At 53.9% G+C, this 118,847-nt stretch overlaps 4 protein-coding genes and 1 long non-coding RNA gene across 10 annotated transcripts in view; 4 read left to right on the plus strand and 1 right to left on the minus strand.

The window, feature by feature from the left end:
* Positions 1-6,300, minus strand: part of ZNF792 (zinc finger protein 792) — a 7,370-nt gene extending 1,070 nt beyond the window's left edge. Inside the window, exons 1-4 of the mRNA XM_028123566.2 lie at positions 5,905-6,300; positions 3,315-3,441; positions 2,726-2,848; positions 1-2,086 (exon numbers count right to left, since the gene is read on the minus strand). The exon at positions 1-2,086 is cut by the window's left edge and continues 1,070 nt beyond it. Coding sequence (XP_027979367.2) covers positions 486-2,086; positions 2,726-2,848; positions 3,315-3,441; positions 5,905-5,952 — 1,899 coding nt within the window. The 5' untranslated portion in view covers positions 5,953-6,300 and the 3' untranslated portion in view covers positions 1-485. The remainder of the gene's footprint in view (positions 2,087-2,725; positions 2,849-3,314; positions 3,442-5,904) is intronic.
* Positions 6,301-24,749: 18,449 nt separating this feature from the next.
* Positions 24,750-40,071, plus strand: LOC114224433 (uncharacterized). The gene is made up of 5 exons (XR_015769379.1): positions 24,750-25,084; positions 25,319-25,475; positions 25,967-28,293; positions 28,981-29,105; positions 37,472-40,071. It is a non-coding gene; the product is annotated as an uncharacterized LOC114224433 (long non-coding RNA).
* Positions 40,072-41,638: 1,567 nt separating this feature from the next.
* Positions 41,639-64,966, plus strand: GRAMD1A (GRAM domain containing 1A). 4 transcript variants are annotated; one of them, XM_028123557.1, is made up of 19 exons: positions 41,639-41,919; positions 51,249-51,459; positions 51,547-51,567; positions 51,983-52,067; positions 52,207-52,310; positions 52,392-52,487; positions 53,296-53,376; positions 56,190-56,302; positions 56,471-56,621; positions 57,229-57,427; positions 58,367-58,510; positions 60,120-60,235; positions 60,321-60,463; positions 60,886-60,989; positions 61,073-61,246; positions 61,350-61,437; positions 62,585-62,692; positions 62,776-62,896; positions 64,504-64,966. In XM_028123557.1, exons 1-19 carry the CDS (start codon positions 41,654-41,656, stop codon positions 64,594-64,596), a joined length of 2,418 nt encoding a protein of 805 aa, XP_027979358.1. In that variant the 5' UTR covers positions 41,639-41,653; the 3' UTR covers positions 64,597-64,966. The 4 variants fall into 4 exon arrangements, with proteins under 4 accessions (XP_027979358.1, XP_027979359.1, XP_027979360.1 ...); XM_028123561.2 differs by lacking the exon at positions 41,639-41,919 and adding an exon at positions 45,135-45,305; XM_028123558.1 differs by lacking the exon at positions 62,585-62,692.
* Positions 64,967-66,765: 1,799 nt separating this feature from the next.
* Positions 66,766-76,258, plus strand: SCN1B (sodium voltage-gated channel beta subunit 1). 3 transcript variants are annotated; one of them, XM_088028490.1, is made up of 6 exons: positions 66,766-66,881; positions 69,689-69,855; positions 70,624-70,864; positions 75,040-75,181; positions 75,498-75,569; positions 75,658-76,258. In XM_088028490.1, exons 1-5 carry the CDS (start codon positions 66,824-66,826, stop codon positions 75,562-75,564), a joined length of 675 nt encoding a protein of 224 aa, XP_087884616.1. In that variant the 5' UTR covers positions 66,766-66,823; the 3' UTR covers positions 75,565-75,569; positions 75,658-76,258. The 3 variants fall into 3 exon arrangements, with proteins under 3 accessions (XP_087884616.1, XP_027979432.2, XP_027979431.2); XM_028123631.2 differs by lacking the exon at positions 66,766-66,881 and having other exon boundaries at positions 68,411-69,855; positions 75,498-75,574; XM_028123630.2 differs by lacking the exon at positions 66,766-66,881 and having other exon boundaries at positions 68,411-69,855.
* A 2,222-nt stretch (positions 76,259-78,480) lies between these two features.
* HPN (hepsin) lies at positions 78,481-92,626 on the plus strand. Its single transcript, XM_028123587.2, has 12 exons — positions 78,481-78,496; positions 83,569-83,670; positions 83,757-83,798; positions 88,871-89,000; positions 89,082-89,204; positions 89,316-89,356; positions 89,829-89,994; positions 90,099-90,289; positions 91,398-91,493; positions 91,693-91,835; positions 92,018-92,182; positions 92,402-92,626. Exons 1-12 carry the CDS (start codon positions 78,481-78,483, stop codon positions 92,438-92,440), a joined length of 1,254 nt encoding a protein of 417 aa, XP_027979388.1. The 3' UTR covers positions 92,441-92,626.
* Positions 92,627-118,847: the final 26,221 nt, after the last annotated feature.

Raw genomic sequence — 118,847 nt, forward strand, 5'->3', positions numbered from 1 at the left:
ATTTGGAGACCCTTTTAGTTCGGTAGACCTTAACTGTGTTCTCAACCCACTTCACAGTGATCAGAACACATGGGATTAAAGGTGGCTTTATCACGAAGGCAATGTAAAGTAGGTAGTTGTTGGGATGGGTAACGTAGAGTCTGGATAAATCCATCATGAGCATCATATGAGATCTTCCCTTGAAAGAAGGGAAACCTTCTCCAAAAGCCGCCAGGAGAACCCAGCTCAGCTCTTTACGGTCAAAGATGGGTCGTATCTACAGCTACATTGGTCACAGAAGGAGGGAAGGACATCTTCCTTTGGCCTCAGGCTACTCAGGATTCCCTCTTGGCAAAAGAGAAGAGGTCTGAACACAGGGACTGGCTGACACGTGCTCCTGGAGACCTGCCAGAGCTCAATGGCTTCTACCACAAACACAGTGACAAAGGTCTGGCAGAGTCCACGGTGAGAAAATGTTACTTTGTTCCAGAGACCTTCCAACATAACTAGCATTCATAGGGAATCTGCCCAGTGTGGACACTGGGATGAAGGAGGTTCAACCTCTGGCTGATGGCCCCCTCGTAAAGACTGTTCTCAGAGCTTATTTCCACTGCACGTCGTTGTGCTGGAGGAGGGTGCACATTCTCTGCACTCCTTTCCCTAGTGTGAATTTTCTGGTGCCGGATGAGGGTAGGCCTCTGGCTAAAGGCTTTTCCACATTCGCCACACTTATATGGCCTGTCTGGTTTGTGAACCTTCTGGTGTTGCCTCAGATTAGACCTTTGTCTGAAGGTTTTCCCACATTCGAGGCACTCATAAGGCCGCTCACCGGTGTGAAGTCTCCGATGGTTATTGAGGCTGGAGCTTTGGTTAAAGAACTTCCCACATTCGGGGCACTGATAAGGCCGTTCACCAGTGTGAAGTCTCCGATGGCTATTGAGGCTGGAGCTCTGGCTAAACAATTTCCCACATTCGATGCACTCATAAGGCCGTTCCCCAGTGTGGACTCTCTGATGCTTCATGAGGTCGGAGCTCCGGCTGAAGGCTTTCCCACATTCGCTGCACCCGTAAGGCCGTTCACCAGTGTGGACTATCTGATGTTGGATGAGACTGGCGATGTGGCTGAAGAATTTCCCACATTCGTTGCACTTATAAGGTCTTTCTCCAGTGTGAACCCTCCAGTGCTTTATGAGGCTGGAGTTGCAGTTGAAAGACTTCCCACACTCACTGCACTCGTGAGCGCTTTTGCCCGTATGAACCCTCTTATGATGAATGAGGTTGGAGCGCTGGCTGAAGAACTTCCCACATTCGCTGCACTCGTAAGGCTTCTCTCCTGTGTGCACCCTCTTATGCTGAATGAGGTTGGAGCTTCGGCTAAAGAATTTCCCACAGTCACTGCACACGTGAGGGCTTTCCCCAGTGTGAACTCTCTGATGTTTAACGAGACTAGAGTGTTGGCTAAAGAACTTCCCACATTCGCAGCACTCATAAGGCTTTCCTCTATTGTGATCTCTCTGGTGCTGATAGAGGCCGGAAGCGTGGCTGAAGAATATCCCACATTTGTTGCACTCATAAGGCCTTTCTCCAGTGTGGGTTCTCTGGTGCTGAACAGGTGTGGGCTTGTCACTGAAAGCGTTCCCAAATTCACTGCACTTGTTATGGCTCTGCATGCCAGTGCTCTGGGGTGGCTCCTCCACTCTGTGAGCGACCTGATGCCACAGAAAGCAGGATGTGGTCGTCCCACCCACAAAGTCCTTCCCATCCTCCCTGACTGTGAAAGGTTCCTTTGATGTGTCATCTCTGCAGCTCTTCACAGGTGAGGCCCTGTCCTCATCCCTTCTGACAGGCTTGTCTATATTCTGCTGCATCTGATGCTGGTAAAGGTTTGCATTGGACTTGATCCCTCTCCCAGCCACCTCACACACGTCTGGTTTCTGCCTGGCATGTGTTGCCTCGTGTTCAGTCAGGTGCAAAATGTCTTTCAAGTGCAGGCCACACGTGTCACAGGAGTAGTCCTTCTGGTTGGACAGAGCCGCCTTGAGCTTCCTGTCCTGTGACACTCCTTCTGCAGACACTCTACGCTCACCCTCCATTCCACAGCAAAACCCTGAAAGCAGAGAAGTGCTGGTGAAGTTCCTAGGAACTCAGATGGAAGGAAGCAGCCCCGTGACAAATCATGCCTGGCCCTGGCATGAGTCCTCAGGACTGCTGGCAAGAAGAGGAGCCTGAGGTCAGGGTAAGGATGTCTGCTCTGCACTACTGTGCCTGGCAAGGTCACAAACCAGGGAGGCCTTGCCAGGACCCAGGACACAAGGATGGGGCAGAGTCTTAGGCCGGAAGGCGGGGTTTCCAACTCATTTCTTTCTAAAGGCTTTCCAGCAGGGCCTTGGCCACTGCTAACACACGGGACCCTGTGCAGAACGGTGTGTCCAGGCCCAGGACAATCTGATTGCAACTGAGTGGCCGCTGTTTAAGGACTATGAAAGGGAATATGCACCTATAGTGCCAGAGTAAGTGTAGGTCCACGTTGGAGACAGTCACAGAGGGAGCTGTGGAAAGAGTGAGCCAGGGGCCGCAAGTCAGAGCAGAAATGACAAGTCGGCGATGTGTCAAGAATAGGAAAGGAAAGGTAGAAGAGAGATGTGGCCGTTGGCTTCGGCACCAAAACAATGATGAACATGAGAAAAACTGCAGGTGTGATTTGAAGACAGCAGTGATGTCACCTGTCCCCGCATCGCCTACTCACCAGAGATAGGTCCGCTGTACGCCCCTCTTGCCATGGCTGACGTCATATCCACCCTGTCAGGTACCCATGGCTCTGCCCCCATCTGCAGCTGGGCGACTATGTGAGACCTGAAGGAGGTAAGTCCTGAGGGAAAGACAGGGCAGGTAAGTGGCCAGCACCTGGCCAGGTGAACCACCTGATGACAGACCAGAGGAAAGAAAGTGAAATATTACAACAGGAACACACAGGGAGGTATAGCAGGAACATCCCAGTGGTCACAGCAAGTGGTAACCACATCAGGGCCAGGATCCCCAGCAGTCAGGCCCTAGGAAACGTTAGCTAAAGGACATGATCACCCAGGCAGAGAGTGGCCAAGCCAGCCGGGATCCACTGGGCTACCTGCAAGACTCCTCAGTGCCGGCCCCTTCCCCACAATGCTTTGGGGCTGCTCAGGAAGAGGATGGGACGTGCACTTGGCATGGGCCTGGAATGTGCAGCACATATCCTGGGAGAGTGGGGCAGGAAGCGGTGCCCATAGGTCTGGCCATGGGAAGGAAAAGGGGACAGGCAGAAACGGGCTCAGGAAACCCAGTGGGTGTGAAGGCCTTACCCAGTGAGGCTATAAGTGCAAAGTTCTCCAGCATCACGTCGCAATACAGGAGCCTCTGAGCCTCATCAAGGAGCCCCCACTCCTCCTGGGAGAAGTAAATGGTCACGTCCTCAAAGGTCACACAGCCCTGCCATGATGGGGACAGTTCATTTCAGGATCAGCTTCTCTCCTCAGGCCTCCCCATCTGTCCCCTGCTCCCCCTTCTCCCCAGCTTCCCAACTCAGAGGAGATCCCAGGCCCTGGCTTCACTGGTGTTTGCTCCGTTCTGTGCCTCACCTGACCTCTGTGTCAGTCCACAGCATCAACGGGCAGGTGGGCAGAGGGACACCACGGCCCAACCCCCTCCTCTGTGGGCCCCCTCCCATGTCACCAACATCATGCTTCCCACACACAGACATGGACTCAATCTTCTCCCTTAAGTGCCAGTACCAAGGCCCTGGGGCCAACAGCTCACACTCACTCCTATATGCATATCAATTCTTGGACTGCACCTTCCTCAGACTCTGGACCTCACCACTGCACCCCATTGTCACTGTACTCTCTCTCCATCCCAGCCCACATCATAGCCATTGCCACGGACCCTCACATGTCACTCTGCACACAACCTGCACAAAGTTCTTAGCAAATTCAACCATGATCCCATCCAGATCCTTGGATGGCTCCCACTGTCAAGGGCAACACCCGCCAGTGATCTGAAGGTCTCCCCGCCCAGCTCTTTCCTGGCTTCAATCTAAGCCACACAGAACCACAGAGATATCAGATACCCTTGGGCCTCTTCCTCTTCTATGTTGCACATGGGTTCTCCTATGCCCACCCACTCAGGGTCACCCACTCCCAGCTGACCCCATTTGCCCCTGAGCTAATTCCTCAGCCCAACTGAAAACCCCCGGCCCCATCAAGGGGCACCACAGACGCCTGCCGAGGATGCAGAGGGGTGAATAAGCACCAGTCCAGGGCTCGCTGTAATACTACCTCCATTACTACTGAGCCTCCCCATCCTTCCCATACCTACACCACCTGCTAGACCCCCTTCCCCACACAGCAACACCATCACCACCACCACGACCACTGCTCCTCCATCTCTGTCTTGATGATGCCAAACAAGCCAACCACGGTGTCCCACCAAGAGACCCCGTTCTCAGTTCCCAGGCCCTGCCTTCCTCTTTCTCTCTAACAGCATTGCCGCCTTGACCTGAAGGTTCACCTTCTTGAACTGGACACACAACCACACCCTTGTCCACACACCAGATGCCACATTTTAGATGTTTTAACTGTGGAAAGACTAACCAAGTAAGAAAAACAAAGGCTATTTATACTGAGCTTGCAACAGCAAGGGAGGGAGCCTCTGTCGCTTATGCTTTGGCAGACTCAAAGCTTTATAGCAGAAAGGGGAAGGCTTCAGATGTGCCCTGACGGGGGGCTGCTGGCCCAGAGAAGCTGCAGGCAGGCTAACTAGAAGCGGGGCATCCTATGTGATCGGTTAGGGGTACATATTTGCTTTTCTCTGCCTGGGCCAAAGGTGGAAGTAGGAACAAATATTAGGGAAGCTGTGAGTTATTAATCCAGCTCTGGTCATCTGGGGCCGCTTGTTACAGAAGTTACTGTTCCCGGACTGTCACTAGAGATAGCAATCTGGCTTCCTGTGAGTCTAATTTAAGCAGGCTAGCTTCCTGGGTTGTTTATTGTAGATAAAGAGGTTGGTTTCCTGGGCAGGTCCCTACAGGTTGTGGGTAAGAATTCTATTTTTATATATGGTCTGGCCTTTGTCCCTTTGTGCATTTGGTCTCTCATAACCTTAACTATACCACCCCCAAACACCATAACCAGTGGCTAGCTGCCCACTCAACTCCATTCAGGGGTCTCTGGAACATCAGAGCTTAGCAGGGCCAAAACCTCACTTCTGCTTTTATATTGAAAATTCCTTCTACAACCAACTTCTCCAGCTCCTTCCCGCATCCATCCTTCCAGCTGCTGAAGCCAAAAACCATCCCTTCTCTTTCTCACCTTCCACATCAGAAAATCTGGTCAGCCTGACTTAAAAGCCGGATCCAGAATCCAATCACTTCTACTTCCAGCCACCTGCAGTGCTCCCCTGAACTACTGCAATAGCGGACTCCCTGCCCTCCCTGCCTCCACCCTTACCCCAAGTCCGTTTTCCACTCTGCGTCCACGGGGAGCCTGTCAAGACCCGAGTCAGATAATCTTCCTTTTCTACTGGAAACCGTCTATGGCTCCCAACACCCTCAGAATAGAGGCCCAGCTCCTCAGCCCGCCATTCCGGGGCTCACTGTCTCCCACCTGCTCTCCGAACACTCAGCTCAATCTCACCGCCAAGACTTTGCACACGCCGGTCCCTGTGCCTAGGAAACCCTTCCTCGCCTCCTGCCCCTGGATTTCGGAAATGAGAAGCGCTCTGTTATCATCTCCGGCCTGGATCCAGCACCCCAGGCTGGGCGTAGCTCCGCTCCAGCGCCCCCAGACTCAAAAGCCGAGGAGAGGTGGGAGAGGAGAGAACAGACAAGACCCACCTCCGCGGTCCGGGCGCCAGGCACGAGGGCGTGGGGGTCGCGGTGGCTACTTGTGCACTCACCTGTGCCGGGTCCCTGAGTGCCGCCGCCGCCGCCGCAGCCGCCGCCATCGGTGCCCGGGCTCGCAGCGGAGCCGCCGGAGACGGGTCAGCCCCCGGTAACCCCCGGCTTCGCCTGGCCCCGGGCGCGGCGGGCCCTCGGGCCTCGGGCTCCCGGCTGGTGCAAGCGCGCGGGCCGCGGGCCGCGGGGCGGAGCAGGGTCCCAGCCCCCCGGTCTCGGCCCCCTAGCTCCGGAAAGGCCGGGGTACGCGGGCGTGCACACCCGGCCCGGACCGGGACTGGCAAACCTGGAATGCAGGAAGTTCCGGCCCGAAGCGGCGCCGCGCTCCCGGGCTGTCATTGGCCCCGCGCCAGGCACGGACTACAGGTTCAGTCTTCCCCGCCGGCGTTTCCCGTCCCGCCCCCGGCCGCGCTGGAGGGCTTTGCTGGGGGCGGTGCTGGGGGGGGATGCCGGGGGGAGGCTGTGCGGGGGGGGGGCGGAGGTGGTGCTGGGAGGGTGGTGCTGGATAGTGGGGTGAAGGGGGCGAGGTGCTAGGTGGGTGGTTCCGGGGGCTGTCGGTGCTGAGTGGGTGGGGGGCCATGCTGGGAGGGCGGTGCTGAGTGGTGGTCGTGGGGACAGTTCTGGGAGGTGGTGCTGGGAGGGCGGTGCCAGGTGGTGGTGCAAGGGGCGGTCATGGGCGGTGGTGCGACCGGGGAGGTGCTGGGAGGGAGTGCTGGGTGGTGGTGCGGGGGGCGGTGCTGGGAGGTGGTCCTAGGAGGGCGGTGCGAGGGCTCGGTGCTGGATTGTTGTGCGGCGGGGGGATGGTGCGAGGGGCGATGCTGGGAGGTGGTGGTGCAGAGGTGGCGGTGCTGGGGAAGTGCTGGTCGTGGTGCGGGGGCGGTCGTGTGGGGACGGCGCTGGTGGGCGGTGCTGGGGGCGGTGCTTGGGAAGTCGCGCAGGGGGCGGGGTGAGGGTGCGAGGGGGCGGTGCGAGGGCGGGGGAGTCAGTGCGAAGGGGCGGTGCAGAGGGGCGGTGCGCGCGCAGGTTTCTTGCTTCTCGCAGGTTCCCGCTGGTTCTCGGTGTTGGGGACACGGGAGCTTTTCCTCTTAACCGACTGGCCCCAGATTTCTCTGTCTGCCTGGAGCCAAGTCCCAGTCGCCATGAGGGGTCTCTTACGGGAGACCTATTTTTGCGTGCGTGGTTGGAGGCGCGTCCTGCACCTCTCAGACTTTCGGGAGGGCCCAGGTTCACACTGACAAATGAAGGTAAACACCTAATCTGCGGGGCCCGTGTACTAACACTGAATGCAGCTCTAATTCAGTGCTTCTCAAACCAGCATCAGCATCATCTGGAAATTTGTTAAAAATGCAAGGTCTTGGGCAGCAACCCAAACCTAGGGACTCAGAAATTCTGCGGGTGGGGCCCAGCCTTCTGTGTGTGAACAAGCTCTCCAAGGGATACCAATTTGATAAAAGGGACTTTTGGTAGGTAACAGGGTCCACACGTATTTACTGCTGGATACCTAAGAGCCAGCCGCAGCAGCATCAACCTCATCATCATCACAAGTCCCACTGTGGGAGGGTAAATCAGAGACACCTCTCTACAGGGTAACTTGGAATATTTGTCAAAATAATGACTCTCTAATTCAGAAAGTAACAGCATAGGTGATGGTGATAATGTTCACGTGGAAGCACACTTTTTTACCATTTGGCTATTTTATTTTATTATTGAAAATACGTAGAAAAAATACGTCATGCAGGAGAGTTTCATAAACAACAGGTAGGCCTATCGTGCAAGGGCCAGATTCTTACAGGCCGCATGATTCAACGTTTGAGAACATCAGGGTTAAATGTCCTCAGGGTTAAATGTCCTTGAGTGGACACAATAGAATGGACATGGTTTCAAGTTCATTACATAAGATGCGATGTCATTACTCATGTCTAATTCTCAGGCATTAAAAAATTATTCAAGATGCTTGTTGAGGAATGATACCAGGTCCTATTGTGCTAGGTATAGGGACCACTGCAATAGGAGCTTGTAGTGAGATAGAGGGATTGAGATCAACTCTTATAGCCAAGGAACAGGTGGGGGCTAGGGGATGGGTTCTGGCTAAACTGACCTAACAGGATTCTTGTTGAAGGCAGGTTAGGATGATGAGCTGACACCTGGGGGGTGTTGGGGAATGAGGAACCCGATCAGATATCACCAGTGATCAGATACAGAGGGTAGTTCTGGTCAAACTGACTTTGGGATTCTTGCTGCAATGCAGAGAGGAACATGGAAGTCTGGAAGTCAGGGCCTCGTTTAGAAGAGAATTCAGAAGAGCCCAAGTAGAGATTGATCACGGAGAATATCTTTGTCACAGGAACCAACACTTGCCCCTCTCCTGACTACCCTGTGGCACTCAGAGCAGCCAAATCCAGGTACAAATATCCCATCACGAGATATCCCAGCTTGATGTCCATCGGCTGGAGGTTACCAGGCCTCGTCCTTGACAAGGCTTAATCAGCCTGCCACCTGAACCTGCAGCCCACCAGGGAGCACTCATTCCAGGAGAGGTGGAAACCGAGGTCCAAGGAGGCAATGCCAGAACGAGGCACAAAATGAAGACATAATGAAGACGCGATTTCACAGTCGCTTCTGTCCATTTATCATTGCCCTCATTTACGTGGTCCAAATTAAAGGTAAGGGAAGCGGGGTGTACAGAAAGAGATTGGTGAGGGGCGCCTGGGTGGCTCAGTTGGTTAAGTGTCTCACTCTTGATTTCGGCTCAGGTCATGGTCTGAGGGGCCATGAGATCAAGCCGTGTGTCAGGCTCTGCGCTCCAACAGGGAGTCTGCTGGAGATTCTCCCTGTCCCTCCGCCCTTCCTCCACTATCACTCTTACTCTCTCTTGCTCTCTCTCTCTCTCTCAAATGAATACATAAATCTTTAAAAAAAAAAGAGAGAGATTGATGAGCATATAACCAGTTTCAAGACGATCCATCAATTTGGTAACCAAATACTTATTTTTGTTTCTGCTGTGTATTCAACACTCATTGCCTCTCTTTTACGTGACAACCTAAAAACCCCCTCCAGTCACTATCTTAGTACTTACGCTCCTAACCTAACCTAACAGCAGGTTATATAACAAAATAGATTACTTGTCACCTCTCACTCCCACTATAAGTTGTGGTTCAGGGACCTACCAACCTAGATTTCTATACATAGCAAAAGTGTCTCTCAAGAAAAAAGATATCTGAAATAAGATTATTTCAAGCCCCAGATGAAAATTTTAATGGAAAATGAACCCACATAAAATGCAATTCTAATGATTATAACTCAACAATGAAAAGTGATTTTCGGGGTGAAATCTTCAGGGTGATAGGGATGAGAATCTGAGAGAGGAGTGTATCAGTGGATTCCTGTAACTGTGCATTCTCTGTATAAGATGTGAATATTATCTGCTATGGAGTTAGAATGATGGCATTACCATGCATACCATAAAATCATAGTATTCAAAATGGGACAAAGTGATGAATATTCCAAGTTCCCTATATTGTCTAGGAGAAAGGTAAAAGTATTTATAACTCTGTGCACTAATGTGTTAAAATAAGTACTTGTAAATTTTAGCTTAAATAAAAGAAGTAAAATCAAAGAATATACTTTCCAAACTAGAAAAGAAATTGGGGATTATATATGAGTAGAAAGTATTTTTAAAGGATCGGGTAAAGAACCAATGAGGCAAAGAAAAGCACAAAACCCAAACACATCAAACTTTACATTAAATTACTATCAAATAAACATTCAAGTGAGCATTTAGGGATTTTTAATGTCTCAAAATGTCCCTGAAGGATTAATTATAATTAATTTTTATATTTATAAGTCTGATTCTGCTTTTTGTTTGTTTATTCATTTGGGTTTTTTTTTTTTTTAAGATTCCACATATGAGTGAAATCAAATGGTATTTGTCTTTCTCAATCTGACTTTTTTCACTTGGCATAATGCCATCTGGGTCTGTGCATGTTGTCAAAAACAGCATGAGCTCATCCTTTTTTTTTTTTTAAAGATTTTATTTATTTATTAGAGAGAGAATGAGAGAGAGCACGAGAGGGGGGAGGGTCAGAGGGAGAAGCAGACTCCCCGCTGAGCAGGGAGCCCGATGCGGGACTCGATCCCGGGACTCCAGGATCATGACCTGAGCCGAAGGCAGACACTTAACCGACTGAGCCACCCAGGCGCCCTGAGCTCATCCTTTTTATGGCTGCATAACACTCCACCCACATCTTCCTTATCCATTCATCCATCTATAGTCGAACTCCTAGGTTGCTCCCATATGTTACCTATTGTAAATAATGCTGCAACAAAAATAGGGGTGCATATATCTTTTTGAATTGGTGTTTTTGTTTTTTCTTTGGGTAAATACCCAGGAGTGGAATTGTTGGATCATACGGTATTTCTATTATTAATTTTTTGAGGAACCTCCATACTGTTTTCCACAGTGGCTGTATCAATTTACATCCCTACCAGCAGTGTACAGGGTTCCTTTTTCTCCACATCCTTGCCAACACTTGTTATTTCCTGTCTTTTTTTTATTTTAGGCAATCTGGCAGGTGTAAGGCAAAGGATGAAATTTTTCAAATTGATAGACATTATATTTAGAGCAGCTTTAGGTACAGCAAAATTGAGCGGAAAATACAGTGTCCCCATAAGCCTCTTCCCCCACACATGCATTCAGGTCTTCCTTCCTTCAACATCTGTGTAGGGCTGTGCATTTGTTATAATCCATGAACTAATATTGACACATCAGTATTAAACAAAATGAATCCAGGGGCGCCTGGGTGGCTCAGATGGTTAAGCGTCTGCCTTCGGCTCAGTGCATGACCCCAGGGTCCTGGGATCGAGTCCCGCGTCGGGCTCCCTGCTCTTTGGGAGCCTGCCCTCTGCCAATCTCTCTCTCTCTCTCTGTCTCTCATGAATAAATAAATAAAATCTTTAAAAAAAAATGAATCCACAGTTTACATTAGAGTTCACTGTATTGTACTTTTGAGAAAGGGAAACTGAAGGAAACCTGTTTTTAAAAAACTGCTTCTGTTCTTGCTAGGACCTGCACCCCCAACCTTACACATGCCTTAATATATGTCGTCCTTGTGAGGGTCCAGGAGTTCGTGATTTCTTTGGAGTCTTCGAGCACAATAGCTAACATCTAAAGGGGTGATCAGGTGAGGTTGTCCTGTACATTTTCCAAGGTCACTGACTCCAGACACCTTGAGGCCAAGACCCCTGGCTCCAGGTTATAAGTGACTTATGGAGGACACCTGAGTACTCATCCTTGTTAGACCAGTTCCTGGATGCCTAAGAGGACACATATACCAGATCAGCATCCTCAAAACTCCAGACCCCAAACAAAGATGAGACTCTCTCTCCTTTCCTTTTGAGTCTTCCAGATGTTCCATCTGTGTCTACTCTGTCTACATTTTCAGTAAACTCTGCTCTTACTTCCTGAGGGCTCGTGTTTGATTTCCATCCTGCCCGAAGCCAGGGATGCTCTTGGCTGGTACTGTGGGACCCCCTCTGGGTCCTTGGACCTGGCCTCCTTGCGTCACTTTCTATGGGTTTTGACAAATGTATAATATCCTGTGTGGTGTCTAAACGGGATCTCTCCTGATCAAATGAGGGCCCCCAAATGTGGAGCAACAATTGGGTGGCAGCCGGTGGCATGGGCAGTGAAAGAATTCACCTGAGGCAGAACAAAGGAGATAGATGTTTACTGAATATACCACAAGGAGCCCGGGGCAGGACAGCAGAGGAAAGGCCATCTGCCAGGAGGCAGTGGGTGGGGACTATTTTTAAAGGGGGAAGATGAAGAGGTATGACAATATATGGAATTCCCCATTTTTGGTAACTGTGCTTGGTTGTAAGTAGCCCATTGGTCAGTTAGGGCCTGTGGATATTTTGAGATGGGTCGCCTGATGTGCCTGTCTGGATTCAGACAGGGGGTCTCTGTGGGCCCTTTCTACACTCCATCACTCGAGCCTGTTTGCCTAAAAGCGACCTCTACATCTTGTAGCCATTATTATACTTTCATACAAAATACTTACACTGCCCTAAAAAAATCCCGTGTTCCATCTATTCATCTATCCATCCCTCCCGCCGCTGCAAACTCCTCATAACTACCGACCTTCTTACTGCCTCCATAATTTTGCCTTTTCCAGAATGCCATTTGGTTGGAATCATACAACATTTAGCCTTTTCAGATTGGCTTCTTTCACTTAGTATACATTTAAGTTTCCTCTTAAGTCTTTTCATAGTTTGATAGCTCATTTCTTTTTAGCACTGTCTAATATTCCATTGTCTGGATGTACAATGCTTTATATATCCATTCACCTACTGAAGGGCATCTTGGTTACTTCCAATTTCTGGCAATTATGAATAAAGCTGCTGTAAACATCCATATGCAAGTTTTTGTGTGGACATAAGTTTTCGCTTCTTTTAAGTAAATACCACGGAGTGCAGTTGCTGAATTGTGTTAAGAGTCTGTTGAGTTTTGCAAGAAATTGCCAAACTGTCTCCAAAGCAAATGTACCATTTGCATTCCCACCAGCGATGAATGAGAGTTCTTGTTGCTCTGTGTCCTCACCAGCATTTAGTGTTGTCAATGTTGTCAATGTTTTGGATTTTGGCATTCTGATAGTGGTATGATAGTTTGTAGTGGTATGACGTTGTTGTGTTAATTTGCATTTCCCTAATGATATCTGGTGCTGAACATCTTTTCATATGCTTATTTGCCCTCTGTGTATCTTTGGTGAGCTATCTGTTCAATCTTTTGCCCAGTTTTTGTTGGGTTGTTTACTTTCTCTGTGGAGTTAGAAGCCCTTTGTTTGCTTTAGCTCACAGTCCTTTATTATATACACATTTTGCAAAAAATTTCCTCCCAATCTGAAGATTGGTCTTTTTACTCTATTGACAGTGCCTTTCACAGAGCAGAAGTTTTTAATTTGAATGAAGTCCAGTTAATCAATGTTTTTCTTTTATGGATCATCCTTTGGTGCCGCATATAAAAAGTCACAGCCAAACACAAGGTCATTCAGATTTTCTCCTATGTTATCTTCTTCTTCTTCTTCTTTTTTAAAGATTTTATTTATTTATTAGAGTGAGACACAGCGAGAGAGGGAACACAAGCAGGGGGAGTGGGAGAGGGAGAAGCAGGCCTCCTGCCGAGCAGAGAGCCCGATGCGGGGCTCGATCCCAGGACCCTGGGATCATGACCTGAATTGAAGGCGGACTCTTAACTGACTGAGCCACCCAGGTGCCCCACCTGTGTTATCTTCTAAGAGTTTTGCTGTTTTGTCCTCTAAATTTAGGTCTGTGAACAATTTTGAGTTAATTTTTGTGGGGATGAAAAGTCTGTGTCTAGATGATGATGATGATGATGATGATGATGATGATTTTGGTATGTAGACGTCTCATTGTTCCAGCACCACTTGTTAAAAAGATTACCCTCTCGCCATTGAACTGTTTCTGCTTATTTGTCAAAGATAAGTTGACTAGATTTGGGTCCATTTCTGAACTCTTCAAGACCACCATGCAGTTCTCCTATTCTCAGCAGACACTGACTGGTGTCCTACAAATCTGACTCAATTCTGACTCTCTCTACCTGAAGTTAGCGTCATATCCTGCAGATTAAAGGCTCAGTCTCACAAGACTGTCCCCTACTTCAGATGCCAGTTCCAAGTCCAGATTGTTACCTATGCTCCTGGCTGACTGACTGACTCTAAATCAGAGGTTCCCACAACCTTCTCTTTGGATTTGATCATTTGTTAGAATGGCTCACAAAGCTCAGGGAAACATTTACCTACACTTACCAGTTTATTATAAAAGATATTATACAGAGTACTGATGAACAGCCAGATGGAGAGGTACATAGGGCCAGGTCTGGAAGAGTGCCAAATGCAGGAGCTTCTGTCCCCATGAAACTGGGGTGCACCACCCTCCAGGCATGTGGATGAATTCACCAAATTGGAAGCTCATCAAATTTTGTTGGTCAAGAGTTTTTATAGAATTTAATCTGTAATGCCCCCAACTCCCTTACCAGAGGTCAATGGCTGGAGATGAAAGTTTCAACCTCAAATCACTTGATCTCTCTGGTGATCAGCCCCATCCTAAGGCTATCTGGTGGCCACATCCTAAGTCAGCTCATTGGCATAACTCAGGTGTACTCAAAAGGGGTTCCTTATGAATAACAGACACTCCTATCACTCAGGAAATTCCGTGGGTTTTAGGAGTTTTGTTCAGGGACCAGAGACAAAGACCAAATATATTTCTTATTACAGCACAGTACCTTTGATATAATGTGGGGGAAATGACACTTTATCTCTGTGATCTTCTTGCCCAAGTTCCATAACCCCGGTCTAATTATGAGAAAATCATGAAATAAATTCCCATAGAGGCACATCCTACAGTATACCAGTACTACTCAAAACTCTCAAGGTTATCAAAAACAAGGAAAATCATAGAAACTGTCACGGGCAAGAGAGGCCTACAAAAACATGACAACTGAATGCAGTGCAGCATCGTGGATGGGAGTCTGATACATAGAAAGGGCATTAGGTTAAGAACTCAGGAAATTTGAATAAACTATGGGCCTCAATAATAATGTATCAGTAATTGATTCATTCATTGTAGCAAATGTATCACATAATGTAAGATGTTATTCCTTACATTCCTATATACCTCATTGGTATGAGGGTGAGAGAGGTATATAGGAACCCTCTGTACTATCTGTTCATTTTTTTTCCATCAATCTAAAAGTCTTAAAGTATTTTATTAATTTTAAAATTCTGGGCACTCTTAGAGTTCACAAGTGTGGTGTGAACAGAGGATATGTCAAGAAAAGTGTGAGGACAAAGGATCAGATCTACAGTGCTGTTGTTTGCAGGTAGGGAAATTGGGACTTGCATATATGAACCCTTCCAATGAAGTTCAAGGTTAATCTTTTGTTAGTGTTGTCTCCAGAGAACCAAATCTCCAACTTCTATATGTGGACTAGTTTAGATGGGAAGACAGGAGGAAAAATAGTGTTAACCTGTTGATAAGTAAGGGTATAGTTTAATAAGTCCATTACAATATTGGAAAATGTCGGAATTGACCAAATTGGAATCTTCCTTAGCTCATGTCTATGTGTGGAATTCTCATAGATGTTCCGGTAATTATGCCACAAAAGAAGAATTGATGTGGCCTCATTGGTAGAGAGCAGAAAATCATCAAAGCCACAGATAAAACCTTCGACCAGGGAAGGCCAAGTTTCTCTGAGAGTTTTGCGATTTTAGATCTAATAATCCATTTGTCCACTCTATCAAGACCGGGCAAAAGGAACAGCCCAGATAGAGAAAAGTTGTTCTAACAGAAATTTAGCAACAGCAAGCAGTGGTCCTCTTATATGGGAAAGCTTTGATTCAATGAGGGAACACCTGCATAATGGTAAGGACATGTTCATAACCATAATATATAGGAAATTGAATAAAATGTAATTGCCAGTACGAAAAGGGTCCTGCTGGAGGTGGCTTTCTTCCTTGCGCCACCATTACACTTTTACCAGGATTATGTTTTCAGCAGATAGGGCAAAAGAATACCCATTGTTTCAGGTAAAGAGTAAAATTTTCCCACGAATACGAATGGAGTAGCTGATCTAGTTTTTCTTTCCCATTTTGTGAAAGTCTTAGACTGCATTTCAGGCAAGGGATTGAGGAGAGCCCAAACGGCCATCTGGGTGTCTCCAAAATTTATCTGGATGCAAAAGACATCCAGCTTGTTTCCAATTGGCCTTTTAATCTTAGGGACTTTGAACTGAAAGCTTTTCATTTCTTCTATTTGAGGGTCAGATGGAAGGCAGAGTAGATTTAATATTCTGTCTGGTTGTTGTGGAATTGGGACAGATTTATGAGTTGCTGGATTGGCATGTTCGTGAGCTGCTAGCTTTAGCAAGTTCCCCCTTTGCTTTGGGATCTTATTGCCCATATGAGTTTCTATTTTAAATATGCCCACTTCTCTTGGTAATAATAAATCCTCTAAGTGATCAGCCACACATTTCCTATATTTAATTGGTGTTCCAGTGGCAGTCATAAATACCAGTCGTGTACTGTTAACCTTAAAAATAAAAATGTCAATTGTCTTACGAACAAAATGGGTTTATTCAGAGTAAGAGAGAATTGCAATTCAAGACACGCAAGCTACAGCAAAACCATAGGCAAGTCCAAAGAACAAAGGAGAGGAACGCTCTTTTATAGAGAAAAGGGGGAATTTGGGAGGGGCTGTTAGCAACAAAAAGTCCGTGGGAGTAAACAGAGTCCAAAGTGTAGTGGCTTTTCATTGGCTAAGTTGTAACAGCCTCTCACTGGCTGGGCTGTTGCTGGGCAAGGAGAAAATCTTCCTTCCCCCTCCTAGGGTAGTAAAGGAGACTTCTTCCTGTTGGAAAATGCCAAGTACGTCTCTTCCTGTTGGCTCCGCAAAGGACTGTGAGGAGTGGTATGGCGTGAGAGTTCCCCCTTCTGGCCTCTGATTCCATTTAATTTTTTTATTTTTTAAAAGACTTTTATTATTATTATTATTATTGTTGTTGTTGTTATTGTTGTTTTTAATTGGCTCCATGCCTAGTATGGAGCCCAGTGTGGGGCTTGAACTCACGACCCTGAGATCAAGACCTGCACTGAGATCAAGACTTGGACGCTTAACCCACTGAGCCACCCAGGCGCCCCCTGACTCCATTTTAAATGAGATTTTCTTTATTCAGTTTCACATTTACAAGGAATGTAAGGTTTCAAGGGACAAAATACAACTTTGCTGTCCAGGTGCAATATTTAGAACATGATATCTGCCCTGAGGGAAAACCCTTTTCCTCGGGACTATCAAGACCACCTTTAACTACCCTCCACCTGAAACAAAAAGACAACTCTGGGGCTTTCTAGGATTAATTGGATATTGTAGGAAGTGGATTCCTAATTTTTCTAATGTAGCGTCCCCTTTATATGGTATAATTTAGGAAACTACTTGACCTCCTACAATGGGACTCACTTTCCATGATGGCATTCAAATCTTTAAGAACCTTCCTTTCCTCTGCTTCCACCTTGAGACAAGCAAATTATCCTTTGCCTTTTTCCCCAGTCACTCATGAGAGAGAAGGACACACTTTAGGTGCCTTATCTCGGAAGCGTAATGGAAGCTAAAGTATTTCAGCCTCAGTCCAGACTGTGTGGCTGAAGCCTTTTCTTGTTTTAGAGCAGTCATGGGAACAGCAAAATTGGTTCAAGTTACAGTGGATCTTGTGTTGGGTCATACCCTGAATTTTATGTATGCCATGATGCCCAGATCCTTCTCCTAACTGAAATACTGTGTGTGTGTGTGTATGTGTGTGTGTGTGTGTGTGTGTGTGTGTACCTCTCAGCTTGCCTCTCTTGAGATTTGTTTGCTCTCTCCTTCTCACATTACCATCCCCTGTTGTTCAAAATCTTTGCTCTTCTTCTTTTCCTAACTGGAGGATAACCATGTGATTGCATTGCAGCCACCGAAACTTAACCCTTCCTCATCCTGACCTTTTAGAGGTTCCCCTTACAGACCCAGACCTCACCCTCTTTGTTGATGGATCTTATCTCCTCACCTCAGAAGGAACATTCCAGGCAGCATATGCCACTACAGATTTCCAGAACCCCATGAATATGAGTCTCAGCCTGACACAAAATCATCCCAGGTAACAGAATTCATCCCAGATAGCAGAACTTATGATTCTCACAAGGGCCTGCACTTTAGTTAAGACTAGGAGAATTAATATCTGCATAGATAGTAGATAGCTTTTGAGCTAGAACAGTGGAACTGAATAAAAGGGAATGTCATTTAAAATGGAGTCGGGAGGCCAGAAGGGGGAGCTCTCATGCTGTACCACTCCTCACAGCCCTTTGCAGAGACATACTTTGCATTTTCCAACAGGAAGAAGGCTCCTTTACTACCCCCGGAATGGGGAAGGAAGATTTTCTCCTTGCTCAGCAACAGCCCAGCCAATGAAAGAGTCACAACGCAGCCAGTCTTGAACTCCCAGTTTACTCCAATGGACTTTTTGTTGCTAACAGCCCCTCCCAATTTCCCCCTTTACTCTATAAAAGAGCGTTCCTCTCCTTTGTACTCTGGATTCCCACACTGTTTTGCTGTAGCTTGCCTGTCCTGAACTGTAATTCTCTACTATTCCCATATAAACCCATTTTGCTGGTAAAATCATTGACAGTTTTATTTTTAAGGTTAACACAAGCCAGAGCTTCTAGTAAGTGTCTAACCATGAGTTACTGAACCCAGTAGAACAAAGAAGGTCCTCCACATATTGACTGAGCACTGAATTATAAGAGAAGCCCAGAGTCTTCAGATATGCACTTAACATTCATGCAAAACAAGTGGGGACTTTGGAAAAACCCTGGAACATGGTGGTCTAGGTACACTGTTGAATTTTGCATGCAAGGATGAATAGGGATTGGGGGTTAGATAAAGGGGGTCTGCTGAAGAAAGCAGAGCATAAATCAACCACGATGAAAGAAGTCACGTCAGAGGGTATAGAAGCAGAGATAGTGTTGGGGTTTGGGAAAAACAATATGCATTTTACAATTTTATTTATGGCTCACAATTCTTGGATAAATTGGTAACCCTTTCCATTAGGTTTCTTTACAGGTAGAATAGATGTGCTGCAGGGGCTAGATGTGGAGATAAGAAGCCCTTTGTCAAATAACTATGAGCGATAGGTCTGAGACCACAAATCACCTCATTTTTAGGGTACTGTATTGAGTTAATTTAGGGAGAGACATAGTGAGGTCTATATGCACCTTTAAGGGCTCTGCCTCTCAGAGGTTTCCTACATCTGTCATGACTTTAGCCTACAGTGAGTCAGGAATGTGAATGAGCATGTCCCAGATGTGGGGCTTATCAAGGGCTTGGGGAGCTCTGAGAGGTCAAGAAAACCTGGGGCATCTATCAAAACTGTCAGAGGGCACAATGAATGGGGGAGGAGTCTAGAACTTCACAGGTTAGTCTCTTGGGTCATGTTAAATATTAACATTACAATTAGAAATCAAATCTCTGCCTAATAGCTTAAAAGAGGTTGTGGAGCTTAACCAAAAAAGCTGTGTTGGGCACCTTGGGGTCTAAGGGACCAAGAAGGGTTTGTTTGTTTGTTTTTTTAAGATTTAATTTATTCATTTGAGTGGGGGGAGAGCGAGCATGAGCAGGGGAGGGTGCAAGGGAGAGGGAGAAGCAGATTCCTTGATGAGCAGGAAGGCCGACATGGGGCTCGATCCCAGGACCCTGGGATCATGACCTGAGCCGAAGGCAGATGCTTAACCGACTGAGCCACCCAGGTGCCCCAAGATTTCATTCTTTTTATGGCTGAATAACTCTTCCGTTGTGTATATATAGCACATCTTCTTTATCCATTCATCGATTGATGGGCACTTGGGTTGCTTCCATAACTTGGCTATTGTAAATAGTGTTGCTATAAACAAAGGGGTGCCTGTATACTTTCAAATTAGTGTTTTTGTATTCTATGGGTAAATACCCAGTAGTGGGATTCCTGGATCGTATGGTTAATTCTATTTTTAACTTTTTGAGGAACCTCCATATTTTTTTCCAGAGCGACTGCACCCGTTTGCATTCCCACCAGCAGTGCATGAGGGTTCCTTTTTCTCCACATCCTCACCAACACCTGTTTTTTCTTGTGTTTTTGGCATTCTGACAGGTGTGAGGTGGCATCTCACTGTGGTTTTGATTTTCATTTCCCTGATGATGAGTGATGTTGAGCATCTTTTCATGTCTCTGTTGGCCATCTGTATGTCTTCTTTGGACAAATGTCTGTTCATGTTTTCTAGTGCCTCTTCATTATTGATTGTTTTCAAAGTATTACTATTTCCTTCTCAGTTATTCTTTCCATTAAAATTCAGAAATCCCCTTTCAAGTAATCAAGAAATAATTCCCTAGCACATTTCATGCAACTTGATGGCCAAGGTGGTTGGGCCTGATGCCTTATTGTCTGTGGTGTGGAAATAGTACCTCTTAGGTTACTTTTAATATTTCTTTGGGGGTTTATATCTCTTTTTAGGTTTGCTCTTTTTTCAGCCTGTCTTTGTAAATTATAGTTCCAAGATTCATGTTTGTCATTTAAATTTTTAATTAATTAGTGTATTTTTGTACGTCTTTAAGTAAATTTGTTTTAATGCCATCTCAGGAGATGAAGGGCAGTGATATTAACATCTGTGTGTCTAGGCTTAGGCACAAGTTTGATTCCTGGCTCAGCTGCTGTGAACTTTGAGAAGAAAATGTTTATAAAGCCATCAAGTTACTAGTAATCAAGTTGTCCGTTTTATGCTTGGAGTGTTTCTGTTGTTGTTGCTTTCAAAATACACAAGTTCTTACCAACAACTGCCTCAGATGATGGTGGTATCAGTTCTTGCTCCACACATATGACAGGTACCTGAGACTTGAACCCCAAACTACATGCCAGCATCGCGTGGCTTCTCGCTGTCCTCTCCAAAAGCTTGGCCAAGCCACCCCCTGCTCATCAGGACCACTCTTCAGGGTTCTAGGCACTGAGGATTAAATAGAATCACCACGCTGTTCACCAACATTCTGAATCTTACTCTTCGCTCTCATATAACTCAACTACAGCCCCTACATATCCCTGAGTCAACCAGCTGTTTTCTTATAACCCCTGGATTTTCAAATCTCTGAGATGCCTTTGCCTTAACATGAGACCATGCAAAGTTGGGGATTTGATCTGTATTATAATCCAGCCATCCACAGGATTAGACTTTGGGTTTAGTTTTCAGAAACCTCAACTCAGTGGTGGAGGGAGATAAGGGATTCTTTTAGGACAGTTGTAAAAGCTTTCTATCCCTTACCTTGACTTTGAGCTGAGAATTTGAAGCCCTGAGCTCTTCTTTCTGTACTTCAAAGCAAGCAACCAACCAACCTTTTAAATTTTCACTAAAATGATCTATGGCAGCAACTATATGGTTGGTTCATCTAGAACCTTACCTCAGAGACGCTTCAGTACAGGTATCTTGATTACAGGTGTCGTGTTGGTCCCAGCCTGTCGAAGGTAATGTTCTCAGCTAGGAACACCCGAGGCTCTCGCCAGGCCCATATTACTTGTAGGGAGCCCCAGACATTTCCCCCAGGAGGGCCAATGTTGTGGCTGGACTGGATGTTGTTACTTTGATTTCAGGATGCACTTTGGGGAAAACCATCGAGGCATTTTGAAAAACAAGACTAATTACAAGTCTCAGCATGCCGGGGCCACAGAGCAAGGTCACAGACAGAACACAGACCTGGGGCTCTGCCTTTATTAGGGTCTGAGGATGGGGTCTCTGGGGTTTCATGAGGTCACTCTATAATTTGAAGCGTAAGAGTGCGAATCAGGTCACGGGAGACTGGAGGCAGGGTCACTTAAGAAGCATCAGTCATTCTTTTTTTTTTTTTTAAGATGTATTTATTTTAGAGGGAGAGAGAGAGAGCGTGTGCACGGAGTGGGATAGACAGAGAGAATCTTTAAGCAGACTCTGCACTGGGCAGGGAGCCCAACACGGGGCTCGATCTCACAACCCTGAGATCATGACTTGAGCCAGAACCAAGAGTCAGATGCCCAACCGACTGAGCCACCCAGGCACCCCAAGGAATGCCAGTTTTCATGGCTACCCAGTGTCTGCGGAAAGGAGAACTTCATGGGTGTGGGGGTGCCTAGTTCCTTAGCTGCTTATTTTACTAGTAACTGTGTCATGCAGCTTTTAATATGTTTATCTGGAGTGGATGTCTTTTGAAATGGAGGCCTTGGCAATCGATGCTTAACGTCAGACATTACAACAGGCAATAATAACTTTAGTCACCGGTGTGCCACGGCCCACCACAGACAACCATTGTCTCCTCCACCATCAGAAACAGGGGCGTGAATGCAGTTGAACCTGGTCACATCAGAGAACCCGGTCCAGATTCCTATCCTTCAGATTCTGTTCCCTGGAACCACTCACCGTACCAGCACTGTCTATCTGTCTGAATTCAGCCAGGGAAGCAGAACCACTCTGAGGATGCTGGGGTAAGGGATTGCTCATAAGAATCGGAACTTGGGGCGCCTGGGTGGGGGGCTCAGTAGGTTAAGGGTCAGGCTGTTGATTTCGGCTCAGGTCATGATTTCAGGGTCCTGGGATCGAGCCCCATGTGAGGCTCTGCGCTCAGCGAGGACTCTGCTTGAGGATTCTCTCTCTCCCTCTGCCTTCCCCCTGCTTGCATGCTCTCTTTCCCAAATAAATAAATAAATCTTAAAAAAAAAAAAGAAAAAAAAGAACCGGACCTTCCACAACTGCTTCACTTCCGCCAACCAAATCTCATGCCAAGTGCTTCCCTGGCCAAGTCTAACCCCAAAGCATGCAGGGCGAGGGCTTCTGAGGAAGCTAGCTCTAGTGTAGTGGAATAAACCACCGCAAGATCCATGCAGCGGATTTTTTTTTTAAAGATTTTATTTATTTATTCATAAGAGACAGAGAGAGAGAGAGGCTCCCCACTGAGCAGGGAGCCTGATGCAGGACTTGATCCCAGGACCCTGGGATCATGACCTGAGCCGAAGGCAGACGCTTAACCATCTGAGCCACCCAGGCGCCCCATGCAGTGGATTTTAAATGAGATGTTTACATGAATGAGTTGGAAAGGAATTAGGAAGATTTTTCAGGGAAATTATGATTAGAATCCTGACACTTACACATGTTCGATTGCTCACAAAGTATTTTAATGGACGTTCTAGAACTTGATCTTCGGCGCTGACCTTCGGAATGATGTCCATTTCCTAGTCGAAGAGACTAAGTGATAGATTAAGAGAGTGGCCTGATGGCACGTGGTTAATAAGGCAGAATTGGTCTGAGGTCTAGCTTACCCGCTTCCAAACGTTTATGCTCTGTTCTGGACACGGCAATAGAGTGCTCCTGGCCCCCCTTCTTGATCGGTGTAGATGAGTCTCTGAGAACCGTGCCCTCATTCTCTCTGATAATCTCATCTCTCCCTCCCATCATTTTACACATGTGTCTTGATATTTCCTCCCTCTGTACTTAGTTTTTCATTCATTCTCCCGCAAAATGTCTACTAACTTATAAAATTCCCCCTTTTCTACAGAACCCCTCACCCCCTCTTGTCACACACCTTGCTGATCTCCTGACATCGTTCCCAAAACTCTCTCTCACAGATCTTCTTCCATGGAAACATGTAACTTTTTGTTACAGAAAAGTCTAAAGATTTGGGTTCTAATTCTGGACTTAACTTTCCCCTAGGCCACAATTTTCCCTCTAGGCTTTAGGCTCCTCATGTCTCAGATGTGGGTTCACTAGGGTCCTGTATGTGAGACCACTTTGTAAACTCTAAAGCACTAGAGAAATGCCATTAGCTGTTATCCTTTCTTGTGGGATTCTCAAAGGAAAAAGTTGATGCTGAAGGATCCACCGAATCCAAAATATTGCTCAAATTTATTAACAGGAGCAGCAGAGTCCTTGAATGGAATCAGCCTGAAGAGGACCCCGAGGAAGTTGTGCATACCAGAGGGGCAGGTACTGACAGCCGGCTGGGCGGAAAGTGGGTAAAAGGAAAACACTAGGGAATAATTCTCCCTGCCTGCCCTGGTTTGGGTTCCCTGTGTGGGATGGCTTCTATCCAGGCCTGGGTCTCTAGCCCTGGGGCGTATGGATCGTCCAGAGTGAGTCAAGGCCAAGGTTTCATCCGGTATTGGCAAATGCTGAAGAATAAGGGGTTTTGAGTCTCCTAGGTCTGATTTGAATCCATATAAACTGTGAAATGGCCAGGTCACCCAATTTCTCCGTCCTTCAGACTGCTAGCTACAACATAGGGGGGACAGGAAGGTGGAAGGTAATTTACAGCATTTGTGAAAACCTATACTTAGCTATAAAAGGTTTTGCTCAAGGGTGCTCAATGAATTCTGCTTGCAGGAAGAAATATTTCATAATATTAGTTCGCTCAGCACAAGGAACATAGCTTACTCATTGACGCAACCCCAGACCTTGCTCAATGCCAAGACACACGATGGCCACAAGAAAAATCTTCCGAATGAATAAATAAATGGACGATACAGTAAATAAAGAGGTCACGAGGCTAAAAGTGATAGCAGGGGGAGCCAAAAGCAAAAATGTCATCTGGCCTTAGGTGTGCAGTTGGTGAGGTTGTGGTGTCCTGCCTTCTCTGAACCATAACTTGTCATGGAAAACAGTGCATGTATGTAGAAGACCATTGGCATTTTCTCTCAAGATGAGGGCACTTGAGTGGGTTTTTTACGTCTAAGAGACCTTAGATTTACCTTTCCTATGAACTATCTCATCATAGTCTTTGCCCATTTTTAAACTAGATTGTTGTTTTTTCTTATTGATTTTGAGGAGTTCTTTATATATGTGGAAAACTAACCCTTTGTTATATGAAGAGCTATTATTTTTAGCATTCTATTTGTGTTTTATTTATGGCTTTATGTTCCTGACATCATACATAGAAAGACCACCCCAAAGCTGAGATTAATCTTTAAAAATACTTTTCCATGCTAACTTATGTATTGCATGGATTCCCATGCCTTATGTTTGGGCCTCTGCATCATTTGCAATGGATCCTGATTTGAGAGGATGGCTCTCTATGTCCTACCCTCCTCTGGAGTGCCGCTTTCTACATACTCCAGCATGGCAGCTTGCGTCATCCAAGCGTGCAAGCCAGCAATTGAAAGAGGCTGCCATTAAGACAGAAGTCACAGTCTTTTGTAACCTAATCATGGAAGTGGCATCCCTTCACATTTGCCATAGTCCATTGGTTAGAAGCAAGACACGAAGTCAGGCCCACACTCAAAAGTAGGAACTTACACAAGGGCGTGCCTCCCATTTTTCTTATTTCTCACAGGAAAACTCACTCAGAGCATGTCCCCGTAGAGCAAGGTGCAATGGACGTTTCTCCAAGAAGGAGACTGTCTGCAGTCTCTCCCCAGGGTGAGAGGCCACTCGGCTCTGATCGCACTGTCTGCCGTCTCCAGGGTGGTTACCTAACTAGCCTTGCTAAATCTTTATTCATAATGTGGGGTGGTAACTCAAGTATGCCTGGCTCCAGAATCTAGAAAACATATTCTTTGGCTCTGAAAACCATGGAAGATGTGAACCCAAAAGTCCTGGGAAACAGGTCTGTTTTTCTGGGTGTGTGGTGTTTGGTTTTGGTTTACAGAATGCAAATTTAAAACGTGTGTGAAGACAAAAGGAAAGGTCAAGGGTTTGAAGGCAACCTTTGTGGGGAAAACAACTTCTATACGATATATACGCGGGTGGATGTGGGTGTGGGGAGGCCAGGCAGGGATACCCAAGTGGCCCCAGCTGCCATTCATCTGCCTTAAAATGTTCTTCTTCTGACGAAACTCAGCCCAGAAATCCGCTGCTGCTCCTGCTGCCCTCTGGATGCTCTAATCAATCAACTGTACCGGCAAGACTTCTCAGATGCAAACGCTGAGGAGCGTTAAGTGGCTTCTGATCTGAGGTCCAGCACTGCCAGAGAAGGAGAGGCCGGAGCTCAAATGAAAGTAAGCCCTTGACTTGGAGGAAATGATTCTTCCTGCCACAGGAAGAGCCAGTACATCCTGAGGAAGCCACGTGTGTTTTGCGGAGTCTGAGCTTAGCCTGGCCCAGCGGGGGAGAGCGTGAATTTGCAATATTCAGGGATGGAGCGTGTGTCTGAGGCTTTTACCTGAATCCAATCCAGGCTCCAGGGGAGAAGATTTATAGGGGTGATGAAGAGAGTTGGTGTTCCTGTCCACAGATAGAGACACACAGGAAAGAAGCCACGTGGCCGGTGTGGAACTGAATACTCCCTTCACTTAGATGCAGGCCCGCATGCTTGGCGTGGTCTGTTCTGTGGTCAGTGTGGGCACATGTTTAGGCTGAGAGTGACTGGGGATTCTGCTAAAGAGATGACAGGCAGGCAGTGAGAGGAAGGGTGGTGTTGTCTACTGCTGTGTAACAAATTACCCCAAGACTTAATGGCTAGAACAACACATGTGTATTATTCCCCCAGGTTCTGTGGGTCAGGAGTCCCGGCATGGCTTAGCTGGGTGCCCTGCTCTGGGTGTCTCCTGCAGCTGCAATGGAGTTGCCAGCCAGGGCTGATGTCTCCTCTCTTGGCTCAACCAGGAAGGAGCCACTTTCTGGTTCATTCTTTTCTCCTGGGCTGTCGGACTAAGAGCTTCAGTTCTTCATTGGCTGTCAGCCGGAGGCTGCCTTTGGGTCCTTCTCTCCAGTGTGGTAGCTGTATCATCAAAGTGTTTAAGCCAAGAAGGCACTTGAGAGAGTCTGCTAGCAAGACAGAAGTTGCAATATCTGTAATCTAATCACGGGAGCGACATCACATCACCTTTGCCATGTTCTATTCATTAGAAGCCAGTCACAAGGTCACGTCCACCCTCAAGGAAGGTAATTACACCAATGACAGGTGGGGGTGGGCATTGCACGCCCTCTTAGAAGTTGGCCTTCCACAGGAAAGGAAGAATCTGCAGGAAAATACCTATTCTTTTTTTTTTTTAAGATTTTATTTATTTGTCAGAGAGAGAGAGAGAGCACAGCAGGGGAAGCAACAAGGGCGAGGAAGAAGCAGGCTCCCCACTGAGCGGCGAGCCCGATGCGGGGCTCCATCCCAGGACCCTGGATCATGACCTGAGCCGAAGGCAGATGCCCAACCGACCGAGCCACCTAGGCACCTGGAAAATACCTATTCTTGAGAACTATTTAAGGAGATAAACTTTTCAATGAATTAAATGGCAAAGAAGAAAAGTTATAAAAATGCCAATCATTCTAAAACACATTAGGGCCGATTTCCTGATAGTTTATAAGCACTGAACTTAATTTCTAATGAGGTGGCCCTGTAAAAATAGTAAATAATGAAAAATAGGTAACTGGCCTGTAATTAATTGAAACCAGATGTTCCTCACCGCCACCCCACACCTGGTCAAATTCAGAGTATTGTCCCCAGGGGAGAGCCTGAGAGTGTTCCAGTTACCTATGACCCCATAACAATAAGACAAAGTTTAGTGGCGTAAAACAACCTTTGTATTGCTTACAGATCTGCAGTTTGGACAGGGAGGTTGGCTCATGTCGGCTGGAGTTACTCAGTAGGGTTGGCTTATGGCTTATGTCGGCTGCACTCAGCATCAGCTGGGGCAGCCTAAAGACTGGGAGCTGGAACCCTCTCCAGGTTCTCTCATTCACATGTCTGCAATTGATGCTTCCTCCCAGCGGGGGCGCTGTGGCCAGGACACCTACCGGCAGCCCTTTTATGTGGCTGCTAGAGCTTCCTCACAGCATGGTGCCTGGGCTCCAGGGATGAGCATCCTGAGAGGAACTGAGGCAGGGTGTACTGCCTTTTGTGACTTAGCCTCAAAAGACTTCTAGTGTCATCCTTACCATAGTCTTGGGCCCACTGGACTCGGGGAGGGAATGTAGATCCCGCATCTTGATGGAGGAGTGTCTCCATCATAAGAAGATCATTTTGTAAGAAGGCCACGTAGGATGGGATTCATCTTTGGAAAATACGGTCTGCCACAGAGAGCAAACTAGCCCCCACGCCATCCTTGAGCTTTCATGTCAGTGACACAGAGCTCATAAGGTGAACAGAAGTGTGTAGTTGTGAGAAATAAGACAGCAGGTGTAATGCTGATAAATAAGAAATACAATCAGGCACCTGGGTGGTGCAGTTGAGTGTCCGGCTCTTGGTTTTGGCTCTGGTCTGACCTTAGGGTCATGGGATGGAGCACCCCCATGCCGGGCCCCTTGTTGGGCTCCATGCTGAGTGTGGAGTCTGCTTGGGTTTCTCTCTCCCTCTCCCTTTCCCTCTGCCCCGTCCTCTCCTCTCTCTCTCTCAAATAAGTAAATAAAGTAAAAAAAAACAACAATCCTTTCTCCCTCTTCTCCCATTGAGTGGGAGACTGGGAATGGATCCATGAAAGACATTGTGCAGGGCCAATATGCCAAGCCTGTGGGCTTGAGAGTCTCACTTGGCCTATTACCGTAAAGCCTATAAAACTTCCTGTATTACTTTTCTATTGCTGCATAACAAATTACCACAAATTTACAAGCTTAAACAACACCCATTTATTACTTCGCAGTTTTGTAGGTCAGGAGTCCAGACAGGTTTGCACGCAGGTTATTGCAACGCTGAAATGAAGACGTCAGTGGCCAGGCTCTGGGGAAGAATCTAGAAATACTCTAGACGTTCAATTTATTGGAGGAGGCTTCCAACATCCGTTCTTCTCCGCTGGGTGCGGCTAGGGAGGTTTTGACCACCAGAGGGCGCAAGAACCACGAGCCCTGTCGCCTGAGTTCCAGCTCCCCTCTGCCACCGCGGTCCAGGTACCAGCAGCATCAGCGTCGCTTGGGAGCTTGTTAGGAAAGTGGAATCTCAGGCCCCCAAACCAAACCTGCTGAATCAAAATCTGCGTTTTGTCAAGACCCCCAGGCAATGCGTGTGCACATGAAAGTTCGATGGGCTCTACCTCTCGGTGGTTCTCACTCTTGGCTTCATGTTAGAATCACTGGGGGTGGTGGGGGTGGGGTGGGGGGGGTGGGTGAAACCTCCTGATGCAAGAGCTCCCTTCCTCCCAGAGAGTCTGATTTTAACACCCTGAGGCCAGAGTGTTAAAGGCTCCCCTGAGGATTTTCACGTGCATCCAAGGATGAGATTCTCTGCAAGTCTAGCTCATTCCCGACTGTAGAGAACCTTGCGTAGGACCAGAGCTGTGCCGGAAGTGGGGCACATCGCCGGGGTGTAGCCATAGGCCAAGGACGCAAAGCCCCAGCCTCAGGGCTCTCCTGGGATGCAAGAGCAGACCTCTGGGACCCCCCGGGTTATAGTGAAGTCGGGGCCAATGTGAAACACTGAGGAAGTGTTCTCTCATATTCGAAGTGCTTCTAAGACCCGATTCAAACAGACAGAAATTCTAGTTCCCCTGCCTCCTTCTTGGTCGGTGCTCCCTGATCATGATGCTGCCTCCTGGTTGCCACCTTGAAAGCAGGAAACGTGTTGATTCTCCCCTGCAGAGTGTCTGCTCAAGGAAGCACCATCCACAAGGCTAGTGACCCGGGCAGCCCCCCTGCTGGTGGTGGACCCGCCACCCCCCTCCCGGCTGATGGTGGAACCTGTGAAGGGGAGTTCAAGAAAGAAGGTACCTGGAGGACAGAGGAACTCAGCCGTGTTGGGAGGGACTTTTTAAAAAAAAAATCTTTTTCTTCTTTTTTTTTAAAAGATTTTATTTATTTATTTGAGAGAGAGAATGCGATAGAGAGAGAGAGCATGAGAAGGGGGAGGGGCCGAGGGAGAAGCAGACTCCCCGCCGAGCAGGGAGCCCGATGCGGGACTAGAACCCAGGACTCCAGGATCATGACCTGAGCCGAAGGCAGTTGCTTAACCAACTGAGCCACCCAGGCGCCCAGAAAATATCTTTTTCTTTGGGTGGCAGAGGAGGGGAGAGAGAGGAGAATCTTCAGCAGGCTCCACGCCCAGCATAGAGCAGGAGGTGGGGCTTGGTCTCAGGACCCTGAGATCATGACCTGAGCTGAAATCAAGGATCGGTTGCCCAACCGACTGAGCCACCCAGGCACCCCTAGGAGGGACTTTTAAAAACCTTCTTCCCCATTTAAGAGGTGTTTTGCAATCCCAACGCCCTTTTAGGTACACTACTTTATTTTCACTGTACCTAGACCCACGCCGCCTGAGCTGAGACTAGGTTAAGGACACAAATGTGGGAAACAGAGTGACAGAGAGGTGAGTGGATAAGTTAAGTTTGCCAGGATGAGTCAGGCAGAATTAGGACAAGAAATCACTTTATGAAATGTCCTCATTTGCTAAGTGCTATTTCCAGGATGTGGCAATATCTGACTTCTGACTGTTCTTTCTTCACTGTTCCGGAGCATTTCTGGGGACTCCAGTGTTGTCCTTCCTTCTCCATTCTCCTTCCCCAAAATGAGGGTTTATTTTTTCATTCTAGAATTCTCAGTTAATCCCCTATTAAATGTCCACTGACTTCTGTGATTTCTCATGTTCAATAGAAGTTTCACCAAGTGTTCGGTAAATTCTCAATATATGCTAACAATAACGATAACGATTTCATTATAGCTTTCTTGAATGCAGGGAACTGATTTCCTGTTGTATCTCCAGGATTTTAACAAAATATTTGTGGAATGAATGAATCACGAATCAAGTGGAGGGATTTGCCAAGTTAAATGGAGGTGGGGGGAGCAGAGAGAGAAAAACAATCCAGCCTTGGGCGTGCAAGTGCTGTGGTGGGCGCGGGCCAAGCTCTGCCCCAGAACCCTGAGGGATGGCATGTGTAGACACGCTGTTAACACCATGGAAGAGAGCTGGGTTCGTCTTCTCAAATAATGGCCAATGCTCTGCATCCTACACCCTTTTCCTATTCCTCTCTATGGTGCAGAAAAAGGAAGTTAAAGTCTGGATGTATTTCCTGCTCACATGAAATGCTGTAAAGTTTTTTTTTTTTTAAGATTTTATTTATTTATTTGAGAGAGAGAGATAAAGAGAGAGGGTGAGCCCAAGCAGGGGGGAAGGGAGAGGGAAAGCGAGAATCTCAAGCAGACTCCTCGCTGAGCACGGAGCCCCATTTGGGGCTCGATCTTGTGACCCTGAGATCGTGACCTGAGCTGAAACCAAGAATCTGATGATGCTCAACCCACTGAGCCACCCAGGCGTCAGTGCTGTGAAGTTCTTTGAAGAGTTCAGGGAACATCCAGATGTTGACTCTGTCAGTAGGGCCTTCTAGCTCTTTCTTCTGTCAAGTGCCTTACTCCTTTTGGGTAGAAATCCTTCTCCTTCCTGGGTCCCCAAACAACCCCCCACCACCCAGATGTTTGAGGAGGGACATGGAACAATGTGCTCTGCCTTCATCCCATGTTTCTGCTCTGAGGCTCCACCTCAGGTCCCTCTCCCTCGACCCACTACACTTGCCCTTCCCCCATTGCTTCCCTCTCACCATCTCCCACATCCCAGTGAAAGGAAAGAGAAGCTTTGTTTCTCTATTCACGGATCGCGGGAGGAAGCTTCCATGAGTGCATGGGTGAAAAGACAGAGTATTATGACCAGAGAAGTTTAAAAAATGCATAATAATATTTATGTACATTATTAATAGTTCCATCACATGGATTCTTAGAATTAAAATTATTGGGCTGAACAAATGCAGACCTTTTAAATTTTTATGTTGATCAAAGTTATACATACACATAGTAGACAAGATAAAATAATTCGGCATGTAGTTGTCTTCTCCACCTCATGCCTTCTCATCCTTGATTCTACTCTCCAGAATCAACCACTCTCTTTTAGTGGACACTTCTGTTTTAATCTTCATGTTTACCAATAGAAAGTTTATGCAGTCTTGATTTTTTTAGCTGTATATATTACCCATTGACTTTTTACTGGATGATGATGAATTAGCTCTTACACATATAATTACATACTACACACATCCTTTCCCACACACCAATATCCTTCCCTTCCATCCAACCTCCCAGGGCTGTTATTTCATAATCTTTATGAAAACAACATTCAATGATTCTATGATTATGATTGGAAAAATGTTAGTCAGAGCTGAGCTATGTAGTGTGCTGTGATTTACATCTTGTCCCCATGCAAGCTTTTTGTTTTTCTTTATAACTGGAGTTAACATTTGCCTTTTTTCCCCCTTTGAATCATTTAACCTCCAACATCTCTGTTCTTCTGCTCCAATCTGGATTGGCTTCTCTTTCACAGGCTGCAGAATTCTCTCACTGGGACTTCCCCCTTCACCATCTTGCTAGGTTGATTCCCCCATTTTCTCCCTCCGGGTTTATTCCCTTGTTTTTTGGTGGAACTATCTTCTAGAAGCTTCTTGAGAAAGAGTGCTTGGGAGGCAATTTTGTGAGACATCATATGTCTGAAAATGTCTAATCCCATTTCCTACTGATTGATAGTTTGGTGTTCTTCCAACTATAATCCTTCAACTGTATTTTTTTTTTTTCTTTCTGGAAACTTTTAGAACTCATGTTCTGAAGTATCATTATTGTATTTTAACAGTTGTGCTCCACACTCTGTAGGTCCCTTCCAATTTTCAGTTGTGGGATTTTTCTTGTAATATTTCTTTAATAATTTCTTCACTACTGTGTTTTCTGTTTTCTCTTTTTTTGGAATTTCTGGAATTATCCTCTAATTTTCTTATCTTTTACTATCCATTGTGTCTTGTATTCTACTTTCTAGGAGTTTTCCTTTTGGTTTAACACTTACAGTGTGTATATCATTCATCAGTTAAAGGAGGTGCTTTTCTATTTCCATATTACTATGAGTTTTTAATCATGAATCAAGGTAGAATTTTTTGGAATGCTTTTTTTTTTGCATCTTTTGATCTCTTAATATATTGAATTACATTTATCAATTTTCTTTGTTAAACCATCCTTGCATTCATAGCATAAACCCAACTGCAGGATTCAGTCTGCTCATATTTTGTTTGGGATTTTTTGCATCTATGCTTATGAGTGTAATTTTCCTTTCTCATATGAGATTGCATATTTTAGTATCAAGGTAATGCTAGCCTTATAAAATGAGTTGGGAGAGGGGTGCCTGGGTGGCTCTGTCCTTAAGCGTCTGCCTTCAGCTCAGGTCATGATCCCAGGGTCCTGGGATTGAGCCCCGCATCGGGCTGTCTGCTCAGCAGGAGGCCTGCTTCTCCCTCTCCCACTCCCCCTGCTTGTGTTCCCTCTCTCACTGTCTCTCTCTCTGTCAAATAAATAAATAAATAAATAAAATCTTGAAAAAAATAAATAAAGTGAGTTGGGAGAGCCTCTTCGCTTTTCTTTCTGGAAAATAGTTTGTATAAAATTGGAATTACTTTTTCCTAGTATGTTTGGCAGAACTCACTGTTAAAAACCATTTGGCCTGTGTTTTTGGGTGTGTGGTCTGATGGGAGAGTTCAGGGAGCAGCGCCAGTAATTAAACTTTTTTTTTTTTAAAGTAAGTTCTTTTTTTTAAAAGATTTTATTTATTTATTTGAGAGAGTGAGAGAGACAGAGCACAAGCAGGGGGAGGGGTAGAGGAGAGGGAGAAGCAGACTCCATGCTGAGCAGGAGCCAGATGCGGGACTGGATCCCAGGATCCCGGGATCGTGACCTGAGCCGAAGGCAGACACAACCAACTGAGCCATCCAGATGCCCCTAAACTTATTTTTTTTTCAAAGATTTTATTTATTTATTTGACAGAGAGAGAGAGAGAGAGAGCAAAAGTAGGCAGAGAGGCAGGCAGAGAGAGAGGAAGAAGCAGGCTCCACTGAGCAGGCAGCCCAATGCGGGGCTTGATCCCAGGACCTTGGGATCATGACCTGAGCTGAAGGCAGATGTTTAACCGACTGAGCCACCCAGGCGCCCCCCTAAACTTATTTTTAATTTAAAAATTTTCACCAGTAATTAAATTTATTTCATTTACTTGTTATATGACCATTTATATTTTGTATTTCTTTTTTTTCAAGATTTATTCATTTATCTGGGGGGGGGGATGGGGCAGAGGGAGAGAGAGAGAGAATCTGAAGCAGATTCCGTGCTAAGCATGGAGCCTGACCTGGGGCCCGATCACACAACCCTGAGATCACAACCTAAGCTGAAACCAAGAGTTGGCTGCCTAACTGACCGAGCCACCCAGGCACCGCTATATTTTGTATTTGTTATTGAATTATAGTTTTTTCCTGGAAATTAGTCCATTGCATCTAAGTTATCAAATATGTTGACAAAAAGTTGGCCATAATATACCCTGTCATTTTAATAACTGTAGCATCTGTATCTTTGTTCCTTGTACTAATTTTTAATTTGGAATGTTTGTGCCTTCTCTCTTTGTTTTTTCCCTAATCAATCTTTCCAAAGTTTTGTCATTTTATCTTTTTCAAGAACGAACTTGTGACTTTTAATCTTCTCTATTGTATCCTGGTTTTCTATTTTAATTTTCTTCTCTTACCTTTATTATTTCCTTTCTCATATAGTCTCAGGATTTATTTTCCTATCTCTTTTCCATCTTTTAATTTGGTTGCTGACTTCATTAAATAGCATTTAAGGCTATAATTTTCTTTCGGGTTTTTATATGTGGCATTTTCATTATTGTTAGTTCTGTATATTTTCTAATTTCTCTTATGGTTTCTTCTTTGACTAGTGAATTATTTTTTTAAAAAGATTTCATTTATTTATTTGACAGAGAGAGAGGGAACACAAGCCGGGGGAGTGGGAGAGGGAGAAGCAGGCTTCCCGCGGAGCAGGGAGCCCGACGCGGGGCTCGATCCCAGGACCCTGGGATCCTGACCAGAGCTGAAGGCAGACGGAATTCTGGTGCCCCAGAATAGGTAGTGTTTTGCTCAGCGAACAAAAGAGCTGAGAGTGGCCCCAGGGGGCTTGTCGTGTGGATCTGCGAACCTCATCAGTGGCAGTGGGCCCCTCGGAGAGCCGTGTCCCACCCAGAGCTCTCTGTTCCTCTAGCGGCCTGAGCGTCTGCTTGTGCAGCCGGCTTCCCCCCTTCTGTCCCTCCTCTCCTCAGGTTTGCAGGGGTGAGGACAGTTGTTTCCTATTAAGTTAACCATACTTAACTTTAAAAAATATATATTTTTAAATAAAACCCCCCCAAAAGGGTGCGTAATCCCAATACATAAAACAGAAACAAACAAGCAAACAAAAAAACAACCCTACCAAAGCTGCCTTGTTTGGAGGGCCCTCCAAAATGGAGGCGGAGCAAAATGAAATCCTTCCAGTTTCTCCCTTGGCCTCTGCAAGCTTGCATCACCTTCTCATTTTAAGAATTTGCCTAATAAGTGATGTGGAAAAACACTCCGAGCTAAACCCAACCTCCATGGGGACGTGACCAGCATTCTAGAATTCTTACATTGCTCCTTGCCCTATTTCCCTAGCACCTGTTCTCCAGCATCTTGGGAGTGTGGTTGTTGAAATCATGATCCCCAGATGCTCATTCAAACACCACCACCACCACCACCACCCCGCCCCGGAACATATAATAAAAACTAAAACATCGATTGGGCATTCACTGTGTGCTCGAGCCCAGGCTAAGCATTTCACTTATCAGATATCTTATCATCATCTCTCAAAACCCCTTGAGGTGGGCAATCACGTTTGCCAAACTTCACAGGGGAAGGCTGTAAACTCACGGACTACAGGGATTGTGTCTCTGTCGGCAGCTTGATCCCCATTTTCCAGAAGAGCAGCCGACAATGTGTGTGTCAGTGGGTAGGGGGACAGCCTAGAACATCACTGCAGTTTATCAGAAGACTCCCCATCATCGCTGCTGAAAGGAAGCCTCCAATCTGGAAGTTCCCTTGAAGAGTTCCCAGTCCCGGGGAAAAACACAGATGGACCTTCCACGGGGTGTTGCTGGTCACTCCCAAAGCAGCTATGAGTCCTACGGAAAATGTTGTACTTGGTCCCGGGAACTCCTTGCAGCAATGAACCCAAATGGTCAGAAAAAATGCGATTTTTCTGGTTTTGAGAAGCAGCACAGGCCACTTTTTCTTAGACTGGGTTTTGGGCCCCTCTTTTTGGTTTCTAGAGTGGGAATAAAATATATAAAATTAGAAGGCAAAACAGAAAACTAGGTGCTGGGGAGAAGGAAGAAATCTTTGGGAGTTTCTGATTGACAACATGCAAAATGAAACCAAACCAAACCAGACCAAAACAAAACAAAACAACCCTCTTCCTCCCTCCTGCCCTGTTTTTGTCAAGGTGCCGATCCGCGGGCAACTCAAGGTACGCCAGGCTTCCTCCCCAGAGAGCCCAAGTTTAGGGGCAGGTCATAGTCTTGGGCTGGGTGTCTTTGCTGTGGCAGGAACAGCAATGACACTTTCATCCAAGACGCTGAACAAAGCAGAGAAGTTCATGAGAAACGGAGGACCCCCACAGCTCTGACTGGGAGGTAAAGGTGGAGGGTGGCCGGCAGGGAACTGTCCAGCTTGCCTCACGGCAGCTGGTTTTAACCTGGCGCACATCTGTTTTGTAGAAATGGAACTCGGTCTTGCCCAAAGGGAGGACTCTCAGGATGTAGGCAAGGAATGGAAAGTGGGGACATCAGAGAATTCGGGACTTTCCACGGTGGAGAGTGTGGGAAGGAATTTGCTAAAATCAGACACGCTGGGGAAGAAACCTTACGCACACTGAGAGTGTGGGAGAGATTTGGTAAGAAGTCAAGATTTCCCAGCCCCACGTGGGCACGCTCCGAGAAGAAATCAGAAGTCACAGTTCATTGGAAACAGATAGATACCGTCAGGAAATCTTGAAGTATCTGGGGAATGCAAATATCACACTATTGCTTATTATTTGTCAGAAATACATAAGCCCACACTCTCTTGAGCACCCACGTAGGAGTAGAAAATGGAACAGTCAGCATAGATTCTATCTGTATGCCAAATCTTCAAGTGGAAAAATACTACAGAAAGTACACAAAATCTGGACTCCTCAACCCACCATCACATCCCGCCTGGAAGGAGATGCCAGTGGGCAGTCTCAGGACCCTGCTGCTCCCCTGAATGAAGGGAAGGCAGAAATAATGGACAAGAGGCAGGTGGTTTTCAACCATAGAGCTTTTAGGATGGAGAAACAACGGACGGGGCCTCACATGGGGTGCTCTTAGGTGGCCTTGCCCCGAGATTTCATTTTCACACACCAGCCCCTCCCATGTTTCCAAGGACATTAGGTTCTGATGAGTTTCCTTCTCTCCACAGCCCCGACACCAACCATGAACCTTAGTCAGAAATCTGTCTGCAAAGGCAGAGATCGAGAAAGGTATAAACAACGCTGACCGCAAGCCCAATTCCCCACGTAGTTCAACCCCTAAGACAGAATCTTAAGCCAACTGGGGCACCTGGGTGGCTCATTCGGTTAAACGTCTGCCTTCGGCTCAGGTCATGATCCCAGGGTCCTGGGATCGAGCCCCGCATCAGGCTCCCTGCTCCATGGGAAGCCTGCTTCTCCCTCTCCCACTCCCCCTGCTTGTGTTCCCTCTCTCGCTGTGTCTCTCTCTGTCAAATAAATAAATAATATCTTAAAAAAAAAAAAAAGAATCTTAAGCCAACCTTGATGTTTCTTGAAGACAACAATCCTGTGCAGTGACAAGAATCCTGTGGGTTCTGGGAACAGATGTTCCAGGTGAGGTGAGGGACATCTTGACAGCTAGATGACTTGGGGTGGGTGACCTCCACCAACATGCCTGGGGATGCCCAGGCCAGCCCTGACCTCTGTTTGTCCAGCTGCCTACTGGACCTGTCCATCTGGAGGTTCTGTAGGCTCATCTCCAACCCGTTTTCCTAAGTAGAAACTCTTGATGTGTTTCAGCAAAACATTTTATTTAAATCTTCCACTCCCCCTTCAGTGTCAAATCATAGGCTGAGCCTCACGCTGGGCCCCACTCCTAAATATGAACTGATAAGCAAGGATCATGCACAGTTGAGGAAAGCATCTAACACAAAAGCCAAGAGACTCTTTTTTAAGATTTTGTTTATTTCTTTGACAGAGAGAGACACAGCGAGAGAAGAAACACAAGCAGGGGGAGTGGGAGAGGGAGAAGCAGGCTTCCCGCCGAGCAGGGAGCCCGATGCGGGGCTCGATCCCAGGACCCTGGGATCATGACCTGAGCCGAAGGCAGAGACTCAACCAACTGAGCCACCCAGGCGCCCCAAAAGCCAAGAGACTCTTAAAGAAGAGCAAGATGGGAGGACTTTCCATCCCAGATACATCAAGACTAATTATAAAGCCATAAATATAATCAGGATAATTAAGTATATATAATTAAGGTAGTGTGGATTTTGCAGAGGGATAGACCAGTAGACCAAGGAAGCTCCGAAACACCCAGGGTTGGATGGATGGATGCTTGATGTCCAACAGAGAGCAATGCAAGGAGACACGTGAACCAATGTTCATAGCAGCACTATTTTCAATAGCCCAAACTGAGAAGCCCTCAAATATCCATCAACATAATTGATAAGTGGTGGTATTTAACCACAATTTATTTTATCAGCACCATATCAATACTATATGATATTAAAAATGAACCAATTTCAGCTGTACACGATAAGGTGAATGACTCACAAACATAATGTTAAATGAAAAAAAGCCAAACATAAAAGACTTCAAAGTGTGTTATTCTACTTGTATAAAGCTCAGAAATAGTCAAAACTAAACTAGGGCTTCAGGGAATATGTGCCTAAGTGGTAAAACTAAAGAAAAGCCAAGGAAGGGATTTTCAGAGAGGTCAGATTTTATTTGTGGGGAGAAGGGGTTTGAGTGAGAAGGCATTTGTGGCTTCTGGGGGTGCTGGCAACATGCTTTTTCTTGGCCTGGATGGTAGGTCTGTGGGTTTTTCCTTTATAATTATATATTAAGCCATGCATTTATATTTTATTTTTAATTTTATGTTTTAGAGAGACAGCACGTGCACGTGTGCACGAAAGCTGGGGGGGAGGTGGAGGAAGGGGTAGAGAGAGAATCTCCAGCAGACTCCCTGCTCAGTGCAGAGCCCGATGCAGGGCTCCATCCCACGACCCTGAGATCATGACCTGAGTCGAAATCAACAGTCGGACGCTTACCCGACTGAGCCACCAGGCGCCCCTTAAGCCATACATTTATATTTTATGCCCTTTCCTGTGTGTATTCTCTGTCACAAAAAGATCTTTTGTAAACATGAAGTACCAAGGGAAAAAATCTAGCAGAAGATATGAAAGTGAGGGAAGGGAGAATTGAAGGAAGGGGTCCAAAGTTATAAAATTCCAGTTATCAGATAACTATGCGCTAGAGATGCAAGGAACAACGTGACAACCATAGTAAATACGCTTTGTGATAGACAGGAAAGTTGTTAAGAGAGTAGATCCTAAGAGTTCTCACCACAAGGAGAAAATTATTTTCCTTTCTTTTCTTCTTCTTCTTTTTTTTAAGGTTTAATTTATTTATTTGAGAGACAACAAGAGAGAGAGTGTGAGCAAGGGGACGGAGTGGGGGCGAAGGAGACTCCCCTCTGAGCGCAAAGCATGGAGCCTGATGCAGGGCTGCATGAGGGGCTCGATGTGGGACTCGATCCTGGGACCCTGAGATCATGACCTGAGCCAAAGCCAGACGCTCAACCAACTGAGCCACCCAGGCACCCCTCTTTTCTTTTTACTGTCTCTCCATGAGAAGAAGAACATTAGCCGAACCTAGTGTGGTGATCATTTCACAACAGATATGTCAGACCATCATGTTGTACATCTTAAATTACACAGTGATGTACGTCAGTTACTTCTCAGTAAAACTGGTAAAAAAGGTAAGAAAGAACTTCCCAAGAAGAATTATTTCTCGAAAGTATGTAACTCATGGTGGTGATGCCTACACACAACTCTGAGTTTACTTGACACCACTGAACTTCACACCCAGAAATGGTTCTGATGGTAACTTTTATGTGTATTTTGCCCCAATTAAGAAAAATTCCTCAACACCCAGAGTGACATTAAAACCTCCCTAAATATTGGAGAGTGACCCCGTGTGGACATGTCAGAAAACTCAGTGTTGCAAAGATACCCCCCAATTGTTGGTTATAGTGTAACAATCAAGTTCCCATTGTTGATTTTTTTCCCCCCTTTGGAACTTGACAAGCTGACTCTGGTCCAAGAGGAATGAGACGGGAAGCCTTGCTCACCACACATCAAGACTTCCTTTAACGCTCAAGTCATGAAGGCAACATCTCAGACCCAGGGCTGGATGGAAGATCCGCAGAACCGACCCGAGCGCCCAGAGACACACACGCCCAGGGGAGGCATAGGGGGGCCGGGCCAACAGTGGGACGCTGGCTAACTGGGGAGTTCCCCCCAAAAAACGCACCCAGCAGCTTTAGTCATCAGAGCCGAAAGCCAGAAACAGCCTGCTGTCCATACTGGGTGGCTGAATCTGAGAAATCGTGTTGAGCGAGGAGAGCAAGTCGCAGATGACACACAGCGTGGTTCCGCTGCATAAAGCTCGAGAGCAAGTAAAACTAAAAAATGTATTGTTTAGGGATGCATACCAATGGGATTTGAAAAAACGGTTAAAAATGTGAGGGAATGAGGACTGTCAAGTGAGGGGTGATGGAGAATTCTGGAAGGGAAGTGGGGTGGGGCAGGGGAGGGGCCCAAGGTAGTCACAGGGGTACTCACGAGGGATGTGCTGGTTCTCAAACTGGGTGGGGGGGGCTATGGGCTCACTTTATTGTTAGGCTTTATAACTCAAGTCTATGATGCAGACACTTTTTAGTATGTATCGATTATCATGTAATAAAAATGGGAAAGGAAGAGAATGGTGCCCAGTCCTAAGCCATGAAGAATACCAGTTTCTACAGACCAGGGAACAGAGAGGGTTGTGCATAAAAAGGTGAGCTGGTGCTGCCAGTGAGGTAGGAGGGGAGCCAGAAACTGGGGCATCCTGGAGGCGGAGAGAACCTCCCAGAAGGACGACGGGTCTCCTGGGTTGTAGCTTCTAAGAGCAGGGCGGGAAGAAGAGGGCTGGAAAACAGCCCAGATTTGGTCCCTTGGGGGTGACCCCTGGGCTTGGGGGTGCGGTTCTGGGGGATTCGTGAGGACGGACAGAAGCTACATCGTGGCCGGCTGCCGACCAACCGGAGAGATGCACCAGCGGAGGCCTAGGGTGGTCGAGAGGGAAAGGCAGGACGGCTGACTTCAGCCTCCGCTGGGTGTGGGCGCCCCACCCCCACTCCATCTCTTCTCCCAGGAACAGCTGGTCGGAGGGGAACACGACTCCGGCCGGACATACAATTCTGGCCACAAGGTTGTGACTCTTTGGTCGGGCCGGAACTCCTGGGGGGAGGGGAGGGCCTGGTCCCTGGTCCTTGCCCTGGAAGTCCGGCCCTGTAGGGACAGAAGGAGGAGAAAACTGGAAGGTATGGATGTGGGGGTGCCTGGGAAGGGCCCTGGGGCCTGGGCCTGGCCTGTAAGGGTCCAGGTCTCTTCCGCAAGCCACGGGAAACCCTCTCTGGGTCCCCTGGGTCCTCCTTCCCTATGCCCTGGGCAGGCGGGCATCAAGCAGCCCTTTCTGTGTTCTGCTGTGTGGACAGACAGACACCAGTTTGATGTCCCCAGACCCAGGTGGCCTGTCATATCACAGCCACAGTGCAAGAACTGGCCTGGCTTCCTCCCGGCCGGCCACCCTCCCTTTGTTTGCTCTGGGAGGGGCAAGTGCCGAGCAAACAGGGAAGGGAAATCCCGATTCTGTCTCCTCACCATTTCCTAGGCCCTGAGGCCTCTGGTCGGGGTCTCTGGCTCCCTCCTGGCCTCGCGTCTGTGTGGAAGGGAGCTTAGGGTCGCCGGTGTATAGAAAACCCAGGCCTTGGCCTTGGTGAATGCTCAGACAAAATAAACCCCAAGCCAGGGGCATGGACCCCACATATCAGAGCTCTCTGACACCACCCAGCCACCAGAGGATGTGGGCATCAGGATTTCCAGTTTCCAGAAGAGGAAACTGAGGCTCAGGGTCACGAAGAGAGGACCCTGACAGAGGTGGGAATCCCACCCAGACCTCTCTGACCCTCAGCTCGGCTGTCCACTTAGGCGAACAGTGGGGGAGTGGCGAGAGGCAGGCTTGAACAGGGGCTCCCCCCTTCACCTCTCTTTTTTCTCCCCCAGAGACTGCGCCATTATCCAAGGCCCCCAACCGGGCAGTCGGAGCCCCCCCTCCCATGGCCGAGCTCCTGCCCCAGCTGCCTTGGCCCCCACTGGCCGAGGGTGGTGCCCAGGATGCATCAGTGCCCCGAGCTGAGTGGCGGAGCCAGCAGCCACAGGGTGGCGGGGCAGAGGGCCCAGCCCCTGAGCCCTGGAGGCTCCTGGAGGTGCCCTCCATTTACATCACACCATCCAGTGATGGAGAATCACCCCCTTGCACCCCGACCCCCCTGCGCCTGCAGCTGCCGAGGACCCCAGACCTGGAGAGTCTATCCCAGGACAGGTCAGCCGGGTGTTGGGACACCAAAGAGGTGCTCTCTCTCTCTCTCTCTCTCTCTAGGGATTCATGCTCGAGGGGGGCTGACACTGTCCCTGTGCGGGAGCTGAAGGTCAGCTGGAGTGTGACCTTAGCCCCACATGGGACCTGACTGGAGGTTGTGAAAGAGGCACATAAACAGAAAGAGGCAACTGGGAGCATGTGCTGGGACAAGTGCCTCCGAGCTCTCCACTCTCCGCTGAGCACTGCCTGCTAAGAGGAGAGGAGGATACCCCCTTTGGCACACCCGGTGTTTTTAAAACTGTGGCTCATGACCATTTAAGGGCCATGAAACCAAGGTAGTGTGTTGCGATCAGCGCTTTTTCCAAACAGAAATAGGATAGAATCGAAAATACAGTGTATGAGGTAGTAAGTGTGGTTTCTTGCAAATTTTGTGACCTTCCATATATTTCTATATATTATGTATATTTCTTGCATTGAAAACCAGTGTAAAAGGTATGTCTTGCTACAACTCGTGGTGGGGGGGGTGGAGAAAGAAAGAGAGAAAAGAAATGTAAACAAAACTTCTGCCAAGAAACACCACCTCTGGCACAAGGAGATGGGAACCGAAGGTTCAAGGCTGCCTGGGGAAAGAAGAAAGAACTATACCAGCACTGAACAGAAGTAGCCACTGTGGTTTCTTCTAATAATGGATGCTAGATAAGAGTTAAGGTTTATGAAATAGAGCTCTGTGTATCAGCAGGGAGAAGTCTCAGAAACAGCGATGATGGAGAAAGCTAGTTGCAAAAGGATACAGTAGGAGCCTAGTTGTGTATCTTTTAAGAGGCATTGAACAATAGGGTATATTGTTGGTGGATCCATCCTGATATAAAAAAAAGGATGGGAAGGTACACAGAAGGAGCACACACCAGCTTCAGGGCGGTGGGTCCGTTGGGTGCAGGAGCAGAGAAAGGAGGGATGGGGAGTTGGGCCTTTGGCTGTGCCTGTAAAAGTTTATTTCTTTTTAAAAAAGAAAAAAAGATCTGAAACGAAATTGGCAAAATGTCCACATCTATTGGATATGGACCGTGGGGATGGCCATTTTATTTTATTTTTTCCTCTTTGAAATAAATATTCCCTAAATAAAATTTTAGAAGTATTTCAAAAGAAGAAACAGGCAAAGAGAAATACAGTTGACCCTTGAGCGGCGTGGGGGTCAGGAGGCACTGACCCACCATGCAGTCAAAAATCCAAGTGGAACTTTTGACTCCCCCAAAACTTAGCTACTAATAGCCTACTGTTGGCCAGAAAGCTTACCTAGAATAGAAACAATCAGTAACACATATTTTGTATGTTATCTGTATTATATACTGTGTTCTTACAATAAAATAAGCTAAAGAAAAGAAAATGTTTCTAAGAAAATCATAAGGAAGGCAAAATACACGTACAGTACTGTACTGTAAAAAACCCATCTATAAATGGACCCACACAGTTCAAGCCCATGTTGTTCAAGGGTCATCTGTACAGAGAAAGAGAACAGTGAGACAGAGGGAGATGGTGGAAGGAGGGCCTCTTTAAGACCTGGGAGAACTTCTATGCAGAGGGAACCAGCAAGTGCAAAGGCCCTGGGGCAGGAATGTATCTGGTGAGTTAGAGGAACAGCAGGGAAGCTGGGTGGTCCGAGGGAATGAAAAAAGGGGAAGAAGGAGGAGGCAAAGTCAGAATGGTGACAAGGGCCACACTCGGGCCTTGCGCACCAAGTAGGTGAGGACTTTGCTTTTATCTGGAATGAGGTGGAGCCAAAGGAGGGCTCTGAGCCAGGAGGGCCCTGACCTAACTCAGGGGTTCGTAGGTTCTCTCTGGCTGCAGGTGGGGAGCAGACTATAGGAGGCCAGATAGGAGCAGCCAAGTGGTTGCTGTGGGGTCCAGGACAGGGGCAGCGGAAGCCAAGAGTTTAAATTCTGGAGAGATTTTATGGGGTGGAGTGGACAGGGATGGCTGAGAAATTGGATGTGGCTGTGAGGGAAAGAGGGGCCAGGAAAGATGAAGTTTTGGGCCTGCCCGCCACCAAAATGGAGAAGTAGAGTGGGGCTTATGGGGGAGGGGGTGCTGCAAAGGTGAGGAGACGGATGGGAATGGAACTTTTTCAAGACGTAGGAACAGCATGTCATAGGGAGGGGTGGGGAGCAAGTCCCTGTGCTGGGGTGCCTCCGGCCAATAGCTGTGAGGCGGGACTCCCATTTCCGTGTTTTCATGCAGGCAGCCCCTGTCAGAACAGGGCTGTGTCCAGCTCTGCAGCCTACCCCCGGCGTGACCTGGGCCAAGTGACTGCCCGTCTTTGAGGCCGGGCTTCCCCACCTGTAAAAGGGCTGCTGTCCCCCCGCTCTCCGCAGCCCCCCCCCCCGCCCCGTGCTGTCCCGTGGGAAAGCCCCTTACCACAGAGTTGGTGACATCTCCAGGACGGGGCTGACTTGCCCAAGGTCACAGCACAGCTAAGAGCTAGGGAAGCTGGATTCTAACTTGGTCTGGCTAACCGGGACTGGGGCGGAGAGGGGTCCCCAGACCCCGAGGACCTCCTGGGCCAACACTGGGAGGTGTGGAAACGCACGGGAAGACGGAGGCGGCCTCCGGGCCGCACCCCTTCCCGCCAGCCGCGGTTCCCCTGTGCTCGCAGCCCCCACCCCTCCGCTTCCCAGAAATCTCCATCCCACCGCCCACCCCAACCCCTCCAGCTCCGTCCCACCTCTCAGGTTCCCTCCCGGCCAGGGGGCAGAAGGGGAGCTGAAGACCCCTTCCGGGTACCAGGGGAGAGGGTCGTGGCCGGTGCCAAAGGCAGCTGCCATGGCGGTGTTTCGTTTGAATCGAGTCTGTTTGTCTTTCTGTCCTTCCTTCTGTGTTCACTTCTCTGCCTCCTTCGATTCTCAGTGTCTGTCTCTCTTTTCCTCTCTCCTGTTTCCGTAGCTTCGGCGTCCCAGCCGCCCCTCTCGGTCGCCCGGCTCGCTCGCCCTCCCCCTGCGCCCCCCGTGCCTGCGTCTCTTAACTCTCGCTCGCGGCGGCTCCGGGCCGCCCCCCACCCGCCCGCCCGCCGCCGTGCCGGTCGGCGCCCCTCCCCCTCCCCCCCGCCCGGGTCCGCGGGCCCTCCCGCTGCGCCGCGCCGCCCCCCTTCCCGCGCGGGCGGGGGCGGCGCTCTGACGCGACGGGGCGGGGGCGGGAAGGGTGAGCTGACGCTGCGGCGGCTCCCGCGGCTCCCGGGCTCCGGCCTTTGTGCGGGCGGCGGGCGGCGCGGTCGGGTAGGGGCGGCGGCCCTGGAAGGCGAGGCAGGTGCCCCGCAGGGACGCCCAGCTCAGCCCAGCCCCGCTCGGCCGGCCCTGCCCTGCGGCCGGGCGCGCCCGCCGCGCCGCATCCATGTTCGAGTAAGGACCGGGGCGGGGGCGCGGCGGGCGGGCGAGCGGGCGGGAGGACGGGGCCGGCCGACCCGGTGCTCCGCGCGCGCTCGGCTCGGGGGGTGGCGCGACCGGAGCCGAGGCGGAGGGGCGGGGGGCGGCACCGGGTGGGGGCGGGGAGGGGGGCCGGCGCTGCACTGGGGCCTGGGCGCCGACGGTGGGGGGTGGGGGGCGGGGGGGCGGAGAACCCAGCTCGTCACCGCCAGGACGAGACGCGCCGGGGTGGCGGAGCTTCGGTGGGAGTCCCGGGCTCGTCCGCGGGGAGCCGGGCCTGCAGGGAGGGCTCCGGCCTAGCTGGCCGCGGTCCGGGAGGCGAGGGGTGGGCACGGGGCTGACCCCGGGCTTTGGGCCTGGGGTGGATGCGGGGCGGACACAAGCCTCGGCTGGCCCGCGCACAGGCCACGGAGCTCGGGGGGCAGGCCCGGGAGCAGCCCCTCTTGGCCTGGGCCCCCTCCCACCGCCTCTGTCTGTGGCGAGCCCCGGCGCTGGGGCTGCTGGTGGGGGCTTCGTGGCCGGGGGCTTCGTGGCCGGGAGGGAGGACGAGGCCGGCCGGCCTCGTCCCTGAAATTCCGGGTCCTGGGCCCGGAATTGACCTTCTCCTTGTCTGGGCCCGCTGTGTTTTCGAGTATGAATTGTAGGTGTCTTGGAAGTGTGTGTATGCGTGTCTGTATTCCTACTGTGCATCCTCTCTGGCTGTGTGTGTAATTTATGTCAGACTCCATCTGTGGCTCCATGTGTTACTGTAAATTCCCCGAGTATGTCTGACTGTGACTCTAGTTGTGTGTGTGTGTGTGGGGGGCGCTCTGCGTGTGGCTGTGACCTTCTGTGGTTGTATTTGTGTGTAATATATTATCGCATCCCGTCAGACCCGTGCGTGTCTGGTTGTGACTTTGGAGTGTGTGTACATGTGTCTAGGTCTCCTAGTGTGCAGACAGCTGAGAACCTCTCTGGCTGTGTGTGTGGCTGTAGAATTTGCCTCCGATTCCATCTGTAGCTCCAGGTGTCACTGTGAGTTGCCTCTGTGTCCAGTTGTGACTTGGTGGTGTGTGTACGAAGCATTTGCAGCCATCACCCTGAGTCTGTCTGTGCCTACATTTACCTCTGAGCACATTAGCTCTTGGTGCAAATGTAAGTGACCTGTGTGTGTCCCTATGTGACATGGTGTGTCCGGGGCCGGGGGTATATGGCTGCAACCCCCTGGGGTTGTGCCTGTAACTTACTTCTGATTACATCTTTGCGTGAAAGTTCCTGTGTGTAGCCGTAATCCGTATGTGACAGTTCTGTACGTGCCTGGGCTTCCGTGTGTGTGCAGTGGAGAGCCTGGGGGCTTTGTGTGTGAGAGAGCACAAACAGAGGTCCCTTATGGCTCTTAGTGGGCCCGGGACCCTCTTTCCTGAGACCTTGGGTGTACCCTGTTTGGAGCAGTAATGACAGACACTGCACTCCTGTTAGAGTTTATAAACCATGTCCCACGCCTCATTTCCATAGCTGGCCACTGTGTGGACCCCCCTGGGTCCTTCATGGCTGTGTGAGTGGCCGGGTTCTCTGGCAGCAACCACCGCTGATGCCTCCGTCCCCTGCCGTGTTAGAGCAGCCCTTCGCTGGGTCTTCCCACCGGGCGGTGAACACCAGGAGAGCCGAGCTGACCCTCTGGCTTAAATTCACCTACACGGTGCCTGCGTTGGCTGAGTTGTCTGTGACGGCTCCTTTACTTGTCTGGCTCTCCCTGTAGAATGTGATTTGCTTTCACCTCTTCTCGGAGACTTTCTCGTGGCCGTCTGTGTGAGTGTCATTTATCTGGAGCTTTCTGTGGTTTCTGTGACCCTCTGCAGCTGCCCGCGTGCATCATAGACAGGCGTGCGCGCGCGCGCGTGTGTGTGTGTGTGTGTGTGTAACTTCTGGGACTTTGTGGCTGTAGCTAGAACCCTGAGGCTCTGGGTGCAAGGGTGTCACCCCTGTGAGAGTTGTGCTGTGGGGCGGTGCGGTGGGGCGGCTTCTTGCAACGGTGGGAAAGTACCGTTAGCCTATACGGGCTGCATGTGACCCACCCGCGTTTCCCTTTTATGCGCACCTGTGTGTGCATCTGCCCCACTTTGACCAGAGGGAGCTCCAGGCCTTTGTAGGCCCAGGAAGTCCGAAGAGAGGTGTCTGCAGTGGCAAAGCCCTGTTTTCTCCCGAGTCCCTGCCCCCCCATAACGGTCCTCCGGCCCCAGTGGGCTCCTCCCTTCCCTCTGCCGCAGCCTGCCTGGTTGGGCAGCCTCAGGGCTGTGCCTGCTCTCGAGCACTTCCTCTTCGTCCTACGAAAGAGCAAGATCTGGGGGCATAGGCCCTGCCCACTCTGTTTGTTGTCAGGCCTGTCCTTGGGCGCTCTTCTGTAGGCCTGCGGCCGTCGGTTGGTAGGACAGGTAGAGAAGGGGCCTGCATTTCAGGCTAGAGGTGAGATGAGGCAGGGGAGGGAAGCGGTCACCCCCTCCTTCAGAACCCTTCCGTAGCTCACCAGTGCCCTCAGGGGGAAGCCCAAACTCCTGACCTGGGCCAGAGGGGCCTGGGGGGGGGGGCTGTGCCCGTCTGTCCTCCCCCTCCTGCTCCACTGCCCACCTCACTCCTCAGACCTGCCAGGCTCCGTCCTGTCCCTAAAAACGGTGTTCCCCTGCTCTTTGGCCGAGCTGCTCTTCGTCCTCGGGCTCCGCTCAAGTGTGACCTGCACCCCACCCACCCACCCACTTAGCCCTCCTTTGTGTCCGTGGTCCTCAGATTTGAACATGCTTCCGCGTCGCGGGCCCCACCCCCCCGTTCCAGATTCAGGAGGTCTGCCGTGGGTGGCACAAGCCCCAGGCCGCCTGGTGTGGCTGCTCCTGAGCTCAGCGTCTCCGTCTGCCACGTGTTCTTGTTGCTCATCCAAACAAATCCCCAACTGGAATGTCAGGTCCCCGCAGGCTGGGATGGTATCTGTTTTGCTCACTTCCACGTCTCCAGCGCCTGGCACAGGGCACGTGCTTGATGCATACTTAGCGAGTGAAGGATGGAGCTTGGGGGTCAGTTTCGGCTCTGCGCCCCAGGCCGAGGTGTTGGTTGGTACCCGTTGGCATCAGCGTTTGTCTCTTGAGCACAGGTGCGCTGGGGCAGTGGCAGGGCCTTGCCCTCCGTTTTAGTCCGACAGAACCTATTGATCAAACCAAAGTGCCTACCACGTGCTGGGCTTTATGTGCACTTGACATTGAACGACGTGGGGTGAGGGGTGCTGACCTGCCGTGCAGTTGAAAATTGGTGTGTACTTCTTGACTCCCTCCAAACTTAGCTCCTAATCGTTTGCTGTTGACCAGAAGCTTTATTGATAACATAAGCAGTCGATGAACACGTTTTTTGGTATACTATCTGTATTATATACTGTACTGTTACGATAGAGTAATCTAGAAAAGATGGTATTAGAAAATCATAAAGCAAATACCTTTACAAGACTGTACTGTATTTATTGAATAAAGTTCCCATATAAGTGGACCCACACAGTTCAAACCCGTGCTATTCAAGGGTCAACTGTCTATTACCTCACTTTCTTCCCCCCCCCCCCCGCCGCCCCGACAACCCTATGAGGCGGACGCTGTTATTCCAGTCATGGTCAAGAAGAAAATGAGGCACAGGTGCAGACACTTGCCCCAAGGCACTAGGGGAGTGCGTGGCTGGGGGTCGCTGAGGGTGGGGCAAGTCTCACACCTCCTTGGATCCCGGTTCTGAGAGGGGTGGGAGAGGGGCGCTCGTTCATTCCGTGGCCAAGAGCAAATGCTCCGTGCGCCAGCCTCGTTCTAGACCGTGGGGATGCAGCTGGAAACAAAGCCCCTTCGCCTGCGGAGCGCAGAGAGAGACAAGACAGCAGGTCAAGTGCAGGACGTGCTGTGGAAAAAGATGAAGAGGGAGCGGGATGGAGAGGTGGGGAGTGTGGTTTAGATAGAGGTGTGAGGAAGCCGACTTGGGGAAGCATCCCCTGAGCAGAGACAGGAAGGAGGTGAGGGAGCCCTCCCGAAATCTGGGAGGAAGGGCATCTGGGCAGAGGGAACAGGCAAGGTAGGAGCTGGGGAAGGGTGAGCAAGGGGTTGATGAGAGGGTCCAGAGGCCCATTTAGCTGGAGTCGGGTGCAGCGGGCCCCCGGGGGGGGTCCCCAACCCGACTCAGGCATTCATAGCCCACCCCCCCGGCGCTGGCCACAGGTGGGGAGCAGAGTGGGGGATGGGTATCAGGGAGACCTGGGAGAAGGCAGCTGCAGCTGTCCGGGGGGGCTTGGTAGTGGCTCAGATCACCACCTATTTCATTTACTTATTTATTTTATCCCATAAACTCATTGCATGAGTGTGACACCAATGCCCACCCTGGGTCCTGTCCTGAGCTGTACTGGGGACAGAGCAGTGACCAGGACCTTGCCGTCGGGGAGCTCACAGACTTGCAGGGGAGAAATGGGGCTGTCGTCGGGCAAGTGGCTGCCGGGAAGTAGTCAGGGCTGGGATGGGGGATGCAGAGGCAGAGTGGCGGCAGAGTGGTTAGCGACAGGATGGGAGCCCAGGGCAGTCCGCAGTGAGGGAATGGCATGTGCTGAAGCTTGGAGGCAAGAGAGGGAAGTCTGAGCAACCCCGGGTGGTCCAGGGACCACCCCCCAGGAGATGGAGGCCCCCGAGGTAGAATCAGTCCCTGGCTTCAAGCAGCTGTGCGTCCTGGGACAAGTGGTTGGCTGCTTCGAGTCCCGACTTCCTGCTCTGGAAAGCAGGGATGGTGCTACCGTCCCATGTCCAGGGTTGCCCGAGGAATAAGTACTCCTACGGAGAGCTTGCCAGAGTCTTGGTACAGCACCAGCAAGCGTCCCTCTGTGGCTCCCACTCCAGCCAGCGCGCAGAGCATTCCTGCAGTCGCCGATGTTTCTTGAGAGTTCACTCCGTGCTGGGTACAGTTTTGGGTGCCAGGGACACAGTGGTGACTAAGACCTTATTAATTCACAGCCAGAGGCAACAGCAGGCAAAATGACTAGGCCATCCGGCTGAGTTGAGGTGGTGTGAGGTAGGCCTCGGGGGCTGGGTCCCCAGGGGAAGAGGAGCATTCGAGCCCAATAAGACAGAGCCTGTTAGGCTGGGCTGTGGAAGGCCGTTCCAGGCAGAGGGAACAGAAGTGCAGAGGCCCTGATATGGGAATGCAACGGGCAAGATGGCTGAAGTGGAGGGTGTGAGCCACACCGGGGCCTGGGGTGACAAGGTGAGGACTTGGCCTTTACCTGGAGTGCAATGCAACCAGGAGAGGCTCTAAGCCAGAAGGGCCCTGACGCGAGTCGGGTTCACAGGCTCCCTCTGGTGTGGGGGAGCTGACAGCAGGGGGCGGGGATGGGGACAGGGAACCCAGGGAACCCTGCTGTGATGTCCAGGCGGGCAAGGATGGAGGCTGGGCCAGGGCGCCGGAGCAGGGAAGATGAGTATAATAGAAGTAATGGAAATAGATTTTGGAGGTAGAGCAGGTAGGATGTGCTAACAGATTAGACATGGAGAGTGAACAAGAAAATATTAAGCACAGGCTTAGGTTTTTAGCTCAAGCAATTGAGTGGGGAGGGATAAATTCATAATTTATTTATGAATAAATTAGTTTTAAAAATAGCAGGTATTCTTGAGAGCTCACTCTATGCCAGGCGCTACTAATATATTGATCCATTGAAGTGGACCAAACAAGCAGACGAGGACATGTATTTATCACTCATGGGTCATAGACGAAGTCACTGAGGTGCAGAGAGTTAGGGAATGAATGGCCCACGCCGTCACGCTGCTGGAAGTGGTCGAATGGGTGGGTGGGGATCAATGGGCTGATGTGTGGGCCTCCTAAAATAGGCCTGCCCCCACACCTCGCCTGTTCCCCGCCCCCAATACCCCTCTTTTTCTTCTCCCCCAGCACCACCCCCCACTCCGGCCGGAGCACACCAAGCAGCTCCCCATCTCTCCGGAAGCGGCTGCAGCTCTTGCCCTCTAGCCGACCCCACCCTGAGCCTGAACCAGGCACCATGGTGGAGAAGGGGTCAGACAGCTCCTCAGAGAAGGGGGGGGTGCCTGGGACACCCAGCACCCAGAGCCTGGGCGGCCGGAACTTCATCCGCAATAGCAAGGTCGGGGCAAGCCCAGTGGGGTGGGGAGATAGGGGGAAGGGCAGGGACTTTTGGGGCTCATTCTGACTCTGCTCCTTTCTCTTGCAGAAGATGCAGAGCTGGTACAGTGTAAGTGTTGGGGGGGGCCACCTGGAGGGGAGAGAGGGAGGGGGACAGGTGCCGGGCCAGGAGCCCCAGGCTGCAGCAGTCAAGGAATGGGGTGCTGGGGTTGGTGGACCTAGGGTCACATCCTGTGCTGCGGCTTACTTCCTGTGTGTCCTCGGGTGAGTTGCTTGACTTCTCTGGGCCTGTGTCTGGAGACAGTCCCAACCTTACAAGGCTGAAGGGAGCACTCGCTAAGAGTCAGTGATGCTGGTGGGTACCTGGCACAGTGGAAATCAGTAAATGACTGCTCTCATGATGGTTAGTCTTGTGTGAAGGGTCGGGGAAGACCGGGGTGGGGCGGGGACTTCTGGGCACTTTGTGGGGCAGAAGTATAGGGGTGTGAACCCCAGCTGGGTTCTTACCTCCCCAACTCACCCAGATGCTGAGCCCCACGTACAAACAGCGAAACGAGGACTTCCGGAAACTGTTCAGCAAACTCCCTGAGGCCGAACGCCTCATCGTGGGTGAGTCCTGCCGCGCAGACTCCGTCCCCGGGCCGGGCCCTGAGCCCCCCCGCTCTGCCCACCCGCCTGTCCCGCCTGCGCTGGCCGGCACAGCGTGTGTGACTCGGGTGTCTGCCGTCTCTCCCCTCGGCCACCTCAGATTACTCCTGTGCCTTGCAGCGCGAGATCCTCCTCCAGGGCCGCCTCTACCTCTCCGAGAACTGGATCTGCTTCTACAGCAACATCTTCCGCTGGGAAACCACAGTGAGCCGACTCGGGGACAAAACGAGGAGGGGCTGGGGCGGGCCAGGCCTGGGCCTCTTCTGACCGGCCTCTCGTCTTCAGATTTCCATCCAGTTGAAGGAAGTGACATGTCTGAAGAAGGAAAAAACAGCCAAGCTGATCCCCAATGCCATCCAGATCTGTACTGAGAGCGAGAAGGTGAGCTGGAGGACCTGCTGGGGGCTGGGGGGGGGGGGGGGGCGGGGCCTGTGGTCACTGGTCTCAGCCAGCCCCTCCCGTCCCAAGCCCTGTTTATTCTGTACCCTGAACTCTCAGATCCTGCTGCTTTTTTCCCCCCGCCACCCCTACTGGCCTGCCCTAGGCTCCTGTCATGTCTGACCTGGACCACCCCCCCCCCCCCCCACCAGCCCCTCATCTTAGTCCCTGTGGTCTGCCCCCTCACACAGCTGCTCGGGGTAACAGTAATAGTAGAATTCTTCCCTCCCACATATCTGTCAACTCAGATGTCCCCTCTCCTTGGAAGCCTTCCCTGACGCTCCATTCTAGCCTGATGATTGTTGCCTCGTGGTCTCAAGATGGCTGCCTGACACCAGTGACTCAGACAGGAAGGGAGAAGGGAATGGTGGGGAGACTTCCCAGCAGACTTCCCTTTGTGTTTTATTGGCCAAATGTGGATTAGGTGACCATCCCTCCTGGCCAAAGGAGACTGGGAGAGCGCCCTGGGCTTCCTCCCTCACAGCCCACCCACTCTGGGCTGTGCCTGTCTCCTGCTCAGCACTGTGAGCTCTGGGGGCAGGGCAAGGGGCCGTCTCCTCGTCACGGGGACTCCAGCGTCATCCGGTGCCAGGCTGGGCACAGGATAAACATTCTGTGGAGTGAATGACGGGACGAATGGATGGATACATCAGGATGGAGATCCCGGCACAAAGTGTGGGTGGCGACAGGGCTTCCCGTCCCTCTGGCCATGTCTGTCCCCCACGCCCTCACACCCTTCTCTCTCCTGCAGCATTTCTTCACCTCCTTTGGGGCCCGGGACCGCTGCTTCCTTCTCATCTTCCGCCTCTGGCAGAATGCGCTGCTTGAAAAGGTGGGTCTGGGTGAGAATGGTTGGGGGCCTGGGGAGGAATCATAGAGCCAGGAGAGCCAGAACTTGGGAAACTGGAGGACCCCTTAGCTCTTCTCCATGGGTGCAGGCCTGTCCTGCCTGCAGCTTCCTGTGTAGACCCCAGCAGGGGCTACCGCGGGCTCCGGTGCCTGGCCCTGCCCCCACGGACATGTATCCATGTAGCCATGGCCCTTTCTTCACCGCCACAAATCCAAAATGCTCTGAAAATGAGAAGGTATCTTTGTGTGTGCAGTAGCAAAATCTGACCCTGAGCTGACATGGTTATTTCTAGTGTATGTCAGCACTCTCTAATAGAACTTGCCATTACGATGAAAGGATTCTCCATCCGTGCTGTCAAAATATGGCAGCCACTGGCCACATGGGTCTGTTGAACTCTTGAAAAGTGGATAGCGTCGCTGAAGATCTGCATTTTTCATTTCATTTCATTTTCATTCATCTAAACTTCAATGGCGGCACGTGCTTCTTGGATGGCACAGGCCTACGTTTATCTCCGTGTGACCGTTCTTATGTTTCAGGACAAAAAATATTAATGTGTTTGACTGGGGTACGTCTTAGATATGCTTGTGATTCAACATTAAGTTATAGTATCTTTCCAATAGTGAATATGCCAGTGATTCTCAAACTCTATAGCTTCCAGAACCCTTTCTACAGTTTAAAATAATTATAAACTCTAGAGAGCTTTTGTTTAAGTGGGTTATATCTACCAATATCTGCTGTAAAAGAAGCTGAAACTGGGGAATTCTTTACCACAACAATACCCGAGCACACACTGCATGAGCCCCCAGAAAAAGACAGCATCACGTGTCACATAGCCTCTGGAAAATTCCACCGTATACCAGTGTGAGAATAAAAGTGAAAAAGGAAAGTAGCATCTTATACTACTAGTAACACTTAACCACACTTACAGAAATGATTTTGATGTTATGGACCTCCTGAAAGGGGGGGGGAACCCCCAGAAATCCTTGGACCACACTTGGAGAACCTTTGGTATATAGTGCACTGGGTACTAAATACAATACCATCATCACTATTGGTACCGTATTACTACATACAGGATAGGCACTGCATTATCTTTCTCAGGTCCCCAAACTTCTTAATCTTGACTTAGGTCTTGCCCCAGAGGTGTTGAGTAAGGGCTTTTAGACTTGGCCTATTCCGATGGGCTGTCCTCCAGGCTCCCCGGCCGTGTTCGCTGTGGTTGCATGAGTTTATGTAGGATACAGCGGCTGCAAGTCACGGAAAACTCAACCACACGTGCTCTAAGCAAACAGATACTGAATTACTTCCTGAGTAATAATAGTAGCTAATATTTGGGGTGCTCCTGGGTACCAGGCACTGCTCTGTGCATTGCATGCTTTAATTCACTTTATCTTCACAACCACCCTGGGAGGCAGCTGTTTCACCAGTGAAGCGTGGAGGGATAGCCTTACCCATGGTCACGAGGGATTTTATGTGGCAGAGCTGGGGTTCTGACCCGTGGCAGTTAGGTTCTGTATCATGCTGTTGCTCCTCTAACTAGAGGTCTGGAGGCAGGCAGCCCAGGGTGGGTTTGAGGGCTCCCATCCCCCACCGATGTCATAAGGACCCCAGCTCTTGTTTATTCTTCCACACTGTCCGCCTTCTGCACGTTGATGTTTTGTCCACATGCTTGTTACTCGTGGTTGCAAGATGGCTGCTTCAGCCATAGGCATCATGCCCTCGGTCATATAGTGTCCCAAATGTGAAGAAGAAAATGGGTGGGTAGAAAGGGTACTTTCCTTTATCAGGGAGGGAAAGCCCCCTTTAAACCAATTCCTCTTTGCATGTCTTTAGCTAGAACCAGCTAACAGGACCCCCCCCCCCCGCCACCCCAGTTGCAAAGGATGGATGGAAAACTTGGTGTAAACCAGTTATAATTTATCCCTAGGGCTGGGGAAGATTTTCGCCCCGAACAAATTGGGTTTCTGCTGCCAGTGGGGGAGGGTGGCTAGCTGTCGAGGGGGGGGGCATGGTCCGTGTCTGTGACGGGGGGGCCTGCGGCACCTCAGCAGCCCAAACCCGCTTGTCCAGTTGTGCTGTACTCCTGTGCCCTCGGGGGCAGTTCCAGCCTTGCCCCTCCTCAGGGGTGATGGGGGTGACGGTGCCGGCGCAGGAGCCTGAGAGAGGGACAGCGAGGCGTCAGAGACTCCAGGGAGGGTGAGGGTGGACCACTTGAGCACCTCTGTGCCTCAGTGTCATTGCCCTAAAAAGACGATGTTAGCGCTTTACAGAAGTGTTCTGGAAGATTCAGTGAGTTTGCCCACCAGGCCTGGCACCCCGTAACAACCCGGTGGTTGGCTGCCCAGCTCCTGTGGTTATCACTGCTCTTCACCATGGGCCTCCAGCCGCTGTGGCCAGGAGCGCTCAGGAAAATGGGGGCAGGACGGCGTGGCGGGTGGGAGCCTCGGCTCTGGAGTCCGGCTGGGTTTGAATCCCTGAGGTGCCCCGGGTCACTTGTGGGACCTCAGGCGCATGACTTCCGCTCCCCGGGCTTCATCTTCTCCTCTGTAAATCTGGGAACGCTAACCTGTGGATGTGGGAGTCTTATGAGGACCTGAGGGGCAAGTGTGAAGCACCCTGACCCCTGCCGGGTGGGGCGGGCGTGGAGCTGGACCGGGGGAGGCCGGGCACCAGAGACGCTGCTGCCCCCTTGTGGACACCTCGGGAATGCTGAGCCCTCAGGCTAGCGGGGACAGGGACCGGAAGGGCTCTGGGCCCCGTGAAGTGGAGGCCAACCCCATGCCCTCCCTGCCCAGACGCTGAGCCCCCGGGAGCTCTGGCACTTGGTACATCAGTGCTACGGCTCAGAGCTGGGTCTCACCAGTGAGGATGAGGACTATGTCTGCCCCTTGCAGCTCAACGGTCTGGGGTGAGTCAGAGGTTGGCGGCTGGTTCCCGGGGTGGGGGGAGACGGTAGGGGCTTTGTGCAGAGCTCCTGGAGTCCCGGGTGGACTGAGGTGGGCATACAGTCTGGGAGACCAGGAGGGTGTGTGGGGTTCAAAGATACAGCCATTCCACACCCTCCTTTTCCCCATAGGAGCCCCAAGGAAGTGGGAGACGTGATTGCCCTGAGTGACATCACCCCCTCGGGGGCAGCCGACAACAGCCAGGAGCCGAGCCCGGTGGGCTCGCGCCGTGGCCGCATCACCCCCAACCTTTCCCGTGCCAGCAGCGATGCAGACCATGGGGTGAGCAGAGGATGTGGGAAGAAGGAGGGTGCTGATAGAAAGAGACAGAGGACGGTGGGGAGTGGTGTCAGGGAGAGGGACAGACTGAGAGGTTGGGGGGGGGAGGGGAAGGGACGGACAGGGCCGGAGAAGAGGTGGATGGAGGGGCAAGGGAGGGGATGGGTAGAGGGATGGGATGGAGCTGAGGAGATGGGCCAAGAGAACAGGGAATGAGAGAGAGGCAAAAGGGCAGGAGACAGGGAGAGACTGAGAGACGGAAGAAGCAAGACTTGGGTGGATGGATGGGTGGATGGATGGAAGGAAGGAAGGAACGATGGGCTGACAAAGATGGACAGACCAGGCATGGAAGCATAGACAGATGGGCAGGAGAGGCATGAAAAGGCTTATGGCCCAGGCACCCAGGACAGGCCCGGTGGGGGCTGAGAGAGGCCCTCATCTGGGCAGCCCCAGGGCCCCTTGTGACGTGGCTGGAAGCTTTAGGTGCACACACAGCCCCCCAGCATCTTTTTTCCTACAGTCTCAAATCCTTATGGCCAGGGTGGGCACACGGGGGCCCCTCAGGCTGGAATGGAGGTGAGACCGAGCTGGATTAAGCCTTTCTCTGCAGGCAGAGGAGGACAAGGAGGAGCAGACGGACAGCCAGCCAGATGCCTCCTCCAGCCAGACAGTGACCCCGGTGGCTGAACCCCCGAGCACTGAGCCGACCCCCCCTGAGGGGCCCACCTCCCTGGGCCCCTTGGATCTGCTGCGCAGTGAGGAGCTGTTGACAGACACGAGTAACTCCTCTTCGTCCACGGGGGAGGAAGGTGAGGCAGGTGGCCCGAGGCGTCCGCTTCGGTTACATGTGACAGCCCTTACTCAGACTGGCATCAGCAAGGGATTGGCTGGCTCACGGGACTAAGAAATTGGGGGGGTGCATGCATTCAGATGGTGTTGTTAGAAATCTGTCTTTAGCTCTGCCTTGATGGCAGCAGAGCAGATGGTAAGAGCAAAAACTCTGCAGCCAGATTGCCAGGGTCCAAATGCTGGCCGCACTGGCTCCGAGCTGTGTAACTTGGGGCAAATTATTTAACTCCTCGAGCCTCATTTTCCTCATCTGAAAAATGGGGTGAGCAATAATCATACCCACTTCATAGGGTCGATGTTAAGAGAATTAAAGTGAGTTAATATTTGTAAAGTGCTCGGGCCAGTTCATGCTGGCTCTTGTTATCGCTCTTTCCATTTTCTCTGTGCCAGCTTCCTTCTCAGGTAGCCTCCATTCTGGGGGGCGGGTACAGAGCGCCCAAGCCCCGCCCCAGACAAGCCTAGCCGAGAGAAAGCATGATTTTCCCATGGGAGGCACCAGAAGCTCTAGGATTGGCTCTGATGGGTCCACCTTGGAGCCCAGGCCCACCCCCGAACCAATCACTGTGGCCGAGACTCAGGCGTTTGAGCCCGGGAGCACAGGCCCACCCCTGCCCTCGTGGTGAGGGCAGCCGGCTGGGCCTCCGGGTGCTGCTCCGTGAACTGATCACGGTGGCTCTGGCTGGCTGAGCCCCGGCAGACATGCCCACCCTAAAGCCACCTCTGCGGCAGAAAGGGGCCAAGCAGTGCTCTGGTCAGGTTCCACCCGGGCCCGGGAGGATGGGGCTGCCCCTCCACTGTGCAAGGCCTGGGAGTGGAGAGGAGCGGTCACCGGAGGGGAAGCGAGGGGCTGCTCTGAGGAGGGAGCAAGGCAGCCTCCACTGTCCTTCTCTGTCACCCAGCTGACCTGGCCGCCCTGCTCCCCGACCTCTCCGGCCGGCTCCTCATCAACTCTGTCTTCCACGTGGGTGCCGAGCGGCTGCAGCAGATGCTCTTCTCAGACTCGCCCTTCCTGCAGGGCTTCCTGCAGCAGTGCAAGTTCACAGGTTAGGGGGCCGAGCTCCCGTGGATGCAGGGGAGGGGAAAGGGAGGCTGAAGCAGGAGGCAGGCGGGCCCTGCAGAGCAGATGTGGCAGGTTGGGCGGTGGGCGAGCAAGAAGCCCGTCCTCCTCGAGACCAGACCGGACCGGCTCTGCCTCTTAACTAACTGAGTGGCCTCGGGCAGGGTTGCGAGCCTCTCTGCCTCAGTTTCTTCCTCTGTATGTTGGGGGTGTGATAATAGTCCCTGCCATATCCAGGTCTGCTGAGAACTGTCTGAGTTGTTACTGGACACGTGCCAAGAGCAGTGGTATATAGTAAGCATTTAATAAACACAAGTTCATGATCGCACATTTGGTGGCCGCTCTGTCAGATCTGTGCAGAGGCCAGGACAGATGAGGTCGAGAATCTAGTGAGAACGACAGTAAATAGACACACAAATAAGTCACAGATGTGCCGGGACTGTGAGTGTCAGAGGGGTATCTGTGACCTGAGGGGTCTCAGGAGAAGCTGCTGGAAGGATGTGACATTGGAACCAAGACCTGAAGGAGGAATTCTTCCGGAGAAAGGGGAGGAGATGGAGGAGAAACCCGGGAGGCCAGCGGGGTACCTGCAAAGGCCCTGAGGCCAGGGGCAGACACTAGGAGAATCCCTTGAGGCCGGGCCTCTGTGGCCAGGTGTGGCGAGTTGAAGCCGCAACGCCAGGTGACATGGAAGGGTTCACCGTGGGACCAGCTGAATGGCTCAGGAGGTTGTGGAAGGGATTCAAGCAGGGGAGGGGCTAGTCAGATGGTTGTCTTCCTCTGTTTCTTTTTTCTGTGTTGATGAAAATGAGCCACATAGAATCCCCTGCAGAATGAGTGAGACTGTGCCTTGAGTTGGGGGCCCACAGTCCTCTGATACTACGCTAATGTCCTAGGGGGGTGGGCACATCGGACTGAGGGACTCAGATTCTGTCCGGAGGCTCTGGAGAGCCGAGTGTTCTAGGCAGGTTAGGGGCAGGGACAGGCTTGGCTTTAAGAAGCTACCCCCTGGACCTCAGAGGTGGAGACTGAGGCCAGAAACTCAGGGGGGCCGGAGTGGGACCCTGGGCAGGCAGGGATGAGCTGAACCAGGAGGGATGCTTAGGAGGTCAAGTGAACACAACGGGGTGGGGGGAGCATCCAGGGCAGGGCCCACGGCTCCGGGGGAGTCTGGAGGATGGTGGGGCTACCCCTGTGCTGGGATCCCGAGAGGAGGCGGGGAGGTTTAGGGGGATGCCGAGGCCAATGTGGGACCTGGTGGGAACTTCCAAGGGAAGGTGCTCAGGAGGTCACAGGACCCTAGGTCTGCGGCTCAGGGGAGAAGCCAGGACTGGTACAGAGAGGGAAACTGAGGCTGCAGGAGCGGACGAGATGGCCCCAGGATGGGTGACAAGTATAGGGAAGAGAGAGGGCCCAGCTCGGAGTATTGCCAACATCTCAAATTTTAGGGGTCCAGCAGGAAGGTGGGGCTGACACCAGGGTGGGTTTGGGGGTGAGTCTGCAGAGAACTGGAACTATCCCAGAAGGCTAGTTCCCACAGCCTGTGGGCAGAAGACTGGAGAGTGGCCTCATTCTGCCCTCCCTCCCTCCCCCAGATGTGACCTTGAGTCCCTGGAGTGGCGACAAGTGCCACCAGCGCCGAGTGCTGACGTACACCATTCCCATCAGCAACCCGCTGGGCCCCAAGAGCGCCTCCGTGGTGGAGACACAGGTGGGCCAGGCAGAGGGGCCGGCTGGGCAGGTGGCCTGGCCGGGTGGGCTGGCCCTGACTCCTCCCTCCTCCCTGGTCTCTGCAGACGCTGTTCCGGCGCGGCCCCCAGGCGGGCGGCTGTGTGGTGGACTCGGAGGTGCTGACCCAGGGCATCCCCTACCAGGACTACTTCTACACGGCCCACCGCTACTGCATCCTGGGTCTTGCCCGCAACAAGGCCCGTCTCCGGTGAGCAGCGACCCGGCCCCTCACCTGACAGAGGCCCTGCCCTTGGGGAGAGGTGCCAGAACATTCCGAGGAGTTTGGCCTGTGCCAACCGGCCGGAGCTGCCATTGACTGGGATGGGGAAGGTGGCGAGGGATCGGTTTGGGGGAAGATCAGGAGCTCAGTTTGGGGTGGGTTGAGCTGTCTCTGGGACCCTGTGTGGAGCTGGGGCACAGCAGCAAGGTGGAAGAGTCCGGGCCAGTTTGTGGGCTCAGCTGCTGCTGGTGGTGGTGGGGTGTTGCTAAGTCTGGGAGACTTGCCAAGGTGTGTCTGTTTGGTCTGTGGGTGACAAGGGGCCCTCTCTGAATTGGGGGAAGCACCCCCTTGGAATGGTTGGAGTGAGACCCTGCCCCCCCCACCCCTACCTCCCCTCCCCCCAACCCCAGGGTGTCTTCTGAGATCCGCTACCGGAAACAGCCCTGGAGCCTTGTGAAGTCACTCATCGAGAAGAACTCCTGGAGCGGCATTGAAGATTACTTCCACCACCTCGGTAGGGGAGAGGTCGGCCAGGCCGGGGACAGGGTCGTGGCCTGGCCAGGTGCAGCCACGCAGAGGCCTCTCCTGTGTCCACAGAGCGGGAGCTTGCCAAAGCGGAGAAGCTGTCCCTGGAGGAAGGCGGGAAGGATGCCCGCGGACTGCTGTCAGGCCTGCGGAGGCGCAAGCGGCCCCTGAGCTGGAGGGGTCACGGCGACGGGCCCCAGCACCCGGACCCGGACCCCTGCACGCGGGCTGGCATGCACACCTCAGGTGTGTCCCCTCGGGCCAGGCGGGGCAGACGGAAGCACAGGGGTGCGGGGCCCAGTGGGTGTGCTGGGATGGCCCTGTCTGACTGCATGGCACTCTCCTTCAGGTTCCCTCAGCTCGCGCTTCTCGGAACCGTCTGCCGACCAGGGCCCCGGGGCAGGCATCCCCGGCGCCCTGGTTCTCATCAGCGTGGTGTGAGTAAGGGGCCCGGGCTGTGGGGTCAGACAGGCCTGGCTCTGCATTCTGGCTGTGTGACCTTGGGCAGGTGCCTGGCCTCTCTGGGCGTCTGCTGGAGTCGGGGCGTGGGTTCACCTCCTAGCATAGCAGAGATGAGGGGAGAGAATGTTTGGAACGTGCCCAGCACAGCTCCTTACACGGCGTCCTGCTCCGTGTGTTGTGGAGAAGTCTGTCCTGCTGGGAGAGGGAGGCCCTGGGGGCTCTGGGAGGTCAGAGGGGCCTGACCTCGCCCCGGGGGGCAGGGAGGGTTTCTGGGGAAGCAGGCACCCAGAGGAGGTGAAATGAGGGGAACCGGGAGAGATCTGGAAAAGAAGCACCGTCATACATCTCAGTCCTGTTTTCTGTGCCCAGCCCTAAGCTGGGGGACGCTGGGGACACAGAAGTGACTAGAGACCTGAGGACAGGTCTGAGACAGCAGGCCAGGGTGCTGGGGGACAGGGCTGGGACGGGGAAGCTGCGGGAGCCTGGGGAAGGCTTCCCAGGAAAGCAGAGGATTCCTGAGCTGAGACCCCCGGAGGGTGAGGCAGGGAGACCCATGTACCCAGAGGCCTGGGCGGGGGTGGGGGTGGGGGTGAAGGGGGGGGCAGGACAGCCCGAGGATGTGGAAGTGAGGTCCGAGCTTCCAGCAGGCCCTGGAGGTGAGAGTCAGCTCGGTCACACCCTCAGCCTCTCTGGGCCTCGGTTTCCCAGCACCGGCAGTCCAGAGAGGGGCTGCGTGGCGTGCTCCAGGAGGGGTGGGGGCGGCTCTCACCTCTTTGTCTTCCTGTTGCTGCCTCCCCAGGATCTGTGTGAGGTAGGGCCCTGCATCCTGCACCCCGTCCCCTCTCACCTCAGCCCCCATCTGCAGCCCCTTCTCCGGGCCCTGAGCCCCCAGCTCTCCTAGCGAGGCAGCCTGCTGTGGCAGTTAGGGGCGTGGCCAGGACGCCACCCTGACTTCGCTCACGGACTGTGTGACCCTAGGCGTGTCTGTCACCCTCTCTGGGTCAGCTTTCTCCTCTGGAAAGGGGGGTAATTGTGGTGCCCCTTCAAGGTGTGGTTGCGTGGGTGCTGCTGACCTAGGAGAGCCTCTGTGTCCGGACGCTGACCTCTGATCCCTGCCCTCAGCCTCATGGTCCTCATCGCCCTCAATGTCCTCCTCTTTTACCGCCTCTGGTCTTTGGAGAGGGCAGCCCACACCTTCGAGGCCTGGCACAGTCTGGCCCTGGCCAAGGGGTGAGTGGGCGGCCCGAGGGGGTTGGGAACTGGGGCAGGTCGGGCGAGGCCGCCGCCGCACTCAGGCCCTGCGCCCCCTGCAGCAAGTTCCCGCAGACGGCCGCGGAGTGGGCGGAGATCCTTGCCCTGCAGAAGCAGTTCCACAGCGTGGAGGTGCACAAGTGGAGGCAGATCCTGCGGGCGTCCGTGGAGCTCCTAGACGAGGTGCGCCTTTGGGGTTGTGGGGCCCTGTGTTTAGATCCCAACGTGTGGCAGATACACCTGGGCCTCACGGGGGAGCCATTCATAGTCCCCAGCTCCCAGGGTTGTCAGAAAGATAGAAGAAAGAATTGGCTCTCAGCCGAGGATGAATGTCCACAGTGTCGGACTTCAGGCATGGCTGAATCCAGCCACACGCGTGCCATCTCCCGACTCTGCCCACCGCCAGGGTTGGCTTTGTTTGGGGGCATCCTCCCCTCCCACCCTGGACCAAGGTGGCAGCTGCAGCTCCAGGCTGACGCGCAAAGGAAAGAGCTCATTCTCTCTGGCCGCTGGGCTCACCTGTCCATCCGAGCCAGTCACTGTGGCTGGGGGCGGGGAGGCTTGGTCCCTGATCCCCACCCCCACTAAGGGGTCACGTGAGGGTGGGAAAGACTTCCTCCCGAGGATACGAGGGTCTCGTCTCCAGAAGGGGTTGCCCCAGCACTCTCTGTAGTACAATCGCAGCGTCTCTTCAGACGGCCACGTTCAAATTTTGCTGTGTGACCTTGTGCAAGTCACTGCACTGCGGCTAGCCTGGGCTTCCTCCTCTGTGCATGCTGCTACCTCAAAGACTGTTGCGAACATCAAATGAGTTCACGTTGGAATGGTGCCGCGCTCATAGTAAACACCTGATGTGTGTTTGCGGTTATCAGCGTGAGCCCAGTGCCGGCACGCAGTAGGTGCTCAGTTACTGTGGTGGTGGGTCAGCACGAAGGCCAGGTGTGGGGGTGGTGCTGAGGTGGGGGGAGGAGGGGTGGGAAGTGCAGGAGTGGCTGACATTGGCTGGGTGCCCAAGGGTACCAGAGCCCGAGTTGCTGGGTGACGGTGAAATTGTGTGTGGTCGCTAGAGACCAGGATGTGGAGTCCACCTCCGGGGGCTTTGTTGCACCCTGAGACCACGCTGGCAGGGAGATGCTCATGCTGCGAAGGGCCGCGCAGGGCGGGGTGCAGGGGAGTGAGCCTCAGTCCCATCACTCAGGGAGAGGGCTGGCACGGCCACCCCGTCCTCAGTTAAATCCTGATTCTTTTCCTCCTTTAAATTGCCAAGGGCACAGAGTTGACTCCACAGATTCGTTTACCGCAGACACAGATGGAGCTGGGCTGCTCTGTGTGCTGAAATGACCAGCTGATTTGCTCCTCAAGGCCAAGCCTGCGCGAGGGATGCTCTTGTGCCCCATCTAACAGATAGGGGTGCTAAGGTCTGAGAAGCTCAGACTTGCCCAAGGTCACACAGCAGGGAGTAAGACTAGCTACTGTGCCAAGTGCCAGGTGTTCGGCCATCAGAACCCTGAACTCGTCCTGTGATCTTTCAGCTGGGGAGGGGGGCCTGGGACAGTTAGGGGGCTTGCCCAGGAGCACCCAGTACGTAGTGGGGCTGTGACCGGAACCCAGGCCATAGGGGCCCCTTCCATCTGCAGCATCTTCGAAGTTAACCTGGGTGCAGTCCGGCTCCACTGTTGTCCCGGGGTGACCTTGGCAGGGGACGTGGCCTCTCTGGACCCTCCCCAGTTCCTCAACAGCAGGAACCCGTGCCAGCACTCACCTCCCACCCTGCTCACTTCTCCTCCCAGATGAAGTTCTCGCTGGAGAAGCTGCATCAAGGCATCACGGTCTCAGACCCTCCCTTCGACTCCCAGCCACGGCCCGATGACAGCTTCTCCTGAGGACCCCCAGCCACGTGGCTGACCCCCCCTAACGGACAGATGGACACAGAGCCTTGGCGGCCACTGCTGGCACGGTGTGAGCGCCGGGAGCCCCTCCACCCACCCCTCCCAGTGGCCCAGCCAGGGGCCACGCAGAAATGGGGACCACAGAACCGAGATGCACTTTAGACCAGCGTGTGCAAGTCCAGCTGCCATCGCCTGCCCAGCCAGGGAGCTGGCCTGGCCTTTGGCAGGCCCCCCGCTAACTTATTTTGCCCCCCTGGGCTTGTGGGGGGGCGCCTCTGGGGTGCACGATTCCCTCAGCTCTGGGTTTAATGTATTATATTTATTTGGGGCCAACAGAGAGCCCCAATAAAGGGTTGGAAATGGCTGTGGCTGTGCCTGTGGGGTATCTGGGAGTGGTGGTGGGGGCTCCCGTTGTGCTGGAAGGGGGAATCTGTCCCATTTTCAGGGGCCCGAGTCAATCACGATCTGGGATTCTCCAGCATCTTCCACAAGCTTTGCGTCATCAGGGGCCAGTGCCGGGGCTGTGAGGGCAGACTCAGGTGCCTGGAGGCCTGCGTTCAGATCCTACCCCTGATCCTTAGTGGTCACGTAACCCGGGTCAAGCCCTCTGGGCTTCGGTTTCCTGTACAATGGGCCTAAGAGTGGCACCTTTCTCCTGGGGTTCTTAGAAGTGAATAGTTCTCCACCTCCCGAGTTTCTGAATCAGCAGCTCTGGGGTGGGGGGGAGGCTGAGAATCTGCTCTTCCAACAAGCTCCCAGGACCCCACTTTGCAGGCCACTATTATAAGAGATGCATTAATAAATGTGGCTACTCATAAAAGGGCCTGGCGCAGAGTACGTATTCAACTGTTGCTCTTATCATGGAAAAATTGCGGGGAGAGAAAAGTAACTCCTGTAGTAAGCACCAAGTGTGGGCCAGGCTCTGTGCCAAGGTCTGGTGATCGTTTAAGTCTCACAGTGACTCCATGAGATGGCGGGGGGAGGCAGGTACGTGTCTGAGGCCACTCTGCACGACGACAAGGACTGCAGGCCTGTCCCTGGTGTCTTCACACTTAGATGCAAGGTCCCGTCCCCTGCAGGACCCTACCATGGCCTGTCCAGGTTGAGGCCATCTGGACCCCTGTCTTGCCAGTGAGGAAATGGGCTTAGAGGCCAAGTCTCTGGTCTTCTAAATTGATGGTTTGGGACAGAGGACTGGAGGGAGGGGTCGGATGGAGGCGGGAGGGACCACAAGTGGCAAAGAACAGAGCCATCCTCTCCTCTAGCAATGTGATCATGGCAGGTTACCCACGCTGGGCCTCCGTTTGCCATACCTGTTAATTGGGAATAGTGGTAATGCCCACCCTGTAGGAAGAATTACCACAGTTAATGTTAGTAAAGTGCTTAGAACAGCATCAAGCCCACAGTAGGTGCTCAGTGAACACCAGCTTGTCGGGCTGTGAGTAGGTGCCCTTGCCCAGTGCCTAAGGCCTGTCCTCACTACCTCCACCTGTCACCCGCTGCTAGGGGGAGGGCTCGGTACAGCAAGAGAGTTATTTTCTGCAGGGCAATTTCACAGCCCAGGAGGTGTTGGCACAGAGGCTCAGGCCACAAAGTGTCCAGTGTCCCTGGCTTCCTATTCCTCTGCCCCGAGCCTGCCCCACACCCTGGTTCCTCTTGCTCCACAGGACTGGGTCAAGGGGATTCTGGAACTTCACCGCACCCAGAACTGGAGGCCAGGACCTGAGCAGCCAGCCTGAAGTCTCCCTCCCACCCTGGTCCTAACAGCCCAGAGCCCACATCCCCAACTTCTCCACCCGGCATTGCTGGGGCAGGATTCCGGATCTACCTGAGGCCAGCTACATGACCCTAGGCAAGGGAGTGAGGAGCTCTCAGCCTCAGTTTCCTCTTCTGTAAAATGGGGATAATAATAGAACTTGCTGCCAATATTGGGGGAGGGGAGAAATGGATCCAGCGTATCAGAAGGGCTCTAGCATTGGCATTTATTCACTTTATCGAGCACCTATAATGTGCCAGGCACAGTTCCAGGTGCTGGGAACACAGTGGTGTGCAGGACACTGTCCTCACCTGGGGGCATCTTCTAGTCCAGGGTTGGAGGGCCAGGCGGTGGAAGATCTATATAAAGGAAGAGTATAATGTCAGGTAGTGACAACTGCGGTAGAAAAAAAACGAAACGAGTAAAGTCGGTCAAGTAAGGGACAGGGGAGGCAGTTTCCTGGGAATGGACAGACGACCTGATGAAGGTGACATTGGAGCCAAGAGCTGCGGGAGAAGAAGAAGTGAGCCTTTTGGTCACCAGGGGGAAGAGTGGTTCAGGCAGAGGGAAGAGCAAAGAAGGCAAAGACCCTGAGGCAGGAATAAGTTTGGTGCCCTGGGAACGGAAGCAGGGGCCTGAACAGTGGTGGTGGTTGGGGGTGGTGGTAGCATCAGAGACCAAGGACCCTCCTCCTGAAACATGGTACCCCCCACCCCCAGAGCAGCGTCTCTGGTTTAGATCCAGCACCCCCCACCTGCTTGGGTGGAGTCTGAAGTATTCTAGGTGGCCCTAGCCTGACCCCCCCCCCCACCTCATGCCCACTTGGCTTCCAGCACAGTGACCTCCAGGCCCCGATATCAGGGATCTGAAGGAGAGGTCACTTGGACGTCCCAGCCGAGTCCCCCTCCATCCCATGAGGATGACCTCCATGAATTGAAGTCGGAAGCCCTGCCCCCCAACTCCCTCTAAGCCCTTCCGTGACTCTGGGGGTGACCTTTCCCAGACTCCGATGCCGGGGGTCCCCAGAGTCGGGAGGGGTCGGGGACACCCAGGCCATCCGCCCATGCCCAGAAGCCGCGGTCCCTGCGCCACCCGGAGAGGCCGGTGCAGCCGGGCGCCTCCCGGGCCGCTGCGGCAAAGGCTGGGCGGCCGCGCCCTCCCCCCGCGGTGATTCATCCCGCCCCCTCCCGCTCCCTCCTCCCTCCCCGGGCCGCCGCCGCCGCCGCCGCCGCCGCCGCCACCGCCGCCGCCGCCGCCGCTGCAGTGCGCAGGAGACCGCGGCCCGCGCCCCAGCGCGCCCGAGCCGGAGCGGGGCCGGGGTCGGTGCACCTGGCGAATGTGCCCGGCTGCGCGCGCCAGCGCAACAGCCCGAGCAGCGGCCGCCGCCCGCGCGGCGGGGATGCCCGGACGCCGGGCCCCGGGGCTGGGCCCCCGGCGGTAACCGGAGCGGGGGGGCCGCGCCCCCCCTCCGCCCCCCCTCTTCGCTGGTCCCAGAGCCGCAGCTGCTGCGCCCGCGCGCTCCCGGGGACATTCTAACCACCGCCCGGGCCCTCTGCCTCTTGCCCCGCTATTAATACCGGCTGCCCGGGAGGGGGGCGCAGCGCGCGCAGCGCAGCCATGGGGACACTGCTGGCCTTGGTGGTCGGCGCGGCACTGGGTGAGTGCGCGGGGGCGGGGGGGGTGGCGCGGTGGGGAGGGGGGGCACGGCCCGGGCAGCGGCCCGGCGGCGGGGTGCACGCGCGGGACCCGGGACGGCGGGGCGAGGGCCGCCCCCGGCCCACTCCCCGGCCCGGCTAAGTCCGCTTCCGAAGTTGTGAGCGCGGGGAGCCGGGCGGGGGAGGGCGGTGGGCGGTGCGGGTGGGCGAGCGCGGGCGGGGGCCGGGCTGGCACAGCTCGGCGGCTGCGGGCGCCCAGCCGGGGGCGAGGAAACGCGGAGTCAGCTGCTCCCGGAGCCCCGCAGGCTGCAATGTGACACCCACAGCCGCGGGAGGGGGTGGGGGAAGGCGGCGCCCGGAGACTGGGACAGGGGAGACCGAGAGACAGGGAGCGATGGGGACGCAAGGGAAGGCGCGAGAGGCGCGGCGACCCGGAGTACTCCGGAGTGCTCCGCCGAGACTGGGGATCGGGAGTAACCGGGAGGAAGGAGACGGAGAGGGTTGTAGAGGGTGCCAGAGAGAGGCCGAGAAGCGAGTTAGAGAACGGAGCGCTGGAGAGACAAACTTGAGAGAGGCAGGAGAGATGGTAGACACTGGGAGAGGTGGAGTTTAAAAGGGACAGGGAAAGGTGGAGAGAGGCCGTCTGAGCCTGAAAAGAGGACACAAAGTGGTGGACCCTTCCGAGAGACTCCCTAAGATATAAAGTAGAGGAGACAGACACAGAGGTGCTCAAGGAGTTAGAAAGAGCAACGGAGGAGGGCACGGAGTTCCCAGAATTCAGAGAGGGAGAGACTCGGGGACAAGGAAACAGCCCCGGAGCTGGAGCCGGAGAGGCGCAGCATTAGCTGGTGAGCGCTGGGCCTTGGGAAGGGGGTGGCAGGTAAGAATATGGAGGAGGCGTGCAAGGGGACTGGAATCCAGCGGGGGTGCAAAGTCCCTGAGGCTGCAAAGAGCTCAGTGAATTTCAGGAAGCTGCTAAGAGGTGGGAGAGGGGTCTGGAGCTGAGGAGCCTGGGGACAGAGGGGCCAGGGGCCAGAGAAGCTGGGTAGAGGGTGGGTGGCCAGAGAGCTGGGCTGGAGTGTGCGGCTGCCCCGGTTCCAGCGCCCACCCGCCCCTCTGAGGTTTTGCCTTCTCCCAACCCATTCCCTGGGGCTGGCTGGTTTTGCAGAGCCGTCATGGGGGGAAATGACTCCGCCACGTTGAACTTCTAACACATCTGGAATTCTAGTCCCAGCACCTAAATGCTGCAGTACCGTGGGCAAGGGGACTTCTTAAGAAGGGGTACATGTGTATCTACTTGGGTACGGAGCAAAGACTCTGAGTGACTGCCCACAGTGACAGCCCTATGTTGTTTGGGGGGGAGGGGCTTCCTGCGTGGCAGGCCCCCGGCTGGGGCCTTACTTCACTTGTGGAATCTGCCCAGCAACCCCTGGAAGCAGAGATGGCCGTTTCCCTCACCTCACAGAGGGAAACTGAGGCCAGAGGTGAGGAGGGACTTGCCAAGGACACACAGCAAGTGGCAGGGGCAGGCTGAACGTCTGGTTCTGTCCGTTTGTAAACATTGTTGAGGGGAAACAGATGGTTTCTGAGAGGGCCGAGAGCCAATGGCCAGGAAGCCTGGCATTGCCCGGGGTGCTGGGCGCCCCTGCTCCACCTGAGCCTGCTGTCCCTGCAGTGTCCTCAGCCTGGGGGGGCTGCGTGGAGGTGGACTCAGAGACCGAGGCCGTGTACGGGATGACCTTCAAAATTCTGTGCATCTCCTGCAAGCGCCGCAGCGAGACCACCGCCGAGACCTTCACAGAGTGGACCTTCCGCCAGAAGGGCACGGAGGAGTTTGTCAAGGTGTGGGGGGGGGGGCGCCCGGCACAGGTGCGGGGCGGCGGGCTCCTGTGTGGGACGCCGTGGCAGGCAGCAGGCGGGAGGGGTTGTCCCTTCATTTCTGATAATGTGCTATTCGTGATGACCTGGATTCAGATTCCAGTTCCACCCCTGACCAGCTGGTGACCTTGGGCAAGGCACTGGCCCTCTCTGAGCCTCAGTTTGCTCCTCTCTAAAGATGGGGTGGCGGCAGTCTCCAGCTCGTAGGCTTGGGGGAGGGTTGATCCAGTTGTTGCCCCTGGCACGCGGTTGGCACAAAGATTTAGTAGCGGCAAGTCATCATGGAAGAAAAAAAGCAGCGCTTTTCTGCCCTTCTGTACGCTATATGTATTTTGAACTACACACATGCGAGGGCACCATAAACTCGTAGGGCCTCCCGGAGCATTGGGGTCTGCCATGGCTGAGATTGGACTCCTGTGTCCCGGGCTGAGGAGTGTGCCCAGTGAGAATGAAAACCAGGAAGGCTGAATGGGGGCCCGGGGGTGCAGGGTGGAGGGGCGCCTGAGGAATATGTGTGTGAGTCTGCGTGTGTGCGTGGCCCAGGGACGCAGTCAGGGTTGGGGGCAGGCCAGGGCACGATCCTGGCCCCTCTGTGCCCTCCCTGCCTGAGGTTGTGGTGCCCACGTGTGTGTCTGCTGTCTCTCTGAGTGTCAGGGCAAGGGACAGAAGAGTCTGGACGGGGGGGGTGGGGGGGAACGGGCGCAGGCGGTGACCCACCCAACTGCCCCCCAGATCCTGCGCTATGAGAACGAGGTGCTGCAGCTGGAGGAGGATGAGCGTTTCGAGGGCCGCGTGGTATGGAACGGCAGCCGGGGCACCAAGGACCTGCAGGACCTGTCCATCTTCATCACCAACGTCACCTACAACCACTCCGGCGACTACGAGTGCCACGTCTACCGCCTGCTCTTCTTTGAGAACTATGAGCACAACACCAGCGTCGTCAAAAAGATCCACCTTGAGGTGGTGGACAAAGGTGAGTCCGGCCCTGCCTGCCCGCTCACCCCTGTTGCCCACCGGAGCCAGATGGTGGGACAGATGGCAGGTCGGGGACAGCCTGGCTCCTCGCCTGGGCCAGGCAAACACCCACGGCAGCAGGGGGAGCTGCACCTCCTTCCCCAGCCCCAGCTCTGGGTTTCCTTTCCTTTCAACCCGCGGGGAGGCCCCAGCAGACCTCTCCCCTGAAAGTTCTGGGTGCAGAACTCTGCCACCTGTGCTGTGGGACGTCCTGCGGGGGCCTTCCTGTCTCTGAGGAAGTCCCGTGGGAAACAGGATGATAATGGTATCCACCTCTCACGGCGGTGTGAGGACCCAGCAGCGGGCTGGGTGTCGGCTGCCCACGTAGTGGGGATGACAGTGGAGGTGCCGACTGTCCGGTGGCCTCAGCCCCTCCTCCCTTGGTCACCCTGGCGGAAGAGATAAGAGTGCGTCCCCTAGAGCAGAGCTCCTCAAATTCCACTGTGCTCCTGAGCGTCCTGGGAGTCTTGCTAATGCTCAGACCCTGACTCAGCAGAGCCGGGGTGGGGCCCCGGCCGCATTTTCTAACAGGCTCTCAGCGAAGCCAATGCTGCCGGTGTGGGGTCGCACCGAACAGCAAGGATCTAAGGCGTTTGGGGGCATTTCATCATTTTGGCTCCAGCTGCCTTGGATCCCTTCTCTGAACCATCTTCCGACGGGTGTAAATTGGAATTTTCCAGGGCCCGAGGGCCCATTGGCTTAGAGTCAGGACACTCTCCCCGAGCTTGAGCCACCAAAGAGCCATGGCAAATACGGCCCGTGGGGCCCACAGCGAACGCGCATTATCAGGGCACCGTGCATTGTCCTTCCTTTCCCCAAGGGGGGTGCAGACCATCACTGAACCTCCCCACCCACCCTCCTGGCTAGGGGCCGCTACTCGCCCCACTTTACAGATGGGGAAACCCAGGCTCAGGGAGGTAAGATCACGTGGCCGGGATCGCAGAGCTGGGACCTGGATTTGAACCCAGCCAAGCACGTGTGACTGCCGTTTCTGTTCTTGGCGTGATTCACTACACCCTGCCGTCAGCCAGAACCTGTGGGTTTCTTTTGGATAATTAGCATTTTTACGTTTGTTATCAAACTGAACCAGCAGGATTCAGTGCAGGAGACATGTGTGAGCTCCTCTTTGGCGTAGGTCACGATGCTGGGTGGGCGGCCACCCACGGACGTAGAAGATGGAGCCCCGCCCCCTGGGGGGGTGGCTGTAATAAGAAACGCCCCCAAATACCACAAAATCTGTGTCAATCCTGTCTCCCAAATCAGTGCGGAGGCGAGGGGGTCAGGAGAGCTGGGAGGTTCCCAGGTTCCCTCCGTCCCGTGGCTCTTGTGGTTTGGCCCTTGCTCGGAATGCTGTCCTCACCTGCGGGACGGAGGCTGGGGCGCGAGCATGATCTACCATATCCTACTACCTCCCAGAGCCTGTGTTCTTCACATTTACCAAAGGCAGAGCTCTTTATTTTGTCTTCCCAGAGTCTACGGGAGTATCCAACATACTCTAGTGGTTTTGTTTTTTTTTTTTTAATCACCATAGTACGGTATTTTCTATTACTATATACTATACTATTTAACATTACCAAACATACAACAGTATTTTTATCATAGTCCATTATACTAGAGTGTTTGTAACATTACCCACCATGCTATAGTATTTTAGATTAATCATATTGTAGTATTTTAAGTTTTACTTGTTCAACTGTATTCATATATCGGCCAGCATACTGTAGTATTTTTAACATAACTCATCACACCACAGTATCTCTCTGATTACCCGTGGTTATTACTGTACTGTTAGCATTACCGGCCATACCGTGTTCTTTTTTTTTTTTTTTTTATAATCCACTATCTTAACTGCATTACCCATCAGCCTAGAATGCCTCCTGGTAATACCCCAGGGAATGAATGGAGTCATTTCCAAAGGAGGGCCAGTGGGTGTTGGTGGTGAGAACCTTCCTCAGCTAGCAGAGCTGTGGAAGATGGTAGAAGCACCTGGGGGGGTCCCCCAGCAGGAGTGAGACCAGCAAATGAGGACAAGAGGCTACTTCTATCTCGGCTATAGCCAGTATGGGTGGAGAACGTCTTAAGCGGAAGCAGCATCTGAGGCTAGTGAGAAATCCAGTCTGCAGGGGGGCAGGCTGGAGCTTCAGATCTGGGGGGGCTGCCAGCTTTTAGAAGATCTGGGGGCTTTTGAAGAAATCAAAGTTCTCCCCGGAGAAGGGGCCTGTTACCCTCTGCGTGACCCCTCTGCCTCAGTTCCTCATCTGTGAAGTAGGGGAATGACAGTCCTACCTCCTGAGATGTCTGTGTGGCTTCGTGGAGACTGCATTTGACATACAGCGCCCTTTACCAAGTGTTTCTTTGGCTGCGGTAGTTTCCAGAGCAGGGAAGAGCTCAGAGCCTGCCGTCAGTTACATTTGGGGTTGAATCCTGGCTCCGAGTCCAATCCTGGCTGTGTGTGCATCCTTGCCCAGTGCCGTCCCCTTTCTGAGCCTCAGTGTCCTTGTCTGGAAAATGGGCTACAGAACCGTGCCGGTCGATCACCGTCCTCATCTGACTGGGAGAGCAGGAGATACCAGATTACCTAAATCCATCTGAGCACTGAGTTCCAGGAGCAGGGAGGAGAATTCTGAAGATGTGCACTTTTTCCAACATATATCCAACTCAGTGTGCTTCCTGAGGTCAGCTGACGTGGGAAGCCAGCACTCTCTCTATCCTTGGGGTGTTTCAGGGACTCAGGGAGACGCTCACATAAAGAACTTGGCACAGAGCCTGGCTGAAAGCAGGCATGCACCGTATGAGACGCCTTCCTATCTTTCGAATGAATGAATGACGCATGGAGCCCTCTCCCCAGCTCCTCCCGACCCAGAAGCAGGGGAGAAACATCCAGCCCTGCCGCCCTCCCTCACTGTGGCCCAGAAAGCATCGGTGCCATCTGCATGGGGCGGAGCAGCAGAGAGTACCCACTGACGGGAGGAAAGACCATGTGAGGACAGTGGGGGAAAACGAGATCCTGGCCACCAGGAAGGAGAGGCCCGGGAGTATGGGGCGGACACCTGTGAAATCCGGCCGAGGACGTCACAGCGGCCTTCGCCTCTGGTTCCCTGGCTGAGCACATCCCCCTCACAGTTTAAATTTAGGCTCAGTGAAAGGAAGCTGGCAGTGGCAAGGGCCAGTGCCGCGGAAAGGACAGAAGGTTTCCGGAAAATGTCAGTGAATAGCCAATACACTGAGGCGGTGCCGACTGCGAGCCTGTCCACGCCTGTTACGGGTATTAACTTGCTTTCTCTTCCTAGCAACCCTGTGAGAAGGCATGAGGATTATCGCCGCTGGTTTACAGAGGGCGAATTGAGGCTCGGAGAGGTGGAGTTGTTTGCCCAAAGTCGCACAGCTGATAAGAGGCAGAGTCAGGATTTGAATCCGGTCCCCAGAGCCCCTGCTCTTAACTACTATGCTCTACTGCTCCAATAATAACAGTAATAGTAGAATTAATAATAGCAAACAGGTGTTGAGGGCTACCTATATGTCAAGCCCTATCCTAAGGATTTTTGAAGCATATTTAATTTGTACAGCACTCCCAAGAAGGAGATATTGTGATTATCAGCTTTTCACAGATGGAGAAGCTCAAACCGAGAGAGGTTGAGTCACTTGCCCAAGGTTACACAGGTGGCAAGTGGCAGAGTCAGGATCTGAACCCGAGCCTTCTGGTTGCAGAGCTGCAACTCTCGGGCACCTGCAGCCTCCTGAATGACACAGATGCCCCCTCCAGCCACCCAGGGAGGCAGGTTGAGGGGGATCCCAAAGCCCACTGGACGCTGGTTATTAAGAATCACAGTGACAGAGCGCCTGGCTGGCTCAGTCGGTCAAGCGTCCCGCTCTTGATCTCAGCGTGGTGAGTTCAAGCCCCGCACTGGGCTCCATGCTGCGTGGAGAGTCTACTTTAAAACAAACCAACAAAAATCACAGTAACAATGACGACTCTAGGGAAACAGCATAGTCCCCTTTGCAGACCAGGCCCAGGGAGCCCAGGGAACCCAGGGAACCCAGGTCACTTTGCCAAGCTCACAGCACCAGCTTGGAGCGCCTCATGCCTCCCCAGCCTGGCCTTGACTGCCACCTGACCCTGCCTGGCCCTTGCAGCCAACAGAGACATGGCGTCCATCGTGTCGGAGATCATGATGTATGTGCTCATTGTGGTGTTGACCATATGGCTCGTGGCAGAGATGGTTTACTGCTACAAGAAGGTCGCCGCAGCCACGGAGGCCGCCGCACAAGAGAATGCGTGAGTGGCCCTGGTGGGGAGGGGGTCAGGCGACCCAGACACGCAGGCTTCCCAGAGGGGTATGTGTGTTGTCACGGATGGGTAGGGTCAGGACCCAGAGTCTGACCCCCCGAGGTCCCCTCCTCCCTCAGACTCAGGATTCCAGGCCCCAGCCTGAACTTCCCGCAGATCCCTAGGTGTCCAGCCTGCGGTGCCCGCCTCTCTCTAACTCTGGAACCCTGTGCACCTAGGGCAGAGACCCCAACCCTCCTAGGTTTCCCGGGGGTGGGCCAAACTGACAATGGGGTCACTCTACACCTGGCCTTTGCCCCCACAGCTCGGAATACCTGGCCATCACCTCAGAAAGCAAAGAGAACTGTACGGGTGTCCAGGTGGCTGAATAGCCCCGGTAAGGTAGGTGGGTGGGCAGGGGCTGAAGGGCCTGGGTGGGTGTCAGCCCACTAGGTCACTGACACCTGTCTCTCCCTCACCTTTAGGCCCTGGGCTCCACCTCAAGGAAGAGCCAGCCCTAATGGGGAACATCTGGGCACAGCCTGCCCCCAGGGGGGGTTGGCCATTCCTGGGCCTCCACGAGCCTCAGAGTCCTGCCAACGGAGCTGCCAGGGTGGGAGGGGGCAGAGGGCTTGGCTCACACCCCCGATCCAGCCCACTTCCTCCTGCCCCATCGCCCACCCACGCCATGCATGATGGGTAAAGCAATACTGCCGCTGCCCCCACCCCTGCTTCTGCTGCCTGTTTAGGAGGGGGGGCGGTGAGGTGGGGGCAGCGGCTCCGCACCCCTCCTTCTTGCTGATTTGCACACACTGGCCGCTTCAGATGCACACTACTGGGGCCCAGCCCCTCCCTGCCCCCCTCCTCCGCCCAGCGTGGGGGGGTGGTTCGTGATGGGCAGGCACAGTTTGGGGCAGGGGGTTCTGGACCCACTCCGACCCAACCCCCAGAGACATTTCCCCTCCTTCCTCTGGCTGGACCTGGGGTCCCCTCTCCCTGTGATGCACTCTTGCCCCAGCCCAACCCTGCCCTCTCTCACCAGCCTTGGACTGTGGCCACTTAGAAAGGCCCATTCAGCCTCTTCTCTCTTCACACGAGTAGTTTTGTTCATGAAATAAAGATTCTTGGACTTGATTCATAGTCTCTCTCGTGAGCCCCGTCACCCTCTACACCCCCACCCAAATCCAGAGGCCTCCGTTTTCCTGGGGACCCGCCCTCTGTGCACATTCAGGAAAAGGAGGGGGAAGAAGCAGCCACTTAATTAGTGGGGACCGGGAGGGTCACTAGCTCAGCGGGCACCATGAGAGGGATGGGAGGCTGGGAGGGGGCCAGAGAGGAGTCATGGGGGCAGCAGGGAGGGAAGGTGCTATGGAGGGAAGACAGACATCAGGCGTTTTGGTGGTTCTCTGTGTTCCTAGCAGGGTGGCTCTCTGCCGTGGTGGGAGCTGGGGAGGGGTGAGGGAGGGAGAGAAAGATGCAAATGGGGGGAGGGGCAGAGAGAGATTAGGGGCTGGCAGCACCAGCGGGGGGGGCCCCCCCACCGCCAGCATGAGCCCTTGTGGGAGGCTGTGACTCTGCATAGGGCCGAGCATGTGGGATGAGCCGCCGCGGTCTGGGTTTGGGTGCATGGCTGTCCACTAGCAGGTGGCTGCTGGTGACCCTTGTGTGTCTGGGTGTTTATCTGGCCCTGGGGTCTGACGTGGATCACTCTTGGCTGCTGGTGGGACAGTGTGTATCTGCCTGTGGACACTTCCGGCCACTTGGCCTGGACCTCAGCACTCGGTGCTGCCTTTTCCGGGCCAAGATCCCCATCCCCCCACCCGGTGCAGGTCTTCCAGGCTCCAGAGGTCACGGCTGCAGGCAGCAGAGAGGCTGCCAAAGCAAACCAGCCCCCGTGACTTGTAGGAAGGCAGCTGGGGGGAGGGGGCTGGGGCAGGAGTTGACGGGGGGGGGGGTTGGGGGGGTGGGCTGGGGCCAGGGCTGGGGCAGGGACCAGGACTGCCTTGTTCAGGAGCTGGACTTGGGGACGGGAAATAGCAGGGGGCAGTGGTAGGCCTGGGTTCAGGCAGGGGGCTGGGGTGGGGTGGGGGGTGAGCTAGAAGGGACAGGGGTGGATAGGGAGGGAGTTAGGCCTGAGCTGGGGCCAGGTGGGGCTAAGGCAAGGGCTGGGCCAGAGGCAGGAGAAGTGGCAGGGTGGGCTTGGGGCAGCTGCGGCCCTCTATCTGGTTCCCTCCAATTCAAAGGCCCACTCTTCAGTCCTTGTAAGCACCCCCCTACCCCAGCCTGCTCTGTCTGCTCAAAGCCCCCCGTCTTCGGGCCAAACGGGTCCCTGCTCCCGCCTCCCCTCAGACTGGCACACCTGGGCCCCCTCCAGGCCGGAGGCAGGATCCGCAGGTTGCTTGGGCCGGCCAGGTCCAGCCCTTGCAAACCCTGCCCCACCAGCCAGGTGGCCTCCCGCGCTGCCAATCCGTTTGCCCTGCCCCTCCCCGCCCCTTCCCCCGCCTCCGGCCCGGCCCCCTCCTCCTCAGGTGAGGCAGCCAGGCCTAGCAGGCCCCACGCCGCTGCCTCTGCCTCCGGGCCACCGCTGCTGCGGGGCCACCATGCCCCTGCCCAGGCCTGGAGACTGACCCGAAGAGGGCACTATCTCTCAGCTCCGCCCCCACCTGCCGGACCCCAGGGTAAGGACCGGGGCCCTCACTTCCGGGCCCAGGGCATGGGTGCCCTCGTGCCCACATCAACCTAATGCCCACGTCCCAATGGCGGGGTTCCCGGGGGCCCCAAGAGTGGGCTCTCAGACGTCTCTCCAAGGACCTCAGAGCTCTAGCCGCCTCTTGCTCAGATTCAGAGATTGGTCCCTGGGTCTCCTCTTCCCTCAGACCCAAGACTCTGGGCCCCTATGCCCCTCCTCCCACACACCCAGGAGTTCTGAGCCCCCAAATCCCTCTTTCCCCAGGACCCAGGAGTTCAGGCTCCCAGGTCTCTCTACTCCCTCAGAGCCAGGCGTTCAGACCCTCGGTCCCCTCCTCCCCCAGGCCCAGGAAAGGGGCCCCCAACCCTGCAAATCCAGGCGTCCCCTGGTTGCTGGTCAGACACTGACCCCATCCTTGAACCCAGCCTGATCTGCGTCCGTGATCACGGTGTGCCCTGGCCAGGGCCCAGTCCGTCCAGCCTCCCTGGATGGGCGCCTGGGACTGGGGGCACCAGGGCTGGGTTTGGCTCCCCCAGGCCCTGCCTCTCTGTTCATCTCCCCACAGGTCCCACCCCGGCCCAGGAGGTCAGCCGGGGAATCATTAACAAGAGGCTGTGACATGGCGGAGAAGGAGGGTGAGTCCCCTTTTCTTTGAGTCCCGACTTTGGCTTTGCCTGGCGCCCCTCCCTCTGTGCTCTGCTCCCAACCCCTCCTGGGCCCATCCCCACCCCCTTCTGAAGTCTCCTCCACCTGATTAACTATTAACCGAATTTTCTGTGGGGCAGTGCTACCATCTGCCTTCCTGCTACCCCATATGACCTTCCTGGGTCCTTGCCTCAGTTTCCCCTCACACCCCAGTGATTTCTCAGCTAACCATGGGCCTGTCCCCCACTTGGGGCTAAGGTGGGAAGACCAGCTCTCACGGTTACGGGCTCAGACTCTGGAGCTGAATGCACAGGCCTGTATTCAAATCTGCTTCCGCCACTTTTTAGCCATGTGCTCTTGTACGAGTGACGTCATTTCTCTGGGCTCCATTCCCCCCCCCCCCCCGCCGCCCCCAGGTCAAGCACAGATCCTCGGGCTACCTGCCTAGCCACACACAGGGGTTGCCGGGAGTATGGAACCCACACAAGGCATCAGTGTGGGGCTTAGCATGTGAGACACAGGCCGTGAACCAGACATGACCGAGGCCGGCCAGCCTGGTGTCCCAGGGACCCAAGAACCCCACCAATTCCAGACATTCCTCCCACCTCTTTGCACTGTGGGCAAAAGAACAGAGGGAGGACTTTGGACTCGGCCGGGATGGATGGAGAGGGGAGAGATCGCAGAGGAACCGTTCCAGGAATGATGGGAGCGAGCGCCCGCCTGAGTGGCTGGCCCTGAGGGGCTCCGGACAGCCTACCTCCCTCTCAACCTCCGCCACACATGGGAGCCAGCTGGAGGGGCCCGAGCAGGGGGCAGCCTTTCCTCCCTGCCCTCTCCAGCGGGGGCTGGCTCCCTCTCTTCTTCCTGGAAGCAGGCTAGCAGGGCTTCCTTCAGTTCCAGGTGATAGCCCTTTCGAGCTGGGAAGCCCTGGGCAAGCGGCTTACCCTCTCTGGGCCTCAGTGTCCATCTGGAAAATGGAGCTGGGGTGAATGTGCCCCTCACAGGGTGGCATGAGGATTTAAAGGGCATGAGAATTAGGGGGTGCTGGTTGCGTTGGCTGAAATGAGCTGTGTGGATTACTGGCCTCCGGGGCTCTCCGCAGTCAGCAAATCACATCCCAAACTGAGCAGCTAGGGCCCAGAGCAAACCCAGGCTCCCAGTGGCTCAGGACGGGGGGCACTGTGCCCTTGCCGAGCAGGTGGCTGGCAGAGCCCGGACCCTGAGGGACGATGTTCCTCCTGGAGCTGACTGACAGGAGTCTCCAGGGCCCGGGCCCATGCCTGAATGACCCAGGGAGAAAGGCAGATCGTGCCCGGAAGGATGGCCAGAGATGGTCTGGGGACAGAGAGAACTGAGGCAGAGTGGGCTCCAGTGCATCCCCAGGCAGCTCGACCTGGTCCTGTGGCCAGTGGTCAGACCTGGACCCAGACGCCGAACGGTTCTGGTGCCATGCGTACTTGCTGGGTGACCCAGGGGATGTGGCTGCGCCTCTCTGGGCCCTCTTTCCCCATCTGCAAACCGGGGATGATGATAATGATACCTTCCTTATTCACACTAGGTGCGAGGCTGTAAGGAAAGTGCAGGCCAGGGCTAGGCGTGCGAGTCTGAGCCGGTTGTGTTAACTTCGAAGTGTGCCCAAGGCAAGGTTCTTGGTGCTCCCTGGGGACTTAGAATTGGAGGAGGTGATACCTGCTGGGCTGACGTGCGGGGTGAGTCGGAATAGGCAGGGGGTGCCTGGCAGAGGGGAGAGCATGGACAGAGGCAGGGGCTGATGAGCTGCCAGGTGTGCAGTGGCACATGGAGAGTTCGGGTATTTCTGGAGGCCAAGTTGGAAGTGGAGCTGGGAGAGTGATGAGCTGAGCGAGCCGGAGCCTGGTCTCTCAGGACTGTTTTTGGTGATGGGCCGGCGGATGCCCTGGCAGTGCTGGGTCTCTCCACAAGATGGCGCTGGTGGTCATTCTTTGTTTCTCTTATTCTGACTTGGGTTTTTACAAGTTCTGTGGGTTTGGTTGCTTGCTTGCTGGAAGCTCTGTCAGGGGTCTGGCAATGACCCCATACGGCTGTTTGGGAATTTGGGGAAACATAGGTTCGACTCCCAAATCTCTAATGGCCATGCTTATATCCTAGAAAGCCTGGCACCACAGGGCTGAGGGTCCTAGACTCTGTCTTGGGGACACTGGGGAGTCATGAAGGATTCTAGGTAAAGGAGGGACAGGGTGGACTTGGTGCTTAGGATGATCCTCAAGCTTCCGTGTGGAAGCTGGGCCAGAGAGGAGGCTGAGCCCAGGCTTGGGTGGTGCTGGGTGCAGGGAAGGAGAGGGTGGACAGCAGGTGCTCAGGAGGCCTGCAAGCTGTGTGGGGAGGGAGGTGTCCTGCAGATGAGGAACAGTCCTGAGGATGAGGGCCTCTGAGATGGGACCTGGGGATTGGGGGGGGGAAGTTGAGGCCAGTATGGGACCTGGGGGTGTGTGTGAAGGACCCAGAGGTCCCAGGGGGAGGCATCTACAAGGCTGCAGGACAGAAAAGGGAAACTGAGGCTGTGGAGGTGTGTGAGACAGACTTGGGAGCAGGGGCCATGAGGGGGAGGAGGCCACGTCCCACCCTGTGAACTCCAGGTTTCAGGGAGCGGGAAGAGGGTCAGCAGATAGAGAAAGCCCCTGTTGGAGAAGTGGAAGGAAAATCGGACGCACGCGGTGTCCCAGAGGCCAGAGGAGAGACTTTCATTCGGGAAGTTGGAGCTGGGGACGCCAAAGGCTGGGGCACAGGCTGCTGACTGAGCCGGGTTTCAGAGACAAGGAGCCAAAGATGTCCCCTGTGAGAGTTTAGCTGCCGGAGGGTGGGGGCCGAAGACCTAAGGTGAGGGCGGCCCTTAGCGCCCTTGAGGAGCAGAAAGCAGCGCCTCAGGGAGAAGCCAGGAATCCCGGCAAGGCTGCTGCCTCACACCCAGAGTGAGGACGCTTCCTGCCTCAGGAAAGACGTGCAGTGAGGGTGCCCCTCACACTGGGAGGACCCAGAGCAAGGACACTTCCTGTCCTACCAAGGGCATCCGCTTTAGGCGTGGAAGGAGGGCATGGAAGGAGGTCCTTCAATGCTTGCCACCCCAGCAGACGTGCCAAAGGCCCTGGGCTGGGCTCGGGGTGGCCCCAAGCCCTGACAGGCACCCCTGAAAACAAAGGGATCGGGACCGGCCTCATGGCTGCAGGAGCCAAGACCTCCCACCGGCACGGGGAAGATGGCTGGCAACAGAGCTGGCTGGCTGGGAACAGAGCTGGCGGGGCGGGTGGGAGGCCAGGGCTGGCCTGGCCCCCCTGCAGCCTCTTTGGAGGGAGGGTGTATTTGTTTTCTCTTGCCTTGACAGGAACTGCTGGGCTCTCAAATTCTTAAGACACCCAGACAATGGCCGTCCCAGGAAGATCCTGGACGATGCTCCGCCCCACTCTGGGTGCTGGTCTGGCCCTGTGCCCACCAGCTGTAGACTGCGATACAGGTCGGGGAGCTGGGACTCCTGCCACCCTGGAGATGTCCTGCAGAGGCCATCCCACAATCCCTAGCGAAGGGGTTGGCTTTTAATCCCCAGGGCCCCTGTTGCCCTGGGAATAAAAACCCCTTTCCCCTCAGGCCACCCGGCCTCCCTAGCTGCTCTCAGCCTAGGTCCCTGCCTTTCCCAAAACTCATGCCATCCTGGCCATATCTGTGGTCTCTCTCTCGAACAGATCATGCTTATTCTTGCCTCAGGGCCTTTGCCTGTGCTGTCCCTTCTGCCCAGAGGGCTCTTCCTTAAGATCTTTGCGTGGATGGTTTCAGCCTTCAGGTCTCAGCTCAAAGGTCACTTCTTGGGGAGGCCTTCCCTCAGCACCCCACTCCGGAAGCCACCTGCTGCCCCCGACCTGCACTGTTTTCTTCATAGACTTTGTGGCTATCCGGGAATAATCAAGTTTGTTTACTTGTTTATGTTTTCCCCTCAACCTTACACATATGGGAATGTGAGCCCCATGAGAGCCAGCATCTCATCTGTCTTGGGATGTGTCCCCTGAGCCTAGAATGGTGCCAGGTACAGTGGATGCTCAGCAAGACAATGAATGAACAAAGCTCTTTTTACCAAGGGGAAAACTGAGGGCCGGAGAGGTGAAGGGTATTGCCCAGGAACACACAGCTCTAATGATGTAAAGGCATTTATTGAGAACTTGCTCTCTGCCAGGCATTATGGCGCGGGGAGAGGGAGCACAGCTTCTTACTTATACGCTGGGGCCCCAGCACCCCATGTGCCCCAGGGTCCAGGACTCGGCACTGCCTCCTGCTGGCTGAGTCCCCACGCACATGTCACTCCACTTCTCTGAGCCTTAGCGTTCCCTGTCCGAAAAATGGGAGTCCTCCCCCAAACGAGGACAATGCTTGGGAGAATACGCCTGTGATAAGAGTTCGGCTACTATGATATGAGGGAACTTTAAAATATTGTTTTTAGAGGTGAGTGCTGGGTTGGGTGACCGTTAAACAGACAAGAAAGCTGAGGTTTAAAGAGGTGAGGCCACCTACCCAAGGTCCCAGGGTCGGGAGGGGTAAGGCCAATATTATTAAGAGGCTGGCAACTTTTCAAACTTAGGTTCTGAACCCCCAGAGGGTCCTGCGGGAGAGGGCTGGTTTGGGGAGATGCCCAGGGACAGAGGGGCTGGGAGGGCAGAGAGGGATGGAGTGGTGAGGACATGGCCAACAGCAGGGAAGTGAGCTGCCAAGAGGGCGGAAGTCAGGGGTCACAGCGCCCAAGAGGCTCCAAGAAGCTCTGAGAGAGGGAGCAGAAGTGAGAGGTTCAAGAGAAGGAGATAGCAAAGTGCAGCGTCACCGGGGAGGAGAGAGCCTGCAAGTGCCAGGAGGGCTGGGACGGTGGCAGCGGTCCCGGCCACACCCCTTCCCAGCTGGAAGCCTCAGGGGAGCGGGACACCTGTAGGGGAGGGCGCGGGCCCAGGGCATGGCAGCCCCGGGGGGCAGGGCAGAGCTGGCCGCGTGCCCAGACCCTGCGGCGAGGCGGACAGGCCTGGCAGTGGCCCCAGCATGGTGTTTCTTGCAGGTGGCCGGACTGTGCCATGCTGTTCCGGACCCAAGGTGGCAGCTCTCACCGCGGGGACCCTGCTGCTCCTGACAGGCATCGGGGCAGCGTCCTGGGCCATTGGTGAGAGTGGTCCCTGCGCCTCTCCCCTGCCCTGCCCTGCCCCGCAGCCCCTTGCCTGCCTGCCCTCACCTCTGCCTTCTCTGCAGTGACCTTTCTACTCAAGAGTGATCAGGAGCCGCTGTATCCGGGTGAGTAAAGCAGGCTGGGACCCTCTGGGGGAGCCCTGGAGGAAACCTGTCCCTGGTGGGAGCTCAAGAAAAAATTTCCGAGTGACTGTGTGAGCATGCGCAGAGATGCTAATAGCACTCAGATTGAGCACCTGCTGGGGACAGGGTGCCATTCTAAGCACTCCACCTTGTCTTGTGTTTTCCAGACTCTAAATGCGTTACCCATTAGTGCCTCATGAAATCAAATTAGGGAGTCGGAAACCACATTTTAAAAAAGCACGGAAGAGAGGGGTCCCTGGGTGGCTTAGTCGGTTAAGTGTCTGCCTTGGGCTCAGGTCACGATCTCAGGGTCCTGGGATCGAATCCCGCATCGGGCTCCTTGCTCAGCGGGGCGCCTGCTTCTCTCTTTCCCTCTGCTACTCCCCCTGCTCGTGCTTTCTTTCATTCTCTCTCTCTCAAATAAATAAATAAAATCTTTTAAAAAATAAAAAGCATAAAAGAGATTAGATTAGAAAAGACCACAGCGCATCTCTCTCAGCACGGGAAAGTTTTGTTAATCTTTCGTTTTGGTTCCATGAGAGCCGTGCTGTTATTCACTCCATCTTTACAGATGGGGAAACTGAGGCTCAGAGCAATACAGGGATTTGCTCCAGAAAGCACAAGTTCAGGGCTGCATCATAAAATGTAAAAATGTGTTTCTGCACTATGAGGCATGGTCAGAGCCCATTTGTGAGGTGCTATATGAATTTGGCGACCCCTTCTCATTCTCTAGGGTGGGTGGGTGGAGGGGGTACTGCTGCTATGATCCCCATTTACAGATGTGGAAAGTGAGACCAGAGAGGACACACAGCTGGAAGATGATGAGGCCAGGAATAGCTCTCAGACTGGCCCGGCAGAGCTGGGTCTGCAGGCAGCTGAGAATGAATGGCTACGCTAATAATAGATGTGGAAACTAAATGTGGAATGAATGGATGAATTTTCCCGGGTGCCCGCCCCCAGCTGCCGTTCTGTGGCCCAGCACAGCAGGAAGAAAGGGGAAGTTGGGTGATGGGATGTATTTTTCACTCCCAGGAGCCTCATCTAATTCCATAAAGGACTCAGCTCGTGCTAAGAGAAGAAATGAAAATCCGGACAAGGAAAGCCTACATCAGCGTTGGTCACCATCCCAGCACTTAGTGAGCATTTATAGGTGCCAGGTGTAGGCCTCGGGGCTTTATGGTTTCAATTCATTAAACCCTCACAAAAGCCCATTTTAATATGGGGAGACTGAGGCGCAGAAAGGTCCAGCGACTTGCCGCAGGTCTCAGAGCTAGGAAGCAGCAGCTCTGGGATTCGAACCCAGGCAGCCTAGATCTGCTCAATGCAGAATTACTGTCCTTTGCTGTTTCTCGAGAAACAGCCAAGCAACTTGCAGTAGTGACAGCTACCATCTGCTGCCCCCGTGCTGTAACCTTGGACCTATTACCATTGCCCCCCTTTTGCAGATGGGGGACACTGAGGCCCAGTGAAGTGAACTGACTTGCCCAAGACCACACACCGAAGAAGCGGCAGGCCAGAGGGATCATGTCCCAGCAGCCGCTCCGTAGCTCCGTAGCTCCCCACTGCCACTGGGCTAAAGTCTCAACCCCCTGCAGGCTCCGGGGCTCCTAGGCGGCAGACCCCTCTTCCGCCGTCACATCACGCTTGCTTCTGATGCTCTCCAGCATCCAGCCTATGGGCCATTCTCATGCCCTTGAAGGGCCTTCCTGGCCCCACGGTCTTGTCTTACCACCTCTTGCCTGCTCACACCTAGAAGCAGTTTTGAGGTTCTGCTGAGTTCTGGGGCCTCAGACCCGTCCTGCCCTGGGTCCCAACCTCCTTAGTCATAAGCTAGGGGGCCATGGGGAAGAAGGAGAGACAATGCAGTCCACTTGCTAAATGTGGCTTTGGGGTCTCACCTTCAGGCTTTAACTTTGCTGAGCAAGGCCTTCCTTCCTGCACCCCCAGGCCCCATGCTCCCCCCACCCCACGGTCATGCCTATTGCCCAGGGTAAAATTCTCCTTACACTTGACTTCTGGGGAATTTCAGGAGGGCAGGGGCACTGGGTTTGCTGCCCCAGGTGGTGTCCTGCACATGGTGGGTGCTCAGGCGGTCTTTGCTTAATGCACAAGACAAGTCACCGAGATGAACTGACTTGCCCTTGACCTCCAGCTGGAAAGTACCTAGGCCGTGATTCAGACCTCGCTCTGGCCAACGCCAGCACCCCTGCCCTTCACTTATACTTGGGTTTTCCAAAAATGATGGGAAATTACAAAACAAATGAAAACAACCCCCAAACTACATCCCCGCCTCATTTTTTCTGGGATTTTCACACCCCTAAATATATCAGACAATTCAGTAAGCAAAACCAGGTGACCCAGAACACATTTTCTTTTCTTTTTTTTGCAAATAATACCAACAAGAATGAAGAGTCGAAAAGTGAGAAACAGTGGCACAGAACGTGGCTTTAAAAATAATCGGAGGGGGCATTTGATATTCCCTCCCTCTCCCTCCCCCAACACATATCCATAAAGTGATCCTTTTTTCCCCCTAAAACCTTACCGTATCTGGAACACTTGGAAGCTTTTTACCCCCCAGCTGGTGTTTCAAATCCCAAGTCTTGGTCTTGGAACTCGGGGTGGTGGGCGCCATCCGCACGGGTGCCAGGCATCGCCTGCCCCCACCCCAGAGCAGGGGGCAAGGCAGTCAGGAAGCCTTCGCTGTGGGTAAGGAGGTCACTGGACAGGCTGTCCGGGCCAACGTGCAGAGCTTGGGGTCTGGAGTCACGCAGACCTGAATGCAAGTCGTCTCTGCTTCTCACTCACTTGGTGATGTTGGGCAGGGCACCTCACCTCTCCAAGCTTCAGCCTGCTCCTCTGATCAGAATGGGGATGATCTTTGTGGCCTTGGGGTGGTGTGGCGAGGCCGTGCTGTTGGTGGGCAGGGAGAACGTGAGGCATAGTGCTGGGCACACGGCAGGTTCTCAGAAGACAGGGTCCTCTAGAACTGGGTCTAGAACTGCCTCCCTTGTCCGGATCAGGTGGCCAGGGGAAGACCCCTCAGCTCGGGGGAGGCCAAATTGAGTTTGCCCCAGGTCTGGTTTCCTAGAATGTGCTCTGGGGCGCCAGCAATGCAGGAGGCTCAGGAGAATAGGACCAAGGGGGTCACAGCTGGCCTTTCCCCAAACCTGCTCCCCCTGCGCCCTGCCCCATCCTGGTCAACGGCAGCTGCATCCTTCTACGGCTTAGGCCAGACACCTCAGAGTTGTCCTTGACCCCTCCCTTTGCTTCACAGCCACATGCAATCTGTCAGCTCGACCCACAAAAATCTCTCCAGAATCTAAACTCTTCTCCGCCACTGCCCCCTCCCCGGCCGCGGCCGGGTCTCCATCCTCCGCAGCCTGGACTCCACAGCAGCCCCTCCCTGGGCTCCCTGCTCCTGTGGCGCCCCCTACAGTCTGCCCCTGGCCCGCAGCCAGAGGGAGCCTGTGAACCCCCCAATCGGGTCAGGGCGCTGCTGGCTCAGGGCCTCCCCTGGCTGCATCTCTCTCCCTGGAGAAGCGAAGTCCTCCCATGGACCTGGCCTTCCTCCCAGCTCATCCGCCCCTCGCTTGCTCTGCTCCAGCCTCCTTGCGGTTCCTCCCGCAGCCCCGCCCCCACCTCCACCAGCCTTGGGATCTCTGCCCTTGCAGTTCCTGTGGCCTAGTTCTCTGTTCCCTCACCTACCTTCATGACTCTCTCGACTCCCTCCCCTCCTTCAGATCTATGTTCACACCCCACCTTCCCAGAAAAGCTTTCCCTGCCCGCCTGTGGGAAATGGCAAGTTCTCCCCACACGCCAGTATGCCCCTGCCTCAGTCAAGCTGGATTTGTCTCCTTGGCTCCTTATTTTGTGACACACCGTCTATTTTGCTTACTTGTCCCTTTCGTTACCTATTTCACCTACTGGTCCTGGAGTTCCACAGAGCAGGGGTTTTGTCTGATTTGTTTATTGCCATGACAATTTGTTCATTGCCCAAAATAGAGCCTAGCACGTCCTGAGTGGTAAATGTAAATAAATAGGCCTGAGGGCTGTGACCTGCTTAGGTGTGGAAGACGGTCCTCTGGCCCTGCGTGGGGAGCAGCCTGGGAGGAGTTAAGAGGACGGGCAGTTCCCAACACAACCAGCCCCAGACGCGAGGCATCCCTCCGGCACTCTCCGAAGCCTTCCTGTATCTTCATCCCCTCTCTTCTCACAGTTTGTGATGATGTGTTTGGTTGAGGGACTTTTTCATTGCTGTCTGTCTCCCCCAGTCCTAGACTTTGGCTTGGTGAGGGCACAGCCCAGGGCTGTCTTGGTCATCTTTATGCCTCCAGCGTCACCCCCCACCGGGCTGCGTATGGAGTGTACATCCAGTTAACGCTTATGATAGGGTGAATGAATGAATGAGTGAGCCAATGAATGAATGAATACTACATTGTCAGCTTGGAGAACTGCACTTGAATATATTCAAGTCTCGGACAAGTCCTGCAGAAAAGATAGCTTTTCTTTCTTTTTTTCCTCTTTCTTTTTTTCTTTTTTGAAGACTATAGGGTATCTAAATATTTTGGCCCTCTGAGGTGTTAGTCAAGGGTCTTCGGGCTGCATAAGACAAAAGGAGAACAACTGGTTAAACAACAAGGGAACAATTCACTTACTTATCCAACCATTCTGGGGGTCTTTAGGGGTCTGAGTCCATCAAGGGGCAGACATCTCTTGGCTTTCTTCCACGTTGGCTTATTTTTCCCCCACATCGGGGCAAAGACGGCCCCCAGCAGCTCCAGCCTCACACGCCATTCTCCTGTGAGCGTGGTTGAAACGGCTTCCCCCTTCCCCGAAGGCCGATGTCTGAGCAAAGGGCCGGATGTGCGGCGCATGCACGGCCAGCTTAGGTAGCAGGGAGGCGACAGGAAGGTCCCCGGGGTCCCTGGCCCGCAGGCGCGCCCCGAGCTCCTATCGGCCCCCCGCGGAGACTCAGGCCTGGAGCTCTGCGGGCCGGGCTGGGGGGCGGGGCGCGGCGGGGAGGTGACCCAGGCGGCCGTCCTGTCGCCCTGCAGTGCAGGTCAGCCCGGCCGACGCCCGGCTCATGGTGTTCGACGACACGGAGGGCACGTGGCGGCTGCTGTGTTCCTCGCGTTCCAACGCCAGGGTGGCGGGCCTGGGCTGCGAGGAGATGGGCTTCCTCAGGTACCGGGTGGCCCGGGAGGGTGGGGGGGGATACAGGGAGGGGCGGGGCGGGAGGAGCAGGCCTGACCCCTGCCTGCCCAGGGCCCTGGGCCACTCGGAGCTGGACGTGCGGACGGCGGGCGCCAACGGCACGTCGGGCTTCTTCTGCGTGGACGAGGGGAGGCTGCCGCTGGCCCGGAGGCTGCTCGAGGTCATCTCTGTGTGGTGAGGAGGACCGCGGGGCCCGGGCGCCCATCCCGCCTGCCCTCGGGGGCCCTTTCTCCCCCCTGAACTGGCCTCCCCTTTTGTTTCCGCCTCTGCCCCTTTCTGTCACAGTGACTGTCCCAGGGGCCGTTTCCTGGCTACCGTCTGCCAAGGTGAGTCCCTGCTACTCGGTACCCTCTCCCTGAGAGCCCCCCAGGGCAGGGCCATGGCCCATCGGACACCGCCCCCACCCCCAAGCCTGCCCAACACACACTGGCCATAGCCTCTTACCCACAAGGATGGAGCTGGGTCCTCTCCGACTCCCCTGGGGAGGGAGGCATGGCCATCTCCCCATAGGGTTCCAGGGATGGGACTATGTCTCCTCACTCCCCTAAGGTGGGCCCATGTTCGGCAGAACCCTCATGTCAGGGTCTCGTCCCATCAGACACCCCCTCTCCCCCCACTGGCCATATTTTCTTAGATCCTATGAGGGTGGAGCTGTGTCCTCTGACTCCTCCAGGGTAGCAGGTCCGTGCCCCCTCAGGCCCCCAGAGCAGGGCCATGTTCCTATAGGTCCCCAGGGATGGGGCTGTGTCCTGAAGGTTCCAGGCCCTCCCGCTGCCCCTGACTCTGCCTCTGCCGCAGACTGTGGCCGTAGGAAGCTGCCTGTGGATCGCATCGTGGGAGGCCAAGACACCAGCCTGGGCAGGTGGCCGTGGCAAGTCAGTCTCCGTTACGATGGAGCACACCTCTGTGGAGGGTCCCTGCTCTCCGGAGACTGGGTGCTGACAGCCGCCCACTGCTTCCCTGAGTGAGTGTCCCCCACAGCCCTGAGCGGGGGAGGCAGGGGAGAGGCGAGCTGGGAGAGGCTGCGCCCCGGGGAAGCTGCCGCCCTTCTCTCCTATTCCCTGGTAGGCGGAACCGGGTCCTGTCTCGATGGCGAGTGTTTGCCGGCGCTGTGGCCCAGGCCTCACCGCATGGCCTGCAGCTGGGGGTGCAGGCAGTAGTCTACCACGGGGGCTATCTCCCCTTTCGAGACCCCAACAGTGAGGAAAACAGCAATGATATCGCCCTGGTCCACCTGTCCAGCCCCCTGCCCCTCACGGGTAAGTCTGGGGACTGGGCCTTGGCCTGGGGACACAGAGGCTGGAGGACAGAGGACGGAGCCATAGGACTCCATGGTGATAAGGAAAACGACCTCTAGGGGAGTTAAACGCGGAGTTCGCGTTTGCCTCAGCAGATCCACCCGGGGCTACGTGCCCAGAGGAAATGAAAATACAGGTGCACACCAGATCTTAGACACAGGTGTTCACGGCAGCTCTATTCACTTTGACAGTCAAAAGATGGAAGCAGCTCAGATGTTTGACGAATGGATAGACAAAATGCGGTAGATCCATACAGTAGGGTAATATTTGGCCGTAAGACGGAATCGTGGAGCACTGACACATGATATGTGACCGATAAACCTTGAGAACATTGTGCTAAACCAAAGAAGTCAGACACAAGAGGCCACTATGTGATTCCATTTATATGAAATGTCCAGAATAGGCAGAGCTGGAGAGAGAGAAAGTGGATTAGTGGCTGCCAGGGGGTTGGGCTGGTGTGAGTTACGGGGTTGGAGGGGGCGGATGGGGACAGGGAGATTGGGAGGTGACAAGTAGAGAATACAGGATTTCTTTTTTGGGGTGATCAAAACGTTCTCAAATCGATGGTGGCCATAGTGGCAACTTCCTATTGCCAGGCATGCAGCTAAACTCTCTCTGTGAACCCCCTAAAGATCATCGACTCGCCCGCTGAAGGGGCTGAACTGTGTGGTGTGTGACTTGTGTCTCGGAAAAGCTGCTACCAAAAAACACAAGTGAAATGAAGAAAACTTTTACTTTTTTTAATTTTTATTTTTTAAAGATTTTATTTATTTATTTGACAGAGAGAGACACAGCGAGAGAGGGAACACAATTGGGGGGAGTGGGAGGGGGAGAAGCAGGCTTCCCGCTGAGCAGGGAGCCCGATGCGGGGCTCGATCCCAGGACCCTGGGATCATGACCCGAGCTGAAGGCAGACGCCTAACGACTGAGCCACCCAGGCACCCCCTGCTGTGGTTATTTTAAAAGAACAGAGGAGAGGGTGCACTGGGGCCCTTGAGGCTGCTGGACAGAAGCTTTGTTCCAGGCGGGGCAGGCCGGCAGGGGTTGGACCGCCTGGTCTCTCTCCCAGAATACATCCAGCCCGTGTGCCTCCCGGCTGCCGGCCAGGCCCTGGTGGACGGCAAGATCTGTACCGTAACTGGCTGGGGCAACACGCAGTACTACGGTGAGTCCTGTCCTCTGCCTGCAGAGTCACCGTGAGGGAGACGGAACTGGGCTGGGGAAAGGCAGTCTGGCTGGAAAGGCAAATGCTCCTTGGCCCTGGGGCCCAGGGACGCTGAAGAGCCTGGGGGCGGGGGGCAGCAGGAGGGAAGGGGGCTGCGCCTGTTCCCCAGCCTCGGCCAGCCTTGCCCGCACACCCCCAGGCCAACAGGCTGGGGTACTCCAGGAGGCCCGAGTCCCCATAATCAGCAATGAGGTCTGCAACGGCCCCGACTTCTACGCGAACCAGATCAAGCCCAAGATGTTCTGTGCCGGCTACCCTGAGGGTGGCATTGACGCCTGCCAGGTGAGGGACTGTGGGGGGCAGCCCCGAGCCCCTGCCACTCCAGGGATGGAGACACAGGTCAGTGGGTGGCCGGGCTCCCTCTCTCAGGGCCAGAGGGCTCTGTGACCACAGCCCCTGGCCATCCAAGAGGGCCTCCCGGATGCCCTCTTGGCCTCCAGCCCGGCCTCCCCTCCCCACACCAGGGTGACAGCGGTGGCCCCTTCGTGTGTGAGGACAGCATCTCTCGGACGCCACGTTGGCGGCTGTGTGGCATCGTGAGCTGGGGCACCGGCTGTGCCCTGGCCCAGAAGCCGGGTGTCTACACCAAAGTCAGTGACTTCCGGGAGTGGATCTTCCAGGCCATAAAGGTGAACGTCGGGCCCAGATGGGAGCCCAGAGGGCGGGAGTGTTTGGGACTCTAATGGGGAAAGGGGAGGAGGCAGCGGTTTTCTGGTAAGCTGTGCTCAGGCCAGAAGATGGTGCCCTAGGGAACAGATGGGTTTCCAAGGGCTTGTGGGGAGGGGAGGTGAGCTGTGGGACTGGGGAAGCCTCTCAGACCTCAGAAGCCCTCAGTTGTCTTTCTCCAGACTCACTCCGAAGCCAGCGGCATGGTGACCCAGCTCTGACCTGTGGCTTCTCCTTGATGCGCACGCCTCTGGGGCCCAAGTTCACCTAGGTGGCTCCAGCCCCACCAGGGTGAACCCCACCCTGGGCCCGGAATGGGACGTTTTTCTTCTTGGGCTGAGCCCACAGGTCCAAGGATACCCTCCCTCCAGGCTCCTCTCTTCCACAGTGGCGGGCCCACTCAGCCCTGGGACCACCTGAGCCTCACCCTCCTGACCCCCATGTAAATATTGTTCTGCCATCTGGGGACCCCCATCTAGGTGCCCATGATGACAGGATGCTCTTTAAATAATAAAGATGGTTTTGATTAACATGGCCTCTGAGTTTGCAAATGTAAACAGCAATGATGACATTTGTCTGGGAGGGAAGAGAGAAATTAGGGACTGGCACAAATCAGGCAGGGAGCATTATCCTCCAATTCTCATTGGCTTAAGAGAAAAAAAAATTAATTGGTTCACTTAACTGAAAATGCCCTGGAGCATGTGGCTTCAGGTACTGCTGGATCCAGCTGCTCAAATATTTTTCATCAGGACTGCCTCATTGCCTCTCTAAAATCTGCTTTTGTACGGAGAAAAGCTTTATTTGCAAGAAGCCTCCCCTACAACCAGAGACAGAGATGTCCCCCACCCACCCGAAGGCTAGGCTGATAGGCCATGGACCACTTAGCAGCCCCAGTGGAAAGGAAATGCTTTTCTTCCAATAGCTACAGCAAGAAAGGCCCAGGCCTGGCTCTCACTGGGCAGATTTGGGTCATAGGCTCATCCCTCATCAAATCACTGTGCATGTGATGCATGGAGTCAGGGGGTTGACCATCAAGAACTATATGACTTCAGCGTAGGGGGTTCCGCAAAGGAAAAAAAGGGATGTAGATGCCCAGTGTGTGTTGGCAGGGGGAGACATTCACCATAGGCCAACACAAGAAACCGGGCCCTGTAGGGTGGAGAGAGGAGTGCCAGGCCCCATGAGCAGAGCCTGAGACCCCCTGCCCCTTCCTTCATCAGGGCTGGAGGTTGGGTCCCAGCTTCCCTTGGGACCCACTCTGTTCCCTAGAGCATCTGCAGATCTCATGGAGGCTTGACGGCCACCGGGGGTGTTTCCTGTGTTTGCCACCAGGGGGCGCTGCTGCCCCCCCAACTGGGAGAAATTGAGCGTTTTCTGCCCTAATAGTCCACGTGTTGCTGAAAACCAGCTGGTCTGCAGGAAAATGCTCACCAGAGCCTGTTTCCCATGACTTCCAGTGATAAAAATTATAGTGTGTTGCCCCTCAACTGCATGCACCCAAGCAATTTCCTAAAACATAGACACAGGAAAGTGCCTTTGAATTACAGACTGTTTGGGAAATGCTCCAAGCATCACTCCCTGGATACCAAACTCTTAGCGTGGCTGATCCCCAGCATTGCTTTGTCCTTCCGGATCCACCACCCACCCCCACCACCGTCCAGTCTCATTTGCAAGCTCCAGGCAGGTTTTCCAAACGTCTGCACGAGGCTGCACGGTCCTACCCATCCTGAGATGTTCATTTGAGACTTGGCTCATACATTGTTTTGTTAGAGTTTTGTAATTCGCTGGAAAATGAACGGTGCCTGTGTTTTATGAAGCTCAGGGATTCTGAGAGAACACGGCCCCATGGTGGGGATCCTGAACAGATACAACCATGTCTTAGAGGGCCTAAGGGGACACAGCTTACCCTGGCAGGAGGGGGCTGGTCTGAGCAGACTTGTCCCAGCTCTGCAGGGGACAAAAGAGGGCATGGCCTGCCTTGGGGGACCTGAGAGGAGGCAGCCTTATTCTAGGGGATCTAGTGGATGTTTGGGCATTAAAAGCCAGTAACATGTCTACCGGCAACAGGTCGACCAGGGGGCCACTCTGGCATCCACCACCATTATTGCTCTCTTGGAGGCAGGGAGGCAGTTAGGGGAGACCATGATTCACTCAACAGCCATCTACCACCTTCTTGTGTTTGCCAAGGGTCTGTGAGCCTCAGTTTCTCCTCCTGCCCCCACCAATCTTGCCCCCCTCCCCAAGGAGCCACACAGGTATTAGAACCATGACGACAATCCAGAGTTGTCTTGATGTTCTGCCGGGGTCTTGGTCTTCAGGAAAGTTGACTATCCAAACTCTAAACTTCCGAGTCACTGGTGTGCATCTCCAAGCCAGAAGGATTTGGCCCACCGAATATAACCATATCAGGAGCACAAGCAAGGAAGGCTTTGCATTCACAGTCAGTGCTTCTAGCTGAGTATTCATTTGCAAATATAGAAGAGCCTTCTGGATGTCAGTTGCAATGGAAAGCTCTGCACGAAGTTCCTAAGTTGGCGTCCTCCCAGTCAAGTGGAAGGAGAAACATTCAGTCTTTCACAATAGTTCTCTTACAAGGAAATTGCCACCGTGATTAACAATGATTGTGATGATCAGAAATAATTACCATGAACGTTCAAGTAGTGGTGCGAATAGGGAGTGGATTTTCGTTTCTGCAGGAAAAGTAACACTATTTAAATCCTGTGGTATCACGTGGGCAGCGGTTCCAGTTCCGTCGCTGCATAACAAACCACCGCAAACTTAGTGGTGTGCAATAGCAATCATCTTATGATGTTCGTGGATTCCGTGGCTCAGAAAGTCAAACGGGAGCAGCAGGGACTGCTTGGCTCTGCTCCGTGATATTGGGGTCCCAAGCTGGAAGATCTAAAAGATGGAGGGACTCACTGGACAGAGACGGGGTAGGGAAGCTGCTTTACTCACACGTCTGGCGCCTGGGCTGGAGCGGCTCAGAGGCTGGGCTCAGCTACCAGCTCACCAGCCTCTGAGCATGGCTGCCTCAGGACAGTGGGACTTCTCAGGGGTCTCAGGCTCCCCAGTGAGCATTTCAGCAAACACTGCCTCTTGTACCCCAGCCTCCCTTCTGCTCTACTCAGTCGGTGGAAGGTGTCACAAACCTGCCCAGACTCAGAAGAGCAGAGAGAGACAGACCCTGCCTCTCAGTCCATTGAAAAAACTCGGGGCCGTATTTTAGAACCGCCACAGAAACTCAATGACTATAGGAGCATGTTGGCCGCTGATGTAGTGGAGACACTGTCCCTCACTAAAGTGTTCAACCCGAAAGATTGGCCTGCTGTGATTGTGGTTGAGAAGATTGTGACAGTAATAAATGTTTAATACATCTTCAGATTTGTTTTTATGTTTCAGAAGTTCATCCTAGGATAGTGATATTCAGCTTTGGGCGTATCCTCATTTTAATGCTCAGCTGGTCAGCATTTGGTCAGAATGCCTATTTGTTGTCCTTGTAAATAATAATAATCCTCATAAGAGTAAGTGTATGAATGAATATTTTTTAACAATTTTTATGTGCTGGGCCCTGCTGAGAGTTTTCTGTATGTTATTCCATTATTTGCTCAAAGGCAGACATTTGAGTGTGGTTTTCTTAATTTTTACTATTCATTCAACTAGTATTTATTGAGCACCTATTATGTGCCAAGCAAGCACCGTTCTGGGCAATGGGGACACAACTGGAGAAAATTCAGATAAAATTCCTGTTCTTACGGGTTGTCTTGTGGGGGGCGGGACAGGCCAGGTATAAATACCACTGGTCCCACTTGTATTACTATTTTATTTAGATCATGTCTTTCTGCTTCTCTTTTTGTCTCTTTTTTCAACCTAGCCTTGACTTTCACAGTAATCTTTTAAAAAACTGAAGGTTTCAGGCGGCAGTGGCGTACTTTTTTCAATAGAAATAAAAAATATTAGGGGCGCCTGGGTGGCTCCGTTGGTTAAGCATCGCCCTCAGCTTGGGCCGTGATCCCGGGGTCCTGGGATCGAGCCCCATGTCCGGCTCCCTGCTCGGCGGGGAGCCTGCTTCTCCCTCTGCCTCTGCCCCTGCCCCTTCTCCTGCTCATGCTCTCTCTTTCTCAAACAAATAAATAAAATCTTAAAAAAAAAAAAGAAATAACAAATATTAGATAAACAAATCAGAGTAAAATGAAGATCAGTGCTTCCTCATTCCCTCCTAGACACTCCCAGAATTCCTGCATGGGCAGCCCATGAGCCAGCCACACTTTGGGAAATGCTGCTTTAATCCTCACACAAGCCAGGAGGAGAGGTCTGTGGGGTATGCCTGTGGGACATCTTACCGGGGGGCATGTAATCTCCTCGAGGTGGCACCTGTGAGGGGGCAAAGCCGGGGCTGTGACTGGAACATCTCAGGAGAGGGGTCCGGGTCTCCCACCGCCACCCCCTCCCTGCTGACCAGGCTTGGACACTGCTCCCTGGGGTGGGAGGGTGTTCCCAGGGCCCCATGCCAGGGTGTTCTGGGAATGCAGCTAGGAAGCCTCAACCAGAGATTCTTCAGAGTCGGGGGCAAGGTGAGGGGTCCACTCAGATCAGGGCCTAGGATAAGCACCCTTCCTCTCTCCCACCTGGTTTGACCAGGTGCCCCGGGGACCCCTACGTTGACCATGGAGTGCCCCCTGCCTAACTCAGAACGTCTTCTGCCAGGGAAGGCCCCACCGATCTCCACAGGTGACGGCATGAGCCCCCTTTGCTGGTTCCTTATTCCCAGCTCCATGTCAATCCTTCCTTCCGTCGGTATGTCCCCCACTCATGCTCCCATATGCTCCGCTATGTGTTTCTAGCACACAGTCCGCCATCATTCTCTGCAGCCGCCCCCTGTGGGCCCCTGGGCCGGCCTGCAAGCCCCTTAAACTCCCCAGGGGCACATCTTGACCACCCCTCCTCACCTGCCGGCCCAGGGCCCAGGGGGCTGCGAGTGCATCTCTAGCGCCCTGCGGAGAGCTGGGAGTGTCCAGGGGAGGAGACGCACCTGCGTTGTCAGCTCAGGGCAGCAGAGTCCCAATTCCCCGTCTGCGGATTGCTTGACTTACGCTCAGGCCTGCTGATGAAGTGGGGAGCCCCTCCTGGACTCTGAGTGCCTGTGGCAACCCTGCCCATGGGGAAGGCCCTGGAAGCCACCTGTCCGCTCTCCCCACTTTACCCCACCCCCACCCACAGGCCTGGCCCAGCCCTGGCCAGTCCAGCCAGACCAGATCGGATCCTTGGGAGCTTCCTGGGCCTGCTGGATCCTCGATCCTGAGGTACAGGCTCCCCAGCCCCACCTTGACCCCCTCCCGGGCCCCTGCCTCAGCCCTGGGTATCAGCCATTGCAGCCACCCCAGGACACGAGGTCACCGTGGCGATGCTCTGGCTGCTACTGGTGGGCGAGCAGGCATGACGCTCTGGAAGAGGACCAGCTGTGGTGGGGGACCCCCGCCCTTGGCTGACCCCCCTCCCCTCAGTCCCGCAGAATCAAGTGACCTGGAACGAGGAGATCAGAGGTGAGGCTGGACATGCTCCCAATCTGGTGACCCCTATCCTTGGGGACTGAGGGGACATGACCCTTCCCTGGGGGCTCTGAGAGGTCTCGATGTGCCCAGCCTCTGCCCTGTACCCCTATGGGCTGAAGCATGGGGATGAGGCCCTCCCTGCAGAGGAAGGACGATGGCTTCTCTGTGTCACGCCCAGGTCAGCCAAGGCGAGTGCCCTGACGCCCGACCATAGGTCCTTGGGCCCACCCCTGACCGCTCCTGTCTGTATCTGCTCCTTTCCTCCTCTGTCCTTCTGGGCCCTGGGCCCTGGCCCTCTCAGCCCTGACCCGATGACAACCCCCAGCCCATCTCTCCCTTTCCCGCCTCCCCCAAGTCTGCACACTCCCGCTCACACCTGAGGCGTTTCCCCGGGCGGATGGCTGCACATCAAGTGGGGGCCACGTGTGTTGCCGGCAGAATCACAGGACCTGCAGCGGACACCCAAGATCTGCCTTCTCTGCCTCTGCCTTCCCCAGAGTGTCGCCCACCCCAGGCACCCAACTCAGGCTACCTGGGACCGAATTCCCTTTTCTGGAGATGGATGGGAGTGAGGATAGGGAGTGGGGGAGAAGGGCACAGTCTGGGGCTCTCCGGCCCGGCCCCCAGGGGAAAGCGTCTAATTTCTGGGCGAGTGGGAGACAGAGACAGAGGGCGAGAGCAAGACCTAAAAACAGGAGGGACATGGGGACAGATGGAGAGACAGAGGGGAAACGGACACAGCGAGAGAGAGCAAATGGGTGACGGAGTGTGAGGGTAAGACACAGACGGGAAAGGGACAGAGAAGGAAAGAGAGCAAGGGCAGGGAGCCAGAGAAACGGAGAGTGAGCAAAAGTGCACGAGCAGGTTGGAGGGTGAAGGGGAGGGACTGAGGCAAGAAGAGAGATAGAGAAGTAGAGAGGGGGGCGCCCGGGTGGCTCAGGTGTGGGGCGTCGGCCTGCAGCGCAGGTCAGGATCCCGGGGTCCTGGGATCGAGCCCCGCATCGGGCCCTGCTCCGCGGGAGGCCTGCTTCTCCCTCTCCCGCTCCCCCTGCTTGTGTTCCTGCTTTCGCTGTGTCTCTGTCAAATAAATAAAATCTTTAACCAAAAAAAAAAAAAAAGAACTTCATTAAAAAAGAAAGAAAGAAAGAAAGAAAAGTAGAGAGGGAGGGCAAGCGAGAGGGAGGCCCACACAGGCTGCGGGGGACGTGGCCGTGGATAGGGCGCCGGGGAGGCAGGGGAGCGGGGAGGAAGCCAGCTGGATGGGGCAGACAGAGCCCAGCTGAGGAGCAGGGCTGTGGGCTGCACCCTCTCCCGGCAGATGAACCCCTTGCAGGCGCCGCTGGCCACGGCCCGTGGTGCCTCCTGGATGCTGTTTCCCTACAGGGACACCCAGAGGACCATGGGCGTGGCCAGCAGCGGGGATTCCCTCACAATGGCCTGGGGGCCACGGCTGCCCAGGTGGGTGGGGAACCAGCAGAGGCAGCCCAGGGTCCTCAGGGTGAGGAGATGGCTGGCTGACCCTGTCCTGAATCATACCCCAGGTGGGCCTCGACAGTGGCCAGCAGAGGGACTACTCCGTCCCAGGATCCAGGACCCCCCGACATCCTGCATGGGGCAGACAACAGCAGTGTGGGCATCCCTGGGTCCTGGGCCTACCACACCGACGCTTTTGTGGTCCCCAGTTGCTGTGCCTACAATGGTGAGGTGGTGGGGGCCCTCCCCCAGATCTGCCTGCTCCCAGGGCCAAGTCCACAGGCACCGGGAGCCCAGGGCCCCAGCTCTCCCCTCCTCCAGGACCAAGGGGTCTCGCCGCGCCCCCATTCCACCCTCAAACCCAGGAGTCAGGACCCCCAGTACCCTCCTCTCTCAGGACCTGGAGTCGAGGCCCCAGCCCCACTCCCTCCGCAGCCCAGGTCCCCCCTCTCTGCCTCTTTCCAGAACAGCAATCCCTGTAGCCAGCAGGGCCACTGTGGGTATCTGCACATCCTTTCCCGTGCTGCCGGGTCCCTCACAGCCCCGCCGGCCACCTGGGCCCCCAGGACCATCTGCACACACTGTTGAGAGTCAGCTGAGATCCAGCCCTGCCACTCTGTCTGGGCCCTGCTTCCTGGCATCCGCGTGGTGCGCAGCCGGGACGTGGTGGTGAGGTCCCGAGACCCCGCAGGACCTGTGCAGGTGAATGGGGCGGGGGGCTGGGCTAGATAGTGGAGCAGGGAGGGGGCCCCCGGGGAGTGACAGACACGGTGGGAGACTGGGCAGTCACAGAGCCTGGCAAAGAGCCTGGCAGGCGGAGAGCAAACGGCAGATGGACAGGCGGACAGAAAGAGAGAGGGACAACAAGACAGACCGTCAGGCAGATGGACAGGCAGATGGACAGAGAGAGCGTCAGGTGGATGGAAAACCAGAAAGCCAGAATGATATTGGGATGAACAGGAGCAGTGGCGAGACAGAAGTCAGCGAGACAGACAGACGGGTGTGTAAGTGGTGGGCAGCGGTGAACCGCATGGTGGGCTCTCCTGAGGCAGACGGGGGGTCACAGGACAGATGGGGCCTCCCCGGGTCTGGCCGTCCCCACAGGCCTCTCAGTGCTCCTCCTGAGGGGCAGCCCTCCAAGGCCCTGGCTTCACCCCCCCGCCCACCCCCCCGCCACTTCCCTGGCTGCACAACCCAGTCTCTGGCTGCCCCCTGACCCCAGCCACTGGCTGAGCCCACTGGCCATCTGACCCCCTGACCCCCTGACCCTACCACCGCTGCCCCGTGCCCTTTCCTCTCGGATTCCAGGCCCGATCTGTAATTCCTCCCGGCCTGCACCCTCCCTCCCTCCCACTCATCAGGCAAACCCCACTGCAGCCTCCCCTGTCCTCCTGCACTCGCCCCTGGGCCAGCCTCACACCTGCGATCGATGGATCACGACGTTGAAGGGCCACTTTCCACCCCCCTCCCTCTGACGCTCGCTTGCCCCCTCCCCCCGATGCCCACTCACACCTCCTTTCTCGAACCTCTGGAGCTCCCTCTGGGTCCTGGCAGCTGTGCTGATGGTGGCCTCCGCTCCTGGGTCTCACCCGGGGACTCTTCCTGTCTCTCGCCTCGGCATCTACTGGTTCTCAAAGCGGGGTCCCAGGGCGCAGCATCAGCAGCACCCGGGAACTGGCCTGAAATGCAAGCTCTTGGGTCCCACCCCCCCGGCTACCACGCTGCGGGGCCCACAGTCTGTTTCAGCCAGCCTTTGGGGTCCATGATGCACACTACAGTTTGAGCCCCACTGGTCTGAGTCCACGCTCGGTCTGCCCCTTCCTGCGGGATCCCTCTCACCTTGTTCCGACAGGCTGTGACTTGTCCCATCTTTCAAAACCTGCCCCGATCCCTCAGCCCCTCCACCTGGTGCCCGCTTTCTTGGAAACCCTTGACAGCAAAACCACCACGGAGCTGTCTGTGCTCACTGCCCCCGGTCCCTCCCTTTTCATTCTGTGAACCCCCTTTGGTCAGGCTTTTGTCCCCCTTTAAGCTCGTGCCACCCAGACCAGTCTGGATGAAGTTCCCCGGATCCAGGGGCCCAATCCGGGCTTTAGACACCCAACCTTCCCTCCTCCATGACCAATCCGGGCTTTAGACACCCAACCTTCCCTCCTCCGTGAAGCACTTTCTCTCTGCTTCTAGGACTCCACGCTCCTGGTTTTCCTCCTGCCTGCCCAGCTGCCACCCCCGCCCCCCCGCCCCAGCCCAAATGCTGGGTGCCCGGGACCGGCCCACCCTCCTTCACTCCAGTCTTCACCTTTGACCTTGGGCAGTGCTTTTACATTTTCTGCTGTCGATGTCCCGAATCATTTCCCCTGCCCTCTCCAGATTCTCACCCAACACCAATGCCTCACCCCCTTCTTCCTGCCACGTGGGTTTCTATCTGAAATGCCTCCCACTGAGAGTCTCCACGCCCCCAGAACTGAACCTGCGGGGGCCCCCGGACCCCAGTGCAGCATTCTGTCCCCACAAATGAATGGGCACCTGCTTCCCCGGCCGCCCCCCTCCCCGAGGCTGGGCTGGCTGTCCACACACGATGCTCAGTCGCCCACCTGGCCATGGACACCGGCCTTGAACTATGGATCCAGGATGCGCACCTGGAAGCTGGGGTCTCTGTCACCGGGGTCTGTGTGGGCCTGGGCTGCTCCAAGCCCACTGGCAAGAGGCGGGGCCCTGAAGCTCCAAATGGTCCAGCCGCCCGGCCCGTAGGAGGGCCAGGTATGCAGGCCCCAAGGCCTGTAGGGCAGCTCTCAGAGCTGACGGGCCTCTGTCCAGCCTGGGCCTGTGGGCCCATTCGTAGACAGCTGTGTGGAGGAGCTGTGTGCAGCCAGTGAGGGCCTGTCAAACCATTGACAGCCCTGTGGGCACCTGGTGTCCCGGCTTCAGTGGTGAGCTGCAGGGAGAGAGCAAAGAGGAGTGTGGGATCTGTGCCGAGACCGCTGTGTACAGTGGCACAGGCTGTGAACTGCACAGTAACATCTGTCCCCGCTTTGGGGTCCGAGAGGACACAACCCTACTGTGTGTGTGTGTGTGTGTGTGTGTGTGTGTGTGTGTGTGTGTGTGTGCGTGTGTTGGGGGTGGTTGTTTCTGAGGAAAACACAGGACTGGGGCTCCGAGGAGTCATGACCCTGACCTGGCTCAGGGTGAGGGGTGAGGGGATTGCTCCTGAACAATTCTGCCCTGAAAACGGCCACGGGGAGACACGTGCTGATTTCTGTGAGGCAAGGTGCCCACGTGAGGGGTGCCTCTGACCCACCTCAGCCTGTGTCATGAGGGTGGCATGTTGGGATACCAGCGGTCCGGTCTGTGGTGGGGCTTGGGGGACCGGGCCTTCTGTGGTTGCCCCCAGTAGAGCCACGACCTGCCCCTAGGGGCTCGAGAGCTGAGCGCCCTCTGCCGTGAGCTGTGTGAGTGTAAGGAAGCGGGACGGCCACATCACTGTCCCTCAAGCCTGCAGTGAGGGAGCGCCAGGCCTCCGCATACTGGAGCCTGGTGTGGGGTCCCAAGAGGCAGGTGCCAGGTGACCCCCTCCATCACCGCCCAGTGGGCTTGCTGCTATGTGCCGGGTCCTGCACCTGTTGAGGGGACACGGAGGGGCGGTCTTTACAGTGTGGGTGGACGGTGTGACTGGGGCTCAGTCGATCAAGGTGGATGCCCATAGGGTAAAGGTGATGTTGGAGGCTCAGCTTCCGGGAGGGGACAGGTAAGCTTGGGCAGGGGCTGGGACCTGGGTATAGTAGATGCTCAGTCCGAGTTGAACAAATGCTACGGAGAGAGGCTTCGATATGTTCATGAACTCTTCCAACAACTATTCATCAAGCTTTGCCCTGTGCTGGGTACTGGGGAGGTAGCAGGCAAGAGAATTTGATCTTGGGGCTGTGAATCCACGTCCTCGGGACAAATGACACGTGTTCCTCCAGAGCTGGCCTGCCCTGCCCGACAGCTGCGGGACTGTGTGCCGGGAGAGATGCCAGTGTGACACAGGCTTGGGCTCAATGTCACCAGCCGTGTGCCCCCATTGAGTGTGGCTGCCCCATGGGAGGCAAGGGCAGGCTCCCCTCCTGGGCTGGGGAGCACGGGGAGCAATTCTGCCACTGCCCCCTCACACCGTGCACTGCTCCCCCACCTCCTGGGGGCCCGGGCAGAAGTGTGGGACCCCAAGGGACATCTTTGGGTGCCCCCCCTGCTCCCCTTGGGCATCTGGGCACTTGTCAGCCACCACCTTCGATGGCAGGACTGTTGAGTTCTCAGGCACCTGTTGTATCTGTCTTTGCCGAGTCTTGTGGCTCCGGTGGCTCGCTGCCCTGTTTCAGGGTAGAAGTGGGGAAAAGGAACAGGCCCAGCAGCCCCATCACGCTCATCCTTCAGATGGATACTATCCAGGTTAATGAGAACCGGGTCCACCTCCAGGGGGACAGCCCAGGCATGGCTCAGGTAAGCAGGCCACTTTGGGGGACATGTGAGTTCAAGGAATCCCAGCCCCTCGGGGAAACATTATTTTCCTTCCAATGTTTCTTCATGTTACCTCTGTCCTGATTATACTCACTTTTCTGTCTATATCCATCAGAACACCTTCAGTTTAAAATAACAGAAACACCTCTCCAACCAGCTTAAGAAAGGCATTTATTGGTTTACGTAGCTGGAAAAAAAAAAAAAAAACCTACAGGTCTCTGGCTTCAGGCACAGCTGGATCCAGGCGCTCAAACAGTATGTCCAGAATCTGTACCCATTTCTGGGCTGTACTTTGCTCTGGCTTCCTTTTCAGGCAAGTGCTGCCCCACAAAGACGGTGGTCAGTTTAGTACACACCACTGGACAGAGGGCCTCGTTCTGAAAGGTCCCAGGGCTGCCCCTCACTGGCCCAGCCTGAGTCATGCGACCATCTCTGATGCAGTCACGTGGACGAGCCAATTTCCAGGCCTGGGTCAGGTGTGGGAAGCAAGGGTGGGGTTAACTTCCTGTGAAGTGCCTGGAGGAAGATTGGAGGGATGGCTCCCGGAGGAAATCCAGAGAAAGGAGAAAGCGCTGAGCAGGACAAAATGAGAAATGTTCTCAATGACAGTTTTGTCTTTGCCCCTGCACTTACAAATATGTCACATGTAGGGCACCTGGGTGGCTCAGTCGGTGAGGCGTCTGCCTTCAGCTCAGGTCACGATCCCAGGGTCCTGGGATGGAGCCCCGCATCCGGTTCCTTGCTCAGTGGGGAGTCTGCTTCTCCCTCTCTCACTCCCCCTGCTTGTGCTCTCTCTCTCTCTCTCTCTGAAAAATGAATAAATCTTAAAAAAAAAACTATGTCACATGTATCTGAACATTTGAACACCTACTCTGCGCCAGGCAGTGCTCGACCAAACAAACATGGTCTTGTTCTCTTGAACCTTCCCTTCCTCTGCTCCTTAGGTGAATGGCGAGACGGTAACCCCCACCCCTTGCAAGCTTGGACAAGGGTTGGGGGGCAGGCTTGTATGAGGAACGGCCTCTGCTCTGGCTGCAGTCCCCTGCAGTGGCTCAGCCCCACCCTCACCCCCCCACAGGCCTATGAGGGTCACATCCGGGGCCTCTGCGGGAACTTCAGCGGTGACCCCAGTGACGACACCGAGGCCTGTGTTACCTTGGAGAAGAAGAGCCAGGCTGGGGGGGGGGGGGCGGGTGGCCATGGGCTGTCTGTCCCACCTGAGGTGACCAGGGACAGACTGTGTCGGTGGGAAGGTGCTGGCTCCCGCAGGGGCCACAGCAAAGCTAACCCGGGTCCACATGAGTACCGGGCTGTGTCAGTGATCTGTGTCCCCCTGAGACTGCATCCTCCGCTTGGCCTCACAGAAGGATGTCCACCAGGGTGCAAACGTCATCCCGGGGCTCTGGAGGGGTTCTTCCATCTGTGGTGAGTCACTGCGGAGCGGGGCAGGAGCTCATCCGTGTCCCCACTGTTAGCGAACAGGAACACTTCTGTACCCCCCGAGTGCCCTCAACCCCTTCCCACGTTCCAAAGTGTGGTGTGGCAGACACTTCCAGATTCTCCGCCCAGGCCCCAGCTGGATACATGCTGCTCTGTTTGCCATCTGGTTTTTTTTTTTTTTTTTAAAGATTTTATTTATTTATTCGAGAGAGAGAGAATGAGAGATAGAGAGCACGAGAGGGAAGAGGGAAGAGGGTCAGAGGGAGAAGCAGACTCCCTGCCGAGCAGGGAGCCCGATGCGGGACTCGATCCCGGGACTCCAGGATCATGACCTGAGCCGAAGGCAGTCGCTTAACCAACGGAGCCACCCAGGCGCCCTTGCCGTCTGTTTTAACACCACCTCTGGGCGGACTCTGTGATTCTTCGTGTTGTTCCTGCCACCCTGTCCAGTGGACTGATTGTCCTTTCCCATCCTTGGAAAGCCTGACCTGGGAGGCCCAGAGACGCCATGCTGAGTCCCCATGCCGCACCCCCGCCGGCTGCCGGCGGGACAGTGGGGGCACCGAGCCCCTCCAAGACAGGCCCCATGTGGAGCAGCTCTGGGGACTTCTGGCCAGCTGGTCCAGGCCCTTCGACAAGCGTGACTGGCTCAAGAACGCAAACGCAGGCTGCATCTTGTACCTGCGCCAGCAGGACCTGGGCCCGTGTCCAGCTCTGCACCCTGCATGGCATCCCCTGCCCGAGTGGTGAGCCAGCCTGGGATACCGTGGGTGCCCCTTCACCTTCTGACGAGGACCTCACCCCCTGGGCGGCTAGGATGCCGCCTTCCCCAGCTGACTGGAACCCCTTGTCCCCAGGGAGACCCCGAGCTCTGCTCCCTGGGATGGTGACCCAAACCTCAAGCTAGAATCAGGGCTCCTCTCAGCCTCTCTCTGACTCCATCTCCCTGCACTTGGTCCTCAGTTGTCCTAGTTGCTCATCATGGGCTGCCGTTTTAAGTTGCCAGCGGGCACAGTGTTAATAAACCACGTGGAGGGGGGTGTTTACCGGGAACCATGGTGGTTGGGGAAGCACCCATCCCTGCCTTCCTCCCCGACCTGCAACCATCCCAGGTTTTTCTGCCTCTGGTTGAGGAATCGAGGGTTTTCGGGGGTGTGGCATGTCCAGCCAATAGCTACTGTGGCTTCTGTGGGCCCCCCTGCCCCGCCCCCTGTGCCAACCTGAGCTCCTCACACCCTGCACCTGCCAGCGCACAGGGGGGCTGCTTCTGCTACAAGGGCTTTGCCTTGGAGGTGGGCCCCTGTGTGCCGCCCACTGGCCATGCCTCTTGTGACCAGAAGGGCTTGTGCCGCAGGCCTGGAGACCCGTTTGAGGGCCACCCTCATGCCTGCGGGCTCCGAGATGCCGGCCGTGCAGGGGTGTCCGGGGGTGTCTGGGTGGCTCTCCGGAGACCCCCATGTGCACAACTTCCGGGGGACCCATCGCCAGTTCCCAGAGGCCTGGCCAGGGGGGACGCCAGGATGCCACTCCCCCTTAGCTGCCTGGGTTGAGGTCAGGTAGCGGGAGCCCTGGGGGGCCACATGGGCCCACAGGTGCACATGGGCATGGCAGGATGGCATCTGTCACTGCTGGCGGGACCGTTTGGGGTGATCCAGGTGGGCATGACCCCACTCTAGTCCAGAGTCTTAGAGACCCCTGATGACTAATGAACATAAAGGACAACAGGCTGATGGAGCCCAGGGGCCTTCACTTTGGCTAGGGAGGTACTTAGAACTGGGCAGGGGGTCCCCACGCCAGTCTTGCACTATGGAGTCTGGCCACCTCAGTGCCGCCCGCCATAGGCGTGCCCATGGAGCCTGCTCTGGGAGCCCAAAATCCCTGGATAAAAGGCTCTGAGCTCAATCCAGGGCCCTCAGTGACCTCGTCCCAGGCCCGTCCTCAGGGGAATGGACCATGCAGCCAATGTGCACACACCGAGCCCCATCGCCGGTGATGGGGGGACCGAGGTGGGCTGAGGAGTGGAGGGGGGTTGTATGAGTATGCGAGGCCTCCTGCGGGGCTAAGAAGACAGGAGGTGGGCCTGGGCAGCCTCTCCTGGGCACCAGGTCCTGTCCAGAGACTCTGAGGCATCAACAATTCTAAATTCACACCTGGCCTCCAGAGCATTAGAAAGGTCTATGTGTCAAGGCAGGATAGAACCCAGTTCATTGAACACTTTGGCAGCTGGAAGACATGGTGTGTGGGCCTCCATTTATACTCTTGTTCTGGGTCCCACAAGTGGTGAGGGGGGGTGGACGTTGGGCCCACACAGCACAGGGTGTCGGTGAATGCTCTAACAAGCAGTGTGGGGAAGGAAGGAAGCGGGGGGTGCCGGGCCTGGAGGCCTGGGTTCGAATCCCACTACGCCATTTGCTAGCTATTGACCTTGGCCAAGTGGCTTTGGTGCCCCCATCTGGGACCTGGGGGATGATGGTACTGTGAGTTCCACGGGGCATGATTCTCTGCTCACACAGAGCACACCAAGCAATTCTCCAATTCCCTGTGGACACTGCCGGGCATCCTATCATTCGATTTAATGACACTACCTACCTGAAGAGAGCATTAGAGCCCACAGGTGACGGGCTGTCCCACAAGGCTCCCCCACCCCCACAACTTCAGCTGCAAGTAGTAGGTTGCCCACAACTTTGGTCTGACTTGGCTCCGAATTGGCGGTTTCCACGACCCCCTCCTCGGGTTTGATAATTTGCTCTGATGGCTCACAGAACTCAGGGAAACACTTACATTTACCAGTTTATTATAAAGTCTATCACAAAGGGTACAGGTGAATGGCCAGATGGAGAAGTACACAGGGCCAGGGCCAGAGGGGTCCTGAACACAGGAGCTTCCATCCCCGGGGAGCTGGGGTGGGTCATCCTCCTGGCATGTGGACATGTTCACCAACCTGGTGACTCTGTGAACCCCATACTTTAGAGATTTTTATGGAGACTTCCGCATGTAGGCATGATCGATCATTAACTTGTGTTCTGGCCCCTCTCCCTTCCCCAGCAATGGGGGTGGGACTGAAAGTTTCAAGCTTCTGGTTATAATTTGGTCTTTCTGGTGACCAGAGCCATCCCGGCGCCCACCAAGCATTGACTCATTAGAACAAAAGACACTCCTACCCCCTAGGAAATCTCAAGAGATTTAGGAGCTCTGTGCCGGGGAGCTGGGGTCAAGGACCAAACCTCAGACCAAAAGATACCCCTAGCACCCCCATTACTCAGGGAATGACAAGGGTTTTAGGAGCTGTGTGCCAGGAATGGGGCAGAGACAAAATATATATTTCTTAATATGTCACAGGTGCTTATTTGTATGTGAGGACTAAGAGATGCAAATTGCCTAGGACAAGGCATTTAGTTAGGGCATAAAAGGATTTGACAAATAAATAAAACATAGAACTGCAAAGTCAAACCAGCTTTCTAGCAGCACCCTGCCACCCCAGGGCAGGCAAAGGTGCAATCTTTAAAAACCCAAAGTCAGGTCACATAGGTCCCATTTTAAAGCCCTCCCACGGCTCCATCTTACTCAGACTAAAACTGTGGCCTGTGTGACCCCACAAAACTGGCCCCTCTGCCCTCACATCCTCTTCCTCACTCTGTTCCAGCCACAGTGACTTCTCCATTGTTCCCCCAACACCCCAGGCAGGCTCCCACCCCAGGGCCTTTGCACTGGCTGCTCCTCTGCTTGAAACCGTCTTCCCTAAGATGCTCACATAGCTGACCCTGACTCATCATCCTTCACATGTCAGCTCAAATGTCACTTCCTCTGGGAAGCTCTCCCTGACCACCCCCATGAAAGGAGTCCCCCCCTCCTCAGTCTCTCTCTATTATAATCTCCCATTTTCTTTCCTTCAAAGTATTTGTCAGTATCCTAAATCATCTTTTCTATTAATCACTTGTTTCCTGGCTGTCTTCCTATTGACAGCATAGGGGTTCTCCAAGGGCGGGGACTTTGTTTATTTCGGTGAAAAAAAAAAAGACAAAAATCCCAGGGAGAAAGACCATAAACCAATACTCAAGCCAGCCTCGAGTATGTCAGAGGTTCGTTCTGGAGAGGAATAAGGCAGGGAAGGAGGCTAGAGAGGACAGTGGAGGCAGGGAGGCAGGGAAGATTTGGGGCAGAGGCCTGAAGGAGGTGAGAGAGGGAGTGATGTAGACACGTGAGGGAAGAATGTCCAGGCAGAGGGCAGAGCCACTGTAGAAGTCCAGAGGTTGGAACGGGGCCTGGTGTGTGGGTGGAGCAGAGTGAGCGAGGGGCTGGGTGGGTGAACATGAGGACAGAGAGATGACAGAGGCCAATCTCTGAGGGCTGCTCAGGCCGCGGTGAGGACTTTGGATTGTATCTGAGTGTACCAGGGGAGCCATGGAAGGGTTTGAGCAAGGGTTGGATCATGGGGGCAGAAGCCAGGGGCCCCCAGGCGCTGGTGTCTGGGCAGGGCTACCTGACGCACCTGGGCGTCTGTTCTGCTCTGTGCCGGGGGAGCAGGTCCCAGATCGGCCTGCCCCTGCCTCTGGCTGGGGTCATGCGCTGGGCCTTTTCCACATCCTCAGCCAACCCAGTCCAGGTGACCTCTGGCCTCTCCGTGGCCTTTCACAAATCCCGTGCCCTCTGGGGCCTCAGTGGGGATTTTCACATGGATGTCTTGGATGATTTCACTGGGTCCAATGGTATATGCTTCTCTGATGCCCATGGCTCAGTCACGGGCTCAGCACCCTCTCCGGTGCCCACCAGACAAGGCAGCCCTATGTCGGACCTTCTGGAGACTGCCGGGCACCCACGACAGGCCCCACAGGGCCTGCAATGAGCACATGGAGCCTCTGGTCCACATGGAGAACTGTGTCCATGACCTCTGTGCCGTGGGGAGCTTGCAAGAAGTTTTGTACGCCATGCTGAGGAGCTGCACCCAGGAATGCCAGGGACATGGCCTCCCCGCACAGCCCTGGTGGCCTGCAGTGAGTGGTGTCACCATGGGGGTCCTTTCTCAAGCCCAATCTCACTGGGCGGCCCAGTACCACCTCCAGGATGTCCTCCTAGGTCAATGCCACCCAAGTTGAGTCACTGCATGCCCTGCTGGATAACTGTCCCCCTTAGGACCCTCCCAGCTGAAAATGCTTCAGTAATAATGACAGTTGGAACCGAGGACTATCAGATCAGCCAGCATAGTCTAGGTCTTGCTGCAATAACAAACCAACCTGACATGTCCGGTGGCCCAGCATGGCCAAAGATGATTCCCTCTCCTACAAATTCCACAGTATTCAGGGCATCGTTCAAGTCCACATTCCATCCTGTGATGCCACCCCTGGTAACATGTGCACCCCACTCTTCAGTCCTTCACCTCAGAAGTCACACTTCTGGCTCCTAGGACTTCGGCCAGAACTAGTCACGGTCCTGCCTATTTGCAAGGGGGGCTGGGACAGGGAAGCACGTGGGCATTTAGTGGTTGTCAGTCACTCTCCCCAGTGCATTAGCTCATTCAATCCCCATAACAATCTGCCAAGGGAAGTGTTATTATGACTTTTGTTTTATGGGTGAGGAGACTGAGGCACGGGGACATTAGGGAAGTAGTGCAAGGTCACCCGGAGAGTCAGCAGGATGTGTGTGGCTTTGATTCCTGCTGCCCTTAGGATGAAGCACAAGCCCTTGGCTGAGTACTTGACATGCATGTAGACCGGCGCCCACTCCTGACCCTTGTCTGTTGCTCTGGGCCTCTTTTTACACTTTGGATCCTGAAGGGTATGCATTTCCCACACTCTCCAGCCAGTTTCCTGCTGCCAGCCACTCCTTCTAGTCTCAGAAACCCACATGCCAGTGGGGTCAGGAATGCAAATGGCTGATGTGGGCTGGGGGAGACCAGTGTGTGTCCTGCCTGTAGGGATTGGCACTGCTCTCCCGATAATTCTTGCCAAGTGGGAATGTGGGCTCATTGGGGTCAAATAGCTTTATTCCAAATCCCAACTCTGTCACTCAGTAGTGTGTGAATTTAAGCAAGTCACTGAACATCTCTGGACCTCAGTTTCCTTATCTGTAAATGGGATGATGAAAGTCTCTCTCTCGTGAGATTGTTGCGAGGTATAAACAAGATGGCGTGGGGAAAGCAAGCTCCTGGGAACTGCTCAATTATCGGTCATTCTTTCCATTGATGAGTGATGATGACCTCGCACAGTTTCCAGCTAATTCAGGATTTTTCAGTGAATTCAAGAAGAAAATATTGAGTATTGTAAGAGATAACACCTAGAAGGAGCAGGGCCTAGCATATAGTGGGTGCTCAGGAAATGTTATCTAAGACAATCCTTATCACCGTCATCACCACCACCATCTTCACCATCATCAACACCATCATCATCATCATCATCATCACCATCATCATCACCATCATCACCACCATTACCACCATCACCATCATTACCACCATCATCACCACCATCCTCACCATCACCATCATCATCACCACCATCATCACCATCACCATCATCACCATCATCACTACCATTATCACCATCACCATCACCATCAACATCACCATCACCACCACCATCCTCACCCTCACCACCGTCACCACCACCATCACCATCATCATCACCCTCACCACCACCATCATCACCACCATCACCACCATCACCACCATCACCACCTTCATTGTCATTATCACCATCACCACCACCACCATCATCACCACCATCACAATACCTCCTGATGATACCTCCACATTCCCTACCTTGCCCTTATGACCCGTCCTTGGCCTCCAACCTGCCCTCTACTCCCTCAGTCCTCTTCTGGTTGGAAATATTCCAGAACGGTAATGCTCGGCTAATTGTTAACTCCCATCTGTGTTCCTCCAGAGCTGGCCTGCCCTCCCTACAGCCATTATAAGCTCTGAGGCTCCCTGCCCGACAGCTGCCTGACACCATGCCAGGAGGGCTGCCACTGTGACATGGGCTTCGTGCTCAGGGGCCCTGACTGCATGCCCCTCATCTAGTGTGGCTGTTCCTTGGGTGGCAGGTACCACCTGGTCAGGGAGGTTTTTTGGGCTGAGGAGCACGGAGAGCAATTCTGCCACTCTCCAACCACGCCGTGCACGCACTGTTCCCCCTGCTCCCACAGGCCTGGGCAGAAGTGTGGGAGCCTGAGAGGCATCTTCGGGTGTCACCCACTCTCCCCTGGCACCTGCCAGGCATCTGGGCACTCGCACATCTCCACCTTCGATGGGAGGACTATTGAGCTCCCAGGCACCTCTGCTTCTGTCTTTGCCAAGTCCTGTGGCTTCTCTGGCTCACTGCCCCTTTTTCCAGGTGAAACTTGTGAAGGAGAGCTGGTCCTTCTCAAAGATGTCTATCCAGGCAAACGGCCTGAGATTTGTCCACAGAAAGAAAGACATGACCTGGCCAGGGTAAGCACTTATTGGCTTCTAGAGATACTTGGACTGATTAAAGCTAAGAGAAATGCTTTGGCTCAAATGAAATAAAAATCATGTGACATATCCCAGTGAAAGTGCAGTGATTCTGGGTCTACAGAATTTCTCTGTGTACTAGTTTGATTGTTATTGTTTACAAATAACAGGACACCTCACTAAAATTAACTCGAGCAAGTCAAATTTTTAGATTCATAACTGAAAATTCCAGAGGGAGATCAGGCATGATTTGATCAGGGTGCTGATTCTATTTCTCAGCATTTCTCTTGGCTTGTCCTCTCTGGTGTTAGCTTTGTCCTCCAGTTGGCTATTCCTATGGTGGCAAAATGACTGCAATTTCCAGGTCCCAAATGTGCATTTCCCACTATTTAAAGCAAAACCCCAATCTTTTCTTCCCTCAATTACTAAGCAAAATTCCGTGCCTCACTTTGATTAGACCTCACTGGACCAATCGTTGTGGCCCAAAGATTATCTTAGCCTATCTGGTTCTACCTTCAGGAGTTGTAGGTGGGAGAAACCGCCCCCCCCAACCCTCACAGTTGCTCATTGCAGGGAGAAGGGTAAAATGGGAGCCCACCCCATTGGGGTGGGTTCACGTTCCCAAACCAGTATTTCTTGTTGCAACAATCAAAGGATGTAAATGCCCTAGAAAACCTCCGTTCTGAGACCTGAAAATTTTATCTGGAACCCAGAGGGGTGGATGTGTTTTCCACGCCTGAGGGCCCCTGCCTACAAGAGTTCCATTGTTGGCTGTTGGAAAACACACAGCCCTGCCCCTTTCACCCCACCCCCTTCCAGGAAGGGAACAAGCTTTCAGAATTAGTCACAGGCCGCCAGCCTCCCACACAACAACCTCATTGAAGCCAAAGGGCAATGCAGCAGGGTGAGTGCTATTCTTAGCCTAATTTACAGATGGGAAAACTGAGGCCCAGAGAGGGAGACTGGCTTGCCTGAAGTCACAGAGTGAGAAAGGGGTGGAGCTAGGATGTGAACTTAGGCTCTCTGGCTCCAAGTTCCTTCCCTCTCCACCTGTGGGTTTACTTTGTACCTCCAAAGTGTGATCTACTTAGGGGGAGTAAGGTACTTGATTCGTCTGTTATGAAGCCTGGGATATAGTCACTCTCAAGAATGGTTTTCATTCAGTCACTCAACAAATATTTCTTGGGCACCTACTATATGCCAGACTCTAGTGCTTGGCACTGGGGACACAGAAGGGATGAAAGAGCTAAGGTCCCTCCCTCCTAGAGCTGACATTCCAGAGGTGAAAGAGATAATAAATATAATCAGTAAGTGTGTAATCATACACTATGTCAGGAGGTGGTAGGTGCTAATGCTACAGGGAAAAAAAGAGAGAGAGAGAGAGAGAATCGGGGGGGGGGAGGTTTCCAGGTGGAAGACGTAGTTTTGAATCCAATGGCCAAGGAAAGCCTCATTAAGAAGGTGATGTTTGAGCAAAGCCCTGAAGAAAGGAGGTGAGGGAGGGACCCATGTGCGCACCTGTGAGGAGAGTGTCTCCGCTAGAGGAAACGCCAAGTGGCAAGGTCTGGAGGCTGGAAAGGCGCCTGCTGTGCTGGAGGACCAGCAGCGAAGCCGGTGTGGCTCGAGCGAGTGAGCAAGTGGGTGAGCGGTTGAGGGGGAGGAGATGATGATGTCAGAGAAGTGACAGGGGACCAGCCAGAGGAGTGACTTACAGGTCGTGGGTCATGGTGAGGACTTTGCTTCTGCCAGGAGAGAGGTGCAGCCAGGGGAGGGCTCTGAGCCAGCGGGGCCCTGCCCTGACTCAGGGGTTCACGGTCTCCCTCCAGCTGCAGGGCAGACAAGGGAGCAGGGAGCCTGGGAAGCAGATGCTGTGGGGTCCAGGACGGGGAAGATGCAGAACAAGCCAGGAGGCAGGCAGTGGGGGAGAAGTGGTTGGTTCTGGAAATATTTGTTGTGGTCTAATTCTCTTTTCTAACCTGCTGTCTGTTCACGGGACCCTCAAATTTATGTGGGGTCCTGTTGTCCTTTTGTCACTACCCCCCCCACACACACATAAACGGGTATGGAGCCAGACGACCTGGCTTGGCATCCCAACCTTGACCCTTCATTAACTGTGCGCCTGACACTAAGTGACAGCCCCTCTGTGCCATGCTTGCCCCCACCGGGTGAGTCATGCCTGCCCAGTGCAGCCCAGTAGAGGATCATTCGTTGAAAACAGAGTGAGACAGTCAGCGATAGTTGGTAAATGACTCAGGGATGCGCAGGGGTGTGGAGTTGGTTCTGCCGGGCACGGCACCGCCTTCTTAGACACTGAGGTGCAGGGGGGAAGAGAATGGGAATGCTGGGACGTCAGCGGCCCCTCTGCCAGCAAGCTGCTGGGTCAGTGCCTCCCCACAGCCACCGGCGCCAGCCAAGCTCTTAGAACTGCAGACTCATCTCCCTGCCTCTATAGCCAGGCGGGAGCCTGCCAGCCCCCGTTCCAGCCCCAGAGCCCCAGGGGCCCCCCCGGTGGACGGGGCTGGGCAGCCAGGAGAGGGTGAGGCACCCCCAGCGGGGGAGGGCCGGAGCTGGGCACCCAGGGGTCAGGGGCGACGCAACCCATCCAAGCGAAGGAAGAGGAAGACACTGTGGGAGGGCGATAAAACAACACAAGCTTGTATCCATGAAGAAGGAAATATATACAATATTTCATATGTACCACATGCCATATACATAAATACATAATTTTTTTAAGTCCAATTAAATTCTGTTTACTTAACAATTTATCCAGTTCTGAATTTACCTTTTCCTCCATTCTTTTGCCATCGTTTTTTTTATCTCGCAGGGAATTATTTTGTGTTAAGTTTAATTTGAAATGTTTGATTCCTTTTCCGCAACTTTGCGTTTGAATTTTTGTCATGACAGGAAAGTTACATAAAGAATACAACGAACCCAAATACCCTTCACGGAGATCCTCCGATTCTTACTATTTTGTCTCATCTGCTTTCGCTCCATCTATCTGTACCCTAGGTATTGTTTTTTTCTGAGTGTCTTGCCTCGCAGGCATCTCCTGCCCATCTTTGAGCAGGCAGGCACCGTGAAAGACTCGGTCTTCTCCACTGGTAGTTGCCCATCAAAGCCGTTTTGGGGAGGGAGTCACAAAACATGACCAAGTCTTTCCTTAATTGTGCCTTTCCCCTCACCGTGGGCAGACTCGGTATGACAGTCCTGGGGTCTTTCCTGCGTAAACCCTGCCCGATCCATCCTGGGCTGCACCGTCCAAGGTCTGCGCTGTGATGGAGGGCCCAAAGGCGGAAGCAGGTGTGACACGGGAGGTGTCCCTGTCCCATATTCCCTCCCATGAAGCCTCAAACCAGGGGGAGATGGCCCTGCCCCTCCAGCCACTGCTGCCAAGTGGGAACATGGGCCCAGTTAGGCTGTGTCTTCCTCATAAACTAGAAATGCTGCTTAGTATGTTGGAAACATCCCAATGCTTAAATGCTGGCGACTATTAATTTTTGCAACACTTTGTGAACCAAAGGACACATGTACAATAGTTGGGTTTTGGCCCTCCTGAACATCAGAAGCAAATGGCAAAACCAAAATTAATAAATCTGAGTCAGTGACGACCTAACACCCTATGGCTTTGATTTCGTACTTCAATTTGGCATTCCTGAAAACATTGTGATGTTCAGAAGCTATCTGTGGTTTTGGTTTTTCTCATCTTGCGAGAATTCCTAGGATCCTGAGAAATCACAGCTGATCACAGCGTCAGCCGATTCTTTAGGGCCAAATGATGTCAAAAGCAAAATGAAGGGGAAATATTTCAAATGACTTTATTATCTATATAATATAATAACATGTATAACATATATTCACATACAAAAGATTATATATACATACATTTATATACAGGGAGAAAGAGAGAAGGAGAGAGACTTCAGATATGATTGAAGTCAAATAGGCCTAGAAGACACCCCAAAAGAATAGAATGCAAACAGCTGCCCCCACGACTCCTAAAAACCTTCCCCAAGTGTCAGTATGCACAACTTGGCACATCCATGTGGGGGTCTCAAATCCTGCCTCTCCGGGCCAGAAGCCCCATCCCCAGGCCAACACACACATGGATGACACATTCTGGTCCAGCCGCAGGGGGAAGTTACGGTTGGCCTGGGTTGGGTCAAAGCCCCATTAATGTCTGTATATCTAAATGCAAGGCTACCGTAATTAAAGATTCAGGAAATGAAGTTGGCAGAAGTTGGTTCCCCAGACTGAAACCAGCCCTTAGATGTAGTTTGTTGGACTTGCGTAATTTTTTAAAACTGCATATTTAAAAAAAAAAAAATCTAGCCAACTTTTTTTAAAGTAATCTCTGCACCCAATGTGGGGCTCAAACCCACGACCCCGAGATCAAGAGTCGCATGCCCCACCGACTGAGCCAGCCAGGAGCCCCCTGAACCAACTTTTAATATTGGGAATTCTGTACAAAGATTCAGGTTTCTGGCATCGGCTGAAAATGTAGCAGCAATTGGCTGGGATTGTGTAGAGACTATCCTTTAATTACATTTTTTTCAAAGTTGGACATTTTCAGAATATAAAATTCAAAAGGTACAAGAGGGAGTCTCCCTCCACCCCATCCCCCAGCCTCTCATTCCTCCTCCCCACAAGCCGAGTATCCAAAGATACTTCATTCATGAACAAGTGTATGCATATACATTCTTTTCCGCCTCACAGGTGTACTTTTATACATCTTGCTTTGTCCCCGTAACAAGATGTCTGGGAGATACTTATGTCTCTGTCCACATGAGCTCACTTCAGTCGTTTTGGTAGGTGCCTTTTTTTTTTTTTAAGATTTTATTTATTTATTTGAGAGAGAGAATGAGAGATAGAGAGCACGAGAGGGGAGAGGGTCAGAGGGAGAAGCAGACTCCCCGCTGAGCAGGGAGCCCGATGCGGGACTCGATCCCGGGACTCCAGGCTCATGACCTGAGCTGAAGGCAGTCGCTTAACCAACGGAGCCACCCAGGCGCCCCTGGTGCTTGCCTTTTAAACAGAACAATAGTTCTCCCGTTTGCCCAGTTGCCAGCACGCCTTAGGGTCTCATGCTTGTCCTGCTTCACGCGTTCACAATTCTTGCCTGGCCCCTTTGGCGTCTGAGTTTGCAACCTCTGGCACAGGCAAAGGACAGCCTAGCCACGGAGCGGTCGCCCCTTCTCGCTCTCTGAAGCCTGCAGTTCCCGAACTTCCCAGCAGAGGGAGAAAACACTCAACCGCCAAGAGCACCAAAAGGGTCTTCCCAGGGGCATTGTAATCTTGAAATGTCTGGGCAAGGGATGCATGCTATCTTTCCAGAGACAAAGACCCCCCCTTAGCTGGACTGGGATCCTCCCTTCCAGGCCTCCCTTAACTCTGTTTGTCTCCCCCTAAACCTCCCACTTTGAGCCCCACCCTGAGTGCCCGCTCCGCGGCTTGTAGGGACTGGCCCCTTCCTAATGGGAGCAGGGTGGGGTGGGGAGGCTTTGTCCTAGTCTAGGCCCGGGATTGAAAAACTGCCTGAGGGAGCTACATAAAGAAAGCATGTATTTGGGCGTGCCTTCCTTGCTTCCCCATCCTTTCCTGCTAGGAAGTGGGGAGTCCTTTCTCCCTGTCCCCAGCAGACAACCCCCAGCAGTCCTGACCTCGGAAACCCCCTTTACCCATCCTGCACTCCACACTCTCCCTGGCCTGCAGCCCTCCGCCCCACCCCCGAGATGGTGTTGGGGGTCGCCTGGAGTCCAGCTGGTGGCCAGAGCAGAGCCACCCCTTTCCTGGCCCTGCCCCTCCCCATGACCCCAATCCTTCGCCAGCCACTCAAAGGCGCCTTGTTCTCCATCCAGCCCCCAGACAAAAGTCCCTCTGTCTAAAAAAGCAGAATTGGGGGGAGGGGGCACCCCAACGAGGACCATGTGGGGGCCTACACAGACCCCAGCCAGAAGGAATGCCATGAGGAGGAGGGTCGGGGGGGGGGGGAGGGAGGGGAAGGGAGCCTCGCACAGTGCAATGATCTTGTCCGGAGTGGGAGGCAGCCTCCACCCCAACGCCCACTGCATAGACCCGGGCATCTGGCTCCCAGCACCCTTGGGAAGAGCCTGAGCTAAGAAGGTTCCGCTTGATGCTCAGAAACCAGTTCCCAATCTCTCCAGGGCGTGATGGGCACGTGGGACAGAGGTCATGGTCTAAAGCCCAACAGCCCTCACCCCTCCACTCTTACCCCTGTGCACCCCC

This window comes from Eumetopias jubatus, unplaced genomic scaffold (genome assembly GCF_037043125.1).
Source record: "Eumetopias jubatus isolate StellerSeaLion01/CBP00866 unplaced genomic scaffold, mEumJub1_p1.0 scaffold_10, whole genome shotgun sequence".
Taxonomy (NCBI): domain Eukaryota; kingdom Metazoa; phylum Chordata; class Mammalia; order Carnivora; family Otariidae; genus Eumetopias; species Eumetopias jubatus.

Coding starts and splice junctions, on each gene's coding strand:
- GRAMD1A (XM_028123557.1), top strand. CDS start 41,654: ATGGCCGAGCTCCTGCCCCAGCTGCCTTGGCCCCCACTGGCCGAGGGT. Junction 41,920..51,248: donor GAGAGTCTATCCCAGGACAG/GTCAGCCGGGTG, acceptor CTTCTCCCCCAG/CACCACCCCCCACTCCGGCC. Junction 60,464..60,885: donor CGCAACAAGGCCCGTCTCCG/GTGAGCAGCGAC, acceptor CCCCAACCCCAG/GGTGTCTTCTGAGATCCGCT.
- SCN1B (XM_028123631.2), top strand. CDS start 69,592: ATGGTTTCTGAGAGGGCCGAGAGCCAATGGCCAGGAAGCCTGGCATTG. Junction 69,856..70,623: donor GCACGGAGGAGTTTGTCAAG/GTGTGGGGGGGG, acceptor ACTGCCCCCCAG/ATCCTGCGCTATGAGAACGA. Junction 75,182..75,497: donor GCCGCCGCACAAGAGAATGC/GTGAGTGGCCCT, acceptor TTGCCCCCACAG/CTCGGAATACCTGGCCATCA.
- HPN (XM_028123587.2), top strand. Junction 89,001..89,081: donor GAGGAGATGGGCTTCCTCAG/GTACCGGGTGGC, acceptor CTGCCTGCCCAG/GGCCCTGGGCCACTCGGAGC. Junction 89,205..89,315: donor CTCGAGGTCATCTCTGTGTG/GTGAGGAGGACC, acceptor TTTCTGTCACAG/TGACTGTCCCAGGGGCCGTT.